This window comes from Conger conger, chromosome 9, assembly GCF_963514075.1.
Source record: "Conger conger chromosome 9, fConCon1.1, whole genome shotgun sequence".
Lineage (NCBI taxonomy): Eukaryota > Metazoa > Chordata > Actinopteri > Anguilliformes > Congridae > Conger > Conger conger.
Window position 1 is genome coordinate 28,105,493 of NC_083768.1, and position 107,138 is coordinate 28,212,630.

The 107,138-nt window shown below is 39.4% G+C and overlaps 1 protein-coding gene across 1 annotated transcript; it reads left to right on the top strand.

The window, feature by feature from the left end:
- The first annotated feature begins 11,392 nt into the window (after window positions 1–11,392).
- asic1c (acid-sensing (proton-gated) ion channel 1c) lies at window positions 11,393–100,651 on the top strand. The gene is made up of 11 exons (XM_061255957.1): window positions 11,393–11,634; window positions 49,664–49,985; window positions 62,635–62,785; window positions 72,997–73,124; window positions 84,826–84,976; window positions 86,279–86,335; window positions 87,541–87,694; window positions 89,479–89,570; window positions 90,557–90,636; window positions 92,864–92,935; window positions 100,547–100,651. Exons 1-11 carry the CDS (start codon window positions 11,393–11,395, stop codon window positions 100,649–100,651), a joined length of 1,554 nt encoding a protein of 517 aa, XP_061111941.1.
- The last annotated feature ends 6,487 nt before the right edge of the window (window positions 100,652–107,138 follow it).

Here is a 107,138-nt window from a genome sequence, read left to right on the forward strand (position 1 = left end):
TATTTACAGTTCGACCAGAGATTATTTATTATGTGTTCAATTAAAACTGAGCGGTTTGCTTTCATTTCAAGCTCTCGCAGATAAATAGATTGCGAGAATTTTGCCTGCCAAGCCTAAATGATAGTTGTGCTTGGAACGTCCGCCTGAGATCGTAGTTTATTGTTGTTTTGAGACGTGGGCATCGCACCCAAATTAAACACGCTCCTGTGCATCAAGACCCCAGCCGCATTGTTCATCTTTAATCACACAAGGCAGTTATAATATTTTTTCCCCCACATTTTCTTTCTATTTTCATCACAAATTAAATTGCTGGACATTGCACTTACCCTTGCATATGGAGATAAATAAAGCTGCTCTGCTACTAGTGGGCCGGTTGCACAAACCTTGTTAAATTGTAAATAAACGCTGAAATGCAAATGCTTAAATATGAAGGCGCGTAGTTAAAGGAGACCACGAGTTGCATTAAATTAATTTGGCTAGCAGTAGCTGACCTGGCATCAGTGATAATGAAAATAAAAAGTGAAATAGTCCTCAGAGTAGTTGTTTACACTCGGTGTCTCGCAGCGTGTCATTTAAGTGGGCTGTAAAGGCGGGGCTGTGTCTGTGATTGACAGCCCGGCTTCTTTCGAGCCGCAGTCCTGCAGGCTTCAGATAGGCTTCCCAATCAGCAGCTACTGTAATGAACAAATTCAGCACCGGAGGTGATCACAGCTCCCATACAAACACGGGCTTCAATGACTGCTTTCTGGAATGCCTCTCAGAGCTCAGGCTCATATGAGGAAGGGTTTGAGCACAAGCTTTGCCGGTTTGACACTTTGTAAGCATTTCCCCAAACATTCCCCTGTAGCAAAGCACACTGCTTCTCCTGGGGAAATTCTGACATTAAATATACTGCAATGCATTTAGTCAGAGAGATGTCCTGGACAGATCAAGCAAACTGTGCATTTCTTCTGCGTATGTCTGGTTTGTTCATCAGATTTGTAAATCACAATTTAAAAAAAGTTAATTTCTCGATTTGTTTTAAGTGCTTTAGAGAAATGATTTGCTTGGGATAGACTTTGATCCCAGATGCCAAGGTCTATTGGGATATCTATGTCTTCAGGGCTGACTGAGGCCTGGGTTTAATCAACATTTGTCCTTAACTTTGACTTGGACATGAATAAAGGTATTGCTTTTTTCCAGCGCAGACACAACTTTTTGAATTAATTCATGTACTTGAACTCACCAAATCGTGTTTGTGGAAAATTTAAATTCAACCTTTAACTCAAAGTTCGGGCCAAATGTTGTTTGAATCCAGACTTTAATATGCCACTAAAGCATGAGCATACATCAAAATTGGCTTCCAGGATAGCCACATAAATTTGTGCTCAATACATCATCTTCTTTTACAGTTAGTGGTTCACTGCTAAAAAGATCCACCAGTCCACTGATAAAATACGCAGCCAGTTTCCTTGGGATGAGATAAGAATCTGTTCCTTGTCTTTCTTGTCATGGAAAGACCTAACAGATGAGGGTATGCTTGGCACGTGCTCCTGGCATCTTGTTGTATTTCCATGCTAACCGCTAAGGTGTAGGGACCAGGAAGTGATTTCCCGGCTGCAGCCTAAACAGCCGCAACAGACCAATATCCTCCCAAAAGTGGCCTTGGCAGATGTCAGGAGAGTTTAATGACCTCCCTGGCCCTTAAGCCTCCACCCCCTCACCATGCTCGAGAAGGAAGAAGACTAACAAACTCAAGCCGATCGATGAAACCAGAGACACAAACAGGGGCAGATGCCAAATATATAGCCTGCTTTGGAGTCTCTGCAGATGAAGTACTCTGGGGTATGTGTGTGTGTGTGTGTGTGTGTGTATGTATATGCGTGCGTGTGTGTGTGTGTGTGTGTGTGTGTGTGTATGTATGTGTTTGGGTGTGTGTGTGTGTGTGTGTATATGCGTGTGTTTGCATGTGTGAGAGTTGGGGGGGGGGGGGGGGGGGGTTGCGGAGTAGTGAAATTAAGCCCTTTTTTGGGAACTTTAAAATCCCAATATGCAGCCTCTCTCCTGGTGACTCACCGAAGGGGATGTGAGCATTTCCAAGGCTTTCCCCTTCATGTATACACAGATCGATAGAACAGAACCGCCATGCAGACCCTCCCCCTGTCAAAACAGCCTGGCTGGTAATTGGACCCGGGGAAATGTAAGCCGTCACTATGAGATGCATCAATAATGTCTCTTGCGTTCCATCTGAGATGTAGACTGCAGGGTGCAAGTGAAGCCTCCGACAATTAGCTAGTGCTGCGCTAGGGCACAGCGCCCTCTAGTGAGAATCTGATGAACGTGCTTCTTCTTTTTACATTGTGTTCAATCTCAGCCAATCATTCTTCAATCAATCAATCACCTTTTTTTATTGAATGAAGCCCTTGAGTCCAGAAATTGAGTTTTCTGTGAGACTAACATTTAGGCCTGTATCAAAAATGTATATATTTATACCTAATATTGCCTAATAATGCAAAAAATAGGTTCTGAAAAATTATATAATATTAATTTAACTGTTAAAAGATGGAAATCTTGTGTTTAAATATTAACATTGTTTTGCAAAGATTACTGTATAGAGCACAATTTAATTTTTCATTAATAATGATTACAGGTTGAATTGATATTCTATATTTTACAGAATATTCTTTCTGACAGACATATTCTTTTACAGACATATAGACTCCTGAAACAAGCACAATGAGTAGTATCATTTTATTCACTTGTTGTCTTACTGTATTTCATTAATTACGAAAGGGATTTTACTTTTTTTTAAATCAATATTTATTTATTTATTTATTTTTGTTTTTATTTTTATTTTTTTACACCTAATCTGTATTCAGTCAAGGTGCTCCCATAATGACAGTATAAAACATTTATTTGTATTTAAAAAAAACAAACAAAGCATCTCATATCTTCCTAAAATTTGGCAATTCATTTTAATCTCCCGTAGGGGACGCAAGTTTCTGGGTTTAATCTAAAAATCCAAATAGTCTATTATGGTGAAACCAATAATAGGGACATTAAATACAAATACAATAAATCATATGTTTTAAAATATTTCACTGCAACATTGTTGTTACCTGAGACACAAATAATTTAAATATGTTTTTCTGCCAGGTCTCAGGAGGATAGATAATTGTTCAGAAATATCAGTACTGCACTTGTGACTGTACATGGAATGACCTTGAAGAAGTGGTGCACGGAGCTGTTGGGAAAGAAGGCACAAAATGAATTAACTTTACTTCACCTGGTAGATCAACTGACAACACCACCCTGTTTTGTGATCAAAGGACTCTGGCCTTAAAAGGATATTTCACTTTGGTATAACACAATTTTCCAGAGCTTACAGCGTTTTATTTGTGAAGGTTAGCAACATCAGCTGTCCCATTAGTGGCATCGACCATTCCTCCTGGTTGTCCGGTTCCCAAGTCATGCTCCTTAATTATCCAAAATTCATAGTTCTACTAACCACAAAGTAACTATGTATTACTATAACTTTACTGTGACTACAAACCAAAATATTTTGCAATTGACAAAAATAAACAATGGATTACAGTGACTCTTGTATGCACAGGAATCTAACCACATGATTGTGTGTTGAGTATTGATAATTAAAACAGCAGTTCCTGTAGGTTTTCATTTTAACCATACTTTGGTATACCTAATTCTACTAAATCCCAGCTCTAGCTGTTGAGTGAATGATCAACACTCCTGGTTGTGATTCTCTGGGCTAAATTCAGTTCAATGTTCTCCATAGCAAAGGAAGACATCAAACATTGGGGAAATGGTGACCTTTAAGATTAAGTTCTACCATCCTGGTAGTATAATTAAAATACAGAGTTAATAAATTACAAGATTACAGTATTTTTACAGTAAAATTACAGTATGTTTCATTTGAAGATTTAAAAACAGGAAAAGGTCAACTGCACTTGTGTTCATTACAACTTTTGCCCAATATTTAAATAAGCTTTGATTAAAGGTATTTTGAGTTAATTGAACCTATTGCAGCTGCACTCTTTTTATTATTTTTAATCTTGAATGAATTTCCATGCTTTGGTTTCTGTTTCATTCCTACAACCTTCCAAGGTCACTGACTTACAGCTTTCTTTGCTTTATTGATCTATAAAACAAAGCAAACAGCTTGTATTTGGTGGGGAAAAGCTTTATTATTATGTGGTGCCACAAGGCATGCAATAATACTGCCTTATGACACAGAGACAGAACAGAACAGAACAATTTAATCCACTGTCATGAGGTATATGTTTTTATTGGTGAGATCTTCAGGTAGCAGAACCAGTTTCATCCAGGTGCCAGAAACACATACATCCCGACATACCATACATCTGCTAAAAATGTGGAAACTTTAATCATGTGAATTTAATCAAAATGAACACTTTATTTGGTATACCTGTACACCAATTTAATCAGCCAATTATGTGGCAGCAACTAAATGCATACAAACTTGCAGACATGGTCAAGAGGTTCAGCTGTTTTTCAGACCAATGGGGGAGAAATGTGATCTAAGTGACTTTGATCATGGAATGATTGTTGGTACCGGACAGGGTGGTTTCAATATCTCAGAAACAGCTGATCTCCTGGAACCACAGTCTCTAGAGTTTTCAGAGAATGGTGCGAGAAAAAAAACATCAAGTGATCAGCAGTTCTGTGGGCAAACACGCCTTGTCAGTGGAAAAGAGACAGAATGGTCAAAGCTGCCAGGAAGGTGACAGTAATGCAAATAACCACAAATTACAACAGTGGTGTGCAGAAGAGCATCTCTGAACACATCACACATCTTAAGTGGATAGGCTACAACGTAAGTCTAATAAATACCTAATAAAGTGCTCACTGTGTGTATATTATCATCATTCAGCTCATCATTCAGCACAGTTGTTTGGAGTACTGTAACCAAATCACATTTTAATGATTCATCCTGTTGGTATGTTAGCAGCTATCATGATTTATCAATGTTTGATTACTTCATTAGGACATAAAAATTTTTTTTATTCATACCATTGCCCAAAAGATTAAAAACAAAACAATGAAAGTACCTTATCACTTGATAGACTTACTCTTAAGATGTTGTATGATTATGAAGTTGAAAAAGATTTATATGGGTAAGTTCCCTTGATCTTTAAAAAGACATCTCCAGCCCAGTCACCACAATTTTCAGGTCACATCTTTTCATGGATTTACAAAACAACCAAGGCCTGGTTTGATTGAAATGCATATGCTCCTAAACTAGGCATGTGTGTTTTATTGATTCTTGGTGATAGTTTTCCCAGGAGGTCTCCCATCAAAGTACTACAAGTACTCACTAAGCCCACATCTGCTTCTCTCCAGCAGTTTGATAAGAAATGGTAACAGGGCGTTGTGGCTGCTAAAATTTTAATTTAAGTAATTTGCACCAGGATAAAACAAATAAACTATTATTTATTATTGTTACCCTCTTGTTGTTTATTTGATTTTTGTATTTAAGTTGGACCTCTTAGGGAAAGTCATTATCGTCTGGATTTCCACACAAACATGCATCAGGCATTCCGCCAGCAGCAAGTCTGTCTGAATTCATAAACAAGTTAAACTCTTCACTCACAGGCCTACATAATTACAGCCCCAGTTGCCTGCAAGTCTCATTATTCTGTGAATGTTAATATTGTCATCTTTGATTCAGCCTCTTAGGTTTATGAAATGCCATTTGCATTGCTCCATGGAGCTTAGAGATGACTGTCAAAACACCTTCAAAATTTTCATAATATGGTTCAGCATTTTAATCAAGCAGTCATTATGACAAGTCACTTTTTAAAATGTGTGCATATGCGTGTGTGTATGTGTGTGTGTGTGTGTGCATTGTTGAAATCTGTGTGATCGTGAGGAGTTTGGATTTAAAAACAAAATTACACCAAACTGGAAGGCAGGTCCAAACTAGAAGGTGTCAAATCCCGGGCACCTCCTGGGATTGTGGAGGGTTTATAAATCTGTCTCTAACTATAGCTATCTGACTCCTACATCAATTGATCCATTGTTTAGACAATGGTAGAACAGGCAGAGTCCTGTGGGTTTTGATGTTCATTGGTGTTCAGAGGTATATTCAATGGAAATACATTTATCTGAGGATCATTTTGCTGGAATTGGGTAAGAGCTGGAACAGGAGTGAGACCTGTGCTTTTTCAGCCTGATAGCGAGCAGACACTGAATGGCGATTTCGTGGTTCTGCTCTTGGCATTTACCAACGCAACTGAAGCTTCCCAAGTACCTTCCAGTTGTCTGATTCAGGGCTTGGGCATGGTTCATCAAAATCCAACTTCTGAGTATTGTAAGAAAGAAAAACCATCCAGCTTATTTCTCCTTAGATAAACGTCTTACTCTAATCTCTCAGTTGCCTACAGGAGTTATTATATTTCATTTTCCACAATGAACAATGTGTATGCTACGTGTATGCTGCCAATCCAACTGAACTTTGTCTAGCCTAAGTAGCTCTAAATTGATAACAGGTCTCAAATATCCTATTACTATGGGCACTCTCCTGAAAATAGTTATATTTGCCTTGCAGATTGAACATCCAATAGTTTTTTTAAGGGTGTAATAATTTTAACAGTTTGCATTTAGGTTGACATTTACTTGCTGTCACACATTTTTTCAAAGGTGTTCCTATCAAGGTATTTCCTTTAAAAGCAGGAATATTTGATGTATTGATTTAGTAATTAATTTACTGATCTAAGGACTGACAGGATCTAGAATTATAAATGCTATTGGCAAATTTGGGCATGTGGTTATTATTCCCTGTCGAAAGTATAAAGGAAAATATTGTCGCTAGAAGGCAATGTGTGTTCTATTCAAATCTGCTTAATGTGGATCCTGGAGAGACCCAGAGCACAACTGTGAAGGCCTTTAACTGTACAGATCCAAATGGCTTTAATTAGTGTGCTTAATGTGGCAGGACCATCGTTCTGCTGAGAAGAGAGAGTTCATGCATTAATATTCCCTATCTACACTCCATCCACCACGGTCATTAGTATCATTCACGTCCTCAGCTCCCTTACTACATTCACAAAATGTCAGAATAATACAGTCAGACTTACACGCCATTCCCTATGAGCACTTGGCATTTCAAAAGCCTGTCACTTTGGCACTTGTTTTAGCGGCAGACAGATGGCAGTGAATTTGACCAGAAACATTCAGTTGTAACAAAAGCATGATTTCCTCTTAGGATACTTCACAGGTTCTTCCTTTTGTGTAGTTTATAGACTCAGGACACAAGTGGAAAATATACAAGGAGGACAGTCAGGTCCTCCTAAAACCTAGCAAAACCACAGACACGGCACACTAGTGTTCAAAAAGGATGAGTCACCATACCAGGGCTGAGAAAAGGGAGTGGACACTAGGAGATTTCTCACTTCCTATAAAGACAGTATCATGCTGACAGATATCATTGCTTTAAATAAATGCAACTGAAAGTGAGAAATGGCACCAGCGCAAAATCTCCTGTCAGAAACTGACTGAGATGTTACCGCCACACCGCCATCTAAACAAATCATGAAACACTAAACAACCATTTAAAAAGATGGGGATGGTGAAATGGCAAGCCACTATTATGCATTAAGTTCCTTTCAGGAATGTCCTTCAGGGACAGGAATGTCAAGGGTTTGTAAAATGACACTATTGTGGACATTGCAAAAATATTTAGTATTGAATATACTGTGCTTGCACTGTGATGGCCAGTCTATCAGGGAGAAAACAAGTGAGATTTTTGCATCTTCATTGTGTGTGTGTGTGTTTGTACAGAAGCATTTTCATAGCCTTCCTGCATTCTAAATCAGACATATTCACCTTTAGACAGACCCATGGGAACCTTGTGTCATTTAAATATCAAGTGAAGATGATCTTACGTTAACCAAGTGCATCTGAGTTGTCTCCCCAGTGTCTTGGATGATGGTAAAGAATGACAGAGCGTGAGGGCTGTAAATGCAACAAAGCTGGTGTAGGTAAACTTTCCCTGTGATGTCGGTATGAATCCAGTCCTCGATGTATGTACATTTCCTCAGCTCAAGCGGCTGAGCAGCATTTTACATCAGGCTGTGGAAGAATGTGGGGAGCATACATTATTAGGTTTAAAAATGACTGCTCAGAAGGAATGAGTCATTTGTCATTTTTAATCTCATCATCATTTGTCACCTACTGACAACAAATAAGTCTGCACTCTCTTTTCTCTGAAAGTGGGACATTTCCCTCTCGTAATTTGTTTGCCTCTCTGTTTGTTCTTTTCTTCGTCAGGTGTCACTCAACCCCCTCCAACCCCCCTTCATATTCAGTCAGTTTCCATTTTATTATGATTGTACAACATCACTTTGTGGAATTGGAAACCGTAACATTGCTTGGGTCGACAAAATTACATTTTATTTCACCCAGTATGCTTGATCCCTTGTGTGCACGCGTGTCTGCATGCGCTATCGCTGGCAAGACAGAGGAAGGGAGAAATAAATCTCTCAGATGTTCTTCCTGTTTATTGATCGATGAAGTGTTCCCTCTCTCCCTCCATGGCCTGGTCAATATGATATCAGGTTGTTGTTTTGGAATGAATAGTCAACCCTGGATAAATTAATTTGTGAGTCATGCAGTACAGCAGTACATCACAGCTGCTTGTAGTTTAGTTTAGTTCAAATGTTTTGTCCAGAACGTTTGAGAAAATATAATATTGTAATACCTTTCTGTAACAAAAATTCCACACGGAGCCCTGTCTACAAGTGTCTATTTCTACAACCCAGTGCCTTTGTGGCACAGCATGCCATCAGTCAAAACTAATCAAGTGACTCCACTGATACAGTGGATTTATTGTGGTCACCCAAGAATCATGAAATAACTGCCTGTTGTGCAATTGTTTTGCTGAAAACATTGATGAGAGTAGTTGTAGTGGTCAAGAAAAGGTGTATAAATAAAGTGTGTAAAATATGAGGTCTGATTCTGAGGATACATGGAATGAAAAGAGGTGCCACAGCTGTGCAGTGGGCAGCACTATTTTGCCTCACAGCAGACAGGTTGTGGGGTTGAATCCTAGCCTGGGCCTTTCTGTTTGCATGTTCACCCCTTGTCTATGGTGGTTTCCTCCAGGTGGTCCGGTTTCCTCCCATAGTCCAAATACATAGAGGTTAGGTTAATTGGAGGGTCAAAATGGCCCCTAGGCATGAGTGTGTGAGTGAATGGAGTGTGTGCCCTGCGATGGATTGATGGCTTGTCCAGGCCTCTTGCCCAGTGCATGCTGGGATGTGCTCCAGCAGCCCCTGCAACCCTGGAACCAGGAATAAGTGGGTTAGATAATCAACGGATGGATGAAATTAAATCTCTTTCAGTCTGATAGTTGAATAGCTTGCATTGCTATGCCAGAACTTGCATGAAATATCTTGCCATTGACCCTGGGAGTAGTCACTACTTTATGAGTGGAGTTGAGTACAACAGCTTAATAATTAAATGAATTTAAAAGTATATATTTGTACACGATCAATTATTCATTCATTTTACTGAAAGAAAATCAATAATGTAAGCAAAAGGATATGTTTAATCTTGTTCAACCAAGGCTGCTTGAGATATGAATTATGTTTTGTACTAGAACAAGGCTCCATTCGCGTTTTCTGATATGCTTACAATTGAAATCAAAGGTTGCAATATCTGAAGAAAATGTAATTAAGATAATGGTATTCTGACTATCCCTCTGCATTTAATTATTTTGAAATGCAAATTTGAAAAATAATAATCATGGCGCAATTCTCTCAATCATACTGTATTATAATTGTATGTTAAAGTGCTTAGTAAAAATGTTTTTGGTAGTTTTTTTCTGAACGGCATTAAGCATTAGGATTGTTAATTTGAGACCCCTCCTGATAGTATTCAGACATGGTTACGCACTTCATTAACATCAGTGTACTGGTGGAATAGGTGAAGACTCTAATGCTGCAGGCAGACAAACACAGAAATGTATGCAGAAACACTGAATAATGAGCATCTCCCCAGCTGTAGAAAAGAACCCCATCTATCATACTTTGGACACTGGCCATTTTAAACATTTTAAAGCCATTTGCTGCCAGATGTTTCCAGCTGTGCTTGGCATAACATGATAAAGCAGCCAAACAGGACATTTGAGGCATTGAAACTTACGGGACTGAGAGGCTGAATTTAAAGGGCAGCAGACTGCATATGATTTCTTTTATATACTATATGTTCCATGCTTGCACAAAATATTATTAGAACATTTTGCATTTCACTAATGTTGTGTTTTGATTGAAATATCACTTTTATGACTTTTCTTGTTTTGCATAAAGTTATAGAAATGTATTTGTGATTTTCTCTGTGGAAAATCCCTTCACTGCTTGAAAAAGTGAACCAACCTATTTCCGATTTAGAGTAGCTGGAAATTGTATTTTTTGGTGGTAAAAAAGAAGCATTGTGAAAGCATTGCTGTTAACCACATTCATTATCGCATAAGAGATGATTACAGGTTGGCTACAAAGATAGATTGACCCATTGTTTTGGCTAATTGAGCTAATCAATTAAAAGGAACTATGCAGTGAGTTGTTAAACCCCATTGGTGAGCAAAACGATTAATGCATCTACCGTAGCCTCACATCTGAGAGGTTCATTCAAACATGCAGGCATTCCAGGAGCATTGCTTGGGAAGAGGTTTTTGAGCTATAGCAGTCCATTCTTCCCCTTTATTTTGCCAACTTTGACCTGAGATCAGTTTGCATGCACTACGCCACTACTTGTTTTTGTATATCCGTTCATCCCCAATTGTCTTATCCTTTCTGTCTTCTTTTTTTTCTCCGCTACGATTGCAAATGCTATGCTCGTCTGTTTTGGTGGAGAGAAACCCAGAAACAAATACCTCCAAATGCAGAGGTCACGTGTTTTGAATGATGAAAGCAAATTTGAGCAGGATGTGAAGGGATGCCTCCATCCGTTATCCAGTGTCCTTTGGGATCCTGACTGTGGTCTCCTTCCTACCTTGTCATTGGAGTGCACTTGATAAACCCCCTACAACTCTCTCAGGACCCGCTGGAGTCAGCCAGTTTGACAGGACTGTGCGTCACTCCAAAAGGAAACCCGAAACTTTCCCAAAATGCACAGGGGAATGTCAGCACTGAGGTGCGCTCCTCCTGGTTCCTCGCATAGCCCTCCCCCTCTTGACTTCTCCCAGGAAACCTGACTCCTGCCACACCCGCGCCTCCTCTCCTTGTGCATTGACAGTCTGCGTCCTCTGCTCCTCACGCTCAAAGCTTTCACAGAGGCACACTGAGGGGGAACAGAGCGGGTCTTTACCAAGCACACCAACCGAACCCAGCGACGGCAACGAAGCCAAAGGACCCAACATCGGGCGTAAGCGACCATGGGCACAGCCGAAGAAGATGAGCCCCGTCCCTCCGACATCACCGTGTTCGGGGCCAACTGCACCCTCCACGGGCTCAGCCACATCTTCCTGCCCGGTGGGGTGACGTTTCGCCGCCTGCTCTGGGCGGTGGCCTTCACCTCCTCCCTCTCCATCTTTCTTTATCAAGTGGCGGACCGAGTGATAGAGTACTACCAGTACCCCCACGTCACCCTGCTGGACGAGATGGACAGCCCCGTCATGTACTTTCCCGCCATCACCATGTGCAACTACAACAAATTCCGTCGCTCACAGATGCGACGCAACGACCTGTTCTGGATGGCCCGCATGCTGGGCGTGGAGACGGATGACTTCGACGATTACCTGACACTGCTGGGGCAGCCGACGGACACCAAGTTCTTCCCCAGCAAGACCTTCAACATGCTGGACTTTGTGCAACGCGTCAGCCACAGCATTGATGACATGCTGCTGGACTGCAAATACCGTGGGGAAGAGTGCACGGCTGCAAACTTCACCACCGTGAGTCTGAGCAAATGCATGCAGGGGCACAAAGGCATACACAGTCTCACACACATACACACATGCATGCATACTCAGTCACACACACAAGCATTCACACAGTCACTTTAATTTAGTTCATCTCAGTCTAAAGTATAAAAAATTAGGTTACAAGCGTGCAAAATTCCTTTGTGAACCATCGACATGGGAAAAGCCAAAGAACTGTCAATTCAGAAGACACAGATGGTAATTGACCATCACAAGTTGAGTAATGGGTACAAAAATACAAAAACGGTTAAACATGGAATGGTTGCAAACTTGCCAGGAGAGGATGCAAGTGCATATTATCCACACGCATGGTAAGGATAATGGTAAGGGAGGTTATAATGACCCAAGGATTGCAGTATTGTAGAGATCTGTTGTGTCTTGCAGTGACCAGTGGAAAAAAAAAAAACATAAACTCTGAAGGGTGGCACAAAGACAGTCCTTACTGAGCACAATAAACAAAACCAAGCATCTTGAGTTGGACTGGTCAGACTCCAAAAATGTTTCCACACATGTAATATAGCTAAAAAATTGATCTTCTCATCATTCATTCAGTAGCCTAATGCTGGCGTTCGCTGTTGTAGGCAGCTCTGGGTGTGTGTCGGCGGAATGGCAAGTCTGTTTCTGTATCTATGAGTGTCCAGCAGAATGCGAGGGAAATGCTGAAACTGAGGTTTGTCCCTGGACATGGTGGTCTAGAGTAATAGCGGCAGTTTGCGTTCTGATCTTGGGGAATGGCTCACCAAGAAGGCACCCCTCACACCCTCAGCTCAGTCTTTCCTTGCCACCGGATGCAGAGGTGGACAGGAGAGGCTGTGCTATAATGAGATGATATTGGCTGACAGAGGAGGAGAGGTGAGAGTGCATTACAAGGTAACACTGTCTGACAGTGATGGAGACTTGCGAGCGTGATGATGAGGTAACACTGGCTGACAGTGATGGAGACTTGAGAGTGTGGATGATGAGGTAACAATAGCTGACAGTGACGGAGGCTTCAGAGTGTGATGATGAGGTAACACTGGCTGACAGTGATGGAGACTTCAGAGTGTGATGATGAGGTAACACTGGCTGACAGTGACAGTGAGGTGATGTTATAATGATGTAAAACTGGAGTGAGGGTGTCTATAACTGTTTGAAATTCTAGCTCAGAATATGATGAGGTTTCCAGAATGATCGTGATGCTCATCTGCACAATGCAAAATACAATATACTGAACAGTATGCATGCACATGTCCTAGACAAGAAACATGAGGCACTAAAATTGTGATGTGATCAAGGTTTAGTTCCTAAAAAGCTCTTATGTCGTCAGTATGAAAAAGATAAATCCATTTGTTGTACATAATGTATACACAATAAATTAGAGGTGAAACAGTTTTCTGCAGCCAAAGTCTTGGCCATGTGTTTTCTGTGTGATATATTAGTTCAAACATAACTCAGTGAGCCTTTCAATTGTTTAAGAGGCTTCCCTCAGAAATCTCAAATAAAGTGGTGTCTTCGGACTCTTTAATGTTATTTATCAGAGCTGTGTTTCAGCTGGAATGAATGCTATTGGCTCGAGTCACAAGGCGGTGTGGCAGAATGCCTACATTCATGTGGGTAAATGTCATTTAAATACATGTGACAGCTCTAGATATAATTGCATGAATGTGGATGAATGGCAGGGCAGACTTTATGGCATGTATTGTGTATCAAGCTGGAAAGCAGCCCTGGATTTCACTACCCCTGGTACCGGGGGAAGACTGTCACCTTCATAATTTGCAGACTTTAATTTTGCATCTGTGATGTGATGCCAGGCTGGGTCACATTCTCCTATTAGTCCTTGTTAGGTATGATTTTGAGCCAGAAATGTAATCAGCCATCCTTTTGATATATGGTTCTGATCCAAACTGCAAGCTTGTTGTATGGCCCTAGACAATCTAATTAGTTGTGCATCTTGCGTTATGAATCACGCATATTCTGCCCCATGCCATAGTAAATTCTGTGTTGACTTAGAAATTGATTTATAATACTTCATAGAGCCCCTTGGTAAAATGTGTCAATGCATGAGTATCTGATTCAGAATGTACTATTATCCAGAAGAGTCCTCTCTTTTTTGGAATCTTGAAATGCCTAACACTGCCACATTTGTATTTATCTACTTAAAGTGTAGGCTATTACATGGATTACATTTTATTTTATTTTTCCTGTTTATAGAATTAAGCAGTATTTTAATGATTGGCTAATTATTTTCTGGTGTTCCGATTAAATGTAAGTCGAACCTCAGAGAACTGAACACATCAGGAATGACAGTTGTGCGGAACATTGTAATTTTCAGAACATTGAAAGTGACATCAGCAATTGTCCTTCAATTTGCAGCAAGACAATGCATATTATTGTTTATTTCATATTTATTTCAGTTAAGTTTATTTTGAGCTATAATAAACCAATAACCAATGCTGTTTAACAGTAGGCTGCCACATAACAGTGTCAGTGGTGTTACCAGGATATCGGTAATTTTTCATCACTTAATCCACAATTGTTTGCTAATGCACGGCAGGATAATGCATTTTGAAAGTTCACTTCTGCCTGTGGTGCAGATAACCATAGTTGCGGTAGCCACGCCCGGAAGCATTTGCACCAGACAACCAATAGGCTACGTGGTAAACTTGTAAAATAGTCAAGTCAGAAACAAATCCATACAAAGCAATGAGGTTTAGCACTCTTGTGAATGAACACCGATGGTAAGCGAAAGTCAAAGTCGCCGCTTGCATTAGCTGTAGGCAATGTGATGCGATCTTTACTGGATTTAAAATCATTCACCTCCTTTTGCTTCCATACAACAGCAAAATTTCTCTTGGTCCTTTTTCATGTGAAAAGCAGAATACTTTCCTTAATTGTAGGTGTTTTTTTATTTCAGCTGGGTGTATATCTGTATATCTGTTCCCAAGCCAATTGGGAAGTCCATTCTGAAAATTTCTCTTCTCAGATTCTGGTTTCCAGAATCATTGCATTTTGCACGTTCACAAGGGTTTGGAGAGAGTTTGTTTGATCTTTTTCAAATGACAAAATAATTTCTGGCTAAGCACATGAGTATGTGTAGCAGCATGTTCCAGGGGAACATGATTCAACATGAGAATAAAATCACACCACTGTATATCAATTATTTTATTATTTTGAAATATTTAAAGATTCTCTGTTAACTACATTGGTCTATGGTGGACACCTACATACAGTATGCATGTATTCAGTTCAATAATACACAGCAAACATGCCATAGTGTGTTGTAGAACGGTGTAAGCAGTGTTTATGTAGATAACACTAGACTTATTTCCATCCTTAGGCATGCAAGATGTTGTTGTTCTAAGGGGGGTGTAGCACAGCATGTCTATAGACTGCAAAGCAATTGTATTCCTGCTGATAGAACCCTGGAAGTATTGCTTTTCACTAAAATGGATCATTGATTTGAGTAATGAAAGGAAAGGAATTAGTTAGTAATTAATTAGTTGAATTTAAAGTTTTGCACAACACTGACACCCCTGTATTTCAGTATGTCACTGTCTTTACACAGAAACTGTGTGTAAGTTTACTATCCATTTACCACACTCACATAAAATAAGGTGGTGTGCTGTAAGATAATCCTCCGGAAGTGAAGATATTCAAAGTATGGTATTTTGAAGAATTTGAAATAGCATATTAATTGCACTGCGCTGTCTTTTAAAGGCAAGTATTCACCTAACTGTATACATTTTGGTTCATTAAAGCTTTTTCCCTTGCAGAGTACATGAAATTGACATGCTTTGTAAATATCATTAATCTGCAGCCCCAACCTAACCATGCGAACATTGTTTCATACAAGTAATGTAATTGTTTGCTAAATACTAGAATTAATTCCCTAGACCAGCTGGACAGCAAAAGGATAGTTCTGCACACTGAGGTTTATTTCTGTTGATCTATTGCAAGTACGTATGCCATTACAGCAATGAACTGAAATGGAGGTGTGTGAAAGAAAGAATGTCCTTGCTCTGAAAAGTAAAACCTTGCAACCTTAACTTCAGCTTACTGACTATCACCACCCTATTATACCATATATAGGGGCCAGCATCTTCACTCATTCTCTAAAAAAATGTTATCTTGCAAAAATCCAGTTTAATATGGGTTTATATGAATCATGTCAAAGATTTTGACTTGAGAAATTTTGTATAAAACAATAGTTTGTGCACTAAAATTGGGCTGATCATACTTGTTCTTTTTAAAAAGAATTGCATATATATGTATGTAAAGTCAAATGCATTATAGGTACGTACTATACATAGAGGCTATACAATAACAAAGGGTTCAATCTGCTGTGCCTGGCCTGACTGCCAACAACCCAATATAAATATTATGGTGTGATTTCTCTGTGTCAATGCTGTGAAAATGGTTTCGCATAGCAATAGTGTTTGAGCTCAAGCTTTAAGATTCAAGTTATGCCTTCAGACCTTTCTGAATGTGCAACACAGGCCTGCTGTTTATGTAATGACAAATGTAATCACTTTTATTTGGCAAACACTCTTTTCTGGGGTGAGGTGCAGCACATTTGAAATGTGTCACACAGATGGAAGTACAGAGCACAATACCATAGCAAGTGCAAACATGGCATGAATTCACACCACACGACAAGAAAACCTTCTCCACAGCAGATTCGCTAACAAAACTTACAATGGCTAAATTAAATTAGTTTTTTTAACTTGTTTAATGTATTGAGTAATTGAAATTGAAAACTTGCGTCTGTGACTAGCTGAGCTGCAGATATTCAGATAGACATGGAAAATGGCTTAGCGTCTTTGTCGAGAAATACAATGCAGCTTGTAACTAGGTGGTGTCTGTCAGTTTATGGAGAAAAGGGGGTTAAAGCTGATTATGGATGAATGTGAAACCCCCAGTGAGCCTCTGTGCTGAAGGACTGGATTAATAATTCATGGGACTCTCCAGAGCCTGCGGTAATTCTCTGCTCAGCTGGGCAGCGGGAGACAGGTGGATGTATTTCTCTTCTGTGGAATGAGTGTAGGTGGAGGATCACTTCAACCCTGCTTATAACAATAGTAATGAATTGCATTTATGTAGCACTTTTCACCATCTCTCCCTAAGCCCCATCCTTCTTCAACGGAACTGGTAGAGCCAATAGGATCACCAGGTTGGGTTCCTTTCTGTGGTCCATGGATTGTGAATGCATTATAAGGCGAGCCTATACTATACATTGATTTCCAATAGGCTTAGGGCATGCTTTCGGTGGCCTGAATTCAATTAACATTTGTCCGCAACTTGCAATTGTTAGATCATTCTCTCTACAAAGTTGAGTGATTTCAGCAATCAATAATATTAACTCATCAAAAATCTCTGAAGAAGAAAGTAGCTTGGAGGTATTAAGTGAAAGGTAAGGGCGGCTGTTGATTGAATCCTGACCTGTGTCTGTATGTGCCTGCCATTACTTGCAGTATTGTCAAATCTGGGATCACCATTCTATTGCCCGCAATGTTTTTTTTCCAGCAAGCAGGACCTCTTGTTACTTAACCTTATACCTTAAAGGTTCTACAAAAAGTAACAATCAACTATTTCTGCCTAAATGCTGGCTTCAATTTCTCACATCAGCCTCACATCACACATTATTAGTCCATTTCCCATTATAGTATATGATTTACAGTACATTTATAAGTGTGTATATGTGTGTGAGTGAGAGAAAGAGAGAGAGAGATCAAAAAATGTAAATGCTGCACAGTATGTTAAATGTGCAGTGTGCAATCACTACCTCAGTTAAGTATTAATTTACTACACTATAAGAAGCAATTAAAGAATGCTTTGTCTATGGCACCCTGGAAAGCATAGAGTTCATAGCATTTATTCATATTATCTTACACAACTTTTTGTTTTATGACACTGTATGTTTCATTGAACAGCAGGTGAAATACGAAAGGCAATAGTCATCAGAGGTGGAAAGGTTTCCATTGTCAGATAGTTATTCAACTCGTTAAACATACTGTTGAGGACTTCTACTGAACATAGTCTCTGCACTCAACACTAAGACCATATTTCCAAATGTAGAAGGGTTATTACATAACCGTAAACCACATCATTACTTTTGAACCTATTTTGAATGTTTTCTGAGGGATTTGATTTGACTTTAAATGCACAATATATGTTTGGATAAACCAGCTTTTACAAAGTAGGACATGAAAGGACATTTCAAAAGACACCTCGCAAGTAAGTTTAAAACAAGTGGCATATGGCATTCAAGTATTTGGAAAATAGTTTTGAGAGCTAAAGATTCAACAATTCAAAGCTGTGCTATGAAGGCATGTACTGTGTAATTACTGTGCGAGACAAAGCAATATTGAAAGTAGTCCCTTGAGATATATGTACTGTACCAACATCTCAGAATGAAGATAAAAGTCAAACTGCATCGGAAAAGAGGGAAGCTGCCAAATAAGCGACTTGTGTGTCTCACCACTTTTCTTCGCGTCTTAATTGGACTAAGCCAGGAAGCGTGATGCATTAATGACTGACTGTTTCTGTCTCCACCACACTCTCTGTTTTCATACTTTATCACTGTTAATTGCCCGCTTCTGATTAGGTCCGATCTAAATTGGCATACCCACTGGGTCCCTGTACGAATCCGTCAGCACAGTCCTCACTCCAGAGACAGATTGGAGGGGTGAGGGGGACAGGGAGGAGGAATACAGTGGAAGTTGACTCCTGAAATGAGCAGGAAACAGATGCTCCCTCTAATGAGCTTCACATTAGCAGACGGATTTGACTTCTTCTAAAATGAACACCACACTCAAAAGAAGAACATTTCAGGACAGACGAACCAGAGGATGGAAAGGTACTCCTCATTTCTGAGCATGAGGAAGTGAACAGGGACTTGTCAGGGCATAGTGTCTGATGAAAGTGGCAGTTACCTTCTCTAGAGAAGCTGGTTCACCTACAGACCCAGTAGATGATCTGCCATTGTATCCCCTCATTCTGGCGTCTCGTCTGTCTTCTTGCATTATTAATGGCTGCCTCTTGCAGTTCATTCCCAGTTGGGACTCCGCTGTTTTACCCTTGAGCAAGGCACTTCATCTCAATTGCCACCTACAAGAAATAGATCCAATACACCAGATTCTCTGTAAAAAAAACAAAAAAAACTCTCCAATGACTTATATCTCAGTAACTGGTTTATGCATATGCATATAATATATATATATATATATATATATATATATATGTGTGTGTATATATATATATGATAATATGTTCTATTACAATCACAGTTGAAAGGAGCAATCAAGTGGTCATTTATACGGATAAGCTGCTAATGGGTATTTGTTCTCATGGGAACTCACTTTGGCTGTTGGAAAAGAAAACAGTAAAAAAGCTGAGACATTGAGCCAGGGCTTTTAATTAGCCTGTAATGAGCAGCCGTCTGCAGTGGCAGAACACAGCTGGCTTCCTCCAAGCAGACATAGGCTGGACTTAAATTGGTCAGGATGCTTGTGGATATTGTTGCATTACACTAAAAAACTACTTAAAAAATGTTGCATAAACTTAAATGAACACAGAACTCAACTTTTCTCACTCACCATTGACTAAACCTGAAGCATTATGGAGCAGTTTCATGGATACCTCCATTCAAAATACATTCAAATACAATGTAGTCTAGGACTAGTCTTAATCTTTGTCTGTATAACTGGCCCTAATTTATACGTTTAATACTTTTCCATGTTTAAAAAGGCAACCAAGGCAGCCACACATACTCAATTCATCTACACTGTAAAACATGCCCAACTTAGTCAGTGTAAGTAGGTTGCACCACACAATGAGATGAAATTGCATCAAATTTAGTTGAACCCTCCCTTTCTAATACATCATAAAACTTGAAGTGTCAAGTTAAGTAAAATAGAACAGAGACAAAGTTATGCTTGCTCAGATGGGGCTTGACACACATACTGTACAGAGCTGTTCCAGAAAATGTGAGAAATTTTGAAAAATTCTTCTCCACAATAAAAAGGCTATTCTTATGCACAATAAAAGACACAAAAAACTACTGTACTTCCAGGTTAGCTTTGCTTTTTGTGTGTGTGTAAAATATAATTCCTTCCATTTTCAGTCACATATCCATTTCAGCATACAGTGACATGGTAATAGTGCTCCACTGTGACATTGTGCTGGGGAAGATGTTAACGAGAGACTACGAAGGCTTATACGATGGTGTTCAGACCATGGTTATCCAACACGGTCTTCCAAACGCAGGGACAGTTATGTGTCGTTTTCTCTGCTATTATTGATCAAATTCACATCAAAGTTTTAGTGTCTGAGATAGTCAATAAGCAACCATAATCATAAACCACATTCCTCAGGAGCAAAGCTGCCTTTGAATAGACATTAACTTATGGTGGAAGCGGCTGATTCCCTGTGTTGAATCCTCGTCGGCCGGGGCCTCTCTGTGCAGAGTTTGCATGTTCTCCCCGTGTCTACGTGGGTTTCCTCCGGGTACTCCGGTTTCCACCCACAGTCCAAAGACATGCAGGTTAGGCTGATTGGAGAGTCTAAATTGCCCATAGGTATGAGTGTTTGAGTATGTGAATGAATGGTGTGTGTGCCCTGCGATGGACTGGCGACCTGTCCAGGGTGTATTCCTGCCTTTCGCCCAATGTATGCTGGGATAGGCCCCAGCCCCCCTGCGACCCTGTTCAGGATAAGCGGGTTAAGATAATGGAAGGATGGATGGAATTGCAAGCTCATTGATTTGAATTCTTCTGAACCGTCAAAATGGGCTCATTTAATTGATACTCTATTATAGAGATTAAAATTGTGCTATTCATGTAAAATTAGACTATGCTATCGAAAATAGTCACAGCTACAGGCAGTTGCCGACACCGTTTCGTGTTTGCCTTGCAACACCCCTGTAGCTGTGACTGTATCCATGATACAGCACAGCCCCGAGTGCTATATTGCTTAATTAAGCCTTTGTAAAAATAAGTCCTATTAATTTACAACATGCAGGGCAGAAAAATAACATATGTGCTTGAACTGATCAATGAGATCTGGTTGATAAAAAGGGCATTGCACATTGAGGAGATAAACTAGCTGCCACAGGCAAAAAACCAAAGAGATGTTTTGTTTTAGATTACCAGTACAGTAAATGCAGTTACCCAGACATTATGCAGGGAATTAATCTCATCTACAAAATGACTGTATTTGATTAAGTTAGTCACAAATTGGATCATTGACAATGCAGTAGTTTACACTCAGCACATAATCAGCACATTTGAATACAGGTATCTTGGGACTATTTGAACATAGGTTCCTACTAAACCCACATGCAATGCCAGTCGAGTGTAAAAGCAGAACAGCCTGTCATCCTTTAAATTGATTTCAAATAAGTTATTTGCGGAACAGTAGGCCTATATCTGTAAAATGATGTACATACTGTACAAATAGCAGATACAAACATGGTTTGTATTCATGTTATGCTTTAAATACAATAATATACTTATATCACTACCATTTTTGAGGTTTGTAGCCTATCAAAAAAATTATTCTAATCTTTATCCAGCTGAAATGAAACATTTAGCCTTGTAAACGGCACCATTTTATCGAGAACAATCATTTAACTGTTGTCTAGTTCTGTTCAGAAATCCATGAAACTGACTGACAGAGTTTTGTTTGGGAAATGAGGTCATGCTCTTAACACTGGTAGCATTGAATTCAAATTTCTGTCTGCTACTCTGATTACAAAACTAAAAAGTTCCATAAATGAATGCAATACACTGTCACATTTCCAAGTAATCCAATTTCCAATGATTACATGATTATCACTGTTTCAACAGACAATATCCCGAGCCAGGTCTGCTGCATTAGCTTTGTAGATTAGACTGGCCGCAAACATTTTGATATGGATGATGTTGCTATAACTGAGAAGCCTTTAAACGGGACAACTGCGTAGCTTCATAAAGGCCTTTTAGAATTACCAGAAGAGCAGCAGTGATTTCATTGTTTGAGTTCTTACAGCATTTATTAGACTGAATGTAATGTTAGATAAAACAGGACGGGCAGACTTCTTCCCAGCAGAGGTCTGTATTAATGGGAATTTGAGATTTGAGATGTATTTCCTGTTTCTCACTATCCGATGCCAAACTGTTTATCAGCCGGATGAACTCCCAATGATGAGACTACATCCCACGGTTCTTTTTAACCAGCTGAGGTGAAGATGCTCAGAAGTTAAACAGCTACAGTGTGCCGCAAACTGGAAAAACATAACCTTTTAACTGCTCTGCTGCAGTATATCATTTTTAGCTGTACATTGAATGACGCCTTTAAAAGATTTTAATGTATTTTTATTGCTTGTAAATTTTATGAGTGATTAGAGGTTACATGAGGTTGGAAAAGTCATTTGTGGCTTCTGCGATAACTGCATTGCATGTCTTGAGGTTGCATTTTGCAATTTTAAGGTGTGGAAAACAAAAGTGGAAATAAAAACGCAAAGCAAAAGTCAGCCGTCCTTGCTCTCAAAGTTGTAATGACCTTTGATCTTGAGTTACCTCTGATGATGATCAATAGCTTTATGTTTCTGCTAATGTTCTCTCAGAGCTATTTTTGCTCTTTTCTGCCAAGAGAGAGGACAATTTCTGCCCTTTCCCCAGATCATGTGTCGACTTTCAAGTAAACTGAGATTCCCTCAGCAGCATCTGTCAGTGAAAACGACACAGTAGAAAGGCTGTTGACAATAAAAATGCTGCAACAACGCTTTTGTCCACCTCTGTGTGCTTCCTGCACTTTAGTGTGATGGATGGTTACAGTAAATGCATTTTACTGCTTATTGCTTGTTGGATTTGTGACTCTTTTGAAGTCTTAAATTCCAGATATTGCAATGATGTCACATTATGGAAGCGTGCGGACAACTGGTTGACTTCATGAATAGCATGACTAAGCATGCAGTGACTGCATAACCTCTTCATCTTGCTCTTCAGTCATCCAGAATCAATACAAAATATGTGAAGGAACTGTGAAAGAATTATCCAGTTTCTCTGGATAATTTGCAATGTGTGGTGATATCTGCCTGTATTTGTGCAGTAAGCAATAGTAAAATGCACTGTAAAGTTGGTCGTCAAGACTGCTTAATGTCAGCCCTTGTCCACTAAATGGGGGGGGGGGGGGTAGAGTGAAGTTTCCTCCATTGGTGTGCTGCTTTATAAATGGTTTTCAACTATGAAGTACTGCAAAACCTGTAAAAGGTGCGCAAAGAGAAAATCCACATTATAGTGTCACTAGTATCACTTCAGTGTAACTGGTGCTGACTCCCAAACTTCAAACCGGCAAGCGCTGTCCCAACACATGCTTAGATATGCTAAGCTGCCGTTTTCATCCTCTAGTGGTAGAAATGTGTTCCGACATGTCTTTTGAGGGAGCCATTCTCTTGTCAATAGGGAACACTGCAGTTACGATATGTATTGTCTGATTGAGATGATTTTGACAGTAGTGTTGCGTTTAGGTTCTGGTGATTTGGCAGTGATGATGAACAAAGAATATAACCTATTTCAGACAAATCTTCAGTCTGAGCAGCCCAACAAAATTGAGGAAGTGCAATCCGTTACCGAAATAAAGTTTTGTGGACTGATACAATAAATTAAATGAATACAAGTCCCTGCAAAACTAAAAAGTTCCATAAATGAATGCAATACACTGTCACATTTCCAAGTAATCCAATTTCCAATGATTACATGATTATCACTGTTTCAACAGACAATATCCCGAGCCAGGTCTGCTGCATTAGCTTTGTAGATGTAATAGGCGCCCATTAGACTGGCCGCAAACATTTTGATATGGATGATGTTGCTATAACTGAGAAGCTTTTAAACAGGACAACTGCGTAGCTTCATAAAGGCCTTTTAGAATTACCAGAAGAGCAGCAGTGATTTCATTGTTTGAGTTCTTACAGCATTTATTAGACTGAATGTAATGTTAGATAAAACAGGACGGGCAGACTTCTTCCCAGCAGAGGTCTGTATTAATGGGAATTTGAGATTTGAGATGTATTTCCTGTTTCTCACTATCCGATGCCAAACTGTTTATCAGCCGGATGAACTCCCAATGATGAGACTACATCCCACGGTTCTTTTTAACCAGCTGAGGTGAAGATGCTCAGAAGTTAAACAGCTACAGTGTGCCACAAACTGGAAAAACATAACCTTTTAACTGCTCTGCTGCAGTATATCATTTTTAGCTGTACATTGAATGACGCCTTTAAAAGATTTTAATGTATTTTTATTGCTTGTAAATTTTATGAGTGATTAGAGGTTACATGAGGTTGGAAAAGTCATTTGTGGCTTCTGCGATAACTGCATTGCATGTCTTGAGGTTGCATTTTGCAATTTTAAGGTGTGGAAAACAAAAGTGGAAATAAAAACGCAAAGCAAAAGTCAGCCGTCCTTGCTCTCAAAGTTGTAATGACCTTTGATCTTGAGTTACCTCTGATGATGATCAATAGCTTTATGTTTCTGCTTATGTTACGTTATGTTCCCTGCCCCCCTCCGAGGAATCGCCACCTTAACGTGGTGGAGGGGTTTGTGTGTCCCGGTGATCCTGGGAGCTAGGTTGTTGGGGGCACTGTTAGCCCCCAGTAGGGTCTCCCAAGGCAAATTGGTCCCGGGGGAGGGGCCGGACTAAGAGCGATTCAAAGACTCCCATGATACGGCCACACAAAGACCCAGTTACCTCGCCCGGAAAAGGGAAACCGGGGCCCCCTGCTGGAGCCAGACCCGGGAGGGGAGCTCGTCGGCGAGCGTCTGGTGGCCGGGCCTTATCCCATGGGGCCCGGCCGGGCACAGCCCGAACTGGTCACGTGGGGTCGCCGCCCTGTGGGCTCACCACCTGCAGGGGTCGGCATCGGAGTCGGGTGCTTTGCCCAATGGGCAGTAGGCAAAGGCGGGGATCCGGGCGTGCTGATCCTCGGCGTCGCAGACTGGTTCTGGGGACGTGGAACGTCACCTCTCTGGTGGGGAAGGAACCGGAGCTAGTGCGGGAGGCGGAGCGGTACCAACTAGATATAGTTGGGCTCACCTCCACGCACAGTACTGGTTCCGGAACCAAACTCCTGGAGAGGGGCTGGACTCTGTTCTTTTCTGGAGTTGCTCAAGGTGAGAGGCGCCGGGCGGGTGTGGGGATACTCACAAGCCACCGGCTGAGCGCCACTGTGTTGGAGTTCCACCCGGGGAACGAGAGGGTCGCCTCTCTGCGACTACGTGTCGCTGGGGGGAAGGCTCTGACTGTCATTTGTGCTTATGCACCAAATGGCAGTTCAGAGTATCCGGCCTTCTTGGAGTCACTGGGCGGCATTCTGGAAAGGGTGCCACCCGGAGACTCCATAGTTCTGCTGGGCGACTTCAACGCTCACGTGGGCAATGACGGAGAAACCTGGAGGGGGGTGATTGGGAGGAACGGCCTGCCTGATCTGAACCCAAGCGGTGTTTTGTTATTAGACTTCTGTGCTGGTCATGGATTGTCGATAACAAACACCATGTTTGAGCATAGGGTAGCTCATAAGTGTACTTGGTACCAGAGCACCTTAGGCCAAAGATCGATGATCGACTTTGTGGTCGTATCATCAGACCTGCGGCCGTATGTCTTGGACACTCGGGTGAAGAGAGGAGCAGAGCTGTCAACTGATCACCACCTGGTGGTGAGTTGGATCAAGTGGCCGGGGAGGCTGCCGGACAGACCCGGTAAACCCAAACGTGTAGTGAGGGTGAACTGGGAACGTCTGGCGGAGGCCCCTGTTCGCGAGGTCTTCAACTCCCACCTCCGGAAGAACTTCTCACGCATCCCGGGAGAAGCTGGGGACATGGAGTCCGAGTGGGCCATGTTCAAAGCCTCCATTGCAGAGGCGGCAAGCAGGAGCTGTGGCCAGAAGGTCATCGGTGCCTGTCGGGGCGGCAACCCAAGAACCCGCTGGTGGACACCAGCGGTGAGGGAGGCCATCAAGCTGAAGAAGGAGGCCTTTCGGGGTTGGCTGGCCCGGGGGTCCCCTGAAGCAGCAGACAGGTACCGGGTGGCCAGAAGGGCTGCGGCTTCGGCAGTCGCTGAGGCAAAAACCCGGGTATGGGAGGAGTTCGGGGAGGCTATGGAGAAGGACTTTCGGTTGGCCTCGAGGAAGGTCTGGCAAACCATCCGACGACTCAGAAAGGGAAAGCAGGGCTTGTCTCAGGCTGTTTTCAGCAGGGGAGGAGAACTGCTGACCCGGACTGGGGATATTGTCGGGCGGTGGAAAGAGCACTTTGAGGAGCTCCTGAACCCGAACAACACGTCCTCTGTGGAAGAGGCAGAGCCTGAAGACTCGGGGGAATCTGCACCTATATCCCTGGCGGAAGTTGCTGAGGTAGTCAAAAAGCTCCTCAGTGGCAAGTCGCCGGGTGTAGATGAGATTCGCCCTGAGATGCTGAAGGCTCTGGACATTGTTGGGCTGTCTTGGCTGACACGCCTCTTCAGTGTCGCGTGGAGGTCGGGGACAGTACCTGTAGAGTGGCAGACCGGGGTGGTGGTCCCCATTTTCAAGAAGGGGGACCGGAGGGTGTGCTCCAATTACCGGGGTATCACACTCCTCAGCCTCCCTGGGAAAGCTTACTCTAGGGTACTGGAAAGGAGGCTCCAACCGACGGTCGAACCTCGGATTCAGGAGGAGCAATTTGGCTTCCGTCCTGGCCGTGGAACGGTGGACCAGCTCTTTACCTTGGCAGGGTTGCTGGCGGGGTCATGGGAGTTTGCCCATCCAGTCCACATGTGCTTTGTGGACTTGGAGAAGGCTTTCGACCGTGTCCCCCGGGGAACCCTGTGGGGTGTACTGCGGGAGTATGGGGTACCGGGGCCGTTGTTACGAGCCATCAGGTCCCTGTATAACCGAAGTGAGAGCTGTGTCCGCATTCTCGGCACAAAGTCAAGCACGTTTCCGGTGGGTGTTGGACTCCGCCAAGGTTGCCCCTTGTCACCGGTCCTGTTTGTGGTATTCATGGACAGGATCTCAAGGCGCAGCCGAGGTGAGGAGAGTGTCCGGTTTGGTGACCCCAGAATCGCATCTCTGCTTTTTGCGGATGATGTGGTTCTGCTGGCTTCATCGGACCGTGACCTTCAGCACGCACCGGAGCGGTTTGCAGCCGAGTGTGAAGCGGCCGGGATGAGAGTCAGCACCTCCAAGTCCGAGGCCATGGTTCTCTGCCGGAAAACGGTGGATTGCTCCCTCCGGGTTGGGAACGAGTCTTTGCCCCAAGTGAAGGAGTTCAAGTATCTCGGGGTCTTGTTCACGAGTGAGGGTAGAAGGGAGCGTGAGATCGACAGGCGGATCGGTGCAGCGTCAGCAGTAATGCGGGCGTTGCACCGGACCGTTGTGGTGAAGAAGGAGCTGAGCCGGAAGGCGAAGCTCTCGATTTACTGGTCGATCTACGTCCCAACCCTCAGCTATAGTCACAAGCTTTGGGTAGTGACCGAAAGAACGAGATCGCATATACAAGCGGCCGAAATGAGCTTCCTCCGTAGGGTGGCCGGGCTCAGCCTTAGAGATAGAGTGAGGAGCTCGGACATCCGGAGGGAGCTCGGAGTAGAGCCGCTGCTCCTTCGCGTTGAAAGGAGCCAATTGAGGTGGTTCGGGCATCTGATCAGGATGCCTCCCGGGCGCCTCCCGTTGGAGGTTTTCCGGGCTCGTCCAACTGGGCGGAGACCCCGAGGGAGACCCAGAGCCCGCTGGAGAGATTATATATCTCTCCTGGCCAGGGAACGCCTCGGGATCCCCCAGGAGGAGCTAGAATGCGTTGCTGGGGAGAGGGATGCCTGGAATACCCGGCTTTGCCTACTGCCCCCGCGACCCGACTCCGGATAAGCGGGTGATGATGGATGGATGGATGGAAGTCCCTGCCATTGGAACACAACGCAAAACATAAATTATGCAAGACAGCTTTGAAACAGGAATAATTGAAACACAGCAGATAACAGTACAACTAATTAGGTTCATGTTTTGAAGATTTATTATGATGTGGAATGCTTATCTCATACCAATGCCCTCTTATTGTCAACTAAGGTCACAGTGGATTAGCGGGCTACGAGCATGTTTGCCACCTACTGTAGTTACACCGTTTGTAAAGCAAGCAAAACAGATTTTTGTAGAGCTTGATCTCAGGAGTCCAGAGATTGTTTTTGTTTGTCTTTGCTTGCTTGTTTAAAAAAAAAAAACTTTCTGCTGAGCCTGAGTAGCTCAGAAGTTTATTTTGAATTCAGGAGGGGAAACGCAAAACCATGACCCGAATCGCAGAAACCAGGCTGATCCTGTGGACTGCAGAACCCAGGTAATGGAAGGAGGAGTGGAAGCATAAAATAAAAAAAAAGATTGTGTCCAGCAAAGTGTGACCGCAGGCTGGTTTATGGCACAGAGTCCTTGTACAACAGAGCACTTATGTTTTCCCAGATGAAAGTGGCCCACATCAGGGTCAGTGGAAGAGAAGTACCATTTGGAGGACAGTGGCTCTCCTATTTATTTATGCAGGGTGCATCTGCACTTGGCTATTAATGCTAGAGGAATACAGAGCAGGCAGAGATGACTAGTCTGATCACAAATCTCCTGATGGTTTGGTACTTCAGTCTAGTAGGATCATTTGCTAATCAGGTAAGGTGTGCTCCCACAATGCAGTTTCAGTAGTTTGGAACAAACAAACTGGGTGAGCTACAATTTTTATTAAATTTTAATTTTATATTTATTTTCCTAGAATGCAATCAATGGCGCTATCTTAAAGGACCTTTTGAGTCCACGAGAGCTTTGCCAGGGTCCTGCAATGAGCCAGTGTGTTGCACAGAATGTGTGTTGCTTTAGTACCCTCCTTGATTCACAAAAGAATCAATGTGTTTGGCTCCGTCCAGGCCAGCTCAATTCACATCCTCCATGATGCATTAAGGCATCCAATTATCTGTAAATCAACCACGTCCTTCTTTTATGTAATTAGTGAGTGGGTCTAAGGTTGGGGTATAGACAACTTGAGCTTAATTAGTGCTCGTATTATCACCTACTGGGAGCTGTCCATTTTGACATTCATAAAAAAATAATCATAACAGGACAGAATGCTGAAGTGAACCGATTTAACAGTCATGCATGTGTATTATGCCTGTCACATTTACTCTCTTCCTCCTGCAGTATACTGTATGTATGACGAGTGGCTGAGTGTCAGAAGGCCAGAGCAGAGCACAATTAAAATTATGTTAAGTAGGCTGAAATATAAAATAAATTAAATATCAGCTCATGCCCGAAAGAGCATAATGTGTGAACTGGACCATATCAGTTAATACAAATAAATGTGCATGCCAACTAGTAGTCATTAATTACTATAGACCTCACACTGTAGAGATATTACATAAGGTTGTAAAATCCTCCCAAAAATATCAGTGTGTAACTGTATAAATATAGAAGAACCATATAGGCTGAAAAGAAAATAGGCTGGTATATTGCCTACCACCACCCCATATTGAAATTTTCAGACCTGGAGTTGCTTGCCTGTTTTGCCTTGCGATGGTAATTGACACCACAATCATGGGACATGTACTTTTGTCCTTTGCTGATGATATCATTTCCCTGGAGTTCCATCCTGACATCACCTTATACACACCATTGTGCATGAAACATCAACATTTTGAGTGGCCTTGATTAATAAAGCTCCTGCCAAGTGTGCCCCAACAAGCACCCCTATTTCAGAGTCACTGAGGCCTCCTCTTGCAGCACTGCTAGCCATAATTATGACCAACCAGGCCTGTCCAGCATGCATGCTGGGATTTTATTTGCATAATTTATGGATGATGGCCACGCCTGCATGGCAGCCACTTCTCTGTTTATGCTTTTAAACCCTCTTTACCTGAGTAAAATGCAAGCAGTATGACACTTCATACAAACATATAAACCAGCTGGTGCAGGTTACTAAGAAATCAAAAAATGTTTACTGCTTTTTAATTGTGGTCCATTGTGTAAAGGACTATTCTTTTTTTCTTAATCACAAAATGGAGGCAAACTTGCTTTTAAAAAAAATAAATAACGAACTAAGACATTGACACAGATTTTTGAAGCAGATGATATAAGCTTTCACTTGAAGAGTCTTGGTGAAGTAACATTACCTGACAGCCATCTAGAGGAGGGTTGCTGTCACTTGTGCTCAGCTGTAGTAGGTGAAATCACGCCACAAGGTGTCAGCCTTCACAAGGCAGAGGGCAACAGCACAGGCATTGAGGAGCAGACAGATCGGATAACAGTTTCAAAGATAATCCATACTCTCTCCTGACATTCTTCAGCACTGTATTAGGTCTAGGAAGTCTGCTGTTAGGCTAGGTTGAATGAGCTTGGGGTTGTGTTAGAAGTGAGAGCATGTGTTAGAAGGGAGGTTATTGAGATTCCTGGGGGTTATGTAGCCATGTGTTTGCATGTTTCAGGCAACATGTGTATGTAGTATATCTCTTTCTCTCTTTTAAATGTCAGTCTTAGTGATAGACCCTCTGGCATAATGTTGGAAGTATTGGACTCTATTTTCATATTCATACTTACATACTGGCCATTTATGTCTCAAAATGATATTGGTAACCAAAAAGGTTCGTAGTGCAGCGTAGACCCATTTCAAAAGCAATATTCATGCTTTTCCCCAATGCATTCTGGGAGATAGCCCTCATTGTTTATTTCATGCTTATTTATTTTTGCCAGAAAGGAAATTGCTGTTGCCAATGTGTTGGAAGAAAGACGTTCTGCTGACAGAGCGCCTTTCAATAGCTTTTTCACATCTAGAGATGACTGACTCGTTTTTGTTGAAAAGCTCTTTTTGAAGTAGCTACTCCCTGTGAAGCAAACCAAACTTTCCAGCGATATTCCCAGGCCAGTCTTTCCAAATTAGGTTTCAGATTTAAAATTTAAAGTGAGAACTTGAGATTGAAAGCACACTTTAACTTTTTCACATTTAGATGTGGTTTTAAATATATCTCAATATGACAGCTTTGCGTTGCACGGTTTCACAGTGGAGAACATCCTCTCTGCCTTTTAATAAGGGCTCCCAAAATACATGTAAGCTTTGTGTTTTGGATCTTAGGACATTGAAATCATGGCACACAATTAACAACCCTGCTTGACGAATGGTCTATGCATTACAGCCTGCACTATACTGAACCAAGATCACTGCATTGCCCTCAGAATTCTAAGGTAGCCCATTGAGATCTCAAAACCCAAACAAATGGCTTGTTTGAGTGTGTTGTGTGTGTACGCATAAGCCCCACACTCACTTAGTGAGGGAATTGTGAAGTTAAATAAACACAATTCAATATATAGCTATCCACTATCAATAAAAAACTTCAGTTTATTACAGTAAGTAGGGAATTCACATGTGTGTAGTTACGTGGTATGTACTGCCAGTCTGTTCACCTATTTGCTCATAACTTATGAAATCAGAAAAAAGTAACATTTTGGATGAGATTGAGTTTCAATAAGCCTTCTGGGGACATTACATGAAATATTTATGGGTTTGTCATCTACTCAGATTCTGTACCCCCAGACATTAAAACAAACTCTGTAGGGATACGATTGGGTAACATGCCATAAGGGTTAGGGTTAGGAAATGGGTCATACATTGCTTTTAATTGACTTTGTTTGAATTTGAATTTGTAATATTTCAGTAAAAAAATGGAATCAAATATATTCAAAATCATCTGATATTGAAGAGGGTTCACAATTGGCTTTGGCTAGGGTTATCGTTATGTGTAAGGAAGCGCAACAGTGTTAAGGGATGTATCCAGCTATTGCCAACTCATGCATAATCAACCTGTTGACCATGAATGACTGAAGTGACTAGCTAGTTGTTGTTAAGCTTGATTTAGGGTTGTCAACCTTCCTGTAAAATATGAAATCATTGTGTAATTGGAAAATCGAAGAGCCATTCTTCATTGTTCTGTATCTTTGAGAATGATTGTGTTTATAGTTGAACCTGTTTTGTGTATAATTCAGTAGTTGGCTAGTTAATTAGCTAACTAGAAAGATGCACTAGTTGCGATAATGTTATCAGGTTTGTGATATTTGCTGGAATACTTCCCTGTCATTTCCACTGCAGTATAATACTGTTCATTTTGAAACAAATGTTTTGATTTTAATTATGGTTTTTGTTGGTAAGCCGCTGTATAAGCGGGATAATGACCTTGTGGCTGTGTACTATGCAGTTTGAATGCTCCTCACGGAGGGAAATTACTATCTCTGAATTTACTACCTCTGCTTCAGGGATTCAAACTGCATAATGCATTATCTCTAACATGATTAGCAAAAGCAACAGTTGTTTTGTTTTCAATTGTAATTGTCCAGTTTCAGTTTCCAGTTGATTAAGAAAAGGAAGCTCTTTCCTCATTTATTTAATTAGTTTTTTTCCTTTTCTCTCCTCACTGTCAACCTCTAATTGTGCTTCACTGTTCTGAATTCTTCCTGACGTGACTGTTTTCCATTCTTAATTTAATTTTTACCTACCCAGGGTGTATTTCTGTCTTTCACCCAATGTCAACTGGGATAGGCTGAACCTGATCTGGGCAATATAACTGGATAACTACACAGAGTAAAACCTGGAACAGATCTTTTTACCTCAGTCCATGTTCCATGTTTGGGGGGGTTCTGGGATTAACATAATTAAGTTATTTGCAGTTATCCAGTGAAGTCAGTAATAATTGAAAATAATCATTGTTCTTCATCATCTTCATTATCATCATCAACATCATCCTCATACATCGTCCTTTTTTTGCTGAAATTATGTTTCTGTATTATCTGAGATCTTCCAGCTTATGAGATTTACTGATAACTTGGAAACACAAGCGACAGGCTTTTCTATGCAGAACCTGTCCATAGAAACATCTATGCTGTCCTTTGCCTTTGTGTGCAAATCCTTTATTCAACCCCTCCCCCTCCACCCCCCACAAAAAAATTACACCCATTATAAACCATAAAACCCCTAGCTATAAACAATTCAAATAATTTACTCATTTAAAGCTGAGATGTTATTGTTTCTACTGGTTGGCCAAAAAACTGAATTTTAATGAGGCTTTTTGTAATTTTTGGTTAGAAATACACCGAGGTTAACCACATGTGAATTGTTTGATTATGTGGAGTACAGTACAGAGCCAAATCAAGAAAAACATGCACTTGTCCCAAATATTATGGCACTCACAATATATATATATATATATATATATATATATATATAGACTGTAATTAGCAACGCCAGGGAGAAATGTTTAGAATAAGAGGATTATCAAATTCATTATTCCCATCTCCACTAGATATCTGGGTGTGGCCATATTTATTTTTAGTTCTCTGTATCCCTGTCAAAGAGCAGGACTTAAATAGATTGTATCTCCGCCAGTTTCATTGTTCATCCTCTTGATTAGTACCAGTTAATCGAAATGCAGTAGGAGTGCCAGGAAACAAGAGTGTGAAAAACTCAGGGCCCTATTAATAAATAATGCTGCAGTAAACAAAGACCTGCTCTTACACAATACATCAGCCAGAATCAGTAAATCAGTTCATCTGAGTGAGCAACTCTTCAGTAAGGCAACCACGTTCCATTGCATGTGGCCTGAAATGAAATGTATTAAGCCTCTATTTAAGCATATCGCAAGTCTCAGCATGGCTTTGCTTGAGCAAACTTCGGAAGTATAGGCTACCATCTGCTCTTTCAATTACTAAAGCACTTTCTTCCTGCTACTGGAAAAATATATAGATTTTTTAAAAAGACCGTTTAAAATCCAAGTGGCTAAACCTCTGACATGAGCAAATGTAGGCCTATCCCAAATCTCAGTATCGCTCTGCAGGAAACAGCAAAACTGAATTTTCTTGCTGCAACGAGAAGTAGATCGATAGCCGAAGCATGGATCTACAGTGGTGTGAAAAAGTGTTTGATTTCTTATTTTTTTGCATGTTTGTCACACTTAAATGTTTCACATCATCAAACAAATTTAAATATTAGTCAAAGACAACACAAGTAAACACAAAATGCAGTTTTTAAATGAAGGTTTTTATTATTAAGGGAGAAAAAAAATCCAAACGTACATGGCCCTGTGTGGAAAAAGTGTTTGCCCCCCTGTTAAAACTGTGGTGTATCAAACCTGAGTTCAATTTCTCAGCCACACCCAGGCCTAATTACTGCCACACCTGTTCTCAATCAAGAAATCACTTAAATAGGACCTGCCTGACAAAGTGAAGTAGACCAAATGATCCTCAAAAGCTAGACATCATGCCGAGATCTAAAGAAATTCAGGAACAAATGAGAAAGAAAGTAATTGAGATCTATCAGTCTGGAAAAGGTTATAAAGCCATTTCTAAAGCTTTGGGACTCCAGCGAACCACAGTGAGAGCCATTATCCACAAATGGCGAAAACATGGAACACTGTATATCCATGGGCGTGGCTTTTGATTGATGTTTTGTATGCCCTTACAATGGATGATAAATTAAATGATAAATGGCAAATGTAGTGGTGATGAATGATAAAAGCAATAAACACCGCTTTAATCAAATCATATACAGCATTTTGTTCATTTGTGTGTTAAGTTTGCATGCGATGTAGATTGTTAATTCACATGTTGAGTTCATTATTAGACATGGTCGTTTGACAGTTGGAAATGTGGCACGGAATAGCTTCCGTACTTTTCCTACAAAATGTAGAATTTATGATTCATTAGAAATTGGACCACCGCCATGCAATTAACATACTCTTGTACCAAAGCACTTTCATGTAATATATCTTACAATAGCAGCAGGACATCTGGGTTTTGCCTCCAGCTGCTCTTTCCTGCAGAGCTTGAACTTGAAAGGGACAGCTCTCCATCAGAGGCTTAAACAATAGGCCTGTAGAAAATCTAAAAGTGCCCCTACTCTTAGTGAGCTTCCCTTGTTTGCAACTGTTTACACCTATTTTCTACCAGCAGTATCTTTTCCATGGAACATGTGTGACCAAAACTTACATTACATGGTCCTCTTTGTTATTTTTTCTCATTCCTTTCTCACTCCCTCCATTTTGACTGAGTCTGGGCTAATTGCATGAGCCATTTATCAAGGAATATGTGAAGGGTGATTTAGGAGAAGCTTGGTAGGAGACGGAGCATGTCAACACAGAACTTGTAATACAGATTTAATAACAGGCCTGAGAGCAATATGAGCCCAGGCGTTTATAATTGCTGAGGAAGATTCAGGACCGCTGTGATGTTAGTACAGGCTGTCAGACAATTTCCAGCCTCTGCGATAAGAGGCGAATACAATATCACGGCGTCAAAATGTCCACAAAAAACCCCCACATCTTTAGTACTCTGCTGCAGCACATCTTCATAGTGATGCACTGGCGACACAGGCTTACAAGTGCTTAATTTTATATAGAGGAGACTCGTATTCAGGGCTATCAGGTAAGACATCAGGTGCCATCGGCAAAGTGGGTGTGCTTCAGGAAGTCTTGCAGCTCCCGCTTATCCTCCCCACGGCACCCGCCTCCTACAATCCGGAGCCTTCTGTCTTGTTTGAGCTGTGTTTTTCCAGAGCACAAAGCTTTCCTTTTGTTCAGACCTCCATGGGCAGTCTTGTGGGCAGTAGACTGTGTTTTGTTTTTTCATGAGAGTTGTCACGGCTTTGACAGCCTGTGACCGACATAAACCGGGAGAATGGTAAAGACCCTGCAGAAGAGCTTACGGAACATTTTGTTTAGCAGTTACAAGCTTTGCAGACGTTCAGATAAATTTGCCCTTTAATTAACAGGCCACAGTTTGTTTTAAGGACCTGTTTGACGACAATACACTGCTGCATATTAATTAAGAATGGCTTAGTTTGGAAAGAAAGTATTATTTTAAAAAACACATTTCAAGAAGGCAGTAAATGGGCAATTAACCTCAGATGGTGGAGAAGTCATTTGGTTTCCAGATGTAATTTTCACTTGCTCATATATTATTTTGTGTTTAAAATGAATGTCTGGTTCTAGCAATATTAAAGAATCAGTTGGATGCATTCAAACAGCTTCCACTGCTTGTATTATAAAACATGCATACTTTCCAATCCATTCAGTATATTGTTGGATATGCAGTTTTTTAAATATATTTCATTATAATATACAGTATCTTGTAATAAGGTCCACAGTATGTACACAAGATAAATACGTTAAAGGCAATAAGATGTAGATTTTCTCATGTCATCCATTTCATTTGTTCAAGGGCACTACCAGAATGGGAAGTCTAATTGGAAGTTGGAAAAGGCAGTTTTTGTGTCATATTAGTAATCTTTTTTTATATTAAAAAGGTATAGATGTTTAACAGGTTAAAAACAAAACCAACATCAAAAACACCCAAATCTTTTAGTTCTGTGTTTACTAAACCATCAAATTCACATACAGTAGATCCCTTCACAGGAAGAGGCATTCCAGATGGGGTGTGGGTCCATGAAATTTCAACTGGGAAGTACCCAAGCACTTCTTTTGTGAACTACTGATTTCAAACAGTAATATTAATGATGTGATTTGAAGTATCTTTAATCCAGATTAATAATGTAAGACTTTGCTTCTAGCCCTCCCATCCCTCACTAACTATACAAGCTGAAGAAATGTGTTCCCAGTGGTTCCATTTTTCAAGAGGCAATAAAGGCGCACAGTTAATAGGAGCCTGAAAGCAGTTAATGAGTAAAGTTAATAATTTAACATTGCTGCTTAAGTATGAAATTAATGAAAGTGTTTGCGTGAGGTTCTCTCACCCAAAAAGCAAGTGTTTTGGTGGAGAAAATTGGAAACTAATAAAATAGATTAATCTGATTCCAGTTTAGTGCTCCTAATCTAAGAGCTTTTTATTTCATTTGGCATCTTCAATCCCACTAAAATTTGTCCAGTTCACAAACAATGTATAGTTTGGATGTGTCAATAAAGCAGTTTTTAAAGAAAGAAAATGGTGAGTAATGTTTTTTCACCACTTTCAACACTTTTTTTATTTATTCATCAGACCTGCAGGTCACCTGTCAAATCAAATTATTCATATTATTATGCATAAAGATTTATAAATAAGAATCTTTTCACACACAGGTGTGAAGTGCTACTTGGTCTGTGAAACAGTACAGATATTCTAGCGTTACATTTCATCAATTTTCAAGCACTATCACACTGCCTCATCACCCATCAAAAGAAAAAAAAACATTTCTCACTTCTATTCAGTGGAATTCATTAAGCCAATGGGAGATGGTATTATAAGGAAAATCTTAGTGAGGTCAAGAAAAATCTTGTTTTAAAATATTGTCAAATTACACTCAGTTTTGACAATTCTAGGAATCAGCTTGGGTCTTGTTTTGTAGCATTACCTAGGTTTTGCACTGCTTTTGTGGACACTATGCAGTGACACCACCATTCTAGCAAAAGGGCTCAAGCTTCCTGCTTCAATATTTCTGCCTGTTATAAAAGACCACGCTCACTATACAACTTGGTCAGTTTCAAGGTCTGGCTCATTTTCTTTTTCCATCTTAGTTTTTAGAGGAAGTGTTCCTCGCATCAGTAACAGAGCTGCATTTCCTATTCCTGTCCTAATTTCATATCCCCAACTGGATAAGATGAAAATATCCTTCCAATGTATGTGGAAGTTATTGGTGGAATCCTATTCCTGGTGTATTGATTATAGAAAGACTAGTGTGTTACTCTCCGATGTTTTGGGCGAGCACTTTTTCACAGTGCACAGCAAGCCTTATGTGTTATTATAATTTAATGTATAATTTGCACAGCGTTTTTGTATATGCATACTATATAGAATGTACAATGCAGGGACAATGTGATATTTTTTAAAGAGACTGGATGAAATGTAAATGCAATGCTAAAAGTCAATATCCAGTATATCATATGGCAAATCTCTTTGCTCTTCAGCTGCCTGAAACAGAGTAATCTTCATCTTAATATCTCGATTAATCTGGTACCACTCCTGCAGTCAAATGCATGGTACACAGCCATTGGGCTTTTCACAGAAGTCCTTTTGTGGAAAAAAATGAAAAACATGTATGAAGGTCTCTGATAGAAACATCTCAGTGTCAATTTTAATAACACATGCCATCCTTTAAGAAGACTTATTGGCTTTTAGTCAATTTCCTTAGTAGGCACTTGGGCTTACTTACCCATTTAATAGTCTGGTAGTCACTAGTGACTCACCCCCTGAAGAAGAGAGAAACAAGCCAAGCGCACAAGGTATTATTGTATTTCTTGTGGTATCAATCTGACATGATGTTATTTAATGATAGGCCCATGGTTTTGTTTTTATTACTGCAGTGGCATCCTTTTAACCAATTACTCTTTGTCACAAAGCAAATTGGGGGATACATTTACAATTTGACAGTGTTGCAGCCTTAATATAAATGTCATCTCAAAACAAAGCATTAAAATAGAATGATTTCTCAAGGCCTTGATATGAGTCTAAATATCTGTATCTCACTGTGATCACTGTGAATTGAATTTTTTCATTTTTGGTTATTGAACTATACACTCACTGAGCAATTTAATAGGAACACCGGTACACCTACTTATTCATGCGATTGTCTAATCAGCCAATAGTGCGGCAGCAGTGCAATGCATAAAATCATTTAGATACGGGTCAGGGGCATCACCCAATGTTCACATCAACCATCAGAGTGGGGAAAAAATGTGATCTAGGTCTCATAAATTCTATTGCTTTTTTTTCTTTTGCATCTGTACTTATGTTTTGATTTACTCGCCTCTATTGCTGCATGGGCAGTGACACATGACGATAGCTTAGCCTGGTCATGTGGAACCTTCTCTAGCCGCTTCCTTTTTTCATATATCAGGCCGCAGGTTTCAGTCTGCTATTGATCCTGCTTTGGTCAAAGTGTAGTGAAATTATTTAACACCAGCTCACACGTATACAGCACAAAATGTATCCCTTTATTTTTTTTCTATGTTCAACATCAGGAACTGCATCTAAGAAAATGAAGAGGAAGCAGCCGTGCATTTCAGCAGTCACAACAAGAACTCTGTCCTCTGACATTCCCAATCATAATATAGCACATGACTTCCCTAAAAAGAAACAAAACCATTTTAAAGATGGCATTATTGCAATCTCCACCAACCCCACCATCTTGGAAAGAACAAGATAATCTTACTAAAAGTGGGCTCCGTGTTAAATGTACAGTGAAAACTATGGTTCCTTCTGAATTGGGGTCTGTCAGTGGATAATTGACTACTGTAGCTAGAGTCAAGCCAAAATTCTGCTTTTCTCATCAAATCAGCTGCTTAATGCAATGTATATTTTAATACATTGTTTGTATGTATGCCATTTCCATACACATTCTATGCAAGCTTCATCGGTCAGGTTCAAAAATACCAAAAAGGTTCTAAACATAAACCATTTTATTTCCAAACACAAACCACTTTATTTGTTTAACATCCTTTGATGTCTCTATTCTTATCAAGTTCAAAGAATTCTTGTGCTTGAATGTGAAAGGGAAAAAGACATTTTCAAATATTTATGAAAGGGTTTAGAATTCTACAGTGCCTAATGAATAATTATGAAGAGGAAGATGCTGCAGAATGTTGACATTCTTTGGCAGTTTAAGAATACGGTTGTGTACACAGTATAAAGATAGGTTTTAATCATTTAATTATTTCATTTAATCATGACTTCATAATTCATAATTCCCGAAGGTGTACGATATGGCACACTCAGTTAAAAGTGTGTTTGACAGTCAAAATAATTTTAAAATAAATTAACAACCTATTTTAAAGGATTTTAAAAATGAGAAGAAAAAAACCCCCAGTTAATTTCTAATGAGATAGCCGCACGTAAGATAGCAGTGGCACGGGTTCTGTAATTTGAAATGTACTGCTGTGGCTAACTGTGGCAGTCCTGGTGCCCTTATGGCAGACTTATTAAGTCCACAAAGCTCCTACATACTGCGGAACTGCAACATTTGCTACCTACCGATTGAATGTTACCTTTATTTAATGCAGAAATGCTTGATTCTGTGTTTTTTCTCAAAGGAGATGTGACCTGAGGAGTTACAGATGTAACAGAAGAGAATGTAAAATATGGGCTTAAGCCATTGTTTATAAAGGCTTATTATTCACAGAACCACATTGACATGCCAACTGTCCTTGCAGGTGGGTACAGGAAAAAGTGGTCTTAATGTGGACTGTTTTTTACATACTTCTGACAGGCTGTAGAACCTCCAAGTTATGAGTGCACTGGGACTGGAAGTCCTTTCGAAATCTGAAAAAGTTTGCACCTTTTTTGAAAGTTTGGTTAATTTAAGGAATTTATTGATCAGAATTGCTAATTACATTTCAGTACCTTCATTTTTAAATATGTTACTCTTGTTTTGTAGCTGGAGAACTTAATTTGTACGTACACTTACTGAGCACTTTATTTGGTAAACCTGTACACCAGCTTGTTAATGCAAATATTGAATCATTATCACATGTCATATGGCTGACGCTTTTATCCAAAGCGACTTGCAGTTGATTAGACTAAGCAGGAGACAATCCTCCCCTGGAGCAATGCAGGGTTAAGGGCCTTGCTCAAGGGCCTAATGGCTGTGCGGATCTGATTGTGGCTACACCGGGGATCGAACCACCGTCCTTGCGGTTCCCAGTCATGTACTTTAACCACTACACTACAGGCAGCCCTATCAGCCAATCATGTGGCAGCAACTAAATGCATAAATGCATGCAGACATAGTCAAGAGGTTCAGCTGTTTTAAGACCAAATGTCAGAATTGGGAATAATGGAGTGATTGCTTGGTCCAGACAGGATGGTTTGAATATGAACATGACCCACATTACAACAGTGCCATGCAGAAGAGATAGAGTGCTATGCATCTCTGAACCCACCATGTGTCCAACCGCTTAAGTGGATGGACTACAGCAGCAGAAGACCAATAAGTCTAAAAAATACATCTAATAATTACCTAATAAAGTGCTCACTGAGTGTATAATCACACCAGCGATATTGTAGGACTCCTTAGGTAATCACCTCCTATTTGCCAAGCTGAGAGATAACAACCCCAGTCCAAAGTAGTTGCTGACATTCTGTATTTGACAATAATGTAAAGTGTTCATTGTTTGTCCATTTATGATGGTTTCAACATTAAATCCAGGCTTTGGGCTTTCTCTGGTTATATTTTTTGAGTGAACAAAACTAATAAACAAGAGAGCCATGTGAAGCAGGAATTCATTATCACATAAACCCACACAATTAAAATGAAATGAAAAATTATGATTCCTTAGCACATTAACTGACCTTCCAGCATTAAACCTTTTACCACAGCACATTACCAGATGTGTCAAGCATTGTTGAGTCACTCCACAAATAAAATCATGGATAAAAATATCAGGAAACCATAAATATGCTGGACCTCACTTTAGTGTGCCCTCTATGGTGAAGCTGACGTACATTGTTTTAAGTTTGCAGTTTAAAAGTTATGAAAAATGTTTGTAAGCAAGGGATTTATTTATTTTATTATACAGGTATACTGTACGTATTGGACAACAAGAGCACACTAGAATTGATGCTGTATTTTCAAATGCAGCTACTTGTCACTTTCTAAACTGCAGACAATTGCACAAACAGCTGGCAAAGAACAGATTTGTGTGAAATTGTGTTGTCTTTTTAAAATAAAGTCAGCAAAGTCTAATGGATATACTCACTGAGCACTTTATTAGGAACACTATACTAATACTGGGTAGGGCCTCCCTTTGCCCTCAAAACAGCCTCAATGCTGTTTGAAAGATTCCACAAGATGTTGAAAACATTAATTTGAGATTCTGTTCCATATTAACATTATTGCATCACGCAATTTCATGCAGATTTGTCAGCTGCACATTCATGCTGCGAATCTCTTGTTCTACAAAGTCTGGTGACTGGGAAGGTCCGTTGACTGGGAAAGTCACTGAAGAACATTGTCATTGTCACCAGTTTGAGACTTTTACTTTGTGACATGGCGCATTATCATGCTGGATGTAGACGGGTACGTTGTGGCAATGAAGGGATGCACATGGTCAGCAACAATACTCAAATAGGCTGTGGCATTCAAGCGATGATTGATTTGTATTAACAGGCCCAAAGTCTGCCAAGAAAACATTCTCCACACCATTACACCACCGCCACCAGCCTGGACTGTTGGCACAAGGCAGGTTGGGTCCATGGATTCATGCTGTTGGCAACAAATTCTGACCCTACCATCTGTATGACTCAGCAGAGATCGAGATTCATTAGACCATGCTCCGTTATCCTAGTCTTCAACTGTCCAGTTTTGGTGAGACTATGTCCACTGCAGCCTCAGCTTTCTGTTCTTGGCTGACAGAAGTGGAACGTGGTCTTCTGCTGTTGTAGCCCATCCGATTCAAGGTTTGACGTGTTGTGCATTTTTTGATGCTTTTCTACTCACCACAGTTGTACAGAGTGGTTATCTGAGTTACTGTAGCCTTTCTGTCCACTCTAAGCAGTCTGGCCATTCTCTGTTGCCCTCTCTCATCAACAGGGCATTTCCATCCGCAGAACTGCCACTCACTGGAAGTTTTCTGTTTTTCAAACTCTAGAGACTGTTGTGTGTGAAAATCCCAGGAGATCAGCAGTTTCTAGAAATACTAAAACCAGCCCGTCTGGCACCAACGATCATGCCACAGTCTAAATCAATGAGCTCACATTTTTTCCCCAATCGGATGGTTGATGTGAACATTAACTGAAGCTCCTGAACCATATCTGCATGATTGTATGCATTGCATTGCTGCCACATGATTGGCTGATTAGAAAATTGCATGAATAAGTAGCTGTACAGTGCTCAGTGAGTGTAAATGTCAGAAGAACCATAAACTAAAATTCTATATATAACATTCATATATAAATTATGAATTCAAAATTTAAATATATTGTCATGTTCGATTTCAGAATTATTTTCATCAGCCATTAAGAAGAAATACTACAGTATGTGCACCCAGCTCCTCGCAATTAGTCATTATTTAGCCTCTGTCAGCTCTATTACTTGTACATTTGAACCAATATTTTGTTTTGGTGCTGGTACAAAAACAAAGTAAATCTGTTACACCATAATTAAGTGTCAGATGTTGTTGATTTACTCATAATTAGTTTTCTAGCTATCATTAGACACATACATTAGAATGCATACATTAGAATTTTAGAAGATTATTGTCAGTCTCGGCTTCATCTCCTTGGACTGTGACTCACAGTGAATAAAGCATCTCACCTATGGTACAAAAAAATATTGCTGCTGTCATTAGATATCTCCAATATTTCAGCCAGGGGTTGTTGTATGGAATCATATTTATGTCACATGGGTATGTATTTATATGGTATAACCATGGATTTGCTGTGGATATGTTGAGAAGCTAAGTTGATTTATTAAGAAGTTATTCTATGGGTTCTAGATTAAATCTCCTCTGACAACTTTGTGCATTCAAAATGTAAAGTGGAGGGTGATAAACATCTTTTCTGAGGTGGCTTGCACAGCGTCATTATTTAAATGATCAATATGCCTCTTGTTTTCACACCTAAGCTTTCCACAGGGAGAGCCAGAAGAATGCATTCTCATCACATTGGTCAAACAGCCACAAAATAATGGGCTGTAAATCAATACATAAATGGAGTATTTTTAGCACAGCAGGTTGCTATTGTTTCAAATGGGCCTATTGAAAACCATCATAAATACAGAGACACACACAGAGTAAGTTTTATTTGCCATTGTTTTACTATAGTTTTTCATTCTTTTCAAATATTTTTCATCTTTAATTTGACGACTATTATATATAATAATCAGAGTCAGCAATACTTAACCTGAGTAAATTTACATTTTCCAGTTCATGCAATGAAGTGGTTCCCAATATCAAAAATGAGTGTGTATGCCAGACACGCCTGGTTACACATGTGGCCTTTGACAGGGCCTTAAGTCCATCAATTTTGACTTCATGCCAGGATTCATATATTATTGAACTTTTCACATTATTATTCACCAATTGAAATTGTTATTTTTTACATGCATTCAAGAACCCCTTAGTGCATAACAAGAACTGGAAATCGATTGAATACATTGGTTCTGATAGCTGTGGTCTTAAACACACTCCTTAAACAGCATGCAGATACTGGGAAGGTGGGAGGAGACCCATGCCCGTCAAAATACTCTTCATTTTAGCTCTACCCACCTGCTTGAAAAACTGCCACAGAAAACAGTTTGAGTGTTATTTTTGATAATTGGATTGTCATAGCACGATTTGTGAAAATCTTTTCTCCCCATGGGTTTTGTTTACAGAACATGATTTATTTAAATAACCAGAGAAACCACTCAACTGTACTGGCATTTAAGCATGTTCCCCTCAATCAGAGGTCTGCCTTTAGTGTACGGTGTGGAAAGTTCATCATAAGGTCACTGCTGTCACCTACCATGCCATTTAAAACCATTGATCTGTTTAATTACTTTTTTCGGCTTTTGAAAGCAGAGGCACAAATCTTTGCAGGAAATGCCACAAATCCAGTCTACTTTGAAAAATGCTTTTTATTGTACATTTGAACTGAGGACCAAATGTCTGCCTCATTTTTAACAAAGTAAGCCTGAAACCAAAATTCATGAATTGAATAATAGCACATGCCAAGCTAAGACTTGTCTAAAAGGAACTGCAATGCATGAATGTGCAAAATTGTGGCAAATTCTATGGGTCACTAAAGAAAATAACCATGTATGTTTAGCCTTCTTGTTAATATTCATACAGTAGAGCTTGAGGTGGCATGCATTTAACTATGTCATTATTCATAATCTGTAAAACAGACCATAGATTTTAATCAATTAAGTACATCCCATATGAGTCTTTACATTGTCAGTTGTCACTAAATCTTGAAAGAGAAGGTTTGATTTTACGTTATATTTAGCTTTTTAGCATTTAGAGATGCATCTACAGTATATTTAGCAATAGATTAAATCGAATTATAGATTTTTAAATTTAATTTGAAAATGTTCAGAAAATGATATTCATATCAGCCTCTTAGCGTCTCATTTGGATGATTTCACTTGAACTTCAAAAACACATTCAGGGGGTTCACAGTAATGAGATAACAACTCGTTTGATTGGCAGAAAATCCCTTAACAGCAACCTTAGAGAATTACGGGTCCAAAGAATCGACCCCTGGCACAAGCTGCTTATAGGAGTGATCTGAAATCCAATTACTTCCTTCATATTTGGGGGCATTCCTACAGCAGGCAAGGCTTGAAAGTAATAGCCTTTGCCTGCTATTAGCTTCTCTAATGTACCAATGCACTGACAGGTTTAAAAAGAAACACCCGTCAGTCAGAGAATTCATACTGTATGTCCAATCAATAATGAACGGAGTCAGCATTCATTTGGTCGAGGCTGTTACCAGGAGAAGCGAAACTGCTTTAATTGAAAGGGAACAGCACTCACTGTAGCTTGTGAGGCTTCCTTTCCATTTTAGTTCAAAGGCGTCTCATTCAAAGGCAGCAAGCTTTTAACCGATCAACCCTGACATTGAACAGGCTGCTTTTCAGAAATCTCTCCACTGGACTCTAATACACCTTCTCTTTGCTTGTTTGTTACATCATGATCACAGCCTCTGTAAATGTGCACTGCGTGTAATTACAGGTTTTATACACGATGACCACCAATGCATTGTACATGTCAAACCTTGTCATCAAAACATCACTGGCCATGCACTACTTTGGCTGCTTAACAAAATAAGCATCTTGGCAGCATGGCATATTTAGCAGGAATAACTGATTAATGAATAAAAGACTCTTTTTGGGTCTATTTTAAGTGTTTATAATGTGCATATTACTGAAGTAAATGGTGTATCATTCCTGAATTTGGTTACTGCCAAATCTGGTTACGGCAAGTTCATACCAATCTACAGTGCCAAGGCTTCTGGGATATTAGTAGCAGTTGTGTCCAAAAACTGTTTAGTGGATGAATCCAATAAAGGGTTTGATACATTTTGCCAAATCATCTTGAATAGGGTCCTTTATTTAACAGTTCAGTGTTTTCTATCGATGTTTCCAATCGGTCGGAAGTCTTGACTGTTGAAATGTTAAGGCTTGTTTATGAAATGTTCAGGCTTGCTTTTCCCAAGAGTGCCGCTAAAGTGTTTCTCAATCCCACGTTGTCTTTTGTCCGTAGTACATTTAAATAAATTGCTGAACTGTAGAAGGCCAGAGAGTAGTATAAGCATTCTCGGAGCTTTTTTATTTTTCCAAAAATGAGGCCACAGTAGAGGTGCTGGGATGACTGCCAAGAGGTCATCTTCATAGCCTCAGAAGGTAATATTTCAGTGGGGTTCTGAAAACCTTGAGAGATCAAAGCGAGCAAGCAAGGTAAAGGACAATATAACCCAGAACCCCTGTGGCTTGGCTACATTCAGACAAAAGAGGCAGAGCAATTTGGGCAAGGCTGCATTTATTGACGTGGGCCACAGACAGCTTGTGTCTGGAATTAGATGGTAGAGTGAACTTCTTGCTTCTAGCTTTATGTCAGATAAACCCAAACCTAGGAATGATCTCTAGGGAGGGGACAGGAAACCAGAGATTTGTGCTGTGATTTGTCTCATGGGATATATGTACCTCCGAGCACTGATTTGCAGAAGCACAATGATATTCTCACAGGTACACTTTGCCACAGTTTCAAAATCAAATGTCCACTCGGGATGCTAACGGGATGCTTAAACTTTAAATTACTGGAGATGAGGCAAGTTTACTTGGAGACGGGCTTCACCTCCCCTGCTGGTTAATGTAGTGGTTCGTTCTAGTGGTTAGCACATGACCGTCTCCTGTCTGGGTTCGAAAACAGCATTCATACAATAAAATAACAGCTTGGCGTAAATACAACAAATTATATTAAATCGAAACTAATCAAGGAATTGGGTTCGGTGGGTTTGGGGAAAGGCTATCTTAATTTCTGTTTTTCACATTGTGTTCATTAGTATTACATTTTGTTGTTAAATTCACCACATGACGGGAGTCATACTAATTTATAAAATTGGGTAGCTCCGGAGGATTTAAAAAGTGCTCTTTCCCACCCCTAGTGGACATTTCGTTTTAACACTCCAGTAAAGTGTACCTGTGTGAACATAATCGTGTTTCTAGAAAAGAATGCACAGGGCTACGTATATGCCTTGATACTGGGCTGATTTATTTAGTGAGGTAGATCAAGACTGTTATATTTTTCATGATGGCTTTTAGGCTGTGTTCCTCCAGCTTGTGCCCATAAGTAAGAGAGTTGGGTTGTCAAGAAAGTGCCTTGTATGTCCATTATTCAGAGCAATGCATTAGAATAGCCCACAGCAATATTTTCATATATCATATAATACATGAATTATAGCAAATAATAATAAATACCAATGAGAGTTTTATCGTTCCTACATTGCAGGAGTTGCAGATGTGTTCCAATAAAATATTGTCTTTGTCTTTGTCTTATGTTTTCATGTTATAGTATAATATTCATTGGGCATTTGCCCATTCAGAGAGGAAGCTATAATAAAAACGCATTCAGTATGTCCGGTAAATAAAACGGCACGTGCTCTTGCTAATACCTGCTTCTTATTTCTAAATCAGTTGAGGGACTGTGTCTCCACTGATACAGTAAAGATGTAATCCTCCAGAAAACTGTAATCAAATACATTTATCTATGCTTTTTCTTTGTTTATATTCCAAAACCGTCCTCAGTTAAGGCGTGTGCTGTGGCACAGGGAATCTTGGTGAGTGAATCTGAGAGAGAGGAGAGAGACGGACCCGTTATTGGCTGCTATTCCGCATCTGTTACCTTGGCCAGAGTATTTCGGTTTTGGCAGCGGAGGGAATTGATGATGTAAGCTTATTAAGCCCACAGGGGCTGTCTGCAGCCGTGGCCCCTGGAGATTCTTATTGGTTCTTTTCCCTGCTTGACAGACTCTGAGGAGGAGGAAGGAGGGGTGGGGGTCCCACAGGCACTGAATAGCCCTGTACACTCACATGAGCAGCTACAAAACCAATCTCTTCTCATACCAGTTCTCATTCAGTTGATTCAACAACTTCCCTAATTTGCCAGTCTTTGTGATCTGGTAGTCTGGTAACTAGACCCTTGAGATGATAAAGGAGCTACCAGCCTTGCCTGAGATTTTTAATAGAAATGTAGGCGAATGCAGTGAAATGTACACAATTCTTTTAAACAACACTACCTTCAGTTCGCCTGTTTGAGCGTTGCTGCATGCCACCGGCATACAATGTGTTGCTCTGAATTGTAATGCTGCAAAGTGATTTATTTTCTTCCCTTTGTCAAACCTGCATCTCTCATTAATCAAATACATGGCCGTCCATTGTAACTAACAATGTGTGTGTTGGGGGGTGGGGGCATTCGATCCTGTTCCAAACTTTTGCTGTCTTTAACTGTGGAAAAATTCTCTTTGCTCGGCTGCCTATTAAGATAAGTCTGCAAATCCCAAGCGTAACCCCCTACCCCAGACCCAACCTGTGCCATGCCCAGCCAGGGCCCCCCACCTCGGCGTGAGGACTTTGATATTCCAAAGCGCACCTCCTGGAGCCGATCTCGGCTCAGCCCACTTTCCCGCACTCAGGCAATGCCTTTCCAGAGAGATTCCAGCACAAATGAGATTTCTCGCAATCAGCTCTTCCACTCTCCCTCCCGTTCCTTCATTGCCCACCTCCCCCCCAACATTGTGACATGAAAAGAAGAGAGAAAAACATCTCGCTCTCCGTCTATTCAGTGATCTCCCGGCGACTGGGGATGGAGCGCGCGAGGAGTAGCCGTCTTCTCTCCTGTTGCAAGTTCACATGCAGAGGAACAGCGTCTCTTGCTGCTGTCGGGGAAGGGAGGAGTTAGGCTGTCTGAAGCGGCTCTCGGAACAAAAGGCTTTCCGCAGAAATCAACAGCGCTAGTCTCATTAAGCAGAAGCAAACCGGCGAAGGCTAGCGCATCTTCTAAGAGCCAGTGGGGGAGGGCTATCTGAATTAGCCTGAGGTGCGGACCGTCTCTGGACTCACTGTACACAGTCCATCCTCCAACCGTGTTGACTACCAGGATGGAGCCAAAAGCCAGCATTCTTTACACCTTGGAAACAGAGGGACTGAATTGACACTTGAGGATGTTTTTACTTTTTTAAGTGAGGTAGGATTTTGCATCATTCACTGAGCATTTTTGAGAATCTGTAATGCATTTATGAATGGCATCCCTTCAGTAAGGAGTACATTTTTAAGAAACAAAAGTTTTAGGCTGGTTCAGTATTTTCTACATTTGTGAGTGCTTTTGAGTTAAGTATCCTTAGATTTTTTTTCCCTTATTGCCCCCATTTAATGGAAATCATGTCGCCATGTGTGGCTGTAGATACTAATTGGAGTATCTGTAGATCGCACTGGATGTTTTAACTATGGCCACCGCACAGGAGTCTCCAGAAACCATAACCCCGGATTCTCTCCCCAGCATGCGTCATCGGACTGTTCTCCAGAGTTCCGAGAGCGAGGTTCTCATGCGATCCGCGAGGGAGATCACAGTGGCTTTTGTGAAGAAGACAAAGTTTCATGGGCTGAAGTACATCTTTGCCCGAGACCGGTCCCAGTTTCGGCGGATATTCTGGTTATTGGCCTTCTTCAGTTGCGTGGGGCTGCTCTCCACATGGTCCTGGAACCGGCTCCACTACCTGCTCTCCTACCCTGCTTTCACCAAGATCCACATGGTGTGGGCCCACAGCATGGCCTTTCCCGCCGTCACCTTCTGCAACCAGAACCTCTTCCGGGTCTCCCAGCTCACCAAGGCCGACCTCTACCACAGCGGCTACTGGCTGGACCTGCTACACCAAAACCACTCGGTCAACGAGAGGAGCCTGGCTATCCTGAGGGACAGTCGGAGACAGAGCCTGCTCAGCTTACTGGACTTCGGCAATTACGCCCCTCCGCCCAACTTCATCATCAACACAACAGAGATGATCGACAGGCTGGGGCACCAGCTCCAGGATATGCTGCTGGAGTGCAAGTTCCAGGGAGAGAACTGCACCTACAAGAACTTCACCCCTGTACGTACAGAGGGAGGGCGGGGATAGCGTTTACTTACAACAATACTTCCCTGTCCATACAGTGAGATAAGACAGAGGGAGAGAGAGAGCAGCACTAACACAAACCTAACATTAGAAGGGGGGTGGCAGGTTGAGGAGGGGACGGAGGGGGAGGGATAGTGTATGGCAAATGATCAATGTGAGTGAGCGATGTGCCTGTCATTTAGATTCTGCTTTCAATAAACAGATGGAAAAGAAGTAATGAAGCATATGTTGTGAATGAGAAGAGGGGTATAGATAAATTGGCAAAGAAGATAAGTTAATGATATTGCAGAACGTAACTCGAGATCTGTGCCCAGATGCGATTATCGGGATTTAACAGAGCAGAAATACTGTAGCAGATAAAAGGTTTTTGTACAGAGATAGAAAGTTTCATTGAAATGCATATGCCTCCTTCCGGCTGATTTTCAGCAGTATGGAAAGCACTTATTTGAGTCCTAGGCGTGCGGGGAGAGCCACTCTCCTTGTGTTATTGTTCAATTAGCATTTTACAGCATTTGTCCTCACCATGGGATATATTCAATTGATGCTCATATGGGTAGGAATTTTCAAAGCAAGCATGCAGATAATTGGGTCGGGGCGATTGCATCGTACATAATTGAAAAGAGATGTCTGATGGATTTTAGGTAGAGAGGTTGTGTGAGCTGAAGTATGTGTTTAATCTATATTGTGTGATTAGAAATAAGGCATCATTTTATATTTTACAAGTATATGTTTTTTCTGCATGTTTAGATTCATGGCACCAGTGTTATTTCTCAATTGGGCAAAAAGCGAATGCAGCTTCCTTAATTGTCAAGATGAAAAACAGAGGGAAAAACTGAAAGCTTCTCATGGCATGTTTGCTGTCTAAATTCTGTGTACTATCAGTCAATAATTCTATTCCACCTTCACTGCTGTCCTTGGCTAGCATCTCCATAATGAGCCCTGCATGTTTGTTAGATCAGAAGGGGACACACAAAACCAAGTAGGGAGAATGCGTGTTTCCCTGATTCCAATGAATAATATCACTAATCCATTTTAAGAGAATGTGCTGTCAAATACAAACCTTGTCAGCATAATCTACCAAAATTAAAAAATGAAAAATATTTCCCTCAGATTATCTGGTTTTGATGGAATCTATGGGGTCATTTTATCTGAGAGGGTTTAGTTTTAATTGAATCCCACTCACAGCTTTAATTGAAAACAGCGTGCTTATGTCTTTAAGAAAGAAAAGGTTGAGGATCCAGTCGGCCCTTCATGCCACAGCTTTCAGTGTGAAAGCAAAAGGAAATATCTCTGATTACGCCCACAAAGTGTCTCTGTGTTTCCTCTCCATCGTTTTCTGCCTCTTTTATATCATACTCATCATGTTGGTTTGTGCAGCCAGGGATTTGCACTGCTTGCCTTTCATACTGTATGGCTTTAATCTCAGACGAAAGACTACTTTGATGACTGCTAACTGCAAAAGAAAAAGATATTTAATTAGCTACTGTTTATCTAGAATATATTTACCACACAGGAAGTGAGGTTAAATAAGTGTGAGCTGTCAAATCATCAAAGCCAGGTTGTTACTTCTTAAAATAAAATCTGACTGCCCCCAGATGATTAAATCATCTATTATGTGATAGGATGAGAGGCCAGACTTGTTTTTTTAAAAAGTGGATGAATCAGTATTTAACATCTTCTATGCACTGCGAGAATGCAAATGAATTCTGTCAGAACTTAACACCTATTTCCTGGGAGATGACAATTCCAGAATGACAGACAGGTAATTGTCAAAAATGTTTTGACTTTTACTTGTGAATATAGGCTCATACCAAGCCAAACTGAAGGTCTGGTCCTTTTGTGTCAGCAACGTTTGTGCCCTTAGTCCAGACCACCTTCATCTTCTTTGGTCACAAACTGCTCTTCCTGTCTCTTTACCGTTCACAGAGTTACATTAACTATTAATCAGGGGCCCCATTAATTAATTTATTGCAAAAACTTGTATGGCTACAGTTTCATATATAATGCACACCATCATTAGCGGTATTGTAACATATCATACTCAATGAATTGCAAGAACCCCCTAAATCATTTGATACATGATTGGCAGCTCCAACTCCACCCCCCAATAATGCGGTTGGCAGTGTTGCATAGTGGAAGTTGTTGCATAGTGGATGCACAAAAACATCCATTTGAAGAACCTGCCCCAGTACATGGAAAGTAATGCATATAAGGTTTGTTCAATCATTTTGTGATAGCCTTTGGACAAGATACTCTGGCAGTACAAATAATCCTCCCAGGCATGCAGTGCAGTGAATCAATAAATCTGTATAAAATGAATTCAGCAACTAATTACAGAATCCTAGTATGTGTTGTTAACTGTTATCTCAGCAGAGATCATTGTATCATCGTAACAATGTTCATTGTTCTAACTATATGACTAATTTGGAGAGAAGTAACAACTTGGTGAGGAAAGAATATTAGTCAACAGTTGTATGATTGTAGCCTTCTGACATTGTTCTTAGGTATTTTTCCAGGCATTTTTGTACTTTAATTTGTCTGTGCTGTGGGACCTAATTAAAACATAATTAAAGTGTGGCATAATTTGTTGTGCTATGTCTGTGCATTGTAAAGGTACATTTTCAGCTGTTTAAACTTAGCCTAGCATAATTAGAAAACAAATTCCCAAGACCACAGAGATGTAAACAGGGATACAGTCAGTGAGTAGCTGCTTCCATTTAAGGAAATACTAAATTGAAATATAAGCCCATAAGTGTATGAAAAGTTTCACATTCATTCTCACATTGAATGTTAATTTAAATTATTATCAATTCTATATAGTAAAGACAGTTGAAGTGCTTGCCTTGTATTTATCATATCTTGCAAGAGGGCCAGATATTGCCAATATACTGTATTGTAGTATATTTTATTATATTAGGGGGAAAATGTTGTGATTGTGAATTAAGGTAACTTTTAATTTTAATCTTTTTAATTATATTGCTTGAATAAGCATTCATAAGTATTAATGCTGACTCCCATAACAGCCATTTAATCTACAAATCATCACAATATTTTTACCATTTTATTTTTTAAATAATTTTGTTTCATTTGTAATCTTCATACCTATAAATAAACTATTTTTGACCTGTTTGTTTGTATTTGGGGAAGAAATGGCTATGAAATGGTTAATATTCAATATTCTTTATCCGACACCCACTACTGACTGCATTGTGGTGGATATTTGACATGCTAAGGCATTTGAATTTGATTGAAAAAGATCCAGTAGTATAGTGATCCATGAAATATACACTCACTGAGCACTTCATATTGCAACCCTTATTCACGCAATTATCTAATCAGCCAATTGTGTGGCAGCAGTGCAATGCATACAATTATGCAGATACAGATCGGGAGCTTCAGTTAATGTTCACATCAACCATCAGAATGCGGAGAAAATGTAATCTAAGTGACTTTGATGTGGAATGATTGTTGTTGCCAGACAGGGTGGTTTGAGTATCTCAGAAACTGTTGATCTCTTGGGATTTTCACGCACAGCAGTCTCTAGAGTTTGCAGCGAATGTTGTGAAAAACAAAACACATACAGGGAGAAGCAGTTCTGATGGCAAAAAGGCCTTGTTAATGAGAGAGGTCCGAAGAGAATAGCCAGACTGGTCAAGGCTGACAGGAAGATGACAGTAATGCAAATAACCACACATTACAACATTGGTATGCAGAAAAGCATGTCTGAACACACAACACATCTTAACTCTAAGTAAAAATAAGTCAAGTAAATAAGTCTAGTAAATACCTAATAAAGTGCTCAACTGGGGCCGTGGTGGCGCAACAGGCTAAGGCTAAGACTTGCGGTTGCAGTTCGCTGCAGTTGCACACCAGGGACCAGGGTTCGATTCCCAGTCCTGCCAAAAGCCAAGTTTGGCTGGCTCACGTGGAGCTCGCTGCTCCAGAGGGAGGGACTTAGTTGATCGCCGCACCTCGGTCACGAGCATGAGACGAGGCGGCTTGAAGAAGGCTCTCCTTTGGGCCGCTGAGGGACGGGGTGGGAGCGGTGTATCTAATACTGGCTCTAATTGAATCAGACGGGGTACAATTGGCTACCAAATGGGGAGAGAATTTTAAATTAAAAATAAAATTAAAAATAAAATAAAAAAGTTCTCAACGAGTGTATATAAGTTACGTTGTGCAATATTAATATTTCATCATGACAGTTCTCTTGCCAAACAAAGAGCCACCTGAGAACTATTGGTCTGAATGGACTGATAGCCCTCTTAGAATTGCCACCTGTCAATTCTATTGGTAAAACAAACCTGATGGCCTGAATAGTCACCCTTAGCTTTTGAATTGTCACACATTTCCTGTGATTTGTCACCATTTTCTTCTGCACTGTCACCCATTCCATATGACTTATCATCCAATCCTTTTTTTAGGTCTCCTCTGTGCATTCAGACCTTCTAATATTGAAGTGCACAGTGAACTATAATCCAGGGAATGCACTGGATAACTGATAGCCATCATTACAATTCACTTAGGATAATTCCAGTGATGGAGCTTTCTAAATGTCACAGGAGAAATGCAAATTACTTTCATTAATTTCCACATGCACTTGTGCTAAACGTGTATAAGAAAGGGCAATAAAATGTTTAATGGGTAGATAGTATATAAGTTGAGAGGGAGGTATGATTATAACATTTTGCCTATGACAATGAAATTTCCATTAATGATGTAAGCCTCCTGGTGTAGTTTTAAAATGAAGCAAAGGGAATTCGACTTTTGATGGCGGGGTATTAAAACCGCTTAAACCCCTAAGCTTTACAGAGGCCGTGCTGCTGCAGACTCATATTAAAGTACCCGGGGCACGGGAGTGTAAACTGTGAGTTTGAAACATGCCTGCTAACATTTTGAGTTTGACAGGGGTCGGCCGCTAAGTTCAGGGTTTCGGGCACGGCAGGTGGAGTGAAACAGGTAGGTTGAGTGAGAGGTGAGGGTGGGTCTTTTAGTGGCTGTCGTGTGGAACTTATCAAGAGGTGAACTTAATAAGTAGGTCTAAGACTCCCAGCATGCTATGGGCCTTGACCTAGGTGTTCTGTCGGTGTGCATGTGGCAGCCAATGGGTTTGGTCCCTGTCTTCTGGTCATGTCTCCTTGCAAAGCTGCTAATGGAAAGTGTCTCAGAGCAACGTGCCAGCGCAGTGTCTTGTTCATCTCATAAGAGTCATTTTCGCCATCCTTAGCCTGGCGGCAAACTCGATAATCGAGAAGCGTGAGAGGCCATTAAAGGCCCCTGTCAGATGACTGCAGGGCACTTGGGTCCCTTCTAGACACGGGCGTGGGCATTCGCTGCGAAATGACACCTCTCTAATGCTACGAAACCAAAGGTTCTGCTCTGATCCGCAACATTTGGAATAAGCATGGATGATTTGCCTGGCTTTATTGCACCTGGGACCACAGCTGACAGTGTTTCCTGAGCGATAGCATTACTATAAATAGCGCAGACTGAGATTTTGTCATGGTGCACTGGACCCGTTCATGGCTTATGCTGAGGATGATCACATTTGTAAAGACAGGTCTACTACATACCCAATGTAGTAGAGATCCAATCCAATATATGTAGTGAAAAGCCATTTATTAGAAAATATATTCATTAGTAAATAACTGTTCTCCACTATTGGAGAACAGAGCCAGCATATTTCGTTTTCTATGATTTCCCGCATTGGTTTTCTGATGTTAATTTCCTTGTCACTCTGATCTCACCAGCAGGAACTGAATTCCTTAGCTGCCACATTTTTCAGATCTTATATAAGGCACTGAGCTCATGCAAGTTAAATTGCAAGGCAACAATAAACTAGCCTTGAAAGAAACATTCATGGAAAATTCATGTTTCTTCATTAGGGGACACCTTGCATGATCAATAGCATTGTTTGATGTAGACTTGTCTACAACATAACAATTGACTGGGCTGCTGGGTGGTGCACCCAATTGATACTGGCAAGGCCAGAGCCAGTGCCATCGGCGATTTGGACACTAAAACTTACTCCAATACTCTAAATGCAATACTCTCCTCCTTCCCTCTTCTTTTTTTCCAAAATATTTCACAAAAGAATAATAAAAAAAAAAATAATAATAATAATTTTTGTAAACTATATACAGGCGGTTCCATTTCCATCACAGAACTCCCACTGCAGACCAATAGGAAACAGGTACTTGTACCGAGGTGTGAAATGTGTCGCTCTTCTTCAACACGCTATTCAGCAACTATTCATGAATATGTGTCCAGATTTACTATGTGCATGTGCTTTTCTATGCACACGACACAAGAGTGTAAACGTGCATACATGTGTTGGTTCCATATGCCTATAGAAAATTGATATCTGAATGGCAATGTGTTTTCAGATATCTCAATAGTTCCAAAGTTCCAAAATCAATTCAATTTCAGGAAATTTTACTTTACTGACACCTGGTAATTATATCTCCTGTCACCATTTTCATTTCATGCCTTGGCCATGCAAACTGTCAGTGCTAATGATTTCAAAACAAAAGGGATGAAATGATGGCTTCTTTCAGTCTATTTTTTCTGCTGGCCCTTGCTTCTCAGCCTGTTTCACTTTCAGGTTTAAGTGAAAAGGAAAATCTGAATGAAAACAGAGTTGTTCCATAAATTGGTAAAGCATTTACAAGATACATATAAACAGAATAAATGAAACATGCACTAGGGATCAGAAATAGGGATTCTCAGAGGAATTTTGTGTACAGTGCCTTGGAAACATTTTAATAAAACAGAAAGAAAACAGAGTTGTCTTGCCACCAAGGCTTGTACAGCCCTCTGGCATGAGTGGACTTGTGTGTGTGTCAGAGTAGATGAAGCTTGGGAGTTGGTAGGTAGCGCTGAGAGAGATGCTACATTGTGATTCAGCGTAGCCGATTAACCATTTTGTATTTCAGCATCCTTTTGTTAAGCTACCTTTATTAACAACTGCATATAACATATAACATCTACATGAAAGATGTTAATGGTCTACTAATTGAAGACATCCAAGCTTTACAGGGGAAATTTATCATTTATAAACCATAATCCTATAATGGTTTTGGCTGAGAAGTCAAACAAACTGTAAACAAAACAATAAATGTTTCTGAAATTCATTACATGAAGTAATGGGAAAATCCCCTTGTGGTTACAGTAGACTGGCCCATAATGGGTTTAATTAAAAGATGAGCGTTGTTCTCTGTTTTAAAAAAAATAATTACATTCTGAGCACATAGGAATTGAAATGGGGATCTTAAATCATTCCTATAAACCATTAGAAAATGGAAGGATTTCATTCTCTTAATTTATTCTGTTTACAAGCATTTATTCAGCACAACAGACCTTTTCTAGATTTATTACTATCTAATGTTCAATGCAAACTTCTCCTTTTGCTGCTGGCCAATTGGCTTAATCACCAAATTAACTGTAAGAGGAACAGCCGGGTGGATATTTTGAGAAAACATATTTTGATCAGTTTGGCCTTAGGATGTATTTAACTCCACAGAAGACAGAACATTTGGAGAACAAGTTCAGCAAAAATATACTGCCCCATGTAAAATTAAACTTAAATCGCTGCCATTAATGATCATGTATTCAGTATATAGATATTGTGCCTATTAGGAGAATTAAGCAATACAGCTACATTTTGAGGTCAGCTTTGCCAGATAGACTATGGCTAATGGAACCATCAGGGCTGCTGGCACTTCAACACAAGCTGTGATAATGGTGCGCAAAGCACCACCTAACTTCAACACTCAGACATTAAGGTCCAGTGGAGGTATATTCTTGTCCTTTTAGGAACAAATTTCCTAAATGTACCCAGGTAGAATGATGATAAGTACCTTTTACAAGCAAAACAAGGTTCAAATGAAATATTATACCACAAGTGTACATATGAAACATTAAACCCATGGCTAGGATAACAAATATTATGTACCTCTAAGGTACCCCAACAGTGACAAGCATTGTACCTTTCTGTGTACTTTTTTGCACTTGTTTGTTTTTTCTGAGAATGTAGGCAGGTCATACTCATAAATTCAACATATTGTAAAATAGGCACAAGCGATAACAAATCTAAGGGTTGGTAGAGCTTCTATTTAGCTGGGAATTTCTTGTTATTAACACTGGCATGGAAAGCTGCCATGCCACTTGCGAACTCACTCATTCTGACCTCCAATGAAGAAAATAAATCTATTGTTTTCCTCACACGCACACACTACTGTCTAAATTCAAAAGCTCCATTTTGCCATCCCTATACTAATGTGGTCATTTTCATGCCTCAGTGAACACAAATAACTGTCCTTAGTTTCATAGGTTTGAAACCCATTTCACGGGTCCCAAGGTGTGGGAAAGCTCCACTTTATGAGATTGGCCATATGGCACCTCAGCCACCATAGACCCATCTGCACTTTCATTACGTCCCGCAGGGCCTGAGTGCCTGGTGCCATCTCTTCTCCCATCATATTCCATAACAGGGAAGATATTTGTGAGCATTTAGTCCTTTCTCTGACTCTGCTTCTTTCTCAATTTCACTGTTCTGGTTTTTGGAAACTAAAGCACCTAAATATGTGATCTGAATGGCAGACTGTTGGAAACCAAATATGTATCAATATTTTACATAAAGCGGTACCAAATATTTCTCATTTTTCTGAGTGCTACAGTGCATTATGGTATTCATGCGCAGTCAAAGATAAGGTATCCGGTAACATAAACCCAGTCATTTAAATGTAGCTACTTTTCCCTCCCATCATTTAAATGTAGCATTTAAATGTTTCCTCAGTTTTTGCTTGTCTTCAAGTGCATTTGAATCAGAAATCCACTCTAAACAACGACAAATCAGATCTCATTGGCTCAACAGTTTCGATGGTCTATGTTTACAGTCTGCCTCTCGGGCCCTTCTCTATCCTGCTTCTGGGTTCAGTGATCACAGCCTCGTGTTCGATTTTAATAATTACAAAAGAAACCCGCGGCAGCCCCAGATGAATGTCTGTCTCTCACACGGCTGAGCTCCGGATTACGGTCTCAGCGCAGATACAATTAGCAATGTGAATGTGCAGGTGCAATGCTAATGCAAATGATGGAAAGCATATTATTTGAAGAGAATTTTAATTTCAAAATCACTCCAGGGTGTTTTTAAACACGGTCTTTGGTGAGGTTTTCTGTAGCCGTTGAGCTAGCTTCCTGAACGCTTCTGGAAAGCTCTGAATGTCATTTGCAGATGAGGTTCCATAGCTGCTTATCTGCGTGCTGCATTTAATTACCTAATTTGCAGCTGGTCCAATTTTAATCACACTGAGCTCCATACTCCTGTTATGTGTGCACTTATTTCAGAGAAGTGTGTTTCCCCAGTGCACATGGCTAACAGGATCGGCCAGTATTAGAATTTCTATGCCAGTATTTAGCTCACAATATGTCCTGTGTGTCCCAAGCTTTGTATGAGGAAAGCTAATGATCAGTAGACAGCGGGGGCAGGTGAGAAGTTCCAGTAGCATGGCATTTCATTTGAAACTGCTGTGCATTCTCTGGGTGTATTTCAACACACCTAAGGGAAACATGCTGTACACATTGTTATCTGACTAATTGCTGGTTCCTTGGTAGCTCAGTCGGTAATGACCAGGTGGAAAGTCCAGCGGTCAGAAAGTAAAAGTCCTGCAAAGTGTCTCTTCCAGCCATCAACTCAGCCAGTTGTATTCACTAATTAGGTCCACCTCCTGGCTCAAGAATTGTGGCAAATCCAGGTGATTGGAACAAAATACTACAGAGAACTTTTACTTTCTGAACCTGGATTTCCCACCTCTGGTAAAGACACATGCCATGTCTTACAGCCTAGATATCCAATATATAAGGCTGGGCTATGTTGTTAGTCTACTGTGAGCATGAGTCTGCCACAGGGAGTCACAGACAGGTGGCTTCACACTGTACCCCCAGGAGCAGAGTGGCCTGAAGCCAGCTGAGAAAGATGGAGCCCTTCTCATACTGGTGTTATTTTGTTCTAGCTTTCCTTCTAGGCACTTCTGTAAATATCTGGACACTGATAGCCCTACATACTGTAGGTAGCATCACAGAGCACTTGCTTGTTGCACTTGTACTGTATATATAAGCAGAGGGCAGTACGAGCATGACAAAAATGATGAAATGGATGGAACTGGCCAGTGCATAAACCTACAGTATTTTAAACAAAGTGCACTTCACCCTGTGTAAAAATGCAGTACATTTCCCTCTTCACTAAATTCTCATCCTATTGACAATAGTCAATGAGCTGTATAGCTGCGCTTTAAAGTAAAATAGAAGTGTGTATCCAAGGAGGTGAAATAAAGAATTTTACATGATCTAGTTTTAGACTGAGAGGCAGAAAGCTACACTTCAATAAAACTTCCATTTTAGAATGTCCCAGGGACATACATCTCATTTCAAGTGTATAAGACTAAACAATATGAAAAAAACAAAAAGAAAAGCGTTTTCTCCCTCTGAAGGTTATTTAGTCCTCCCACTTTGAAGATTTGGTTTTCAATAACACACTTAACCCCCTCCACGCTGTTGAGACGTCAACGTCACAAATTAGTGTTGCGTTCATATTTAGAATATAATAAAAACTGCGATGTAATAGAACCACAAGACGGCGATGTCAGATTGTTAAACAGACTCTCTGCTTCTGAGAACAGCACTTTAGATTTGTATCTACCTTTGCAAAGCATGGCAATAAAACACCATGCCATATGAACGGCTTACAACAAGTCAGAGACTGAGACAATAAAGGGCATATTCTAACAATCCTTGATACCATTTCTCTATGTCAAAGGACTGTTTTGTGACAAATGTTCAAGTTTATTTTGTAAGGTTTACTGTTTTACTGGAGAACATCTGGGCAACATGCAAAAAATATGCATGCTAGTGGTTTCTTCCTGTTCGGTTCACGTTTGATTTGTAGAGGGATGAGCATCATATAAATGAGTAGGTTAATACTGCTTTAAATCAACTTTGTCAGTGTGTTTAGGCCATTTAATCTTGTTCTCATTTACAATCTGTCAACCAGCTCAGCCACCATACCTTATTTCTCTATTAAACCGTGAGTCTGGGAGAAGGCACAGACATTAAACATTAATCGCCATGGACCGCCAGTCTTCCTCAGTCTGGCTTCCAGCAGAGGGGGATTGAGCTTGGATTGAGACTGTGAAAATAAGCGCAGACCTGCAGGTAGAACCTCCCCTCTCCCACCAACCTCCATACCCCCCTCCCTCCCCCGACTCACCAATTCCCCAACTGCGCAGGCAGCTGCTGGAGCCAGCTGCCAGCGCATCCTACCCATGGAGACGGCGGCGCTCTGAGCCTGTGATGGAGCTGGTCGGGCGGTGGGTGCAGATGGTGCAGACGCTTACTGATATGGCACCAGGCTGCAGAGTGGGAGGAGGGGGCGTTCTCATTATGAAGAATTCTCGCTGTGGGTTAAACAGGACTTATATTGGGGAAAAGGGAACATTTAAGATCAGATGAATGATGTCATAACGCTGGTCGTCCTTTTAATGAAAGGATAATTAGGTGCAAACCGCCCTACTTTATCTTACAGATAAAGGCGTGTGTTTTTGCATAATGCAACAGCACATTTTAATGAATGCTGAACTTGCCAAACTCTTTGTTGTGAGAAGTGCAATCGCTTGCATTAAGTGTAAGGGATTAATAGACAAATGCTGATGGACTCCAGACCAAATATACAACAGCAACATTACTCTTGTTGAAAATGCTACATGCAGACCAACTGTCTTTTCATTTCTTTCCATTTTGAGGTAAACATAAAATCACCTAAAAGCCTCTGCATTCCGTTGGATGCCCAACATGACACCATGATGCCAAGTGTAAGATGAATAAATATGGTTAATGTCTGAAGCACTCTCTGTGTTTAGTCTTACATAAAAGCATCTGTGGTCTTACCTCACTGAAATGCTGCATTAAATTCTTTTGAAGAGTGGGCCGCCAAAGAACCCAAAAATCGATCCCTCACATCATATTCCCTTTACGGCCCATTCTGCGACGCACAGGTTTGGATTAGCTTACATCTTTCATTTTAATGGAACAGCGAGGAGAAGTGAATTACTGGAGCAAATATAAAAGCAATGGGATAAGAAAAAGGTCTAAGCCATTACTTGGGATTATCGCTAATTTATAGAGGTGAGATCTGAATGACGCCATACAGCGTTCTTATTGACTTAAATTTAACGTAGCACTTTCAGTTTTATTTATGAAAGCTGTGCTGTTTCATGGTTCAACCAGGAAGAAAATCCACGTACCCTCCCTCTTTCAGTACTGCAGTAAATGTGTTACCCCGATTGTTGTTGACTTTTCTGAAATTAAACATGAAATTGGTCCCAAGAGCACATGGTCTGGGCCTTTGTACTGTATTATAAGTTATTCTCCTCCCAGAGTAATTGAAGTCTCTTCCATGTCAGCAGAACAGATATTCATAACAAAGCGTAAACTGTTGTCAAAGCTGCTAATAGTGCCAGGTCTTTAATTAAAAAATCCATGCCCTGGGTGCAGTATTGATTTATTTGCGAACCTTTTCAGAACTGAAAGCTGGACTCAGTTCTGTCCTGTACTCTCACCCTCCCTGCAGATCTACACTCGTTACGGAAAGTGCTACACCTTCAACTCTGGGCTGGACGGGCACCCCCTGCTGACTACCCTCAAAGGTGGTACAGGCAACGGACTGGAGATCATGCTGGACATTCAACAGGACGAGTACCTGCCAGTTTGGGGTGAGACGGGTGAGTCTTGCGCAAATCACTGCATCCCCAAACCTTAAACTGTACACCTCCACAACCCCCCCACCTAACCCCAGCCCCCCACACCTTACTCCACCTTACTCCACATACTCTCACAGAAACCACGCTCTCACTTCTAGAGTACTCAGACAAAAAAATAAATAACAAGCACCCCCCCCCCTCCCCCCACCTCTACCCAGAAACCATCTCCATGCCTCCCGTGCCTTCCCTCCAGCCAATTTGTCAAGGTTCAGTACACTTGTGACAGCTGAGCCTTCAGCCTGAGCCAGGGAATCTGCCTTTAATATTGCCTCCCGAGAGCTGCAGATCTCCCCCAGAACTGAGGCCGGAGCAGCATCATTTATTTAACGTCTGGAGGTTCAAAGGTGCACACTTATTCTCTGAGGGCATCAGAGGGGAACCGAGACGGTAGTTCCACTCTATTCAGTCCCTACATCCACCATGACAAAACGCATGAAACGGAGCTGTGGGGTAGTTACATTCATCTAAAGAGCTCAGCTCAGGTGAAATGAGGTGCTCCGCAGTCATAAAAAATTCTGACCTTTTCCAGTGCCGACTGACGGGGAAACCCTGCTGGGTGTCACATAATTAGCCAGTATTCTCCAGGGAGCGAGGGCATCAGGAGGCAATATGTTCATATGGCGCAAAAACCATTCTTCTGGTTTATGGTCACCTGGTGCACTGGTGAACTGGTGACTCCAGCTCCATGCCTTCCTAACTCAACCGTTGACTTGTCGAGTGAACAGAATCAGTGGCTGGTTACGTGTCACACTTGCCGTCCTGCGCGCTCTCAAAACAACAGACAGAGGATGTTACAGTGATGGGATAGGCTTACAAATATGATGGTGTCAGAAAGGGAGAAAATATACTGTAACATAATAAGGTACAGTATGCTTTCTTTATAATATACTTCTGAATTCTAGTGACTTATGTCTTTGAGCAGCAACCAATTCACATACCAAAGAGAAACAAATAAAGGTTAAATTATATATGTATGGGATTTTTCTTGTCTATCCACCATTATGTCAGATTCAAATGTATCATGCAATAAGTAAAAGTGCAATATATCTCTGCCATAGTATTTGTTTGACAGTGTCCTTCATTGGGGATTATTCACAAAAATACAATTCTGAGCTAATGCAGTCAATCTTTTTGTAGTCAAATTGACATCATCATGATGTCATTGTGACGACATCACCAAGAGGACACCGCAATGTCAAAGTGGAATCAGCCAGGAGTGCCAACAAATGTCTCCATCATGGAAATTCTCCCACCAAACAAATGTCTTTTTAGCTGCATTGCAATGAGTCCTCACCTAATTGTACTGTCAATATTTCTTGGTTCTTTTCTTCTCCCAAGTTCTCTTTTTTCAACTCCACAAATCGCGTAATGAGCTGACAAGCTAATGCACAAAGTGCCAGAGCACTTCCCCACCCCCGACTGGGGCCTGGGGGCACAGGGTCAGTTGAATTAAGTACATTAAGCTCCCTCCATGAACATAATGAATGCCCAGCTATAAAGAGGCGGCTGACACACTGCCTTGTTTATGCATTCATTTATGTCTTGCTGAAGCACAATAAAAGATCTAAGGAAACATGCTTTCAGCAGTCAGATGACCCCTCTCTTCTTCAACCTCTTTTCAGCAAGATGGTGCACAGGACCAATGAGAAACGCAAATAGTTATTAAAGTGATCCTAGAGCGAAAGGCTCTCACAACGGATTATGAAATGTTCCTGCATATTAAAAACTGTTCAATCATAAGGTGTTTTAATGAAAAAGACTTTTCTTGGAGACATTTGGGATGTTAATTTTCTCCTTCATTGAGACGGGGGAAGGAAGAGGAGCCAAGGGTGCTGAATAAAAACAACAAAAAAATTGAAAGAAAATCCAATGAAATGAGCCAAAGACTGAAGATCTGGCCCATTTTGCTTTTTTATGATGGTCTCTCCTGCTGTTAACTCCAGTCAGATAATGGCCATTACTTAACCCATACTTAACAACCCAATCAGCCTTCAAATAAAACCCAAGATTGAATTAGTATTTATTAAATATCCTGTTTCTTTAAAGACTGTGAACTGGATAGTAAGCAGGCCTCAGGTCATAAACCCAGAAAATGATTGTTACTGCTCATACAGAAAGAAACATTTCACTTATTTAATACACCAATGGAAAGTCTCACATTAGCAGTAGAAAAGCCATTTACTCATTGCAAGATTAATTTCTTGTTGTCAGTGACCGTGCATAACTTTTATTAAAACAGTTAATCAATTTGAATACTGCCTCCTTATGAGGAGTCTCGGTGCACATTATTATAGAATATCTTTATTAGACTCAGGTGGAAAAGTAAATACTGTTTACTTCATATTTTCATAATACTACCCATTATATATTCCCAGCAATAAATATACAATTATAGTAATGTTTCCCTTTAGTTCCAAATATTCTTTTCTGTTTCATAGCTCATTAATGATGCGAAATGTTAAGAAATGTACCTCTCAACCTCACGGCAGAATAGTCACCTAGTTTTGTAAATTCCAACCCTATGAGTTCACTCTGCACCTATAGAGGAAATGGTAAAACAAAATTTTTAAAAACAAATCAAAGAAGTCATTGATATATTTTTTTTTCTTTTGTTTATTTGTTTTAGCAGTGGTGATGTCATTTTTACCCTCCATGATTATTTGCTGTGCCACTAAAACCACAACTCAGGAGCATGGCAGATGAAGCACTTGCGCTCCTCCAATGCACTTGTGTATCAGCCAGTGACTATTTTAGACCCAACAGACCAGGCCGTACGACACAGTACTACTCACTGCAGGGGTGGCATATTTCTCAATGACGACTGATAACCTAACGGTGTCCGAGTCGATCGAATGTGTCACATACCCGAAGGACCTGGGTGACCCAGCCTACTCCTGGTAGGATAAGGCCAGCTGTGAATGTTTACCACTGTGAATGTCTTGTCCTTGTTGAATACAGGCAGCTGAGGCCCGAATCGATAACTACAGACAGCAGACTGCTCGCATGGTCAGCCTCTTTAACTGACTGAACAACTCAAGAGCCAGAATGCATTCATTTGTAAAGCTGAACAAGAACACATTTTATACATGTTATATGCCACAGGATAACATTGCTTTGCAGAACTGTCCAATTCTATCAACTGTGTGTAGATCACTTGAAGTTGCTATAATCTTTTTTTATATGCTTTACATCCTGTTAATACCCTTATTAATACTTTTTTCTGTGATTGAGGAAGAAACATACCCTGATGTAGCAAATAGATGTTTTTTTTTTTTTTTTTTTTCAAGATCTTGTGTTTATAATTAAGTTTGGTGCAAAAATTGCATATTGCATATGATGGAATTTCCTAGACTCCCAGGGGATTGACACTGAATGATTTTGGTTGGGGTGTTAATTATTTTCTCAACAAAGGATTTGCGAAATCTCAAAATGTTGAAATGTTTCAATGATAATTAATCTGATAAACTCATGTCCCTGAATGCTTTTTTCACGTTTGTTTGGGGGATGGAAATAGATTGTTTACTGGGCTACATAGTTTGTTGCAAGTCATGTGCAGCAGAATTATGAGATTAAATTAAACAATGAAATTACACAGATTAGATCAATTTTAAGAAGATTAAATCTAGTTTATCTTCAAATGTTTTAAACTGATAATGTTTGCATTTTTACCATTGTGAGTGTTTGGAAAACCTTATTTTCTTGTTTAAAAAAATTCCCCCATACCCCCCGCCCAAAACACATTTGCAGTGACAAATAATATTTGTTGGCCTCTTTCATCTCTGCACCATCCTTAGTGAGTATGTTAATGACAATGAGATAATAACATCATGAAATGTTAAGCCGTCATCGTGACAATTTTCCAAACTGGATCTGATGGATAGCAATTTTTCACTGATATATTGCTCAAAGTAGTAGCAATGAATATGCTCAACAAATTAAAAAGCCCAAAGGTGTTCCTGCATAGAATAAGTGCCCAAAATCCCATCTCACTGGAATTGTCCTGGCTTGTAAAATGGCTGAGTAGAAATCCTATTAGGCAATACATATTTATGAACACCCAGAGGCATATAAAACTATTCTCAGTGCAGTAATACGTGCCATAAGTCCATAGTCAAACACTGATTGAGCCAATGCTCTTCTGTGGTCACAAGTCTTGTGAGGTGACATGGGTTGTGTTCTATTTCATCAAAATACTGAAAGCAGCGAAGTACATTTTAAAGTTTATAATCATAACAAGATTATGAATAATAAATATAGATATAGCCGCAAGCAGCAATTCCTGGGGTCCAAGGAGCATAACACTTAGCAATCATAGACTGAGATGTTCCAGCAGACATGCTGGACCATTCCATTTTCTTCAGGATGTATCTGACAGAACAGTGATTTGAGCAATATGAGCAATATGAGTTTGTGGTTGTGTAAAATGTGTTTAGCGTGTTTGAAATGTGAGAGCAGAGTGCTTGTGTTAGCTTGTTCAGAAGATAAGCTGGTGTGTTATGTGTGATAGTATATGTGTGTTTTTGTGGATTTCTTTTGTATTTTCTTTGGTTTTGAGAAATGAAGTGTTTCTATGTAGGATGCAGTGTTGTCATATGTTTCATATGTTTAATATGTAGTTGCTAGTGAGTACTAGTAAGTGTTGAATCTGAGTCAAGAATTGTACACTGGGTTTTGTAGCTGCATATTCTGTTGAAAAAGGTTGAATTAATAATATGCATGGAATGTGATTGTATGTGAAGAGATGGATGTAGGATGTACTGGGGAAATATTCAGAATTGGTGAAGTCGGGAGGTACTTAGGGTTGCAATTTTTGATTGAGTGGCTGTTGTAGTGAGTGATTTGTGGCATTTTTTACACTATTGTAGTACGAGGTAGAGAAAGTATAAAGAATAATTAATGTATAAAGACTATATTGTGCGGCTAGATGTTCTGTTCAAAAGTAAGTGAGTATATGTATGAGCTAGGTAAGTCCTGATGTTTTGTGCGCATATAGAAATGAAAGCAATATTGAATATTTGACTCCATGCTATAGCACCACCAACTGTCCAATCAATGCTATTTTGTGTTTGGTATAGTGGTTGTAGGGGTTATCAGCCTGACTATTAATCATGAGTTTTCATAGTCCAAACTGTCGTTATAGCTTCACGTCCAAACTGTCATTATAGGCCATGAAGTGGCCTATGCATTAGAATTCAAGCAGCTTCGCAGCTTGGACACAAGAATTGCTCTAGTTTCTACATTTCTTAACTGATTAACATCATTCAAATTTTGTTTTATGTTGTTTCCAAATGACATGCCTGACAAGGTATTGTAAGTTCAAGTTTTCTTAACCGATTGGCCCCATTCAAAATCACATTGAAAATATATGTTGCAAAAGCGTTCACGAGTTATAGCTGTTTTAGTACAATTGGCCATGTCCACAAATATTTATTGACGTGCTGCAGACATTATTTTGAAAAGTAAATTGCTTGCTCAGCCTGTCAAATGGCATCTGATTTCTGACTGGCTGATGGCGGCCATGTTTTCATATCTTTTCTTTGAGGATTGTACAAGGCTTTCACAAGTTATTTCTGTTTTAATACAATTAGCCACGCCCACAGAGCAGGCAAAAATGTTGATATATAAGCTTTATTTGTATTGTGATATTTAAGATATTCTTTAAGAAAATTGAAAATAGCAAAAGATTTTACCAGACACACTTTAATGGGCCAACGTGTTTTCTTCAACAAGAGCAGAGGAATTGAACAAGCCTAGTCTCGTCTTTCTACTACGAATGTTTGAATAATTTAAATATAATTGAACACTATAGCACCACCAACTGGCCAATCAGTGTAATTTTCATAGCAATTGTAGTGGCTATCAACCTTAACAGGTAGACTCATTTTCAAGAGTTTTCACCAGTCCAAACAGCAGTTTTAGACCTTGAAGCAGAGAAAAAAAAAACAGAACAAAAACAATAGGGTTCCAGCAGCAAAGCTGCTTGGACCACTAATAATAATAATAATAATAATAATAATAATAATAATAATAATAATGATAATAATAATAATGATAATAATAATAATAAAAATAATAAAAATAATAATGAAAGCAACAATTATAGGGTTTAACAGTAGATTACATCACAATAACATCTTTTGCTCTTCAAGCTGCTCATTTGTTAACTAAAATGTAACTACAATTTTATTTCTCAATAAAAGATAGGGCATAAATGATTAAGAGCAGATTAAGCTCCAGCCTCTTGCGTCCATGGCATGATGCAACCTGGATGCCTAGATCACCACACCCCTCTGAATTTCATATTACTACATATCTCTCTGCTTGAACCCCTTAATGTATTCTAATTTAATGAACCCTGACTGTAACCTGCACAATCCATCTTAATTATTATCCAGCCAGAGGAGGATGGGCTCTACATACTCAAATGCTTTGTGTGGGTTCAGGCCTCTCAGTAAAGCCTCTTTGTAACAGTGTCTCTAACACATAAATAAAGTTTCATTGAATGGAACTGAATTGGAGCTGAAGGCATGAGAGATATGCCCCTCCTTGCCCACCCCTGAACAACAACAAATATTGTTTTGATTGGACTTGTGCGCCCTACAACTTTGTGAGGTTTCAAGCCAATAACCAAAGTCTGTAATTAATTACAATACTATTTGTGCATAAATGCCACAATTAAATATAATATTGTAGCCAAAATACAGATGCACATAGGCAATATCTTCATTTAAACAGAACTCCACTGAATATATTTGTGCAAGTTTCATGATCAATCACTAGAATATGTTAAAGTATTTTTAATTTCTTCAACATAGTGAAAATGTAAAATAAAAGCACAGTGTAAATGTCTATTGTTATTTCTGAGGAGAGTGTATTTGAAGCAGATTTGTGTCTGTATGATAATGTGGCCAAGAGTTAAGGCTGTTTAAATACTGAAAGTTCAATTCATTGCTATAGTGCTACCGAGTGGCCAGTTGGCTCCAAGCATCCTCCCACACTCTTCATGTAAGCCTCTAACACGATGCCAAGTATCATAAAATGCAGAGGCAAAAATGCCAATATATCAGATTAGGTTGTTGTCCAATATCCTCAACTTAAAGCTGACAGTCTGTATTCATTGTTTTATTTCAAGTCCAACATGCTGGTACAGACAAAACAAGAAAAAATGTGCTAGTGTATCAATACTTTTGTATGTAATTGTGTATACATACAGTGCAGTCTGTAAGTATTTGGACAGTGACAGGAATTTTCCAATTTCGGCCGGCACTTGAAATTAAACAATTACTATATTGGCTGATTGAACTATGGAATTGCAGTTCTTTTTATGTATAGTTCCCCCATTTTATGGGGACCAAAAATAATTGGACAAATTAAAATAATCTTATAGTATTAACATATATAGTGGTTGCAAATCCTTTGCATTTAACGGTAGTTATAATCTAACCTCCATCACTAGCTACTTAGTAAATAAATTTGCTGTTGGCTAGCTAACCAATCTTACATAGGCTGGCCTTACCTGCTGAGGAGCCAGCTAGCTACTATAGACTACATTAGAAAAGAAATGCATTGGTATCTCACCAAATCAGATTCCTTTAATACAATTTAATATACAAATGATAATCTACTTGTCCATGTTCATGATTTTGAAGCGGATGCAAGTATTCCTACAGGTCTGGCAGCTATTACAGTGACAGATTTCATTCACTGAGGAGTTACCAGTATCCCTCCATGTAAAGACAAAGACGCATACATATCAGTGTAAAATAAGCGTCAGATCAGCCTTCGCATATACTGTAGATTTGACAATTTAATCTGACTGCTTGCTAAAAGTGACTCTGAGCAGAATTATAACATTCTCTCTATTTTTAGCTATATTTTTCTTTTCTTTTTTTGTCTTAATAGCTCTCTGAAGGTGATTTGTCTAATTGGAGTGGTCTGCCTGCTGCAGCTGCTTCCATTGTGCTGAAGTGGTGGCTGGTTGGTTTCAGAGCACCCTTTAAAACCAATGGAGCATTGTGCTGAGATGGAACTGGCATACAATTACTATTAGCAAATATTTTACCTGCAACAACAGGTAACATCATTTATGAGATCAGGTGGTTTAGTGCATGGTTTGGGCCAATACCTGCAGACACTGTGGTTCACAGGACCTGGAATTGAGTAGAGTAGTTGAGTAGTCTTAAACGTTCTGTACTTTTCCTTTAAAAATAAACTTCCACTGCCTCTGCATTAAAACTTTTAATAATATTTTTGAAATTATAGTTACAGCAATGTACTATCAAATGGTAGGGCAAGAAAAAAAGTAATAATCTTGTGTAATTATTGGTAATATGATGAAATTGATCTGTGAATAGCAAAAACACCAAAAACAGAATACACTCCATTTCAGAATACTATATTATAATTTCTAGCTGTATTTTTCATAGAAGGATAAATCCGAGACAATTGTGACAATTAATTGTGTATGTTGAAACAGAAAGAGAAATAGATTGCAATGAAGTGTGGTATTCCTCAAGAAATCCATTAGGGATGGTGTTAGAAAGAGAGACTTTATGGATTTTTCCATTTGATAGCATGACTTGTCTGGGTTAAATGGTTAGATTGTGCTGCATTGCAATTTACTTTTTGTTTGCTTTATTTTCCTTATATCTGTATAGATAGCTTGGTCTAGTTATCTATATTTGGTTTCTTTACTGTTTTCCTATAGTCTTGATTTGTGTGTATTCGATTTGACAAGTATTTGCATAATGAATTGCCTCATTGAACTTTATAAACTAGACCATATGTGTACTGCTTGTCTTACACTGGCTGTTGGTCTTACACTGGCCTTTAAAATTTCCTGACATAATGGAAATTCCGTAAAGCCATTTCAACAATGAGAGTGCATTGATATTTACTCAACTAAGCAGTTTCATACTTTGCGCTATGCTCAGTTCATTGCTGGTCCTCAGATAACCTCCATTTTGTTCAATGAGCACCTTGTTGTTGCTTTGTTTCCAAAGCTTTAAGATTTTTTAAAATATGTTGGCACCCAGTGAGTATTTTGTTTTTTTCAAAGGAGATGGAGTGTGGGCTGACAAACCCACATGCAATTTTTCATAACTGACGCTTCCACAAGCTTAAAATCACTCTGATTTTATGCCCATCTGAACCTTGGTGATAACTGAGATGAGTTTGCCATTCTTGAATTTACAATTCTTAAATCTCTGCTTGTGCCCACTATAACTGTCTCTTGGCTAATGGCATAGAACTTACATTGCCAGGTTCTCTCACACTCCGGTAATTTCTCTTGTGAGCACCGACAAGCTGTGAGTGTCAGATTTCATGAAGCCTCCAGTAAACAACAATGTGAGGGACTACTGGAATGGCATGCAAAATAACCATTTAAAAATGTAATTTTCCAGAAGCTGTTTTTGGCAAGTTGTTTCTGTTTAGTAACAATGCAATGGTAGAACTGTGAAAGGAGTATACAGTAGCACCATTGTGCTGCAGTGAGAATATTATCCACTGTTTAATTGGCAACTCTGCGTGCCTTGAAAATTGTTGATTTTTAGCCTCAGTGATTTTCCAGAAAGAATGAATGGCCAGTTCTCTGTTTCTGTCATGACACCAGCATACACACAGTGTACCTGTAGCTCAAACTGTGAACTCTTAGCTTCATTTCACATGTACTTATGTTATCTTATCTTTCACATTAGGGCAAGTGAATGAAATAATTGTGCCAAATAAAAAATAAATAAATACAATGTCAAATAGATGCACGAAGAGTAAATGTGTGCTTCTTTGTTTTAATTATGGGTCTTGTTTTATAAAATAAATAGTCCAAAATAAGGTATCAGTTAGAAATGTCAGTTTTTCCTATCCTTTTAGCGGTAGAATGACAACATGATCTATTCTTGAAATGGTGCTCGTGAGCTGCAAGAAATAAAACTTGCAACAATATGGCAATCTAAAAGAATTCACAGTGAAAAACGGACCCTGTACTTCCATCCCGTCAAACTGAAAATGGCATATTTATAAGGTGTGTGTGTGTGTATGTGTGTGTGTGTGCGTGTGTGTTGTGCGTGTGTACGATTCCGTATAATGACAGCACACATGCAGAATCATAACAGTAACAGGCTGCTGTCACCTGGCGACCTGTCCTTACATCCTCTGGCCTGCTGTATCCACAGACGAGACGTCCTACGAGGCAGGCATCAAGGTTCAAATCCACAGCCAGGATGAGCCGCCCTTCATAGACCAGCTGGGATTTGGTGTGGCTCCTGGCTTTCAGACTTTTGTGTCATGTCAGCAACAACTGGTACTAAATGCACACCCTCTCGTGCACTCCTCCTCCGCCCCTCCCCCGCTCAGCACCGCCCGCAACCCCACCCTCAACCTCTGACTGTGTGTCTGTGCCCTCACGAAGCCCCACCACCTATCATCTCCTCTATCCCTCCCAGAGAAAAGAGCTGTAACACTTTATGTTAGGGTTAACGTACATACTGTTTTCACCTGATTATTAGCCAGTTACTTGGACATCAAGTGGTTCATGGTTTCTAGTATGTTAATTGCAAAAGCTTTATTTGTTTAAATACATTTTAATGTGCATCATTCACACATTATTGTGGATTTATTAAGTCCACCAGTTAACATATTGCTAATCATTAGAAACCACTCAAAGTGCTTATTAGGCATATAGAAGAGACAAGAGAGCAGTGAATGTATTTGTGCTGTCTCTTTATTTAGAATGAATTTGTCTCACCATTTAGTTCCTTTTTTAAAGAAAGCGTTGGTGTCTTATAACAGTTCTCTGGCACTAATTAATTTTTAATAGGGCATCATGGCACAGTCAGAAAGGGTTTAGCAACACATTATTTTGCAGACTTTAAGTTACACATACTGTTCAGAGGTTCAGGGCAGTGTCTTTAATGTTCACCCTAATATAAAGTGTTACTGATTTTTTTCATTTATTTAGCATTTATTTGCAGTCTGAAATGGGAATGTGCAGTGCAGTGCTGAAATTCTAAGTGAAAATCCATTGGATTCATGACAGGGCCATTTATTATCTGTACAGAGCTGAATAGAGAGAACTAGCCAAACCGTATTCGAGAATGATGTCACAAGTAAGTATTTTGGCCCCAGTAGAAACAACTGTTGCTTTTAGTAACATTTTGGCACAGCTGTTGTAAGTGACACAACAAATAACCAACTAACTCACATATTACTGCTCGCTATTGTCTTTATATACTGTTGGCTATGGTAACACTGCACTCTTCAGCCAACATTAGCCTCTGCTACTGCACAGCTCCACTTACTGATTAGTATGTGTCTATAATCACAATCCATCATTTCATATGATCAATGCCCAAGCACACTTGAGATTTTTCAATTGGAATGAGACCCAGTTTACCTTTTCTGCTGAATTGCTATCTTTGCACTGCCAGTAAGCAAATTGAATCACTTTCTACGACTAAATGTATTTATGTTCAATCCATGGCATCCAAGAAGAAATCCCATATACAAACAATCTATTCTTTTCTTAGATCACTCATAAATGCCTATATATAATTTTGGCTTATTAGTCTGGATCTTGGTGCAGATGTAAGGTGTACTCTAATATCAGGGCCCACCTGCATATATTAAATATCTCCATCAATATTTACGGATTATTTGCTGGCTCTTTTGAGGATTGTTTGTAAGGCCTACGTTGAAAAGAACAGCAACATGCCTGTAAAGATAACAATTCAGCAGTGGCACTGGTTAGAAAAAAGGCAGAGTCTTGGCTCCATGACCTCAAGAGACTTCAAAGTGTTTTAAATATTATACAGCAAATGAACATGGGGTATGGAGGTGTCTGATTATTTCAACAGGATATCAAATGCTAAAGATGCTGGAGAGGTATTGTGAACATTAAATTGATTTGTACATTAGCCACTGCCATTAGTCATTATTAATAGTATATAATAATTTCGGATAATTAACTATAAGATCTTCTGTGTGGTTTGAACTTGTCTTGATGCAGGGTGTGTGAATGATCTTTTGCTATCCATATCCATATTTTACATACATACTTGATTTTAACTGCTCAGAAAATATAACACATTTTGGATTATATGGGACATGGATTGATTTATGTTAACCCAATCCTGTATTGCATGTAGGAAGTCTTGGGATAAACTTATTCATGAAGTCAATGGAATAATCCTTTCATTGACTTCAAAGCCTGAATAAGTGTCTTTCCTCAATGTAGGTTGTTTTTACATTAAAAATATAGTATTTTTTGATCCCAAACTAAAAATATGTACACATGCATTTCTACCTGTTACTTTGGCCACAATGCAATAGCAGTGATGGCAGTGTGACCATGTGAAAGCAGTAACATTTACATTTGAATGAATGACGTCCCCACTTTGAAAGTGGTGTACCAATGACCAGTTGAAAATATCATCATCTTTTTATGTACTTTTACATTACATTATTGGCATTTGGCAGACGCTCTTATCCAGAGCGACGTACAACAAATGTACTTCTTACAGTTATTTATTAACTGTTTATAAGATATAACTCAGTAGTCACCAACACCGTCATCCTCACCGTGAAAATCATTAAGTGTTAGATCCAAGATAGGATTCCGTATCGGCTCGCTACATGTTGCAGCCAATGCAATATATTATGATCAACATGTAATTTCATATCTTTGGTATATTGGCACTGAGTGACCAGCTATTTCTTACTTCTACTTCTGTCACTGAAATGAGGCACTTATCAATGCTACAATCACAAGGCCTGCGACTGGTCTGAAGTTCCAGTGGTTTATCCTGGTTTGCATCTGGCTAATTGAAAAGATCAAAGATCAATAGTGTTTTCAGCATGTCAGCATTTCCTTATGGGCTAATTTCAGAAATGGACCCTGTGCCGCATGAAAAATATTGTATTTACCTTGCAGTTCCAGCTATGTGCGTGTCAGCTATGCTAATTATATATTGGATAGCTGAAAAGGGTACCAGTAGATTTCCACTTTTGTGTTTATTCAGCTTGTCATTTATTCATTTGATCTATATCCATAAGGATCCAAATCTCAGGGATAACATACCAGAACAGGTTCATATTTTCTCCCAATTTTCACTGTTATCCATGTTTGTCAGTTTTAAATTAATGCTAATTACTCCAATGAGCAAATGCTTTTTTTTTCTTTTTTTGCAAATAATGAAAGGCCAAAATATCTTTTTATACATTTGTATCACGATTTCCGTTTTTTGTATTCTGCTAAAAATGCTGTGGTTTATTTTCTAAAAGGGCCTCATTTTCAATATCAAAACCACTGCAGACAATTCTTGGTTTGTTCTTCTGGTGTGTTTGAATAGTTCTGCAGTAATGAGTCACGGCTTTTCCTCCTTTGAAAAGAGGGGTCTCATGAAAAAGGCATGCTTCGAAATAAATTATTTTATGGCTGTCAGCAGGACACCTTTACGATGGAGGAATTTGAATGTTTTCACTCTTTTCTTCTGTAGGAAAAATAACCCATAATGGTTGTTTGCAGGAGCTTACTGAACACTAAACTTGTAGCACTCTTTGTAACATGAAATTATCTCTCGGATGAAAGAGGTTTTTAAATTACATTTCCATATTTCGTCTGTCAGACAGGAGGATCAAGCAATAAGCATGTCAAATTAAATTTCTTAAAAAATCTACAAAGAATAACATAATTATTAGACAATCTGCGAAAGCCATTCATTTAAATAAGGCTGTGGTACTCCCAAGGGTGTAGGTTTTTGCAACTGGGGGGAGGGGGCATTTCAATGCAAGGCCATTTTGTTTCTATTGATAACCACCATGTGAGCTTTGGGTACCTAATTGACGCAAGAACGAGTTTGAAGAATTGGGATAATACATGGCAGGCTCGTTGGTAATGCTATTTCTGGGCCATGGCAGCCATCTTGCAGTAGTGGCACTGGTGGAAGTACTGAGTTGAATAGGACAGAATGTAACCAACTGACTATGTTTCCCTTCTAGTTCTTATATAGTTTTGCGATTACAGCATTCGAAAAAGGATGACAATAAATACCTAACCTGCTTGAACATTATCATATGTCCAACAAAAACCGACAAAACCTACAACAAACCTGTTGGGAGCAGATGCGGAACACATGCAACGAGCGTACAACATATGAGTTATGGGATTTAGCATTGCCGTTTTAATTAACCTTTAAAATAAGTTTGCTAACTTTGTTAATAAAGTATGGCAGCTGTTCCCACTAGAATATCACAGTGAATTTAGCTCACGCATTTGCCTATGGATTTGGGGATCAGCATTCTAAGGTTTAATTAATTCTCGAGGAATATATTGGTTGGATCAGAGTGAGAAAGAAATACACAATGCAAGATACAAGAACAGTCTGGAAGAGAAAAGCATAGATGCACTGTAATGGCATAAATTAATGGGTGCTTATCTTTTTCACAGTTAAGTGCCCGCCTGGCACTAGCATGAGGCTTTCAGTATCATTAGTGCACCTTCATAGCTCTTCACACTATGAGTGGACTGGACTACCTCTCATACTGTAGTTGGTGCACTATCAGTCAACAAAAGAATGTACAGTACTGTTTTGCGTGCAGTACTGCATGGGTTTTGTAACAGACATGATTTTTAAATGTATTTCATGGTAATTAAATTGAATTGGTGTATGTTCATATCTCTTAGTGAGTCAGACTGCTGCATTAAAAGGAATCTAGGCATATCACAGGAAAGTCCAATATTCACAGCTTGAATGAAGAGATGCGTGGCAATCTCAATTCAGGCCGATTTAAACATTGGAGTGCTTTGCTTATCTTAATTTGAGTCAACCAGCTGAAATGATGTGCACTAAATGATGTTTGCATAAATTACTGTACAAAATATGCTTTGCGAAATCATCTGGTTTCTAAAATGTCTTGAGTGTAAAATGTTGTTTTGAGCTATCATTGCACATCTGCATAAACTCGGAATTATTCCTGCAAATACACGTTATAAATCAGCTAGAATGTTGTTGCAAATGTTTAACCAGGCATGAAATCCTGAAAATGTAATAATAATACTAATACTACTACTACTACTACTACTACTACTACTACTACTACTAATAATAATAATAATAATAATAATAATAATAACAATAATATGATTAATAATAATAATAATAATAATAATAATAAGTGAAAGTAGGAGTGGTGCAAGAAGAAGAAGTAGAAGCAGAAGAAAAAGAAGATGAAGAAGAAGAAGATGAAGAAGTAGAAGAAGAAGAAGAAGAAGAAGATTAACTTTGGATTCATGGTCTGTTTCTTGAGATGCTATATTTTTGCCAGGTGGTGATGTAAAATCACAGCAGGTTTGTATTTTGGCAGTGGAACAGCATTCATCACACAACCCATGTGGATTCACCAGATGCAGCTGGCCATGGGATGGAATTCCAAATTAATTTGCCCAAGCTCTCAACTATTTCCTACTACATTGTGTTAATGTCAATTCTTACCACAGTCCCATTCTCTACAGGACTCATTCCTAGTCCTGGAAGGCTGCAATGTCTGCAGTGAATTACCATAATGACATATTGTGTTTATATGTCAGTAAATAGCATATAAAAGGAAGTACAGGAGGGCTGCAATCCTCAAGACTGAGGGTCAAATCACCCAACCCTTGCAAGTGGTCCCCCCACCCCACTGTACACAAAAAACAGGACAGATAAAGCTGACGTGGACTTCACTGCTAGCATGGGGCGGGTGGGGTCAGCAGAGACACGTAGGGTGAAGAATGGTGTTTGTGAGCTGCAAATGTGTCCAATCGTCTGGTTCCTGCCGCTGAGCTGACAAGGCCTGTGTTCGCTCTCCCCAGAAGAGACGTCGTATGAGGCCGGCGTGAGGGTACAGATTCACTCCCAGGCCGAGCCGGCTTTCATTCAGGAGCTGGGTTTCGGGGTCGCCCCCGGCTTCCAGACATTTGTTTCCACACAAGAGCAGCGGGTAGCGTATGTCTCGTCACCGAGAGTCTGCTGCATGTCGCACCCCAAACCTGCGCTCTCTCTCTCTCTCTCTCTCTCGCTCACTCTCTCTCTCTTTCTTTATCTCTCTCTCCTCTCTCCTCTCTCCTCTCTCTCCTTTCTCTCTCTCCCAACGCCAGAATGCTACCACGACGCCTGTGGCTGCAGCCACACCATCAGATCCCATTCACATCCCACGGCGCTCATTCTCCATTTCCTCCATCGGCCTTCCCCTCCGCGGGAGAACTAACCCATCAAGTCGCCACAATGTTTCTGTAACGTCACAGCAACGTTGTGCTAGGTCTTTGTCTTCACTGAAGGAGTTGGCTTCTCTCTCTGAATACAAGCATGCAACTAAATGGTGTCTTGCTATGCTGTTTGGATTATATTTGTTTACTTCCTGGTTGTACGGTGATGTTTTGTTAGTGTAACTGCCACTTTGTCATGCTTGCTGAGAAGGAGCGTCTATGGTATTTTTTCAAAAGTTTTTAGTAACTTTTTTTCTTTACAAGGACGAAGGTAAAATCTGAAATACAGGTATAAGACAGTAACTTACAGTGGCTTCCTTAAAACTGGGAAATAGCACACAGAAAATAAACTTTATGGGCCTGTGTGTCTGGGAGTCCATAAAATTATATTCAGAAGACATTTTTCTTTGTTTGTAATTCTACAGTCTATCCACGACTACCAATACATTTAATTAAACATTTACATTGATTGTAAAATGTAATTCAATATCTGGTGGTTCTGTGAGTCCTTGGTGAAATGCATTTAATCTTAAAAGAGACCTGCAGTTATAGACAAGCCTGTCCTAAAAAAGTAAATATAATTAAATAACTCAAAGTCTCTAGAGTGTAAAACAATATACAATGCGGCCTGTAATTTGGACAATGACATTTCATGATTTTTTGTTATTTTGGTTCTGTACTTTTAAACAATGAATGTCAGATTAAAGTGGAGACTGCAATTAGATTTATGAGTATGTGTCCAATTTATCCAGCTTGCTGGAGTACAGAGCCAAAACAACTGCAGCTGTCCAAATACTTAGACTGCACTGTATTCTCTCATGGTCCAGCTTTAAACTGATCATATATTTCCTGATAGAAGGCAACACATTTTGTTTGATGGACACAAGATGGACATAACAATGTGCTGAAGCATTTTTTAATCCAGTCTTTTCCGATGTGGTCATCATGGCATGGTTCTATATATCAGGGTGTTGTTTGACAATTTTCACTTTAGTATTACATTACGTAATTATTTCCTTTCAGCCTAGGCTAAGACAGTGTTGGGGAATGCTATGCTGTGTTTCAGACCAGGGCTGACAGTAAAAGAATTAAGATGGCACCCAGTAATGTATCCAGTGCTTGATAAGATAAGAAGGCTAGCAGTTTTGGCTCTTGTCTCTCCCTAAACCCTCCTCTGGTTCAACCTTGAAAAGACCATCAGCCGTCTGCTCATATGGCTAATTGTTGATTTCTTTTTATTTTTCTCTAATTTTGAGCAACATAAACAGTAAAAAAAAAAAAAGTCAATTGCATTTTGTCAGCCAGGAATCTGACATGAAATGACATTCATAATTTAAACAAATCAGTATTACTTGCCGTACATATATATTTTCCCCCTTAGGCAAATGGTGCAGCACATTTGTTATCTACAGTTTATACAGCTTGGCAGCATATCTGCCCTGACCAAATTATTATTTTTCTCACTTTTGTTGTGTTCTGTGCCTCCCTTCCTACAAAAAAATGTAATTTTATTGCCGTTAAAGGGCATTTGTCTTGCATATACAGAACAGCTGAGGACACAGAATACAATTTTCACATAAAACCAGCAGATGGTCCTAACTTTTATACCATTATCAAACAACATATTATAGTATACATATGCAAAAACCATAACAATTAGTCATGGCATGGGGCAGGGCAAATGCAATTCATTCACAATTTTTTATTTGTTAATTAGCCTTATCTCCATAATGCTCTGGCTTGTGCTCTGTGGATATGAAAATGTTTGGCCTGAAAAGTGTTGCCCTGGCCATCTACAACTTTACAAACTGCACTATTTTAGTAAAACCATCAAAATGCCAGATTTTCCTGCCAAGTTTTCTTGAACTTGTTTGTGTGTGTAGATCAATCTTTATTTTTCAGATCAAGATAACTTGGCAGAAAAAAAAGCTGGCATTCTGATGATACACTTCTCCTGATACACTACGCCCACTGCATGTGTAATTTGTAATTTGGACTACAAGTTGCTATGTCTAAGAAAAGTTGATTTATTTTATCTGGATAAAGGACTGGATGCACTACTGTATTGTATTGATGGGTCCCACAGCCTGGTACTGAATTGAGACACACAGGACTACATTTAACTCAAGCTTTTCTAAATGATCTTGCCAGTCATCACCTTCCAGTTAAAAGATAACAGGTAAAATGGGGATGGCATAATATAGACTGTACATATGTATACATGTAATTGAAGCTGCTGTGTGCATGCATTTGTGTATGTACAGTATGTGGTAAAGGATATGAAGAATGTTTATGGCCATATATCAAACTGAACAAAGGTTACTAGGCCAATGAAAACTGTGATGAGTGGTATGACATGAGTGGAGTAATATAACAATCTGTCTTGGTGCTTTTAAAGCTTGATTCAAGAGCTTTTGTACTGTATACAGGGCTTATTGCAATTGCAATGGAAAGGTTCCCCAGCATAATACAGTGGTCTTTTTATTTAATTTGTTTACATACCCTGTGAAGAGAAAATATTTGAAAAATGTTGCCAGCATATGAAACACTGAACTAGAGTGGTAATGAGACGTATTGGGGAATATCATTAGGCTCCAACGGCATACAACCTTGGCAGAACAGAATATATGTTTAAATGCATCTTGATCTTCTATTCTTAAATCCATAAACTCTATGTAATAGAAATATAAAAATATACTATGTAGTACCTGATATACTATGCTGACGACTGAAGTCAGCAAACGGCTTAAATCTTGTGTGTACATCCTGTGGTGTATTGGGAATGCTTCTTCGTATCCATCCCAACCGCATCCCAAGCAAATGTTTACAAGCTAGCAAAAAATCTTGACATACACTCACAGACTAATGTATATATGTACCTCCCACACGGGATGTAAAAAAATAAAGAAATCACAATAATTTGCATATGGATATTTGAGATTCGTGCAGATTGCTGGAGTGATGTCATTTCAAAACATTTTCTTTTCATTTGACAGTGTCTATTGTGACAACAGTATTGTTTTCTACAGTGTTATTAAATGATATTGGTTTAGTCTTGTGTTCCGGGCGCTGATTACAATGTAATTCAATGGCTCAAATTAGTGTATTTTATGAGAAAAGAATAACTCATGTTTACTCATCAGCGAAATAACTAAACGACTAAAATGTACTACTTTGGCATGATGCAGTCATGTTTAGAATAGGTTAACTTGTAGTCCTCTACTGTCTCTTTTTTCTTGTAATTTGGCTGTGTTCGAACTGGTGTCTTCCGCTAAAAATAAATAATTAATGAGCTGCTTGTTTGATTTCCATACAGTCTTCACACCTGATTGACGCACTAGGAATTGAAGCTTCGTTTGGACAGAAATTTTAATTGGCTGGATCACCCAGACTCTGTTGGCAGTGGCCATTGAAACTGTTGCTTAAATGCTTGTGCAGACACCAGAAATCTTTGCATTACAGGAATAATTAATAAGCATTAATGGAAATGAAATAAACTTCATTTCAGAGGTATACAGTTTTTGACCTGACTGAAAATGTTACCAGAATGTAACTGAAAGTAGTCACAGACTCTCTTTATATCTTTTTAGAAATGATTTGTTTTTTTAAATATTTTTTTTTAAAGAATGCCACTTTGAGGGCCCAGTACACTAATCCAGCACTGGACCATTAACAGGCAAATTCAGTAAAGGAGAAATTTGCATGAAGATTCATAATTAATAAAAAAGCTGCAATCTATTGGTCCTACATGAAATGTTATAATACATCAACACCTATTACATTTAGATAACTGTATTACAATGAATAAAGAAAATACTGCTCAGGTTTAACCTAAAAGCTGTGCATCAGCAGTAACCTGCAGTTGTTATTTTATTTTCAAGTCAATTATGGGCTACGGTACAGTATATTGTCATTAATCTTATGGTGATTTGTGTAATCCAATTTATTGTGAGCGATATTCCCCAAGATTCAATCAAACACTGTTTTTAATGGCATGTGCAATTGAATCAATGGACATACTTTTTTTAGTCAAACAAATTATAACAGTAATAACAACAGAAAAAACTTGAAAAGCTGAGCAGGCTGACCAATCAACTGGAACCATGGGTATCACTCCATGACAAATAATTTTTGTTGGCATGATCATCTTAGTTCTTGTGGCTGAACTGAGATTTAAATTGAGAGCTTATTGATATAATGTGCCACTGTAATGAGAGTATTTGATTGAATTGCATATAGAACCCTGAAACACCCTAAGTGTGAGTGATTTAATTATTCAGATTCACAGTGGGATAGCCATCTTGAAACAGATTATGAAATGCTACAGTGTTAAGAAACCATGGGTAGTTCCAAAACATCATTGTTCATAGGAAAAATCACGGTAAAGTTGGCAGTAAAATATTATTTTCTATGCTAGCTTGCTGTCATATTTACCTATTTTTCTCCCATTGTTACTCAAATTGTTATGGACAATCTGTAATTTTTAATTTAATTTAATTTTCCTTTTTGATTAGTTTGATACCTCATTTTATTTGAATGCATAAAAAAAAAAAATTGGAAAAATAAAGAGACCCCGGTGTGTATGAATAAGAAGCAAGTTATTTTCAGTCTTTTTTAATTGTATCATCTTGTATATGAAAAGACAATTGGTGGATTTTGATGATTTTAAAATTGAATCAAGTTTATCCGATTTCCATTATTCTGTCGTCAGTTGAGTCTTCTACTCTAACCCATCTGTACCACTATACCTTTCTGTGAGAATGCTGACATGCTTTGAATACATGGTAATTTCTACCAGTGTAGAAATCTGTAACTGCTCCAATATTATTTTAACTATATAGCCAAAACTGGCCTGTACACAATATCATAGTTATGGCTACCATAACCAAATTGTATACAAACTTTCAAAGCAAAATCATTTTGTCTGACTTCTCTCCTCAGTTCTCTTCCTGCCACTTCTGTATTGAACTGAAAGTAATTTCCTGAACAGTAGACTAACCACAGTTCATTCTAGTACAACCAAATATTGAGTTTGAAATAATGTATTCCTACACTGGCTCTTGTACAAAGCAATTTGTGGAAGTTCTATGAAAAAAAATATCCAGACTCCTTTTCTGGTGTCTTGTCTAAGTTATGTGTTATGTGCTTCTTCTAGATGTCTCCATTACCCATGATTCTCTGCTTCTTCCTCAGGAATTGTCTGGCATCTGTGACTTCCTGCATGGTGTCTGCTTGTTGCTTTCCGTGAGCTGTGATGAAAAATATCACCTGTTTAATTTTAATTATCATTTACTGAGTCTTACTTTGCTATGCACTCCTCTGAATCAGCAACAGTTGCATGGTTCTGTGTGGATGTATAATTATCTCAGCTAAATATATTCCTTGTGCCATAGTTATTATTTTTATTATTATTAAAATTATTATTATTATTATTATTTATTTTATTTTTTTAAATTATTATTATAATAAAGGTATTAAGTGTGGCATACTTTATATTAGTTCATTCTTTGTATTCAAATAATATTAAATGTTAAAATGTTATTTCATTTTTGATAACTGTCATTATTTATAAAGCCTACTTATATAGCTTCCAAAAGCTATTGTGGATTTTCATTGTAAACCATGCCAAAGGAATGCGTTCTCTTTGCTAGACACCACTAGGTCTATAAACTTGGCTTCCTGCAGAACTGAACTGAAGACACTCTTACCAAGTCACTTTATCCTGTAGTGGTGCTACATGAAATGTTGTGATCTGTCTCAGCTTCAGTACCTTCCTCCACCGTGGGGGGACTGCAAGTCCACCGCTATCAAATCGGACTTCTTCTCCACATACAGCATCACGGCCTGCCGTATTGACTGTGAGACGCGCTACCTGGTGGAGAACTGCAACTGTAAGATGGTGCACATGCCAGGTACTGTACTGCATGTGGGTCTTCTGATGAATAAATTGTGATTAATAAAATTGTATATAAAGGGTAGAATATTTATAAATAGATTATAAACATTTATAAACAATCATTTCTAATAAAAAAAAATTCACCAGAATAGGGGTATATAAGGAATATACAAACACGGACTTTTACCAAGTAATCATTGTGGACGCTTGTCTACTCTTACCGCGTGATTATCATGAATTGTTTCCTGAAGCATGTAGTAGCAGCAAGGATGTCTTGAATTATCTCTTCAACATTCGCTCAATGCACAAGTGTTTCTCGAAACATATCGCTGCTCAAGTAATACGTGAATTTTGTATTTTTTCCACGGCTAGTCTTCAAATTCCAAGTATTGCATCTGCCATGTTAAATCCCTTTCAGCCTTTGTACTGATGGAAGACAAATCAATTACTTAAACATACCTAAAACTATGTTCTCTATCCTAGTAAAAATGTGCTCTTATGTACTTTGGGAAAGTGATCTTATGTTCTCCTGCTTCTGCACATTTAATTTCTGTTGATTAAAATGGCTCTTCAAACTGCCTCAGGAAATCGGGTAGCCTATTGTCTAATTTCAATTATGTTGAAGAAAGTGCAATTTGTTGGCACAAACTCTCTTAATGTCATTTTGATTCTGTATTGTAACCACAACTGAAAATTGTGAAGGCAATCTTCAAGTAACTCTTAGAGTAGAGTAGAGTTACTCTTGAATAATTCTCCTCACCTCATATTTTGGGAGACGCATGTGAAATTTTAAAGAGCTGTCTTGCAATTGTGCAGTTGTGCATTTTCAAGACACGTCAGGAAACTCACCCCTGAATAGTGGGAAAACTTGAACTTAATAGTAGAGGAAAGGGGGAAAAGAAGAAAGAAGTCTTACAGTATTTCAACTTACAGTGGAAGTACTTAATGTTAATACGGAGGTGACTTTGTTTTATTTGCTTTTACCTAATTGAAAGACAACAGATCTGCATTATGTATTCTCTCCCATGGTAATATCCATGTGCCTATACAGATGTTGTGATTCTGTAGTGCTGCCTTAGCATTGCTAATGGAGCTGCTTTCAGTATGCGGCTAATCCCATGTGAAAAATTATATGAACTTCCCACACAGTCCCTCTGATGTTTAACACTGAAGTGGGTTGGGAATATGTCCAGTCTGGTTATTTATTTTCTGCTTGAGTCTTAACGTTCTTGTGCTGATATGTTTTTTGTCCCAGAAGATCTGTTTTCTCATGGAACAAATGTGGCGACTGTTTGTCCTCTCATTTTGTACTTCACAGGAACCTCCACAGTCTGCACTCCTGAGCAGTATAAGGACTGTGCTGACCCAGCTTTAGGTAATACTACATCTTCCCAGGACCTGATGTAAACTTAATCAGACTGCCAGTTTAGTACACTTGCCAAATTAGTGCAGCAGACTACTTGATTAAGGTGCTAAGATCATCCTCCCTCTAATTAGTCCTTATTTACATTTTATGGAAAGTGAACAATGACAGCAGATGTGTTGCACCTTCATGGTTCCTTGGTGGACGTAATTAATAGTGTTCGGTTGCTGCCTCTTAGCATTAGAACAAATAAACACCCAACATGTTGTGTTTGTGAATGCAATTTTGGCTAATTAGTGACATTTGTTACACAGCTGCTCGTCAGTATGCAGTCTCTGTTAGCATACAAACTCATCAAACTTTGCTGAAAGTTTCAGATGCTTCACTTTACATGCTTTCAGGCATGGTTTGTCACTTTTTACAGCAAGCCAGAAAGTCAAAATCGTTGTGTGGTAACAGTTGCTAAAGTGGCATTGCTGTATAAGTACAATCCATAGGTCATTGATTTTCAGTGACACAAAAAATATTGCTAACTGAATGTGTCTGTTACTTTGAGTCATACATTCTGGAAGAATTTCCAAGGCAATAAACTACTTGAGGAAGTGTTTTCAAAAAATCTTCAGTGGTTCAGGCCATCTAAAGCACCTTAGTCCACAGTGACATATTTTTTGCAAGTCTCCTCAAAAGATTCAGCTTTGCCTCTCAGGATTAGTCTGTAATAACTGTGTATTCCCAGGTATAATTTGTGATATATTTATTCAGCTCTTTGCTTCCTGGCTGTCCTGATTAAAATAGTTCCCGACAGATTCCAGTGATAATTCCTCATTCTCCTCAGCACAGTTTGAATATCCTGGGACCCACACTGTGATTTTCTTTCTCAAACTAAGGCTGATCTAAGAATACAAAATGGATGCTCTGTCTCAGGCACAATAAGAAAACAATATTGTCATATCCTTTTACTGGCAGTATAACATCAGTTCCTTTTCTCATAAATATGATTCATAATAATACTTTGACAACTGGAAATGTAGATATTTTGTTACAATATGAACATGGAATGGAACATGCTTCTTTTTTAGAAGATTTATTTAGTAAAATAACACTTTATAAATAATACTGTGAAATTATTGAGAATGCTAAGCATTATTTAACGCAATGTCTAAATGAACAGATGCCTTTACGTGTTTAAAGCCTTGTTTAAATTAAAATTTCTGTAGATTTCCTCGTCGAGAAGGACAATGATTACTGTGTATGTGAGACCCCATGCAACATGACTCGCTACGGCAAGGAGCTCTCCATGGTGAAAATCCCCAGCAAAGCATCTGCTAAGTATCTGGCCAAGAAATTCAACAAGACAGAGCAATATATTGGGTGAGTAACAATGCCCAAGGCCTCAGCACCAAACAATGTTGCAATGCACTAGCCAGTGAAAGGGATTTCTGTGCTATACACAACACTGCCTAAAACCACCCACTCAGTCTAATGAAGAGACCAGATGGTCATCCTTTCAGTTTTTTCTGTCTTCCATACATCTTTATTCCAGACAGGGCTATTAGGATAGTGTTAAGACTGTGACATACCTTCACATTGGTGCCAGGCCAGAACTGAGCAGCTACATTCCAATAACGTAAACTCACCGTGTTCAGAGCAGAACTCGGGGAAGCGGCTGCTTAATGTTAGTTAATGTCCGTGCAATGGCAGAATGTGGCTTATGATTATGGTTGCTTATTGACTATCCCAGTCTCTCGTTAGCAGCAGCTTCCCCAGGACAATGTCACAGTGGAGCACTATTTCCATGTCACTGTATGCTGAAATGGATTGCTTATGTGACTCGTAAGTTTTTATGAAAACGGAAGGAATTATACTTATAATTATATATACACACATAAAAACCAAAGCTGATCTGGAAGCTAAACATGACTGGTTTGCTTGTCGATTGGCACTAATAATTGGATATGTTGCAGTTTGTTTGAAATTCAATAGTATTGTCTTCCTGAAAATGTATAATGGGTCAGAAACCCAGCACACTTCAGAGCCTTTAGCATTAACTATACAGACTTGGCTATCTGCTGAGTATAATAATAAAATAGTGCTAATGCTGAATGATCTATAACTTACATTTATCTGCGTTACTGCGTAAATGCCTTGCTTATGTTTGGTATCTCATGCCATGAATCTATATACAGTGTATAATTTAATGTTTTATCAAATCAATCATATTAATGAACCTTTTGAATTATTACTAATAAATGTAATGTTATTACTAACATTAATACTGATAAAGTACCATTTTGGGCATACTGTTTTGGGCATGGTGAATGGCATGGCATATCCGGGTTAGGCAGCTGTGCAGTGTGCAGTTCTGCAGTGCAGAGACAGGGCCGTGTACACACAGTGTGCAGTTCTGCAGTGCAGAGACAGGACCGTGTACACACAGTGTGCAGTTCTGCAGTGCAGAGACAGGACCGTGTACACACAGTGTGCCAGCACAGGCTGTGGCCAGGGCTTATCACTCATCCACAGTCTGCCTGTGATGGGTTAGCCCGCAGTCCTCTAAGTCAGCAGCTTTGGTATCTGCGCTAGCAGATGAGTGAGAAGAAGCTTTGGGCTGCCTTGCACACACTCCAGGCCATTTGCCAATGTTGCAGTGAAGGTGCGAGCTGGGACTACAATAGCCAGTTGTCATTCTTGCATAATCAGAGTGAGAAATGGGGTAACTCTTTTTTAAAAGGGCTTTTTGTAATTTTCTGGAATTCTCTGGTACATTTCTAAATCCAAGACTGTTAAAGTAATGCTCTATGTAAAACTGCACATGTTACAATCGTGTCCATTCTGGCTTAACATCCTTTCACTGTTAAAGGAAACACACAACATTTTGGAAAACATACTTTTTTCCGACTTACCCAGACACAAAATGTTCATTTTCATTTTTGTGCGTTCACTGGCTCAATTTCCATGTTAGCAAAACGTGTTAACTTAGCATAAAGACTTGAAGCCTATAAGAGTCAGTACCCTACCCAAAGTGAAGAAATACAGCAACTCTGTCTTATTTACACAAGGTATCATGTGTATTTGAAATACACATGTATTTTTTCCCAGAGACATGGCCAAGTAGAAACCTCTATTGCTTATTGTGTCATGCTCTTGTATTACAGGGAGAACATTTTAGTGCTGGATATCTTCTTTGAGGCACTGAACTACGAGAAGATTGAGCAGAAGAAAGCGTATGAAGTAGCGGGCCTGCTGGGTGAGCGCTGCCTTTAGAGGCTGAGAGAGCCCCGAGGCAGGAGATTAACACTGCATCTGAGTCACCAGTCGTTTTTACGGGCAATGCTGCCTGCAGATGGTATGATCTTCATGGGATGTGTAGCATCTGAAGCAATGGACACCGCAATTGCGGAAAAGAAAATGCTAATGCATTTGTTATAATTAACAGTTGTTGTGTTTGACATTTTAACACCACAAGTGTCATCAGTCTTCACTGCTTGATGGTGGGTGTGATACAGTATAACTCAATAGGGGGCCTCCAAAGACAAATTTGCCAAGGACCTCCAATAGTTTAGAGCCAGCCCTGCATGTGGGTGATTTTAAGATCTGCCCAGGCTTTTAGGCAGCATGACTCCTTCATGCTCTCATCCTGGCTTATGTCTGTAATCCAAGTCTTCAGTCAAGGGCATATATTTTCCAAGCCATAAGTGAAAGAAGGGAATTCTGCTATTTTCTGCTGTGTACTCAGTGGCATGCAAAGACAAATATTAATCTCATGTGGAAATTGAAGACACAGTATAAAATCACTTCAAGAGTGAAATAGCCCTGGATTTTATAGTGAACGAAAGACATTGAGAAAGTTTGTTATTTACAGATCATTGTGCACTGTGGTATTTACAAGTCACTAAGCAGAACGAAAAGTATCAGAATACATTTTGTAACACACACACTCACACACACACCCACACACCCACACTGAGCAATAGGCTTTTACAAGCATATCCAAATATATGAAATCACAGAGGGTGAACAAATGTAATACCTATCTATTTATCAGTGTTTAGACAATACACATGCACACTTTATTTTTCCAAGTGCTTTTTTTTTTCAGTGGTGGCAACAAAAAATAAAATAAAATAGGCAAAAACTATTCTGACACAACACATAATGGCATTATTTCCAAAATATCTGCTGAAATAATATGTCCTATGTCACAGCTGTTATTTCGTTTGCTGTTATCCTCAGGTGATATTGGGGGACAGATGGGTTTGTTTATTGGTGCCAGCGTTTTGACAATATTGGAAATATTTGATTACTTATATGAGGTAAGCCCCCATTTTCATTGTTTTTCTTCCTTTAAAACTGAAAAGCATATGAAAGCATAAGTGTTTGGTCTAGAAACAGACTAACAAAAAGAAGCTTATCAGGGTTGCCGTTTTCAGGGCATTGTAATCAGCAGAAATAAGTTAGGAAACAACTTACGTGCAAGGTTTGCAGCAAATTGATGGGTACTTTAGTACTGAGAAACAATTATCCTCTTCCTTCAATTTAGTGCTTTCACCAAGGAATAGAAGCTATGTTGCAGACAATCACAATCAAAATGTGCTCTGTTTCAGGTAGATGTGGTTATCACTACTAATGTCAAGGCTTGGAAAATAGCAGGTGTTATTCAGTTTCAGTGCATTTTTTGTGCCAGTTGTCAGGCAAGCTGTATGAATCATAGATTTGAAAATATTTTTTTTGCATTAATGGAAACCAGATTTTATTGTGTTGCACTTTGAAAGGGAGTAAGGTAAGTCTGACCAAAAAAAGGAAACCCACTGCCTTGAACAAAGGAACTCAAAATGTTTTATTTTATAGTACTAAGATTAATTTAATTAACCCGATGCAAATCATGGTTAATTTTTAAGATAATGATACTTAATTGTTTATCCATCTAAAATTCCTTAGATTTATACAAAAATTACTTAAATTACATCACTTGACAACTCCAGTTTTAGTTTACTTAAAACTTCAACTTAAGCTTGAGCTTAAATGTACCTATATTATGTCTTCTAATTGATCTGAGAACAGAAATGAACTTACTCAAAAAAAACTGAAGCCCCACAGAAATTTTGTAAGTACTGTTCACCTAATATTATAATTAGAACAGTCATTATTGAAGTTAATTGATTTATTTGAGCAAATTGATTACATTGAGTAAATGGAATTTGACAGATGACTTGGAATTTATCCTAATTACTTTTTGATTCTACTATACTGAAATAATTGAAGGGATCTCGAATGTGTAGTTTTCTTAACCCATTTCTTGCAGTGGTTTAATCTGTTGTTGCAAATAAAAAAATGTATAATTCATTAAAAAAATTTGGATGCAAATCAAATCAAATCATCTTCCAGCAGTCACACTACTGATTTGTTATTACATGCTAGATGTCGCATATTATTGCAGCTTTTGCAGTGTTCCCCACTGAGGTTAATTGAAGACACTACTGAGACAAAGATTTAAAGTTTTTTAGTGCTAGAAATGTAGAATTTACTGTAAAATAAAGGGGAGTGGACAGATTATTTAATGGTCTGTTAAAATTCAGAAATCACATAACTTAATAATATTCTCTGTGGAAGGGGTTGCAGTCAGGGATTCAGTAAATACTTTTGAGTTGTGGTTTGGGAAAGCGTTACATATTTTATATACATATTGCAGACAAAACATTGAACATTTTGTACATTTGGGAATGCCCAATGTGGTTCTTCAGCACTCTTTGCTGCAAACTCCAGTCTCAGATCTATAGAGCAATCACAGGCCCTTTTGCCACTTCTTATCACATCGCAGGTTCACACAGACATGAGTTGCAGGAAGACTTTATGTGCAGCTCAACAGGTCGGCTTCCAGGCACCTGATCCCCCTGCAGGGTTCGCTAGCTCTCAGTGAGATGCTGCCATCCTGGCTGCCTGGGACACTCCCATCTTTGGGCCACACTAGCACTAATTGTGCATTGCTTTGCGGAGCTGCCAACCACAGTCGGAAATGGCATGGATTCAATACCAGACTGTGGGGCCCGCACTACATAAAAGTGAATTAACACAATGAGCCACCCAGCACCTTCATATTCAAATGCTTTAATACTTCATGGTAAATGGACTGCACTTATATAGCACTATATGCAGGGCAGCAGCCAGCTCGTCAGGAGAAATTGGGGGTTAGGTGTCTCGCTCAGGGACACCTAACCCCCACCCAGGGCGGGCGATTGAACCGGCAACCCTCCGACTGCCCGGCAACCCTCCGACTGCCAGACAACCGCTCTTACCTCCTGAGCTAATGCCACCAGGGACAGGCAGAGAAATTTGATCAAGGCAATCATGCCTCGCTAGTACACATCTGACCAAGTGTAATAGCGTTTTCTGTTAGGCACAACTGAATAATTATGGCAACATTAAATGCACATGCTGATGTAGCATTGATTGTAATGCTGATTAATTTGACATATTTTATGTCTTGATGTTCCTCCTTATTGTGTTTGGCTTTCCCTTCATTCTTTAAAATTTCTTCTTCAGGTGTTTAAAGACAAAATCATGGGATATTTCATCCGCAAGAAACGACCCAGGCGATGTCAGAGCGACAATCTGGTAACTACCTCCCCGTTCTTGACCCCGAAAGGCCTTGCTTTATAAGTGCATGGTTATTGGAGTGAGGTTGGTATGTGAGAAACTGGCTTCTTTTTCCGGAGCATATGCCAGGGGTGTTCAGTTGCTCAGTCTCCCACTTACCACGGAGACAAAAACTCCCAGATTGTGTCTGATTAGCATAAGTTATTTGCACAATATTCAATGCAGGTGTTTTGGCTGCTGTGACAACAGAGCTCTGATCTCAGAGGGTAGAAACACTCACTGGATGGCATTAAGTGTTCACATGGAAGAACTACTTTGCTTTTCGGGAAGGCATCTGGCTCATTTCCTGTGAGAGCACAATTAGCAAATACCACAACAGCTGTGCCAAAAAGCTTCTCCAAACTTATTCATGGACAAACTCGTATACTCCTTTGCAGACCCCTAGTGTATGATGTTCTGAAAAAAGACACATCTCGGTCTTTGCCTGAATGCACTGCATGGTTGGTCCAGTTGCAGAGATTCGCTCAGATGCTAATGTGGCAGAAGTTGGCACTCCGACTGAAGACTATGAGAGGGCTTGCTTCTTATCACAATGCTTGCTTCTATCCTTGACAGCTGCTTGATAATCTAAGTAATCACTGTATTAATATCTCATATAAGGCTACTGTTCTGTGGTAAGAGCCCACATCTAAGCATCTGAGCAATCAAAGCAACAATGTTGAATTGTAAATGTAACTTATTTTTTGTGGTTACTTGTGGTGGTTGACCTGAATATGATTTAAATTAGGGGCCAGAATTTGGAAAGAATCACAAAGGATAGAAAAGAAGATGTATTATCCTCTTGGAGTTGATAGAAGAATTATGCAGTGAAACTGCCATCGATTTAGAATATTTGTATAGCAGATGAATGCAATAACAATGTTCTACTAAAATCTGCTGCACCTAATCATACTAATTATATATTCATAATATATGATAACATGTGGTCCATTTGGAATAATGTAACAGTTATGTTTTTGCTTTCTTATTTATTTATTTATTTTTGTATTTGTACTTATTACATTATTTAGGGACAAAAATTTAACTCCTGTGAATTACATAATTGAACCATTTCAAACAGAGACCAAACCTTTTATAAGATCATTTGATAGCCCCACTTGGTTCATAATATATTTCCTTTTCATTTCATTATCAAAGTCCAGAGATACTGAAGAAAAAATAATCATTTTAATTTCTGCACACCATATGGTATTGCTCTGCGTGTAATATCAAAGTTAAGCTGACAGCAATAACCAGGGAAGGGTGAACTCTTCCACGCTGTAGTTTAACCATTTGTCGTTTTTATTTATTTTATTTCCCAGATTCAGTTATCAATTCATACCAGTGATGAAACATTTTTGGTGAATGATGAATTTGGTGAATGATGAATTTGTTTTTCTGGTATCTCCATTGGTAGTTTATTGTGGTTGTGTAGTTCACAAGCCAGTGTTTCCTAATGTCTTTTAAATGGTGCAATTATAAACTAACACGGTTTCTTTATTTCTGAATTTGCTTCATATTTTTCCATTTGAACAATTGTTTATTTTTACCAATTTGTCTGATCAAAGAAATGGAAAAGACTTCACAAGCCTTTTGTGCAAGCCATTATCTTTTCCCAACAGCAGTTTTGTGGAGTGTATTTAATAAAAGAAAACAGCCGTTAGCCCTGTTGTTGCATGGTATTGCAGGTTTTCATAAATTTGTATTGATGGCCTATATATATATATTCTTTTTTTTAATGAAATTAATCAAATCCTTGCATGTTACAATCATTGTGATTGTATTTTTAGTCTTTCTGTAGTGAAGCTATGGGATCATTATAGGCTATGAATCCATTATTTGCTCAGTTATTTGCTATAGCAGACATCAGTTGTTGTAAGATGCAGCCCAGTGTTTGTTTTTTGCTTTCTTATTTGTTGGAGTTTATAAATCATGAGCCCTGGCTCATTGTTACAGTACATTAAAAAAAATAGCTTAAAAAAACAGGACAAACCCAGAAATCATTTTGTCGCTAACAATCACATAATTGCATCAACAACTGCACTCCAGGACAGGAACAGTCTTACAAAATATGTATTTCATGTAATGATATGTAGTATTATGTGATTGAGAGAAATTCTGTCCAAATGAGACAACGTTATAAAGTGGGTTCGTACTGGACATATGTGTATTATTTATTTTTAAGATATATAACTATAAGCACTGATTTGTCTCGACATCCCCTGTGACACATCCAATGTTTTACTAAAAAGAGAAAAGCTTTTTTTTTCAGCTTTTTTTTGGTCCGCTGAATTTTTGTGTCACCTAAAGCCAAGTGGACCAATCGTAATAACATAAAAAGCATACCCACCACAGCCCCTGGTCAGTAAGTAATATCATGTATTGCAGGAATGCAGGGTGTTGTCGTTTTAGTATTTAGCGCAAATTCAAATTTGAAAAAACATATTCTTCAAAGGGTTAAAAGCTTACTGCTTGTGTTTTATCTGTACCATTTCCAAAGTAATGTATCAAATATTTAATGACACACTGTTAGATGTTGCTTGATCACAGCGAACAATGAAAGCTCATGGCGTTCTCAGTGTTGCTCAATATTAGGCTTTCATGAACTGTGGAAACAAGTCTTAGTCTGTATGGATGTGTTAAACTTTTCCTGTCCTGGAGTGCCTTATTCCATTGTACCCACAGACCACAACAATTTGTTTTTGAAGCACTTGCTATTTACTTAATCTCTGCATTGTTATTTTTATTTATTTATTTTAATTTCAGTCACCTTCTTCATCTTTCTTTTCATCATGTCTATTCCAGGAATTTCCAGAGAACCCAACCAGCCCTGGTGTCACGCCTAATCATGCCCCCAGGTAGCGATCCCCATTGATAATAGATCCTCCTTCCCACTCTCTCTCTCTGTTCAGACACACTGGGACCCATCTCATACCACTACTAATTAACTTAATCCTTTCAGTTTCAGCTGGTTTGGGGGGATTTCTTGTTTCTGTTTCAAACCAAATATGTGACTGACATGAATGAATTACCATGTAGATGGAATACCTTAACTTTTCCTTGGATTCCGTTAAAAATTATCCCTAACTTTGACTTTCAAAGGCATGCAAGTGTCAAATTCCTGTCATATTGGGCAACTCTGAAGATGCTGAAAATGGTGAATACTTTAGTGAATACTCATAGCCTACTCTTGTGTGGAAACATGGGCAGAGGTGAATATCATTCACTTCTAACTTTTTGGAGTAGACTGAATGTACAAACCAGTGAGATAATTTATTTGCAACATCAGTTTGCTATTGTGATACTTAGAAAATAGTAGCTACAACAGAAGCTGGGATGCATTTTTGCTGTACAAAGGTATGTTGGTATTTTGTTTTTATTGCTTACTTTTTCTGAGAAGCAGGGATAATTTTGAATATAAACAAAGGTAAAGAGCACAGATTCCATGTTGAAAGACGTAGCATTCAGAGTAAATGAGTTTGTCTCCTGCTTGTAATTGTGCTGCAGGGTTAGTTAAGGCTCGGCCCGTGTGACAAGTTTCATCACTCTGAAGGTTCCCAGAGCTCCAAAGCAAATGTTGCATCAGGCGAGAGTTAGTTTTCGAAACACCGTGAAGGTAGTTAACAATTTCAGTGGTGCTGTCCTTTCAAGTAATATAAACACGGCTTGATGAATTTAGACAAAGTTAAACAATTACTTGAAAGGACTGAAAGCAGCACTGTTCAACCCTATGACCTGAATGCGCAATTAACCTGGGATTTAACACTGTGGAATTGCAAAAGATTAAACGTTACAGCAGAGGAATGGAAAGGGGTAGGAAGAGATGTTTCCGGAATTAGGCTGAAAATGTAAGGATTCTAATATCACAAAAAGCTCTTGAATTCAGGGCAGCCTGTAGCCTAGTGGCTAAGGTACATGACTGAGAACTGAAAGGTTGGTGGTTCAAGCCCCGTTGTAGCCACAATAAGATCTGCACAGCCCTTGAGCAAGGCCCATAACCCCATGTTGCTCCAGGGGGATTTCCGCCTGCGTGGCCTAATCAACTGTAAGTTGCTTTGGATAAAAGCATCGGCTAACAAATTACTATTGAACATTCTGGCAACTTTGTATTGTGTTGCTTAGCATTGTATTGTAATATTATCAGCATAGTGAATGGGATGAGTGAATCATTCAATGAATCATTCAATGTGCATAATTTTGCCTTAAAATACCAGTCTTAAAAATCATTATTAATAATACCTAGTAAAGGTGTTTACTAGGTATTACCTTTTTTTAAATAGACACATATATTACATATTTCCTGGTATACACAGCAAGTATTTGTAGGGCAATTTCTCCAAACTACTTTTATAGATCTTCATAACCAAGAGACAGGATAATCTTCATTCTTTCACCACTTTGACTGGATGCTGGAGCACACACCTGTATTTTAGCTCCCTGAAACAGCAGTAGCAGTTTCTGATACTCAGATCAACAACCAATAGCAAATCAAACCCAGTCTGCATTGTATTTCCAGGCTGGTGAGAAGTGATTTCTACCAGTCTGGTTTATGGTTGAGGTGGGATTCAAGAATTTGACTCTAAAAGTTGTCTTTTTTCTTCAGGGAAGAACAACTAATAGTCAGTTTTCGGCTTACAGTTGTATGAAAACACTATTAATCATATTGCAAGCATGGTCATACCCCCATTACCATTATAAAGTAATTTTGGGCTAATTACACATTTAATATGTTAATACGGTTTACACAGTTTCCATTTTCCTTCGGGGGGGGCAACAGCAATTTTGCAAGAACAGCATTTAATTTCAATTCCAGTAAGACATGCAATCACATTTTCAATTTCATTTATCAGATACAGTTTATCCAATATATTTGAGCCCGTAAAACATGGTTTTAGCCTTTAGCCTTGTTTAATCCATTTTGAAACACTATACTGCAGAAGCACTTTAAGAACCAGAGGTCCAACAGAGAAAACTGCCAACAGACAACAGTGCCAATATGGAACAAATCCTCACACTTCATTTCATTTCTGGCAATTGATGTGCTTGGAAGAAAACTGCACCATCATCTGATGACAGCTGATTCTTAGTCGTACTTTAATACCTTGATGCTATGTTTCAATGCAGTAACTACGGCTGTGTATTGCCTTTTAAGATTGCCTGCGGAAATGCAATTTGCCCAACACAACCTGTATTTGCACATTCTGTATTCAGTGGAAGGTTTGGTTGGTCTTTTTGTATCTAATGACTAGGTAACTAGACAAAAAGACAACCAAAAGTACAATACTGTGTACCCTGCAAGAATGTTCATGGTGTTGATATATATAGAACTCATAGTTAACAATTATTGCACATAAGGCTGTCCTGACCAACTTTTGAAATATTCAATGTTGGCAGAGGAATTTAAGTATGCAAATTGATGCATGGCTTATACTGAGATTGTCCAAGTGGTAAGTTAAATATTGGCTCAGTTGGATATACTCTGGTGGTGTCATTAACTGTTTTAATAACTGCTGATGTCCTGGACAAGAAAAGGTATCCTTAAACTGTGACATTCAGTGTTCAGCTAAAGCAAGGTCACTCAGTAGTTTGCCCAGAAATATAATTATATAGATTAAATATTATTTCCTCCAGGACTGATACAGTAAATGATATGAACACAGAAAACTAGTAGCTTCAGAGATGGGCATCAAAGGTTTGACATGTTTTCCTCTGGCAGTGGTTCTTCCGTGCTGTTTGTACTGACAGGATCTATATCTGCTTTTATCATTTAAAAACGAGTGCCCTTCCACACTGCCAAAACTATCTTTGGGTTCAGATATTGTAAAAAGAAAAAAAAAAAACCACACAACTGCTTGTATCATAGTGCTATATGCAGAGTGCAGCGCATAGTGATGCACATTGTTCTTACAACTTCCTGTGTACTGAAGGACTTTACTCCATTACCTCAAAGGAGGTGATACAGCTACCTATGACTGATAGGCTTGTCTTCGCAGCTCAGTGTTTGATATTGCAGTGTACCTTATTAGTGCTTAGAAGCCCATCTCAGAACAAACACCTTGCTCTAAGAAGGGGTTTGTGGGTGGAAAGTAAATTTTTGTATTTTTCTCCCAAAAAAAATCCAGATGTGCCTTTTAAAGCGCAATGTTCTCCCTCAAAACACATTATAGACAAATAGAGCACCCTGTAGAAATTATATCAAATAGAGATGTGTTTTTAAGTGCTATGTCACCCAGCTTTAGGATTTCACCTCCAATTGTTCAGTTAAAAGCTATGACTGCTAGTTTATAGTGTTGAAAAATCAAGAGTAAATACATAGTCAAGTCAAGTCAAAGTATAAAAGCAGAGAGAGGGTCCATTAATTTAGCTAACATAAATGAGTGTTTGTTCAGTTGTCTGAAGTGAGGCATTGTTTTCGCCAGTTAATGGCAGAGGGTTTTTATCTTAATGTGTTTATTTTATTTGTCTCTCCTCTTTTTATTTAATGTAATATTATGTGTTCAGCTGTCAAGACTATAGGAACTGGTCAACATTAGGATGTTGTAGAAAGTTATATACTTGCAGAAGGTGTTCAATCAAACAGATGATAGAAAAAAATGAAACAATAACAGTAGTAAAATATTCCCTGTAGTCTACATGTCCATGTACCAAGAATTACCGGAAGTATCATAATTGTTGAAGAGGTTAACATTTTCTTAGTTAACGGTTAAATAAAATGTGGGACTTGCATTTGTATTACATATTCAGTAATATGATTACACAATGAAAAAGCTGCCCCTGCAGTATTAAAGTCCATTTTTAGGGGGCCATTGTCATGGAACCCGTGACCTATGACATCACTAGATGCATTCCTTTGTAATGTCATCACAGGTCTGCATACAATGAGCTTGTGCTGTAAAATGGATTTCAGTCTGCAGGTCGTGCTGGCCACTGCAAGTATACCAGCAGTCCATTCTGGCTGATATCGGCATCAATCCGCTGCACGAGCCACAGTCTGATCCTGATGTCCGCAGCCCTGCCACAGCCCAAAATCCACCCTGTGGTTACATCATGCTCAAGCACAAGACGCATTACTAAAAGAACAAACAATTTCTTTCTCTCCTCCCTTCCTACCTTCAAACCATTCACGTCCAACCCCCCCCTTCTTCTTCCTCGCCCTTCCTTCCAACACCCAATGAAATTCAAACCCGCAATTGTCCTGAATGTCACCCGTCCTGCTGACAAACTCATCTCTACCCCCGTCTCCTGGTTGTTACCGCTTTGTCTGTGCATCTCTTTCATTTCTTTTTACATTCACTTGGTCTTGACGTTTTCGGCTGCTTATCACTGTGCCCTTCCCGCATTGATTGTGACATTCCCAATTCATGACATGTAATGTAATTTTCCATTCATTTCTTTCCCTCCTTTCTACCCTCTCTCCTGTCTTTTTCGATTATCATCTCATTCCAACAACCCACCCCCCATCGCTTTTTCGCTGCATACTGTGTGCCGCCTTCATGCTGTCACTACCTTTCCTTCATTACCCCCTCCCCTAACACTTTGAACTTTTGACCCCATCCCCCCTCCCCCCCCCTTCCCGCTCTTCTTTTGCAGAGCACCTGTGACACACTCCGGAGTCACTCGGACAGTCTCGGATTCACGCCGAACATGTTACCTCGTCACCCGACTCTAGGCAACTTCGAGGAGTTTGCTTGTTGACGACATAAAGCCGGGGTGGGGGGTTTGGGTTGGGTGGCGGTGAGGGGTGGTCCGGGAGGACCCGGGGATCGACATCAAACTGTGACAATAATTATACATATTATGAAAAAAGAAATTGTGAGGAAATATTTAAATAGCGAAAAACCTATCAAAGCCTGAATAGAATTAGAAAAAAAATAATACCATTCAAATAACAAAAACTTCCAAAACAGAACTCAGGTTGAACTGAAATTTTCAGCCATCATTTATCCACCGTTTGTTTCTGTCGTTTATCCTGTGAAATCAGAAATCACGCTCATGCTCACTCTTGCAGAGTAATTCCACGTGCTATTGAAAAAGTACAACGCTCCTGGGACAACAAAACAGGCCACCACGGACGCCACAGCTGCTCTGTATCTGCCAGTTTTTTGTGTTTTATTCCCCTTGGAAGGGCACAAAGATATATACTCAACTGAGGATTCCTCACAAGGCACTGCTTTCCTTGCTGGATATGTAGTAGGAGAGGAAAAGAAGACGCAAAGACTCCTGAACATGGCTTCTACAGAAGGAACGGCACTCCAAGGAGAGTACTTGACCAGGCCTTTACTCCTCAGCTGTTATCACACTCTATTACTGAGCCTCAAGCCTTTGTGAATCCAGTCTTTGAGCTGGTGGTCTCAAGCTGACTGTTTGAAAGGTCAGACAGCCCTTTACCTGAAGCTTATGTCTATATGGGTAGGGCACTCAGAAACCATGCCAGTTTCGGAAAGGTTCCATTTCAGAAGTGTAACATATCCCAAATAGTTCATCTGCACTGAATTCAAGAGTTGGATTTACCAAAAACTTTGGTCAATGAAGCTGAGTGTGTTTGGTTTAGTAATGGTTCCCCAGTTTGTAAGGGGAGAGAGTAAGCTTTTCATTTGTGGGGAAGTGTGGGAAGGCTTCTGTCACTGGGTCTAGTTTAGCTCCTTAGAGACCTGACTGGAAATAGCTCCTTTTGTACACACCAATAGCATCCCTTTGCCCTCACAAAATCACCTTGCCATCATTGTTGGAGACATTGAATTTTAATTTACAGGTACATGACCTTGATGAAAGCTCAACTGGCCATTAGCTTGTCTTTCACTTGCTGTTCCTGATTGATGTGTTTGAGGGGATCAGCTACACAAACCGCTCTGCCAGACGATTTGGCTGTGGTCCTAGGTCTGAAAGGATGCCAGGCTTAGATGAAGTCATATTTAAAATAAGCAGCAGAAGGAAGTGTCCATGCAGTTCTCCTGCACACAAATTATGAAAAATTAAGTGTTTTTTCCCCCTGACTGCTTCATTTCATGGCAGTAGTGGTGTATTGATCAGAGAGTGTCCATGATTTAAAAGCTGTGGATAACCAGACTAGTTCAGAGACAGTAGAAAGTGTGTAGAAAGTGAACTTGCTTGTTTAGTCTAAAGCTCAAGATTGGACTCCCAAGTTGTGCCGGTGGCCATTTTGTGTTATCTGATTTTATCATTAGCAGGTAGTTGAAGATTTGTTTGGATCTACATGAACCCCTGAACAGATTATGAAACATATACTATCCAAAAACACCTTTACAAAAAAAAAAAAAAAAGCAACAAAAAAATAATAATATCCAGTGTTCACTGAAAACATTTTTGGCTCATTTATATTGATATCTGTCTTTTGAAATTTTTAGTAATTCACATGTCTCGTATGTATTGGTACAACCTCTCTCGTAGTGTATGTATGTGCGTACGTACATATGTACGTGCGTATGTATTGTGACTGTAGGTTTTAAGTAAGATCCTTTACATGCAGGGCAAAGTCATCTGAGCACTCACAAGCCGAGTAAATCCCCCTTTGCAACATCTTGTCTCCCGTTGGATGGCAACATTCAAGTCCTTTGTGGTGCCTTTCTCACTCACTGGACAGCTGCTGTTGCAAGCACAGTGGCATTCTAAGCAGGAAAATATTTCAAGCTTTTGGGTGATTGGTCAATCCAGATGTTTGACAACTGCAGCCACCTATCACTGTGAATGTGAGAGTGACCGAAAAGCACTACCCACCAGCTCTACTACTGTGAAGGTTGTGAGATAGTTGTACAAAGACAATATCTCATTTTTTCACAATTATTAACTTAACAGGTCTGTGTTGATGGCAGAGTATGTTGATATAACTGGCAGATCTGTGGTGTTCTTGTGCCCAGGGTAACTCTATTATATTACTCTTGAGTATATAAATGTGTAAATACCAAACCATTTTTTCCACTTTCAATGTTTTATACGTGTACAGTAATGGTCCCAAATCCATACTAGAGACTCTTCAGAGTGCTGAGAGACAAAGGAAGTTTCCACACCTGCCAACAAGCTGAGGCCTTCCATTACTGTATATGTCTGTGAAAGAAATGTAAAACTGCCTTTCACTAGAACATTCTTTGTGAGAACTGTTCAAATTAATTTTAATTGGCATTGAGGCTGGTGGTGTTTAAAAATTAAACCCAGGGGGGTACTCTTCTGTGACCCACATCAAGCTTTAATAAATCAGCCTTAGTGTGTGAACAGTATGTCTAAACAAACACTGTGCCCAGTTTCTTTTCAAGTATGTTTTTTCTTTTAACAGAGTTAAAATGATTTCAAACTCACTGAAATCTACATGATACATGCGTATGTACAGGTATAGGTTTGTGTGTATATATACACACACACAAACACACAACATATAAGAAACTCAACCAAGGATAGTGTTTTGAATAGCAACCCCGTGTGCTTGCTATGACTATGTGGTAATTTCAGTATTTTAAGGCGCATATTATTTGAATTAATATTTGAAGATTGATTCTTTAAAATATTAAGTCACAGGTCATTGCTGCTATTTTGGGGGGAAAAAAAGTATATAAATATAATCTAATAACGTTTTAGTATGTTTGCTTGTTTGTATGCTTTTTTGAGCTTTTGACAGAACAGTCAGGATAGAAAAACAGTCAAAAGCTTTGCAGAAGGTTGCCTGTCACTATTTTAGCTGGGAAAAACAGAAAAATATTAATCATTCAGTAACAGGGCTGCTTTAAATTTACACTTGATAAGGCATACAACTGTACGTAATATACAAACTCACTCATTTCTGCTTTATGAGATGCACATTTTCGTTATCCCGAAATTACTATAGTAGCCCTGGCTGATCTTGAATTCTGTCGAAAGCGTAAAATTTCTGTCAGAAGAAAAATGTTAATGGGCTTTCCCTATATCCCCACAGACTCAGTTGTGGTTCATTATGTAACGAGTTTAATTCTGGACTGAATTAAAACATGGATAACCATGGCCGAAAACCAGACTGAATATCTTAAATATGTTAAAGAATATCTTACATTCCCATTTTTAAATCTCATGGAAAATATTGCTAGAAAGATCAACTGAAAACATTGCATGTCCTTGCCATGTTTCTGATCTCAGAAAAAGGCTTTAGAGAGACAATTCCTTGGATCTACAATACCTTTGATTCCCTGCCCAGTGGAGCGTTGTTTTGGCAGTGTTATATTTGTGTTAAGCTATGTTTAGGTTAATTCCCAGTCTCCCACACCCCTTTGATTCAGACATTGAAGTTTACATCTATTCTCTAAAACACAGACCAACAACTGTTATTGGACACATCATACGTTGGCAGGATTGGAAAAGCAGAAAACAGACCGCTCAGCTTTGGAATGACTGCCATATATTTTCCACCATTGCTGGAATGCAATGATATACAGTATATCGACATAGTGTTACACTTTCTTTCATAGACATAGTTCATAGTTTATAAATAACCTAAATGTGGACTTAAGTGTCTTCCAGTCTGTGGGACATTTACTTCCTTGAAAGTCTGACATTAAGATACAAAGAACTGATTGTCGTTTCTCCCATCGGGCAAACAATGAAAGACAGGATATGATACTGTATAAAGATTAGTTGACTTAAACTGTATTTATGCCAATTACTTTGTTTTGCTGCATTGTTATATAAATATTACCAGCTATTGGAATCAGCAGAATTCTAGTGTTTGTAACAAGAACACTGTGTGATGTGTAACTGACCCCATGTATTAAAAAAGTAGTTATTTAACAATCTGATTATGTACCCACCATTATATCAATCAAATCATTCTTTTGCTGTTCATTTATCCATTAACCACATCATGCTTACTATCCTCCGGTCAACTCCAACTGAATGTCAAACCATTAACTGTTAATATCACCATCTCTGTAAATAAAAATAATTAGGATGTTGACGATGATTGTGAAAATGACTGACAAACTCATGCAGGCAGGTTTGACATCACGCCATGGTACTTTTCTTAATGACTGTTTACCTATATTCTGCTGTTGTTAAAACCAAGCCTCTGATGTGTAGACCTTCTCTCTGTGGGAAAGGCTCAGCGTCACGTTGTGCTGAATCCTCCACTCCATTTCGTGATTCCGCATTTGCGCTTATGCTCAGCCTCACGCCCCCAAGCCTAAAAATCTCACGCAGCTCTATGGATCAGAACGTGTACATGTGAAATAAACTCAAGTGCGACATCCCTTTTTGTTTCAGGATTGTAATTTGATAACGGAGAGCAATACCATGTACTCACTGTGCAAGATGTCCCTTTGGAAATGTAATTCCGAAGGGAATTCTGGAACATTTCTTGGATCTATTTAGCACTGCTTTACAATTTCTAAAATTTATTTTATCGTTAAGTAATTCATGTGCTGCTCTGTGGGTTATTTAGTAAAAAAATATTCTGCTATTTCAGAATTTTCTTTTGTCAGGAGACTGACCAGATTTTCACCACTGATCTGAATTTCATTCAGAATGCTGTTCCTATAAGCACACAGTATGATACTACTTGTTGTAATGAAAATGTACCAGAAATGTTATCGGGAAATTATATGGATGTTGCTATATTCCCAACAACATTGTTTTCTAGAGGGTTATGTGGCCACGGTCAATCTATATTTATACTGCCAAGGAAAGTTTACAGTGAGGAGGCTAGAAGTGATGAAGAGGGGTGGGTATAAAGAAAGAGGAGGAAAATCCGTATGAAAATAAGAAATCTCAGGAGTCCATACCTGAGGGTATGGTGTATACCAGACCTGAAGTCTACATATTCATTTTAAGTGTGTGTTGTGTCATGAGCCATTTTTTAGTCTACCAACAGTGTGATTTGTTCTGAACTTTGTGTAAAGAATGTAAGCAATTATTTATTATTTTTCTTCCTTTACACAAGTTCTGTGATTGTGGTTTAGAGGGTAACAGTTATGAGCACACTGCAGTTAGACTGAATCTGGTCCATGGTCTCCTCTTTCAGTTTATGCCCCTTACTTGACCTCCCACCCCCCTTCCCTCTGGCCAATCACAGAATGGCAACAGAACACTGAGTGAGGATAAACGGAGGATTTACAAAGCCAAATCTATCAACAGGGCAAAAGATTGCCATTTTAAAATCCACCAACCAACAAAACAGCAAAATCCTGGTTGTATATTGACACAAATGTTTTTTGATGGATTTTTAAACTTAATTTCAGCCTACTAGTAGACAGTAGTGTAGCTCAGTCAGAAGTACTCTAATCTTACAGCTCAAAGTTCAGTGCGTGTTGTTGTGGTCCCTACCTCTCTGCTCCTCCTTGCATGCTCACTGCGTGCCCCTGGTGTCTCATGTACCCCTGTGTATACCCTGCTATGTTTGAGTACATATTCAAGTATATACCTACTAGTATCAGTATAGTACCTGGAAGCCAGATGAAGCAAGCCATGAGTTCCTTATGACCCTAATCAGTTATTGCTCTACCATGGAGCTCTTTCAAAGTTACCAGAAATTCTAACATTTGTCTTAACCTAATCAATACCACACACTCTTCAGGGATGTACGGTTACCAACCCGAGTAATATACTCTACAGTTCTTATGAAAGCTAAGGAGGTAGTTGTATTTGTTTGAGAGCAATCCAGTAAAGTTATGGTCTCCTTGTTATACCGTTCTGACGGTAAAACTAGTTTTAAAACCATATGCCTAACTAATGATCAAATTTTGTGACAAAAACTTTTTTGTGACACATTTGATAAACAAATTAAGTGTGTGTGTCCGTCATGGTTTTAATCAAGGTTAGCCATTTATTTCGCAATCCTCTGATCCTCTTTGAGCCTGGGGAAGAAAAAAATAAAATAAAAAAGTAAAATATGTATTTTCTCCGGGCTGGAATCCATATACTGGGCAATAAGGGTTGTAGCCATCTGGCTCAAAAGTGCAGATGAATTATACGGTCTTTATAAAGGCATTTCAGATTCAGAGCAGCCTTGCAAACATACCACAAACACATACTGTAGTTGTTGGACAAGAGCCTTCCTCTTAATTGCTTGCATCAATTCATAAAAGAATATGCAAATGGATAACTAGACTAAACAATGATTCCCAGTTACATTTTCTTACAATTTTAATATAGGCCAAAGAGTTACAAAATGGAATGGGTACAAAACTAAAATAACTCTTAAACATCCACT

Excerpts from the sequence above, each read along its gene's own strand:
- asic1c (XM_061255957.1), top strand. The coding sequence starts at position 11,393 with ATGGGCACAGCCGAAGAAGATGAGCCCCGTCCCTCCGACATCACCGTG. Across the intron at positions 11,635-49,663 it reads GAGATGGACAGCCCCGTCAT|CATGGCCTTTCCCGCCGTCA; the intron begins GTACTTTCCCGC and ends GTGGGCCCACAG. Across the intron at positions 49,986-62,634 it reads CCTACAAGAACTTCACCCCT|ATCTACACTCGTTACGGAAA; the intron begins GTACGTACAGAG and ends CCCTCCCTGCAG.